This window comes from Nelumbo nucifera, chromosome 7 (genome assembly GCF_055504915.1).
Source record: "Nelumbo nucifera cultivar China Antique chromosome 7, China Antique-T2T, whole genome shotgun sequence".
Taxonomy (NCBI): Eukaryota; Viridiplantae; Streptophyta; class Magnoliopsida; order Proteales; family Nelumbonaceae; genus Nelumbo; species Nelumbo nucifera.
In genome coordinates this window covers 7,144,924-7,289,102 of record NC_142655.1, presented here as the reverse complement: position 1 = coordinate 7,289,102, position 144,179 = coordinate 7,144,924, and the positions used below count along the sequence as shown (strand labels likewise).

The following is a 144,179-nucleotide window of genomic DNA, read 5'->3' as shown; positions in this document are numbered from 1 at the left end:
AAAAGTGAAAATGAAAAGAATGCAAATTTGAGTTTAGTTTTGTTTTGGGTTTTACTTCATTCTGTTTCAAGTTTAGTTTTACTTTAATTTGTATTGCAATTATAAACAAAATAAGGTAAAATTTGAAACAAAAATAAATCAGAATTTACACCTAATTAATCATTTCCAACTACCTAAATTTATTTACATTGTGACCAAACACAGCCTTGAGAATTTGAATGAATGAATGTGGTGTTAGGTAAATACGTGGGATACCAAAGCTGTTTGTCTCTCTCTCTCTGTCTCTTTCTCTCATTGCACGGGCGTTGAAGAAGTATACGGTGGCCACTATTGAGAGGTTCCCATTTCTACATTGAAAAGGTGAAGAGAGGAAAGGCACATGCACTTGATCATGAGCAACAACTTGAACCCCAGTGGCAGTAGTGGTGACTAGTTATAGGCTTGGAGGCAGGTTGGGTCCAGATTCTATCATTCTCAATGGCATTCAAATTAACCCGTATTCAAAATGTGATTCTATTCAATTATATTCCTGTTTATTTGGGTGGACCCAAACATATGGCTTATTTGATTTTGATCCCAAAAATTTGGTTTCAAGCTGAAGCAATCTGTGTTGTCCCTTTTAACTACTTGAGTACTGGTCTATGGTTATAAATACGAAAGTGATCAATAATATATACAAACAATAATGAATGAACTGTCCCTGAAGTATCACCAGCAAGCAATTAGGACTCGTGAATGCTTTCATACTAAAATTGATTACAATCTTATTTTAATTAGACTCGCGAATGAACAGCCATGGACACATAGACCACGTATGCATGTGGTTAACAGTTAGGGCATGTGTAGCCAATATATGAGCGGCTACATTACCAGTACGTGCAACCCAATTTATTGAGCAGTGAGAGAATTATCTAATAAAAAGTCTGCAATCTGTGATCAATATGTGAATCTGCTAAGGAGCGTGAGAGCCAAACTCTAACAGACTTGTAGTCACAATTGTAGAATCTCTCTCAAGAATGATGGAAGAGAGCCCCAATTCTAAAGCAAACAAAAGGGCCGCATGAGCAAATTTAACTTCTAATTCTTCTGGGGAAGCTTTAGGAACTTTAATGGATTTGCCATAAATAAAAGCTCCTGAGTGATCACAGATCACAACACCTAAAGCCCCATATAATGACGACAAAGCACCATCAAAGTTGATTTTATGCATAGGAGGGATAGGTTTCTGCCAAAAGTGGGAGGAGTCATTCAGCCTTGAGATGATAGTATTAGAAATATCCACATTAATCAATATAAAGCATCGAATCTCCTCCAGTTGAGACTAGGCCTTGAAGATAACTGTCATAGATTCAAAAGGTCAATTTTTCATGATTGTTTTGCATCTAGATTTCCATATTTGCCACATGAAAATGCTTCCAATAGTAAAATATGATAACTGGCTTTCATTAAAAGGAGAGTCAAGTTCAAACAATTAAATAGCCAATCCTGTAGACTCCAATCTATATGTTCGTCAACTTTTAGGTTCAAACATGAAGCAAACCAAACTGATCTGGTCATTGAACAACCAAAAAATAGATGGTGAATGGTTTCAATAGTAGTGCCACATAAGTGACAAGTAGGGTCAATTCCAGTAATATAGTTAGCCAATCGACCAGTGCTAGGAATGGCATTCGTTAAGCATCTCCAAAGAAAGAATTGTACCCATAGTGGCAAATGTTTAATATGCCAAAAGCTCTTCCACATTACTGTGCCAAAAGCATAACATGCATTAGAATAGTATGCAACATCAGATCATAAGAGAGTGTATATGGAAGACGTTGTAAACCTCCCATGAGGAGCAAGTGTCCAAACTAGCTTGTCATCAATGTCCTCCACATTTGTTGGTAGAGGTAAGGTCTTTATGAGTTGCATCGTAGAGGGATTAAAAAACTGAGAAACTTGTTCATGCACCCAAGATCTAGTGTGAGGGTCAATAAAATATGCCACACGTAGTACAGGCATCTCATGAGGTAGAGAAATATTGGTTCTAGGAGGAGTCCAAGGTTTAGGCAACCAAGGATCAGCCAAGGCATCTATAGACCAACCGTTCCCAATACACCATTGACAACCACGCTTAAGATAAGTTCTGCATTTAAGCATACTCGTTCAAATGTAAGTCATTGTGCTTTTGGAAGAAATGGTCCACAAATTCTTTTCTTGAAGGTATTTGGACTCCAAAACCTTTACCCATAGATGTGAATACTCAGTAAAAAATCTCTAGCATAATATAGAGACAAGGGAAATATTGAGACGATGGAAATCTTTAAAACCTAAACCTTCTGTCAATTTAGGTGTAGTAATATCAATCCATTTGTGCAAATATAAATGTTTCTTATCATCAGAAAAGCCCTACCAAAAATTGCGGGTCAAAGATGTAAGTTGCTGACAATGGGAAGATGTGAGCAATTTTGTGGCCATGATGTATGTAGGGAGAGTAGACACTGCACTATGAAGCAAAACTGCCTTACCTACATGAGAAAAACAACAGCCTTTCCATCCTTCCAATCTTGATTTGACCTTTTCAATCACCCTTGAACCATCATCTTTACAAATCTTAATGTCATGAAGACTACAACCCAAATATAGTCCGTTACCCCTCATTGTTTTAACCCGAGAAAGGATGTTAACATTCAGCGATAACATCTATGGACATTAGAGCTAAAAATAGATGGATGATTTATCATAACTGATTTGTTGACCTAACCAAGAACAAAACATGTCTAGAATTTCCTTAATTCGGCTGAGTTCTTACATAGTTCTCCTTCCAAAAATTAGAATATCATCAGCATACATTATGTGGTTAAGCACAATTCCACTTGTCCCAAGTTTAACCCCATGCAACTGTCCATCTTCAAGGTCCCGTTATAATAGTTTGGATAAAACATTATCACACAAAATAAATAAATAAGGTAAAAGATGACAACCTTGGCATAATCCTTGATGAGGTTGAAATGGCTAAGAGGGAATCCCATTCAACAGGACAGAAAAATAATCAGTAGAAATACAGTTCAAGATCAAATCACAAAATTGTTCAGAAAATCCTCTTAACCATAGTGCATGCATCAAAAAAGGCCACTCCATTTATCATATGCCTTGCTAAGGTCTAATTTCAAAATAAATAACCCTTGTTTGTCTTTCTTTTTCTTTATAGAGTCAAGAACTTCAGAAGCTATTACCCGATTGTCTATAATTTGTCACCTCAGATTGAAAGCATTTTGCATTGGTGATATGAGACGGGACAACATACTTTTATCTATTTATGTTGCAGTAATGTGTTTCTATGTATAGGTTTTAAAAAATTATCTTCTATATATATATATATATATATTAAGATTAAAATTAAATAAAATCAACATTATATTCATTTTCCCAGTTGTCATGACTAGCTAGCTATACCTAAATAAGGCGTGCATGCACCCTTCTTATATTATTTTTGCTGTCACAGATTGATGAAATTAGAAAATTTCGCTTGCACTATGTGTGACTGAAAATGGATGCTCACTATAAGGTTGGTAGGGTCATTATTGGATGAAGAAGTTGGGCCAACCAGCAAATTCATCCTTTTATTTATTTATTTATTTGTTTATCTTTTTATGGAAGGTGAGGGTATAGGTGAACTGATTTAGCTATGGAGATAGGGATTAATAAAGAATGCATGATTCTAACAGGAAATAGGAGGGGTAAAAAACAGTATCAGCTACCACCTACCAGCATCTTGTACAAAAAATCTTCCAAATCTTTAACGAGAGCATCTATTGACCATTCCAGAGATTTGTGAATCCATTCTCCTTGGTAATGTTTCCCACTTTTATTACAACGAGGTGAGGGGATTCATTACCACCCCGATTTGTGGAACTATATATATAGTCGCATAGCTGTAGTACTGTGAAGCTTAAAATGATTCAGAACATCTTTCAGGATGAAAGATAATAAGAGATGATACAGAACATCCCTCTCCCTGCAGCTTCAAAATGGAATAAGTACTCTGCATCACTTTCAAGGATTATTTTTAAGACACAAAGCCTCCTACACGCATGTAGGGCTGTTTGGTTGGCAACTAGGTCCGGAACCTTTTTAGAACCATGTTAACAGTGCGTCAAAACAGATTATCCTGGTCTACAACCATTAAACCCCCTATTGCATCACCTATTAATTTCTTTAGGCTGCGTTTGGAAACGATGCAAATAAGTGTGAATGTAAATATGTAGAGTGTAAAACGGTCCATATAAATTATAAATTTGGATTAGTTTTGCATTGACAAATTTATCTACTCTTAGCTGTAATGGATGCAAACACTAATTCCAATAAAGCATATGTCTTTTTTTATAAAAAGCCCACTTGAATGCAAATTTAATTCTTTTTTATTGATGTACTTTTGTATCTTATTATCAATGTAAATATGCATTTTAAAATGTATTTTCTGTCATTTGTCAATGCGTAAATGTAATGTTGCCAAACACAAGCAAAAGTGAATCAGAGTGAAAATTTACCCTGAACTGAGATTTATACTCCATTTGCATCGTTTCCAAACGCAGCCTTAAAAGCAGTCGGACACCAAGCATGGAGGGGAACTCCAAACATCCAAATCCACCAAGCAACCTGTAGGTAGGGGTGTCAATTGGACTGGATTTGGTCCAATTTGATCTAGTCCAATGTGAATCCATTATAAATGGACCAGATCCAATCCAATCCAATGAATATTTTGGGCCATTCTGGACTAGTCCAATTTAATGTCTGGACCATCCAATCTATTTAAATTTGCTTTGATTTAGATTGGTTCCAACCCAAACCTGGTTCATTGACACCTATATTCTTATCTTATAATAATGGACCAGATATTGACTTAATTCAACTTAATCCAATATAAATATATAACGAATGAACCAAATCCAACCCAATCTAATAAATATTTTGGACCAGATTGATTCAATCCAATATGGTCCATCTAATCTGTCTAAATTGATTTTGGACTAAACGGATCCAATTCAAAACCGGTCCACTGACACTCCAGCCAAGTTTTGCTCGAATGCAGAGTTCCCTCTGCTTCAATCGCACAAGTGAGGAAAACTTCTGGACACTAGCTGTAGGTAGAACCGAGCGATCAAACAATTCCCGAGGAAAACGTCATGCTCCCAACTCCCAAGTGCCCTCCTCTAAGATGGCAACTCTGAAACTGCCATTCTTAGGCAATACAAGTAAAATTAACTTTGATGGTTTACAGGGGTTTTGATTTGTCAAAGCTTATTTTTCTGGTACCTATCTTTCTCACGTTTTTATAGAGTTGATTCTAATCTAATGATTAAAGCAATGTTTTCAAATCAACCCATCCATCAATGGAACCAATTTCGTCTGTCTCCGCTTGTGGAGTCAGTAGTTCAACCATCCGGGTTGAACGAGCTGGTATTGGCAAGCATTTCAGTTTCCGGTATTGGGTTCCATTTCAGTTTCTGGTAATGGGTCCCATTAGGTATCATTAATTGAGGTTCCAAACCCCATTCTAAATTTAATGATAAATTAGTAAAATAACTTTAGATTTAATATTGATTTTTAAAATATCTCTAATTTTTTTTTTAATTTTTAAAACTTTAGGATTTCATAATTTCATTTCAAAAGTATCCTTAAATTATCATAATCCAATACCTAAAATACTCCTAAATTCCTATAATCTTATTTTTTAAATATTCACAAATTAGATTATTTTTAAGTGATTGTCTTGGAATAGAAAAATTTTGGGGATTTACTCCGATGAAGAATTTTATATATAAAATAATAAAATAAAATTGAAAAAATTATAATAAAATGTATACAACTGTTTATATATTTATCATGTTATACCGTATTGGTCCATGGGCTTGGACCCCAAAGCTTGGCATGGCCCGGTTACAATACCAGACAGGCCGTACTAACCCATTGGTGGCCCAGCCTATGTCTGAAATTATACCTGTGATTGTCAAATTTAAGAGATCAAATCAGCCCCCCACAACGTCCCACAGGACATCCTGTCATGCATTGGGAACATCTCCCAATGATAATATAAGAAATGATGATGTCATCATCGAGATTCGGGAGATATTCCCAATACATGGCGGGAGTGTGCTGTGCGTGAGATGTTGTGGGGGGCAATCTTGTGGGAGATGATTTGAACTCCAAATTTAAAGGAAAAAAAAAAAAGATGTTAACTGAGGTTGAGCAACAAATATAAATCAAGATCACTATAAAGTAGGGTGCAAGGCTGGAAACTTGGTTTTGCTCCCCACTCCAACTGCACAACACATTATTGTCATTTATGGAGAGATGTTTCTAATGCACGGCTGCACTGTGCTGTTGGAGGCGCTCTAATGAGAAAATCCGGATTTGTAAGACTGACGTTGGAAGTAAGACCAGTCAGGTGGCCAATCAAAAGAGGGTCAGTCATCTCATGAACGGTTTGGATCAGCCACATCATCCCTCCACATGGCAGAGATACACTTAGATTGTCTAGGAAAACTTCCTACTTGACTCCATTAGGCAATCTCTTTCCATATAATTTTGTATGCATCTGTATTTAAGGATTTTTAATAAGTTCCTTTCCTTTTATTTATACAATAGTGAGTAAGTTTCCCTTGACTTGTGGCAGATTTGGCTAGCAGGTTCGCGCTCTCACTTGGGGTTAGGCTGGGCTTGGAATGTTGGGTTGGGCCTTATGTAAGCGGAAGATATGGACAGATCGTCAAGTATCTAATTTCAAGAGTTTTCATTGTGGAAGTTAAGCCAAACTGGATAAGACCATACATGTAAAAGACCTAGCAATTTGGTTGGGTGGGTCGGGTTCGGATTGGGTCAATACTTTGCAGGTTGATTTCAGGTCGGGTTGAATTTTGGGTTGGGTCAGCACATGTTAGACCCTAACATTAATTGTTCGGATTAGGGTTGACCCATGGGTCAATTCGGGTCGTCTCTAAAAATAATAGAAATTTAAAAAAATAAAAAAAAAATACATGAAAAATGTTAAAATTAAAGGATTTAAGCTTAAATTCCAAACATAAAATAAAAGAACTTGAACATTCAACAATTCAAAGAGCAAACGATAACGAGTAAAGACTAAATGGTAAAGATGAAAGAGAGAAAGATTCTAACGATACATAAATAGTCCCAATTAGACCTAACAATCAGGTTGACGGTTTGACCCATAACCCAACCCAAAACCCAGTTTTTTCAAGATTTGATTGGGTCGGATCATTCTCAAATTCAGATAGCTAAATATGAGACCCTAACCCTATTGTTTCAGGTCGGATTGGATTAGATTTGCGGGTTGGGTGAACTTTTTGCCAGGTCTACATGTAATGTATGCCAAAGTTTAGGATAACAGGTGGGAGTCCACTTAGTGGGTCCACTTGTGGGAACATCCCCTCTAAGCTTTAGGTCTTCTAGAAAAACAATATTTCAAAGATCAAAACAATGATTTATTTATCTTATTACCTATACAAAAGGGAGTCTATTCCAACATATTTCAACATAGCCCAATTGAAGATGAGCTCATTCAACATACCTCAATTCCAGTTTTGTTTGTTAATTGGGCATAAAAAAGGGGAAAAGGGTAAAAATAAAAATGGACCAAGGGTGAACCCAAGAATCATAGATCTTCATATAAAAATTAAATATTAACTTTTGTAACCACTTTATACAATTAGCATCTAGGATTCTATTTACTAGTAGAAATAAATAATTCCAGGAGAAGGGGAACAAGTTCCAGAAAATTTTATCACAGATGAGCTCAATATTTCTACAATACTAAGTTACCAACATGCATTCTTTTGAGTTGATCTGTTTTTCTAGTGAAGGTGCGTTCACTGCTACTGCAGATGGACCATATCTAATTGGTGGAGTTGTGGATTTGGAGTTTTTTGTCATATATAAATTAAAGCTATTTTGTTTGCTATGGATCATAGGGTTTTTCTAGGGTCTTGATAAAATATGATTCTCAGATAGCTGTGTCAATGCTTCAAGGGTCATCTTTTAATTTTTCCTATAAATGTTTGGATCTTATGGATAATATTTTGGCTATATTTGGTTCTGTGGGAGATTATTTAAAAACTGTCACATAAGCACGTTTATTGTGCATGAAACCACTATTTGGTTTCAATAATTATCAAATAAACACTAAAAAATGTAAATGCTTGGATTTATGTGCATGAGGCAATTGGGGAAATGTAGAATTTTTGTTTCTCCCAATGCCCTAGCGATTCCTGAAATGAAATGTTTATGTGGCAAATTTTATGGGGTTTTAATCTGAGGTGTAAAATAAGAAACATTTAAAGTAGTTCCCAACCAAACAACAAAAGCAAGAAATGTTTAAAGTTTTTCAAATAAATCTTTAAAGTAATAAACACCCATCTATAAACGCCCACGGAACCAAACACATACTTTATCTTGCCTTTGTTTTCCGAACTTCAATTCTATATCTTTTTGGTATGTAAATAGGAAAGATAATATGGTGGCTCATGCTAGAGAGGCCAAAACTCCTGGCGAGGATAAGTACCTCAGCTCAGCTGCTTAACTCATAATAAAGGAGCCTCTATCCCTAAAGAATATTAACCTGAAAAAAAATTAAAATATTATTTGCTTATTTTTAAGCAATTTTTGTTAGAATCTCTATTCTTAAGGCTGCATTTGTTTTAGGTGTAAATTCAGTTTTATACCAATGGGAAATGTGAATCGGTTTAGTTGTTGATGGAAATTGGGATCGATAGATTTTGAAAATTTACACCGACTATGGTTGGTTGTCAAGGTGTAAATTCGGTGAGCTGGGATCTACTAACGAAACCTGAGATGGGAGCTACTGTAGTCAACATAGAAGGAGGAGGGAAGCAAAGGAAGAAGAAGAAGAAAAAGGAGGAGGAGAAGAGAGGAAGAGAGAGAACGAAACAGAGATAGATAGAGAGAGAAAGGTCGGAGGTGGGTTCACAGATTTGCCGCTGCAACTGGTTGCAGCGGCGGTGATGGAACAGAGAAAGAAAAAAATGGGGGGGGGGGAGAAGAAGAAGAAGAGAGAAGGAGGAGAGAGAGAGAGCTAGAGAGAGAAATCTCATACTGCCGCTGCAACTGGGTTTTGCCGCTGCCGCCCTAGGTTTAGATCCGCCCAGGGAGAGAGAAATCTCATATTGCCGCTGCAACTGGGTTTTGTTGTTGCCGCCTTGGGAGAGAGAAATCTCATACTACCGCTACAACTGGGTTTTGCCATTGCTGCCTTGGGAGAGAGAAATCTCATATTGCCGTTGCAACTAGGTTTTGCTGCTGCCACCCTGGGTTAACATTCAGATCCGCCCTATGAGAGAGAAATCTCAAACTACCACTACCGCTGTTGGGTTTTCCTTCTAAATGTTTGACGGAGACGCATCGGTGCCAGCGAGAGAAAAAACGATAAGAAAGAGACGTTAGTTTTACACAGACAATTTTGATATATATTTTACATCAATTATCGGTGTAAAAAAAAATTAAAAATGAGTTTTACACTGATTTACGGTGTAAAATTACACTCTTTCCAAACATGTGTAAAATCAAACCGGGGTGTAAAATTACCCTGGTTTGATTCTCCACCCCAAACAAACGTGGCCTAAGGCTCAGTTTAGAAGGAGTACAAATACAAATATGTATTTGTATTTGTACTCTTTCCAAATTAAGCCTAAGGCTGAGTTTGGAAGGAGTACTAATGCAAATATGTAAAATGCAAAACCTTATATTTTGTATGTATTTATGCTGTACATATTTGCATTTGTACTGTTTCCAAACTGAGCCCAAGGCTCCGTTTGGAAGAGGTGTAAATTCCAGTTCAGCACAAATATGCATCCCCGGATTTACAAGCATTTGGAAAGAGTGTAAAAATGTGTTGAAGATTGGTACAAATATGCAGTTTTGTCAAAAAATGCATTGATATTGAGACAAAGGTTACTTCTATTTTTTCCAAGCAAATTTTGCTCTCTTAAGCAATCCTGGGAAACAAGCCAACCAATTGCGTTCATCATCACAACTTTATACAGACCTCAATCGAAGTCCGACGACAATGGTTGCTATTGATGTCTGATATTTGTCGTCGGTGACTTCTGTGTCTTCAAGATTTCTTAAATCTATATCTAGATGTGAGCTCCTGCCTTCCTCATTGCAATTGGACTCAGATCTGAACCTAGAAATTCACCATCATAGCTTCATCTTCAACAGTAAGTCCAGATATTGTTAGATATGCTTCTTTTGCCTCCGATTTGGATGTATAGCCACTAATGTTCGATTTTTGTGGTTCTTTTTCTTCATGTTCGTTTCACTTCTCCAAATCAGGCTTCCCCTCACTACATCTACACTTTGACTGATAACGTATCCAACCTCTTTCACAAGTTAGATTCAATCTGATTTAAACACCATTCACAATAATTTTTTAAATGAACTTGTTTTTTAGAAAATTCAAAAACTTATTCATGTTTTAATGAAATTATTTATATTAAATTTTGAGTTATCAAATTAGAATAAATTGTTAAATTATTAAATTATTTATTTTATTAAAAATATTTATGTTTGTTATTTTTATCAATTATTTGCTCTCAAATAATTTCCACTATTTCAAATTCTATTTATATTATTAAGTTTTAATTTCTTTGAAGAAATTATCACATGAGTCCCCGCTAGTCTATATATATACTAGTCTATATATATTTTCTTTGAAGAAAATATTTGGGTGCAAGATTCCCTCTAGAAGTATTAGGTATTGCCACCTAACATGGCTTATCTCTCTTTTTTTTTCCTTTCTTTTTATTAGGAAACTAACCAACCCCAACTTTCTCCTAAATTATCTCTATCTCTCCCTAATTCCTATTTATCCTATCCCCCACTTTTTATCTATATATCTAAAGAAAGTTTCAATTAAAACATTTAACAATTATTTGAAAATTATAATGAAATTATGTGATAACTTTAAAATATTTATTAAAAACACAAAAAATAATTATAATAGGTTTAATAATATTCATATTATTAATAAATTTATATTTTTATGAAATTCATAATGAAATTATCTAATAACAATATAAATTTTAATGTTATGGATTATTCAATTTAATAACTAAATAATATTTTAAAAACATAAATAAAAATTTATTAAATAACAAAATATTAAAAATAGCTAAATCATTATGTAACAAAATATTTAAAATTACATAATAAAATTTGAATAACAAAAAAAGATTAAATATTTTAAATATTATTTAAATATTTAAGTAATGAATTATTTAACATAACTAGATTTTGAATAGTTAAAACAACAAAATTATGTAATAAATTTTATAAATTTTCTTAAGAGTAGAATAATAATTATAATAGATTTCATAACTTTTGAATTAATAATAATTTTTTATTTTACAAAATTAAAAAGGGATTATAATTATTTTATATTTAACTAATAATCCATAAATTTTTAAATTAATAATAATTATAAAATTAGGAAAAAAATCTACAAAAAAATATTCTCCAAAACTATTTAAATAATAGTCCATTATTATTATTCAACTTAATAATTATTAAAAATTTTAGGAAAATTAAATTAGGAAATTAATCTATCAGAAATTGTTTCAGATTTATTTAAACAGAAATCCATTATTATTGTTTTAATAAGTAATTATGAAATAATTTAGGAAATTATTAAATCTATCCACACCTATCTAGACCACTTGGTTGACTTAAACCATACTTGGTTTTAAATTAATGAACAAAAAATTATTTACTTTTAGTTAAAATTAATGTTATTTATCATAACTACATTAATTTACTATAATTACATCACTTTGATTAATAGTAAATAATTTTTGCTTAAAAAGTAAATAATTTACATTAATTCACATTAATTTATTGTTATTGTAAATAACTAATTTACCATACATTTTTTCTAATTAACAACAATTTCAATGATTTTTGGAAATTATCATAAAATATTATAATTTATTGTTAGTTAATTAGTTATAGAAAATTATTAGAAATGTAGGGATGTCAATTTTCACTATAAAACTAGGGCCTACCTTGCCCCACCCCGAACGGGGCAAGTTTTCTCAAATTTTAAATAGGGATGGGGAAGAGACAGGGTGGGGATGGAGAAAATATTTTGCTCCAAATCAGGGATGGGGTTTGCATATAATTCCCCAAACCCAATGCTAAATTAGTAAAATATCATTATATTTCATATTGATTTTTCAAATATCTCTAAGTTTTCCTCATATTCTTATAATCCTAGGATCCCACAATTCCATCTACAAAATGCCCCCAAATTGTCATAATCCAATTCCTAAAAGACCTCCAAATGTGGGATCATATCTATCAAATCATATATCCTATTTGTAAAATATCCACAAATTAAATTATTTTTAGGTGGTTGCCTCGGGATGGGGAAAATTTGGGGATTGCCATCCTTAACAGGGAATGGGTGCCTTGCCTCGAACCCGCCCCACCACCGTGGATGGGGTAGGGATGGGGTAGAGTGTCTTGACTACGGACGGGGGTGAGGGACAGGGAGGAGTGCCCCATCCCGTGCATCGCACAGGCCCCTGCTAGTATATACTAAAGTAGAACATGCCATGTCAGATGGCTCTCATTGCACCATTACCCCAACAGAGCAATTGTAGAGGGGGTTCAAAATTGCCTTTAGAAGCCCATGGAGTTGCCACCTGAGCCTGCTAGATCTCCCTTTTCTTCTCATTTTTATTAGGAAACTAACTATCCCCCACTTTGTCCTAAATTATCTCTAACTATCTCTAAGTCCAATTTATCTCCTAAATTATCTCTAATTCCTATTTATCCTCTTCCCTACTATTCATCTATATCAATCTAAAGAAAGTTTCAATTAAAAATTTTAACAATTATTTAAATATTATAATGAAATTATGTAATAACTTTAAAATATTTATTAAAAACACAAATTACAATTATAATAGATTTAATAATATTCATATTATTAATAACTTTATATTTTTTATGAAATTCATAATGAAATTATGTAAAAGCAATATAATTTATACTTTTATGGATTATTCAATTTAATAACTAAATATTTTAAATAACAAAATATTAAAAATAGCTAAATAATTGTATAACAAAATATTTGATATTATGTAATAACTTTAAAATAAATAAAATTTAAATAACAAAAAAGTAAATATTTTACATATCATTGAAATATTTAAATAATTAAATATTTATCATAACTAAATTTTAAATCATTAAAATAACAAAATTATGCAATAAATTCAAAAAAGGTATTAAGGGTAGAAAAATAATTATAATAGATTTCATAATATTTGAATTAATAATAATTTTATATTTTACAAATTTAATAACAATATTATGTAATAATAGTATAAATTATAATTTTATGGATTATTAAATTTATAAATAATTAATATTTTAACATTTACATAATAGTATTATTTAATTAATTAAATAATATTGTAAATATATAATTTTTAAATACTTTAAATATCAAAAGTTAATAACTAAATAAAATTTTATATATTGTTTCAAAAACAAAAAAAAAAGAGATTAAATCATGAAGTCGTGTTATAACTTTAAAAAATTATCAAAAACACAAAAATAATTGCAATATATTTAAGGGAATTTTACAAAAAAAAAAATTAATAAAGTTTTACATATTAACAAAATCAGATATGTTTTAAAACAAATTGCAAAAACAATTAGTGGGAGAAAAAGTCAAACTTTTTTTCACCGAATTGCCCCTCGTTAAAATCCCACCAACAAGACCATTCCCGCCCATTACTCTAACTCTCTCTCTCTCTCTCTCTCTCTCATATTCTAGGAATGGAACCTTTCCTCGGAATCTTTAGTAGGGGTGATCATGGGTCGGGCCGGGCTTTGCACTTATGATAAGGGCTATAGCTTCGGCCTGGGCCCGGCCCCCGCCCGGGATTTCGGGCCTGAAGCATAAGCCCTAACCCAGGTCTATACGGACCTGACCATATTCCGGGCCAATGGCACTCATATATAAAACATCACATATCCATATATTAAATGACATAACATGCATATAAATTTATTTTATACATTATATAATATAAATTATACATGTCATGTTATAATATTTATATATATAATATATAATATAGTGTAAAATAGCATGTATACATTATACAGAAAATGTGTAAGTTCAAATATATGCGGGCCGAGCCGGGCTTGAAGTATTAAGCCCAAGCCCGACCCTAAAATTTGCAGGCCTGATGTGGGCCCAGGCTCGGGCCGGGCTTGAACACAAAACCTAGGCCCATGCCCAGAATTTCCGAGTCGGGCCGGGCTGAAATGATCACCCCTAATCTCTAGTGGTCGAAGTGATGGCGACCAGTATCGTAACGACAAAGGTACTTGTACTCAATATTATGGAAGTTATGTAAGGTCCTCTAACTTACAAAGTTGAGACAGAAAAACCCAGACATAACACAGTGGAGTAAGGTTTAGCTGAATGCAATATCTGCTCAACAGGCTATGAAACAAATAATACCTATTTATAGAGCTGTAAATTGGGTGGCTCGTTATGATCCATATATATTATGTATATATTATATATATACGTATATGTATAGTTGTATATGTAATAATAATATATATATATAAATTTTTATTTTCATTTTTTTATACTATTTAATTCCAATTGTATTATATTTTTTAATTTCATTTTATTATTTTATATACAAATAATTGTATAGATCAAAATCCATAGAAATAAAATTTTAAGATATTTTTTTTCACTTTTTATCTATTTTGTTAATTTATTTTAAAACTTTCATTATTTTTTTTGAATTAAAAAAAGCATGCCTCTCATGGCTTAGCCCAGCCTAATCCAATGCTCCACCCACAGCCCAACCTAGCCTACAGCACAGTCAAAGCCCTTTTAGGCTTGTGCAATGGGTTGTGAAAGTCCTAACCTTTTAAGTATCTTAGAGGGAGATCACATCTCTGCCCCACAAGGAGCTACCCCACAATGCCCCACAACACATCCCCGCCTTGTATTAGAGACATCTCCTGATAATAGTACCAGTCCCAATGATATCATCATCAGGAAATGTTCTCAATACATGGTGGGGGATGTGCTGTGGGGCATTGTGGGGTGGAGATGTAAACTCTCTTAGAGGAGACAAGCATGGCCCGACATATCTTACAGGCCAGCACAGCTCAATTTACACATCTAACGATGTACTTTTGTAATAAAATAAATGGGACCCATAACTATTTAATTAATTTGCCCTTGTGGGCCCTATATATTTTATCATTGGCGTGAGGCATTACATTGCTTTCCCAATCTAGAATGTGGATGCATGGAGATAAAATAAGGGGTTAATTAATGAAACCTCTCCGGTACCTTGTTACAATACCCTACTTTATGCTAATAGCATTGTCCTCTCCAACTTTCGGACACTGTTGCATCTACACTCTTCAATTGCCCAAACAATTAAGCCGAAGGACGAAGGAGATAAACATGTACACCTTACACTTTGCCAGTGGAGTCGAGTGGTGTCTTTTGGGTGTAGTTTCATTTCACCACACTTGTTTGTTTCAGGAAGCCACGAATTTCCTTCATTTCTCTGCCTAATCTTTGTCGTCATGATAATTTTTTTGTTTAATGCCATATTCATTCCTTATTCCTTCGAAAGGAGGGTAGTGTCAAGATCCCAAGGATATGTTATAATTTTTTCGTTTTTTTTTTTTTTATCAAAATCTACGATGAAGAGATTGTCTTAAACCAGACACATAAGGAGGGTTAGAATCATTTGCATTTTTTTATAAGTGTAATTTTTGCTTGAACTTACTCTATCATGTAGTTTATAAATAATTTCCTAATATATTATTTTGTCTATTAACTTTAGTTTCTAACTTTATTTGATGTTTTTGGAACAGAACAATAATTTAAAAGGATTTACTATGCTTCATTTATATCATTTCATAAGGCTCAGTTTGGAAAGGGAAAGAGTACAAATACAAATGTGTACAGTATAAATACATGTTTAGAAATACAATATACAAGTAATGTAAGTTTTGCTTTTGCACCCTATTCCTTCCAAACTGAGCCTAAATTATTTCACAATATTTAATTTTCACCATATCTATGAATTTTACATTATTTTCATGTGATATTTTTTACACTTCTGACATGTTTCTCATATTTCTAACATTATGTGATGTAAAAAATACAGTCTGGATGAGCTGGAAACAAAATCATACACCCCCAACTACCTATCATGGTTGAATACACCAGTGCACTATGGCCCCATCTGTACTGAACACTGGCATGTTGAATGGCCATAGATAGTTCAGCCAGGTGTGTATGATTTTGTCTCCAACTAATCCACTCCCTTAAAAACAGTGCCTAGTACTTTCTCCTAAATGGTGTATTGTTCTAAGGGGGCGTTCTTTTTTCCGATTTTGAGAGGGGGAAGTTGGTCAATGGGATTTTGGTTTCCACTGACCAAGAATCTCATGTTCTTTTTTCAGATTTATGTGAGGATCAAGAAAAACATATTTTCCTGGGTACCACTTGCCCGAGTAAGTGATACCCATCTCCTAGGTGAGTAAATAACTTTCCCACCTAGGGGGAAAGTTCCCAACATTTGAATGAGACAAAAATGCCCCTTTTAATTATGGATTTTATGACTATAAAGGTTATTGCTTTACTTAAATAAAAAATAAAAGAATATGGGTAAATCCACTTACCCGAGTAAATGTTTTCCAAATAAAACTTACCCAGGTAACTATATTTACCCAATAAATAACTTACCAAAAAGTGAATAAAGCCTAAGTGCAAAAGTGGTCAATCAAGATGTAAATTTGGCACTTTGGTTCATTTTTTCCTCTACAAAATACCTTACACCAAGGGAACCACCACCCCAGTTCACACATGCAACTCCTTAAGAGTGATATAGTATTTTACTTCTCTTTCTCCATTGCCTCACTCTTCAATATTTACTGCGGACCATATATATACTTGATACTTCCCTTCAACAAAAAGCAATGTAAAATCTGAACCAAATCGATCAAGGTCTGCCACCGACTTTTCTGATATAAAACCTCATCAGTTCACTTTGGCTGTTTGGAAGAAATAGCCTGAACTACTTTGGGAACCTTTACACATGATATTTTAGTTAATTAGCTATCACCAATCTCATCTCATCTAATCCCAAGACGTAATTTAAAAACAGGACAGCCAAGTCCGACCACGACATCACATCACATGGGCAGATTGTTAATTAACGAATTTGGACTTCACCCTTCCGGGTTTCTTCTTACTCACAGTGCCGGTTGGACCGGATGATAATAATAACTTTTGTTCAAATTAATTAATTCAGTATGAATCATATCATAAAATTATAATTTTTCCTTATTATCATCTTAAATCTTATCCCAATCATATGACATTCGTTAGATGTTTAGCCATTTCGCATTTAGTTTTATATCTGTTGTTATGGTTAAATTATAAATGATTAAGATGGTATTTAGAAGCGTGGACGTTTTTTGGGATCGATTTTCAAAAAGAAATGCTCATATTTTTAAGACTCGTTTTTTACAAAAAAATGTTTCTGCCACGTAGGCAGTGAGCAACACTATGTTGTTTGGTAAGGTGATTTTTATCATTGTTTTTCATGTATGTGCTGACAGGTAAGCATCACATAGGATACACATCAGTCAACCGTTTGGGGAAACAGTTTATCGATGCATGAAACGGCAATCGGTGGAATCCTGATTTATGAAGCATGGCCGATTTTTCAATAAATGCTTAAACCAAACATTCATATATATGGGCGTTTGTTGAAATGCCTATGTGGATCCAACATGGTACCATTTTTTTGGAAAAACGACCATGGTTCTAAACATCCCCTAAATCATTTCTTCTTCTTATTATTATTCTTATTATTAAAAAAGTCATTTCATACTGCTTTGACTCAAAAATCAACTTGTCTATTAACCTAATATGTCTAAGGGGTGGGTGTAACCTTTTGGGTGTTAGGGTTGGGATTTTGTCAAAATTTCAGTAGCTCAATCTAAAGCCCTAGCCTGAATTCTATTTGATATAAATATATAATCTCTCATGTTGCAAAAAAAAAAAAGAAAGAAAAGAAAACTATTGACTTGGCTAGACCATACCATGAAAATTCGGGTCTGAGAAAATGCCAATTCTTTCTTGTTTTATACTATTTTCAACAGTATGCTGATGTGGCAACAATCAACAACAGTCTTAAACAAAAAATAGAAAAATATTTTCTAAGAAAACAACATGAAAATGCAGCATTATTTTCTCAAAAACGGCGTTGGTTCAAAACATGGCCTTCATCAATGACCCATCTACTCATATAGCAGAACCCTTGACACATTCATCATACATGTCCATTGAAATGGTGACTTGTCCACCCGAAGGGGGAAAAACGATTCAACCTATATTCTCAGGTATAACTGATGTAACCGTTTCTGGTCACGTACCAATTCTTTGTGATGTATAAATTTTTTTGGCTAAGTACGTCGTTATTTGACCCAGTGGTGACGTGCCTTGGTGATGAGGCACTTGGTTGCGAACTCCTTGGGGGAGAACTACTTGGTGGTGAACTCCCTGGGGGAGAACTGCCAGGTGGCGAACTCCCTGGTGGCGAACTGCCTGGTGGCAAACTCCCTGGTGGCGAACTGTCTGGGGGCGAACTGCCTGGTGGCGCTCCCTGGTGGCGAATTGCCTGGTGGCGAACTCCCTGGTGGCGAACTGTCTGGGGGCGAACTGCCTGGTGGCGAACTGCCTAGTGGCGAACTCCCTGGTGGTGAACTGCCTGGTGGCAAACTGCCTGGTGGCAAACTGCCTGGGGGAAAACTGCCTGGTGGACTCGTCATTTGACTTGCTCCTAGGCGGCCTGCAACTCAGAGGATGGTGGAGCTCTCTGGTGCAGCGCAACCCGATTGCCCTCTGCATGAGGTGATTTCCTCTCCTTTGTAGGCGGTGGGAGCTGAGGGACCTGCGAGAACTGAATCAGAGGACCCAGGGGTATTTTCCCGGCGGAGGCTCTCCGATGCCTAAGTTAGCATTCTGATTACAGAGAGCTTGGAGAGAAATGAGAGAGCTAGAGAGTAGGGGTTACCATCCTTTTTTCCCTCCTTTTGGCTTTGGGGGTCGGAGTCCTTATATAGTGGTGTCCTCGCGGGTTAGGTGGGTGAAAAGCCTTCAAACGGTAAGACTCATCATATCCCGTCAGAACCGGGGTACGGTGGTGAACTCCTCGAGGTTGTCAGGCTGGCGCTTGTGTTAGGCGGCCAGGTCGGCGCCTGGGCCAGGTTGTTAGGTCGGCGCTTGTGTCAGTCAGCGGGTCGGTGTCTGGGCCAGGTTGCCAGGTCGGCGCCTGTGTCAATCGGCGGGTTGGTGTCTGGGCCAGGTTGTCAGGTCGGCGGGTCGGTGTCTGGGCCAGGTTGTCAAGCAGGAGATCTTCCTGCGATACGCCAAACTACTCTTCTGTACCGAGCTACCCTACAAGTGGCGAGCTGCCCGGGGGAGCTATCCCGAGCTCCTTGGCGAGCTCTATGGTGAGCTACCAAGCTCCTTGGCGAGCTCCTTGGTGAGCTACCGAGCTCGCGGGGTATGCCCTTATGGTTCATCGGTGGGCATCTTATGGGTTGCCAGGTCGGCCAGGTTGGATCATGTGCCAGGTTGATCCGACTAGGTCGCGCAGGCCGCACAGGACGTGCAGGCCGTGCAGGCTGTGCAGGCTGCGCCAGGTCGCGCGCAAGCCGCACCAGGCCGCGCTAGGCTGCGTGCGGGCTGCATGCAGGTCGCGCCAGGCCAGCCAGACCGGTGCCCGGGTGGGACACCAACTTGGTAAGTTGTTGCCTGGGTGTTTGCCTAGTTGTCACGAGGTGCCACGTGTCGCAATTTCACTGGAGGGCCAAATCTGCCCTCATTAATTGCCCCCCACTCCCGAGCTGAGAGTAACTCAGCGAAGGGAGTAGATTTCTTTTGGCCTGTAAGTCGACGAGCTAGTAAGTGTTGATCTAATTCCTTAGGTTTCGAGAGCTGCCTATATGTGGCGAGCTGCCAGTAAGGCGAGGGGGTCTCCGCCAGTTCAGTAGTGTAGCCCTTAGGCTCTGGGGCAACTTATAGTTCACTTTTGCTGATTTTGCTCCTGCTGAGGAAGCGACTGGATATTTATCAATAGTGTGGCCCGTAGGCTTTGGGAGTGACTCGTAGTCTACTCTTCTTTGACTTTTGCTCGTGCCAGAGAGGCGACCAGGTCTTAAGCAGTAATGTGGCCCATAGGCTTTTGGGAGTGACTCGTAGTCTACTCTTTTTTGACTTTGCCCGCGCCGGAGAGGCGACGGGGTCCTAAGCAGTAATGTGGCCCGTAGGCTTCGCCTGTGAGGTGTCGAGCTATGATTGTGCTGCATCAGCTTCGTAATGCCGGTCACCCACTCCTACAAGAAGCTACTAGGAGCTCGACCTTCGGGGGTAGCACTACTAACTTTAGGTCATCAGCTCACACGGGAGCCTTGGAAAGCTTGATTGGTAAGGGCGCCTACGTAGTCTGTTGGCCGCCAACTCCCGCGGAAGCCACAAAGAGCTCATCTTTGTAGGGGGGACCTTGCGGAGAGGACTGATGAGGCATTATCTAAATTGAAAGTAAGGTTGGTAGAACTACTTAGTCTGTTAGCTCCCTGCATAGTCTTTGAGTTCATAAAAAATGTAAACTATAAAGCGATTGCTTCAATTTCTAAAAAGTGAGGACTTAGCTTTGGTAAGATGAGAACTTAGCTTTTGTAGGATAAGAACTTAGCTTTTTGTAGCGTTTTCCCACAGACGACGCCAATTGATGTAACCGTTTCTGGTCACGTACCAATTTTTTGTGATGTATAAATTTTTTTGGCTAAGTACGTCGTTATTTGACCCGGTGGTGACGTGCCTTGGTGATGAGCTACTTGGTGGCGAACTCCCTGGTGGAGAACTACTTGGTGGCGAACTGCCTGGTGGCGAACTGCCTGGTGGCGAACTCCCTGGTAGCGAACTGCCTAATTGATATAGGAATATTTGGCCCGACCTCGTAATCACTCAACACGTGGTAAAGGCAACAGCTCGGCACGACAACACGCCCAAGACGTGAGCTCCGAGAGGAACCAGCGGTCCGAACTCCCTACAAGGAGCCCGAACTCCTCGTAAGGAGCCCGAGCTCTCCCTTGAGCCCCGAGCCTTACAAGCATAAAGGGCAACGACTCGAACTGGCCTGCCCCATGACAGTTCGGGACACACCTCTATCCGAACTCAAAACTTCACCTCGCTCACCACTACAGCACATTGCCTCCAGAACGCCAAACTGAACAACCGTACCACGCCTGACACCGAGGAAGTCCGTACATAGGAGCGGCGCACCTGACTGACTTGGGATCTGACGCTTGACAGCCGCACTCCAACGACCACCTACCACCGCCACCTGCTACCGCCATCTCCAGTTGCAGAGACGGCTCCGACAAAGAGAGTAGTGGCGGTTCTGTCCCAGCAGAGGTGATGACACCCGAACTGGCAAGAGCGCAGAGATAATCATACCCGACCTGACAGAAGCTTAGGAGTGAGTGCGCGAGGTGGTTATAAAAGGCTCCCTGTCCCCCAAGAACGAGGTATGTGAACTTTGCGCCATCTGGTTCTATCTTGCCTTTGAGAGAATTCTAACTTGAGTTTCGGAGCAATCTCACCGGGTTCCCCCCGGAGTTTCCACATCTTCTCCGTTTCAGGTTTCTTGTAGCTCCGTTCAGAGGCAAGGTCGTTGACAAATAGGACCGGCTGGATTGCGCACCATCAATTGGCGCCGTCTGTGGGAAACGCTTCTAAAAGCCTCCCTCTAAAACTCTCATAACCTCTTCTTCTTCCAAAAACCCCAACACTCATGGCTTCGTCCAGCAATGTCGGACGTGGCACAGAGACGAACACCACCGGGGAACAACTCCAAGTCCCCGTGGTGTGCATCAGACAGTTCACCATCCCCCTTCCGGTGGATGGGATCCCTAGCTTGAATGCGCCACAAACAGTGGCACCCGTAAACCTTCCTGTCATGAACGTCCCTCTTCCACACCCTATCGAAACAACTTTTGCTGAACCAACTACTGTCCCCTTGGCGACCCGCCAGAACCAGTTTGACGACCTGATGCAATGCATGCGGGCAATGCAAGCCCAAATGCGACAATTCCAGCAGCATCAACTCCAGCAGCACCAAGTACTACACCACCTCTCTCAACAATACTATCAGCAGCAGTTCCTCCAACTACCCCTGAACCAGTCACTGCTTCCACCTCTACACCCTGCTCCGAAACCAGTTAAGGCCTCCCCTCAGTGTGGACGCCCTCACCAAGGAGAAGCTTCCCAACTCCAGAACCCCCCTAACAGCCAGGCCTCATCCCCAGGCCGAAGGGAATGGAAAATCACCCCCACCTCGCAACTCGCAGGCGGGTCGGGAACCTCGCCCGCAAAGTCAGCACCTCGGCGCTCCAAGCCTGAGTTCCCGCTCACAGAGAACCGATTCAGCGCCCTAGTAGCAGACTACCAACATTCTGGGCCCATCAAGCTCGGCAACACAGAGGCCAGCAGCACCAGAACCAGGTCCACTCAACAATGAAGGCGCCGGCGAAGTCGTCGAACTACCACCCGTGTCCTGCCCGAGCTCAGAGGTAAGGAAGAGATGAGCTCAGACGACGTAAAAGCTGCCCCAATTCTCTTAGTTCCTTCCCCCCTTGCATCAGAACTTCTGGCAGTCCCCATGCCTAGAGACTTCAAGCTCCCACCTTTGGACAAGTATGATGGGTCCTTTGACCCCAACGACCACGTTGATGCTTTCCAGTCCCAAATGCACCTCGCTAGGGCCAGTGAATAATGCATGTGCGTGGCCTTTACCACCACCTTCAGGGGGTGGCCCGCACCTGGTACAGGAACCTAGCCCCCGGGTCAATAAGAAGCTGGACCCAGTTTGTGCAGGTCTTCATTGCACACTTCGTTACCAGCAAGTGGTGCCCCAGAACCGAGGAAAGCATCTTCGGAGTACTCCAGAGAGAAGGAGAATCCATCCAGGGCTACATCAAGCGGTTCAATGAAGCATGCTTGCAGATACTGCGATTAGACCCCGCGGTACAGCTCGCGGCGGCCAAGAGAGGAGTAACGCACAAGGAGTTCAAATGACACATGGTAGCCAGCCAGCCCGCGATCGAGGCCGAATTCCTCAAGCTCGCGGACAAGTTCATGAGAACAGAGCAAGAGATCAACCAAAAGACCGAAGGCGGGGTCAAGAAAAGGAAAAGAAAAGGTGAGCCCTCCAACCCAGGTGACAGAATAAACCCGGCCGAGGAGGCGAAGCCAAGCCAGCCATCCCGAGCTCCCTTAGCAGTTCGGATGGATTATACGCCGTTAAACATGAGGCGGACCGAGATCTTGATGACAATCAAAGACGCCCCATACATAAAGTGGCCACCTTGCCTAAAGGGGAATCCAAATGAGAGAAATAAAAATAGGTACTGTAGTTTTCATAGAGATCACGGTCATAGTACCGAACAGTGTAATAATCTTTGGGACGAGATAGAGGGACTCATCCGTCGCGGATACTTGAGAAATTTTGTACAGCATAATAATAATAATAACAATAAGGCAGGTCGGCAAGGGGAGCACGGAAAGGATGCCCCCGAATCCAGCAGCAGACCAGTCAAAGCGTTGCAACGACAGCCTCTGGAAGAGAGGCCAGTTCGGGGAACCATCCATGTGATAGTGGGAGGTTCAGTGGTAGCAGGGTGTACTTCGACAGCAGCCCGAACGTCAGTTCGCGAAGCAACTCGAGAAGAACAGAACCCTCCAAAGAGGCCGAAGACAGAAGAACCGATCTTCTTCACGGAAGACGATGCGCGAGGTGTCCACTACCCCCACGATGACGTGCTTGTCATAAAACTAAGGATCAGTGACTTTGAAGTCAGGCGCGTACTTGTGGATTCAGGTAGTTCGGCGGACATCCTCTTCAAGTCGGCATTTGACCAGCTATAGTTGCAGAGAAGCGAGCTGAAGCCCGCAAACACTCCTCTGGTGGGCTTCAGCGGAGAGGAAGTCAGGCCCCTCGGGAAGATAACAGTACCCGTGGAAGTCGGCACATAGCCTTGTACGGTCAGACTCAACCACGATTTCTTGGTGGTCGCGACCCCCTCCCGATACAATGCCATAATAGGGCGGCCAATTACGCATATTCTGCGGGCAGTGGTCTCCACCTACTATCTGGCAATGAAGTTCCCTATAGACTTTGGTGTGGGGGTAGCGCGGGGCGACCAGCTTGAGTCCCGCAAGTGTTATGTTGCTGCCCTGAAGGAAAAACCAAGGCGACCGACGACCTCGAGCTGGAGCGGCCTACGGAGCAGGGCGAGGAACGAGCTTCGCCCACAGTGGAAATGGTCGAAATCCCGACCTTGGCTACGGATCTGGCTCGAGCGCTAAAGATCGGTGCTTCCGTCAAGGAGCCTCTACGAACCGAACTGGTGAGTTTCTTACTTCAAAATTTAGATATTTTTGCATGGTCCACGGCCGATATGCCCGGTATTGACCCTGGCCTTATAACTTACAAACTTAACACTGACCCTGTAGTCAGACCCATCAGACAGAAGAAACGCAACTTAGCCCCGGAGTGCTGGAGGGCGGTCGATGAGGAAGTCGAAAAGCTCCTCGTAGCGGACTTCATAAGGGAAGTTCATTACCCAAGTTGGGTAGCCAACCCAGTACTGGTGAAAAAGGCAAACGGCAAGTAGCGCATGTGCGTCGACTACACCGACCTGAACCGAGCTTGCCCAAAAGACTACTTCCCCCTCCCCAGAATTGACCGCCTAGTGGACGCAACCTCGGGACATGAGTTGCCAAGCTTCTTGGATGCTTACTCAGGCTACAACCAAATCAGGATGGACCAGTACGATGAGGAAAAAACCAGCTTCATAACCGAGTTCAGCATGTACTGCTACAAGGTCATGCCCTTCGGACTGAAGAATGCTGGGGTGACCTTCCAAAGACTTGTAAATAAGCTGTTTCGGTTCTCAATTGGCACGAAAATAGAATGTTATGTAGACGACATGGTCGTCAAGACGCAGTTCTCACAGGAATTAATACAAGACTTAGATTCTGTCTTCCAAATTCTGCATCAATTTAGCATGAAACTGAACCCCAACAAATGTGTCTTCGGTGTCACCTTGGGTAAGTTCCTAGGGTACATTGTCAACCGGCGTGGTATTGAGGCCAACCCGGACAAGATAAAAGCCATCCTAGATATGAGACCACCCCGAAAAGTAAAGGAAGTTCAAAGGCTAAACGGCCGCATAGCCACTCTAAGCCGCTTCATGTCCAAATTGGCAGACCGCTGTCTGCCTTTCTTTAAGGCAATCAAAGGCAAAGGGTTCGAATGGACTCGAGACTGTCAGCTTGCGTTCGACGAGCTAAAGAGCTACCTCGCTACTGTGCCAACGTTAGCCAGGCCTGAGGAGGGCGAGGTCTTAGAACTGTACCTCTCGGCAAGCGACGAGGTGGTCAGTTTGGTACTAATAAAAGAAGTAGATCGGGTCCAGCGGCCCGTCTATTATGTTAGTAAAATTCTGTAGGGAGCAGAGACGAGATACCCGTAGATAGAAAAGCTAGCATACGCACTGGTAATTGCAGCTCGGAAACTCCGCCCATATTTCTAGGCTCACACTGTCATCGTCTTGACTGACAAACCTCTGAGGCAAGTCTTACTCAAGCCCGAGGTTTCCGGTCGGCTGACGAAGTGGGCCATCGAGCTCAGTGAGTACGACCTCCAGTATAAGCCACGAACTGCTATTAAGGCCCAAGCCTTGGCAGATTTCATCGCCGAGTGCACGTTCAGCCTCGAAGCCCCTGGGCCGGTTGAGCCCGAGATCCCCAGTTCGGGTGAGCCCGGAGCTCCCAAGCCAATAGATTCTGAACCCCGTGAAGTAGCAGCCAATGTGACATCTCTCCTGGTTAGGCCAAATGCGAACTGGAATGAGGAGCCCTGGATCCTTCACGTAGATGGCACCTCGAACCAGCAGGGTAGCGGGGCTGGAATAGTCCTACGTGGCCCGGGTGGCACGAAATTGGAATACGCACTACGCTTTGAGTTCGCGGCATCCAACAACGAGGCAGAGTATGAGGCATTGATAGCCGAGCTGAACGTAGCGCAAAAGGTAAGAGCAAAGCACATGGTTATCTGTAGTGATTCCCAGCTCGTGGTCAACCAGGTTAAGGGCGAATATGAAGCACGCGAGCTCACTATGATCACATACTTGGCAAAAGTAAAGGAGGCTCTACTCAACTTCCAGTCACACTTCATCAGGCAAATTCTGAGGCCAGAGAACACTGAGGTCGATGCTCTGTCCCGGTTAGCCAGCACGAGTCACAACACCATGAGAGCCGTGTACATAGAGGACTTACCTCGGCCCAGCATTCTCGGTGGGGCTGAGGAGGTCACTCCCGTCCTTGAAGTAGAGTCGAGCTGGATCGACCCACTCGCGAGCTTCTTGCTAGATGGAACCCTCCCTGTAGACCGCAATGCAGCCAAGAGGGTGCAGCGCCATGCAGCCAAATATGTCATAATAGACGAACGGTTGTACCGATGGTCCTACACGCTCCCCTACCTGCGTTGCTTGCGACCTGCCGAAGCCGAGCTCGTACTCCGTGACACTCATGAAGGTCTGTGCGGCGGACACCTGGGGGGCAGAGCCCTCGCCCAAAAGGCACTTCAACAAGGGTACTACTGGCCGTCGATGAAGGCAGAAGCTGTCGAGCTCGTCAGAAAATGCGACAAGTGTCTGAAGCATGCCAATATCTACCATCAGCCTACTGCCGACCTCAAGTACCTCACCAGTCCATGGCCCTTTGCACAATGGGGCATCAACCTCCTGGGACCATTCCCGCCAGCAACAGGTGGGAGAAAGTTCCTAGTGGTGGCAGTAGATTACTTCACAAAGTGGATAGAAGCTGAACCTCTGGCAATAGTTACAGCCCGAAACATACAGAACTTCTTTTGGAAGAACATAGTATGTCGCTTCGGGCTACCTCAGGTACTAATCTCTGACAATAGCAGGCAGTTCGAGGATATCAAGTTCCAAGAATGGTGCCAAAATATGGGAATTCGTCAGAACTTCACATCGGTCGTACACCCGGAGGCAAACGGTCAGACAAAAGTAATGAATAGAGCCATCCTCTGCGGACTGAAAGTATGACTAGACTGAGCTAAAGGGTTGTGGGTGGATGAGCTACCAAGTGTTCTATGAGCTCACCGAACTACGGAGAAAACTGCCACGGGACGATCAGACAAACGGAGACGAGTTACATACCAACCTCGACCTACTGGATGAGGTAAGAGACCTCGCGCACATCCGGACAGCGGCCTACCAGCAAAAAGTAGCTCGGTACTACAATGCCAGAGTAAAGAAGCGGAGCTTCCGCGTTGGCAACCTGGTTCTCCGTAAGATCATGGTACCCGAACCCGGCGTGGGCAAACTTGGACCAAATTGGGAAGGGCCCTACAGAGTAAAGAGAGCGCTCGGGGGGGCATACGAGCTCGAAACCTTAGAGGGCAAACAAGTACCCCGAGCGTGGAACATCGTCAACTTAAGGCAATACTACCTATAGTCCATCAAACGAAGTGGACAAAATCGCTACCAGAGACTAAGTATTAACAGGGACATCGGCATCTCAGAGACTAAGTATTAACACCAAAATAGGCCGTGCGAGTGCAGTAACCCGGGCAAGAAACAGATCAGGCATATGGTCAGTTCGGCAAATACGGTCAGTTTGGGAGAAAGAACAACCAACACTTAACCAAAGAGAAAAGTCATTCCATTTCAAAATAAGGGAGTGGACATTTCAAACAAAAAAAAAAATTTTACGTTTCACAGGCCCAGAGCTACTTCTTCATTATCAGAAGGCACTTCAACGATACCCGAAGGTCCTGCCTCGCCCTTGGAATCTGGCTCACCATCAACAGCATTGGCCATCTCCTGAGTTATGCGCGAAGTGGATATGGCACTGATATCGAGCTCGGGGTACGTGTTCCGGATCATCCACCGGCTTAGTTTAAAACCCCTTCTGTACGAGTCCACCATCAGGTCATCAAAGCGCGGCGAGGCGATGTACTCATTGACGGCCTTCTTCTTGGCATCTTCGATGCCTTAAGAAAAGATATGCATCATTTCCCTAATGTCCTCCTGAAGGTATTCAACCTGATGCTGCAGATCCAGCCTCAGGTTCGCCATGTGCTTCACCACTACTCCCATGGCCTTGACTTCTCTCTGAGACCTCGCCTGCCTGGTCTGTGCAACGTGAGCAACCGCCTCAGCAGCGCGAGGAGCCGCCTCAGTAGCTCGGGATGTCGTCTCGGTAGCACGGAGAGCCCCTTCGGCAGCTCGCACCTGCCTCGAGCTCCTTTACACCTGGGCTGCCAAGGCATGGATAGAAGAGTTCACCTACCAAAAGGAAAGAACAAGTGATCAGAAGAACGACAGCAAGAGGGATAAAAGCAAAAGAGCTTGACAAAAAATCCTGATTACCACCATGGCATGAGTGACAGCACGATAGGCCACCTGGTTGAAAGGGAGATCGGTCTACGCTGCGACCTCCTTGGGGTAAATGGCCTCCCTACTCTTCTGAAGAGCGTGGTTCGACGACAACACACTCCTGAATTCCCCTTGGGCTCCCAAGCTCCCTGTGTAAGCAGACACAGAGTAAGCGGGAGCCCCCGTGTAAGTAGTCTTAGCATAAGGGGCCTCTGCCGCTTCTTGCATTGGAGGAGCCATCTCGAGCTCCCTGGGCGGATCCTCTGACGGGTAGTTTGGTACCTCGGGCTCCGCATCCTGGGGCAGCTCGGCACGAGTTCGTTTGGCGACTCGCTTCCTCCTCTTCATGCCTTGAAACAAGTGCCCACCACGAGTCCTTTCTGAGTCCATCACACCTGCAAAAAGAGTTCGGCATCAGAAAAAACAAAAGAACAACAAAAACAAAAAACCTCTGTGTAAGGAACCTACCCGAACTCAGGCCGGCCGCAATGAGCTTGACCTACATCAGATACTGATGGCATTTTAGCCCAAGTCGCGCCCATTGCCGAAGGCCCTTTACCGTCTCTTTATCAAGCGTAACACCGAAGTCAGGGGCGGCCATTCCCCACCCGGTCTGAAACGGCCACCCCAATACACTTTGCACCCCGAAGTAGTCCCGCTTCCACGCCGGGACCTTGTTGGGAAGTTCATGTAAAAGCTTAAAACCCGGGCGAGGAAACAGGTAATACGCCTGCCTACACCCGGGAAGGGGACCCACTTGCTTCTTAAGCATCAAAATGGAAGAGAAGATCTCCAAGTGTAAAGGAAATCCCTGTTCGCAAAATAGGGAGATTGTCCCCACCAAGTTACGAATGGAGTTCGGGGGAAGCTGGCTGACAGTAACGCCGAAGTGGTTCATGACCTCGACAAGGAGAGGGTGGAAAGGCAGGCGCAACCCCGCAGTGAGCTGCTCCCGGAATATCACGATCTCATAAGGCCCGTGCTCCCAAGGGAAACTGCCCGAAGGTATGAAGTAGGCGTACTCCCCAGGCAGGTTAAACTGGGTAATAAGGGATTGAAGCCCCTCGGGCGTCATGGTCGAGGGCCCAAACTTGTCTAACTTCCGACCTCGACGAGAGGTGGATGCCAAACTACCCGAGGCGACTCGGCCTACGGGCTCGAACTCTTCCTCAAGTTCTACCTCAGGTTCGCTAGGACCGTCGGGGGATGCAACTCAGTTCGTAGAACCTGCATCGGACCCCCTTGAAGAACTGTCTGAGCTATCCGAGCTAGACATCGGGAGGAGAAGATGGATTCTAGGAAAGTACTCACCCGGAAAAAGGCTTGAACAGACTGCGGAAACTTGAAACACGAGCTAAAATCTTGAGTGCGAATTAAAAGCCTGGATGCGAGCTGAAACTTGGACGCGAGCTCAAGAAATAGCGCAGAAGTGACAAAGCAACTGGGGACCCCCACTATTTATACCCACAATAACCGAGAATCAATGGTTCAGATCAAAGCCAACCCGACGGCCCGCAATCGCGCTGACCGCACGTGCCCTGAGACCGAGACGCGGTTGGCGCATGTCTTTCTGAAACTGATAGAACGCCAGCGCACGTCTCCTCGCATTAAAGGCGACAGCGGCGCGTTTTTTCAAATTTGAAAAGACCCGCTGTCACGTCTCCTAGCGGCGCGCTTTTTTGAAGTTTGAAATAAGCGCGTGCCGCCACGTCTGTCAGCATTTTTGGACAGATTGGCGCTTTTTCCGTCTCTTTGGCGCTCGATAAACCCGGAAAAATCCGGACGAACACCTCGTGCTATCAATCAAAACCAGTTCGAAGTACGAGACAAATCCACCTACCACCTCGCGACTCCTCGCGCCAAGGCAAGTCCCTTAAACACGAGGAGTGGGGAGCAATTGATATAGGAAGATTTGGCCTGACCTCGTAATCACTCAACACGTGGCAAAGACAACAGCTCGGCATGACAGCACGCCCAAGACGTGAGCTCCTAGAGGAACCAGCGGTCCGAACTCCCTACAAGGAGCCCGAACTTCCCGTAAGGAGCCTGAGCTCTCCCTTGAGCCCCGAGCCTTACAAGCACAAAGGGCAACGACCCGAACTGGCCTGCCCCATGACAGTTCGGGACACACCTCTATCCAAACTCAAGACTTCACCTCGTTCACCACTCCAGCACTTCGCCTCCAGGACGCCAAACTGAACAATCGTACCACGCCTGACACCGATGAAGTCCGTACCCAGGGGCGGCGCACCTGACTGACTTGGGATCTGACGCTTGAGAGCCGCACTCCAATGGCCACTTGCCACTGCCACCTGCTACCGCCATCTCCAATTGCAGAGACGGCTCTGACAAAGAGAGCAGTGGCGGTTCTGTCCCAGTAGAGGTGATGACACCCGAACTGGCAAGAGCGCAGAGATAATCATACCCGACCTGACAGAAGCTTAGGAGTGAGTGCGCGAGGTGGTTATAAAAGGCTCCCTGCCCCCCAAGAACGAGGTATGTGAACTTTGCGCCATCTGGTTCTATCTTGCCTTTGAGAGAATTCTAACTTGAGCTTCGGAGCAATCTCACCGGGTTCCCCCCGGAGTTTCCTCATCTTCTCTGTTTTAGGTTCCCAGTAGTTCCGTTCAGAGGCAAGGTCGTTGACAGGTAGAACCGGCCGGATTACGCACTATCAATAACCATCCAATTAAGATTTGGATATCCTAGCTCCAATCCCGGATTCGACCCGATCTACCATACCCATCAAATTCTAGGTGTTTCTAGACCCTCCAATAGACCTCATACATTGGATTGGGTCGTTGAGTCAAAATTCACATACAAAAGAGGGAGGCAGCCACAGCCAATAAGGGGTGAAAGAAAGTGAAGCCAGGCCTCTCAGCCAGTAGCACCAATACTGCATCTGAGCCAGTGCCTACGACAAAAGAAAACGAAAACCAGCAGACCATGACACCTGAATGGAGCGATTGTGGCGCAGCCGGATCAGACGGCAAGCCCAGCGGTGGCGTCGATGCTCGGGAGCGCCACAAGCTCGCCGAACGTGAACGCCGTAAGTCCATGCGAGAGCTCTTCCTATCTCTCCATGCTCTCCTCCCTCACGCCAACACAGTCCGGAAAGAACAGTCGGCCATCCTTGACGAGATAATCAAATACATCCCCTTAGCTGCTGCTCGCCTTCGCTCACTTCAGAACCGAGGGGATTCTCCCTCCAGCTCCGGCATCTCCAAGGCCTCGCCGACTGTTCTTGTCTCCGACCGTAACTCGACCTCGCCCAACTCTACAGACTGCGACATCCGAGTCGCTCCCGAGTCTTCCTCCTCTGTGGCCATTCGTATACGAGGGGACCGCGTCAACGTTTCTCTGTCCGATACCAGGGGTAATTCAAAGGCATTCTTACTATCTGCCATCTTCGATGAGCTCGAAGCTCATCAACTTGAGCTTATCCGATCTACCCATTGTCGTGATGGAAACAAAATACTTCATCATTCTGAAAGCAAGGTCTGTGCTGCTACCCAGGATTTAATTTGTTATGTTCTTTTGTTTTTGATTCTATGAACATGATGATGCATTTATCAAGGTCGTTACCCATTAAACTTTTTCTAACTATATGAACTGGGTTTTCATTTCTTTTTCTATTTTGATTACAGATTTGCGATGGGTTGGATAGATCTCCAGCTTTGTTGAAAGCAAGACTGCAAGAACTAGCTTGCAAACTGCACCGGCTTAGAAACTCATCCTCGCTTAAGGAATCTTTTGACCAGCTAGACTAGACTAAATTGATTCACGTCATCATTCAGCTATAGTCTTCTCTCTCTGAGTCTCTGTCTGTTTGAAGTTGATAAATGTAATTAAATAATAGTCGGGATCAAGGGATTAAGGCTGGGTTGAGCTTTCATCAATCTCAAGTTGTTTTTGTTGTTTATGGCACCCCATCTATCCCTTCAAATCCCGAAGAGACGGCTTATCGGGAAAAAAAAAATCACGAAGAGGCGTTTAGATTAAAAAAAAAAAAAATTGCCATTGAAATGAAATATGAATGGATCGTCCGTTCTCATTTATATTGTTCTTGTTATCAGGACAGCTTATCTTTGTTTAATTTGTTTATGGAAATTATTAGACCATGTGATTGTCCACGCATTAATCTATGAGATCTGACTTGTACCCTTCAACTATTAGAGAAATCAAAATATACTATTTATAGTACTGTAAATGCAAGTATGCAACAAAGCTGATCATGGAACGGCATTTGTCGGTTATTTTGCTTTCTGGGTTCTGTGCCAAACAGAAGGCGAGAGGATACCATTTATTTTGGGACTTCTGAATCAATCAAGATGTAAGCAAATGCCCATTTATTTATTATTATAATAATAATAATAATAAGGCAGAACAAAATAAGAAGTTTGAATTAATTAATTATATAAGCTAAACAAAACCTGAAATGAAGTTTCGGTTTGGAAGGAGTATAAATATAAATATAATCATTTTATATGTATTTGTATTTATACTTTTTTCAAACTGAGCCGAGATGATTTTGTAGATATTCTCCATTACATATTTGAGAGCTAGCTAGCACATAGTGGCTGAGTTATCCATTTAGCCACTTTAGATTCATGGATTGATTTACCTTAGATCATCAAACCCGCCTTGATTCACTGCAAATCAATTCTACAAACTTAAGTTAATTAGGCGAATGACATTATTAATCTACTTACTTAATTTGACTATGATTTGCGAAATAAATTACTCAGAAGTACTACCAATGAATAACAAGCTCATCATAACAACGATAAAGGAAATATAACAGTATCAGGAATTACATGAACTAATTAATGTGGAACCTAACTAGTCTAGGCAACTAAGATCAGCAGACAACCTGTGGACTGTGGTCACTGATTTTAGCCATTTCTCATTTTCAGTCAAAGTTAAAAATTCCAAGGAATGAATTTGATGGAGGCATTTAATTTTCAATCAAATTAAGTAATTGGGATCAAGTATGCACAGCATAATAAGCACTTTCTAAATATTCTCATAACTATCAATAGCTATTTTTAATACTTTTTAAGTGTAGGTTAAGGGTATATTTTAAGGGACAGATGTCAAAAAATTTTCTAAATACTCATTGGATGTGTTTATAATGCTGTGCCTACCTGATATTTTTTCTATGTAAGGCAGTAAAAAAAAATGAATCCACTTAGATTATGTTTGGTTTGAAGGAAAAGGTAAAAAAATCTATACAAAATCTGTAAAGTTTTTCTTATTTTTTCTCTTCCTTTTCTTTCAAATCAAACACAATCTTAATATCTCATATTCTTATTTGTTTAATTTAATAATTAGACTAACCAAATATATTGAAAGCATGTAGAGAACGTAAACCTAACAAAACCACTATAAATTACAATCCAGAACCTCAATCGTTGACCACTCAGCTATGAATATATATACCAGATACCCAAAATAAGAGACCCATGAAGAACGTGCGTGGAAGTTGCCATTTCCCAATCTTCATCTATACGTGTTAGCTTTATGGGGAGTTTTGATTCCAGGCCCACGTGCCCATGTATCCTTATGCCCATTCAAATCTGAAATTTGATCGAATTGTGTTAGTTTATTCCAATCTGACGGTTGACTATTTGTTTTGGCGCGTGTTGTCAGGGTGATCAACGGATGGAAACAGTCCCTGAAGTCTACACTGGCTGCTGGGCAATGCAGTGTTGATAATTTGTCATAAATCTATCATTTGAAAAGTGGAAAGTTAGATGGTCATTATTTTCTGGAAAATTGCACCAAGAAATTATATTTTCCAGAAGACCGGAGAAAGTAAACTTCTCAGTAATTCTTGCATCCCAATCGTGAATTGATTTCTGGATGGAAAAGTCCAAAGTCCATACGCTATGGATTGAAACTTTAATATCAGAAGTAATACATTCTAGCTTTTTGGTGGCAGACTATTTGGCCTGGCAATTGGATTGGGTGGGTCGGGTTCGGGTTGGGTTAAAGACATTTTGAGTTGATTTTGGGTCGGGTGGGTTTTCGAGTTGGGTTGGCAAATTCTTAATCCTAACCTTAAATGAATGGATTAGGGTTGATCTATGGGTCAATTCAGGTCATTTTAAAAAATAAAGAAAAAAATACATGAAAAATGTCAAAATTAAAGAAATTAATCTTAAAATTCTAAAAATAAAATAAAAAACATAAATATTTAACAATTTAAAAAATAAAGATTAAAGAGTGAAAACTTCTAACACTATATAAATAATCCTAATTAAACATGACAAATTGACAATCAGGTCAGTAGATTGACCCATGACCCAACCCAGTTTTTTCCGGGTCCAATTGGGTCATTCTCAAATTCAAGACCTCAGATAACTAAATATGAGACCCTAATCCTACTTTTCCAGATTGGATTGGATCGGGTTCACAGGTTGGGTTTTTTGGCAGGACTCATTATTTTTTAGTTAGGTGGTTCATGATAAACATTCCAAACATTAAAGTGTTTAAGTTATTAATAGTATTTAATATCCAAACCTATAATCTAAATCCCAGAGATAAGATTTGATTTTGCTTGGAATATTCAGCATCAAATTTGATCTTCGATTGGAGGTTAGAAGTAAAGGAGAAGAGAAGGAAGGGAAAGATCATCGGGCTAAGTCTGTGTTAGTGCTTTGGTGGTGCTATTGCTTTGCACTTAACTCAAGAGGAGGTCTTTGGTCAGTAATTTCCAGGGAGAAGAGTTAGAATCATTGAGAGAGTGATTAGGGTGAACCCAGATTTACTACTCACTTTCTCTACCCGCACTCTTCCCATTGTGTATTGCAGCAGCTGCATATCTCACTAGACCTGTTCATGGATCGGGCCGGGCCGGGTTTTTGTTCTGTATTAACAGATTTTTCTAAGGCCTGAGTCCGAGCCCGGCCCGACCATCAGGCCTACAACTTGGGTCAGAGCCCAGCCCTCATAAAAAGCCCGAAGTCCGGGCCTGGGCCCGAGCTCAAAATTTATCCCATGTTGTTACTATTGCTGAAAAGGCTGAATAAAGACAGAGAGAGAGAGAGAGAGAGAGAGTGAGAGAGGAATTATAAAGAAAAAAATAAAAAAATGTATATATTAAATTATAAATATATATTTCAATAAATATTATATTATTTATATATTTTATATAATATATAAAATACATAATATGTATTTTATAAAATATATAATGCTGAATCGGGTCGGATTGGGCTTTTTTGACAAATCCCGAGCCCGGCCCATAACACAATCGGGCTTACTGTATTAGGCCCACGGGCCTAATTACATGACCAAGCCCAACTGGGATGGGGGCCGGGCCATCGGGCTACTTGGCCCATGAACAGGTCTATATCTCACAATATAAAATGGCGATGTATGGCTGCAATTCAAAGCAAATAGAGAGTAAACCTTCGTCTCGAGAGGAAAAGGGATTCTTTTTTTTTTGTAAATTTGGCGGTTTTCTGGCAATTCTCTGGTGTTAGTTTGTGGGTGTGTTCTGTTTTGTTTGAGCTGGGTTCAGATCGCTTGGACCATATTGTATATTTTTCTCTATTTTCTGTTTTTAATAATTTTATTTTCTTTATTCTTCAGAAAAGAATTGATCTTCAATATATCTAATTTGATTTGACCTGTTAACTCCAGCCCATATATCTAATTTGATTTATCTCTGCCCATTTATTTAGTAGCTTGAATGTATGGAAATATATAAAGTCATTTATACTCATTTGAGAAAGAGTACAAACACAAATATTTACAGTGAAAATACATACAAAATAATACAGCACATAAGGATTTTCACTCTACGTATTTGCATTTATACAGCACACATGGCTGAGCTGGCCTTGCGAGATACATGGCCGCTCAGCCATCGCTGCCCTGCTACATCATCCTAGCTTGGCCACATTGGCATAGCTTGGCCATATCGGCCTAGTTTGGCTGAGCTACGTTATTACTGTGGCCCCCCATCTTATCCTTCCAGCCACGTCAACTATACGTCGCACGGATGAGCACGACTACGGATAATGAGGAATAAGGAAGACGACTCCACTGGGGAACAGGACTCTATCCCGAAAACCACGATGGCTAACCTCATCCCGACAACTCTAGAAGCCTAATCCGACTAGGACACTGATCCTCAGCTATAAAAAGGTAGTCTATGCTCGAGGTAAGGGATCTAACTTCTAACACCCGTACTGCTACTTAGCTCGGACTAGCATCCTTATAGCTCGGCCCAACTATCTACCACCCCTACTGACTTGAGCGTCGGAGTAGTTACCCGGTGATAACTCCTCAAGCCTCTGATTTCTACTTCCTTGATCACAGGTCTTGAGGAGTGGCCTCATCCTTGTAGCTCGGCCCCGCTCTGCCAGCAAAGAACTATCTGGTTGCTCTCCTCAATTCGTGCACCACCTCAGATTGAGCAGCATCAGATTGGCACCATCTGTGGGAACCGCACAAAAAGCCTTTACCAAAGGCAACATCATCCTTCGCACGCGTTGGTGCACTCAGTTCGTGCACCCCCATGTGCACCGACACGCACGAAGGATGATCCTCACCTCAAAGACCCCAAAGCACACCAAGCAGACAAGGGCATAGCGCGGTCCAACCAAGAAAAGCAAGATACAACAAGAAGGTCGGCCCCTTCCATCCGCTCTCATAACAAGACACACCAAACCACACGGATCCCTGCAAAGGAAAGACTTGGCAAACGAATGCCACCTGACGTGGTCTCCGTCGCTGAGTCTAGCTCTGTGAAAGACCGTGCCACGTGCCCTAAGAAGGAAAGGGAAATGCACACTGCGGACCAGGACCAAAGGGATGACGAGATTCGGGAACTCCGACAATGCTTAGAAGAGCTAGAGCACAACACCACCGACCGTGCCCACGGCCAAAAAACCACCCTTCACCCAGGAAATTGTGGACGACGCACCTCCCACAGGATGGCGGGCACCTCAGCTTGATAAGTACGATGGAAAACTGATCCCGTCGACCATATCGAGGCATTGAAGGCTAATTTAATGTTGTACGAATCCTCCGAGGGCTTGATGTGCAAAACCTTAGTAGCCACCCTCGCAGGTCCATCCTTAACCCAGTATTCCTCCCTGCCTCCACGCTCAATAGCGTCGTGGGAGCAACTGGAAACCCAGTTCAGTGCTCAGTTCACAGTGAGTCAAAAGCATTAGAAGACCTCGGCTAGCCTCATGTAGGTGCGATAGAGGAAAAACGAGTCCCTCAGGGACTATCTAGCAAGATTCAACAAGGAGGCACTACACGTCAGGAACCTAAACCAGTCCGAGGTTGTCACCGCTATTCAACACGGCCTCCACCCATCCCCATTCAACTTCTCCATCTCCAAGAACCCTTCGCAAACCTTGGTTGTGCTAATGAGCCATGCGCAGAAATATATCAACACAGAAGAAGCACAGACACAGCTACGGGATGAGGAAGAGAGGCCCAACAAGAGGAGGAGAGATAATGAGGAGCGAAAGTCAGAAAGATCAGATCGGGACCATAAGAGGCAAGACCGCTGACCCGACCACAGACCATAGACACCCTCGCCAACCTATCGGAACTTCATGCCACTCAATATGCTGCGGTCTAAAGTCCTAATGCAAATTCGCGATCACAACTACGTTCGTTGGCCTGAAAAGATGAAAATGCAAAGCAACAAGAGGAATCGCGACAAGTATTGCGAGTTCCATAGAGATTATGGCTACGACATGAAGAATTGCTTCGACCTGCGCAACCACATTGAAGACCTAATCAGGTGCGGATACCTCGGTGGGTTCATCAAGGGCGAGAAACCGACACAGGAAGAACAATGCACGGAGGATGCTCAACCACCACTCCAAGCTCCCCTGCTGGTGTGATCCACGTCATATCAGGTGGAATCGCCACAAGAGGGGAGAGTAGCTCGGGGCACAAGAAGTATGCGTGACTGTGCGAAATCGACAACTGGCAAGAAGAAGTGCGGCCAATCCATCACATTCACTGACAATGACCTCCGGGGGGTTCAAACCCCGCATGATGATGCCTTGGTAATCACAATCGAGGTGGCCAATCTCGAGATAAGACGGATACTGGTTGACACGTTAGTTCCGTCAATGTATTCTTCGAGGGTGCATTTGAAAAGCTCCGCATCAACAAAGAGCGCCTCACCCCCGTTAACACTCCCCTAATGGGCTTCTCTGGGGAGTCCCTCCTGCCCACTGGGAGAATAACCCTTCCCCTACTGATTGGAGACGGTGACATTACTATGACGACCATGGTGGACTTCATTGTGGTTCGTTGCCCCTCTTCGTACAATGGCATTCTCGGTAGCCTGACCCTTAATGCTCTGTAAGCTACGGTCTCCACATCCCATCTTGCCATGAGGTTCCCCACCGAATATGGCATAGGGGTAGCACATGGAGATCAAAGAACTGCGAGGTAGTGTTACTTTCTCTCTTTCCATGGACCACACCCGATCGCAAAAACGCTGATGACAAAAGCTTATGACTTAAGGGACAAGGAGCGGACATAGCGCAGCCAACCTATCGAAGACCTCATCTAGGTGCCGCTTAACAAAGAAGACCCCGAGAGGACCGTCCAAGTTAGTTCTCTCCTAAATGACCGCCTCTGGGAAGAGCTTATACAACTACTGAGGGACCACACCAACGTATTTTCCTGGTCGGCGGTAGATATGCTAGGGATTGACCCCCCCAAAGTCATCAAACATTGTTTGAACACCGAGCCCCGCTATCGACCTATCAAGCAGAGGAAGACGAGCTTCGCAACAAAACGGTGGCAAGTGATTGCAGATGAAGTACAAAAGTTACTCGACGCCAGCTTCATTCGGGAGGTCAAGTACCCCAACTGGCTGGCCGACGTGGTAATGGTGAAAAAAGCCATTGGGAAGTGGAGGATATGCATCGACTTCACTGACCTAAACAAACCCTACCCCAAAAACAACTTTCCTCTACCAAGGATCGACCAACTTGTCGACGCAACGACAGACCCTGAACTCCTGAGCTTTATGGATGCCTTCTCAGGGCACAATCAGATCCAAATGCATACCGATGACTAGGAGAAAATAGCTTTCATCACTAATCGTGGCTTATTTTGCTACAAGGTCATGCCCTTTGGCCTCAAGAACGTCGGCACCACTTACCAACGGCTGGTAAATGAGGTGTTCAAATATCATATCGGTCAAAATGTAGAGGCATACATCGATGACATGCTAGTGAAGAGCAAAAAGGACGAGTAGCACCTTGCCGACCTAAAGGAAGTCTTTTAGTACCTTCAAGAAGTATAAGATGAAGCTGAACCCAACCAAATGTGCTTTCGGGGTCGGCTCAGGTAAATTCCTGGTGTTCATGGTGACACAAAGGGGGTTTGAGGCAAATACAGAGAAGATACAGGCCATCCTCGACATGCAATTGCCCTAAACCCACAAATATGTGCAATGACTCAATGGTAGAATAGCCGCCCTTAGTAGGTTCATGTCCAAATCCGCGGACCGTTGTCTGCCCACCTTCAAAGCCCTCAAACGACCAAAGGACTTCCAATGGACCGAGGAATGTGAATGGTCCTTTCAATAACTGGAGCGGTACCAAAGTTCGCCACCTCTCCTCACTAAGCTAAGACTAGGGGATGAGCTATTGCTCTACCTCTCAGTCGGGGATGAGGTCATCAGCTCGATACTGATCAAGGAGGAAGACCAGGTACAGAAGCCGATCCACTACACCAGCAAAGTCCTTGGTGGCGCGGAAACCCGGTACTCCAACTTGGAGAAAATGGATCTAGCTCTGGTCACCTCGGCCAGAAAGCTCAGACAATACTTTCAGGCCCATAGTATTCGAGTGCTCACCGACCAACCGCTTAAGCAGGTTCTCCAAAGGCCAGAAGCATCTGACCGCTTAATCAAATGAAGCATGGAATTGAGTGAGTTCGACATCGAATATGCACCCCAGCCCACGATCAAAGCTAAGTCCCTAGCGGACTTCATTGCCGAATGCACATTCACCACCGAGGATCCTGCCCCACTACTGCAAGTATGGACTCTACGCGTAAATGGCTCATCCAATCAGCAAGGTAGCGGAGCCGACCTTATTCTCCTCGACCCAAATGACACGGTGTTAGAGCATGCCCTCAGGTTCGAGTTTAAAGCGTCCAACAACAAAGTAGAGTATGAGGCTCTGATCGCCAGGCTACGTCTCGCCCTAGACCTGGGAGCTTGGAGAGTATAAGCCTTCAGTGATTCTTAGCTGGTAGTTAACCAGATCCATGGACAATTTGAGATGAGAATGCCCACGATGGCAAGTCACCTACAAAAGGTGCAGGAGCTTATCCACCGACTTGAGCACTTCAACATCTTGCAGATTCCTCGAGCTGAGAACATACGATCTGACGCGCTATCCAAGTTAGCCAGCTCCTCGAGAACCGACCTCAGCAAGACAACACGGTTGGATACTGTTGCCCAGCCGAGCATTGCGCAGATAGCTCTCCTTATCCTCCCGGTACATAATGACCCATCCTGGATGGACCCCATAGCACAGTACCTCCGAGAGGGCACACTTCCATAAGATCGAACATAAGCAAAGAAACTCCAACAAAGATCATCTCGGTATTGCCTTATCCAAGGTCAGCTGTATCGCCGCTCACACACTCTCCCCTACCTGAAATGTCTCTCCTCATCCAAGGCAGACTATGTCCTCAAGGAGATCCATGAGGGTATTTAAGGAGACCATCCGGCGCACACACCCTGGCACACAAGGCACTCCGGCAAGGTTATTTTTGGCCGACGATGAAGTAAGATGCATCCCAGCTAGTCCGAAGATGTGACAATTGTTAGCGACACTCCAATCTCCATCATCAGCCTACAGTTCCCCTAAAGCCAATCACCAGCCCATGGCCATTCGTGCAATGGGGGATGGACATCCTCGGCCCCTGCTCCACTGCGGTTGCTCAGAAAAAGTTCCTTCTAGTGGCGGTGGATTACTTCACCAAATGGGTAGAAGTTGAAGCATTGGCATGCATTACTGCACATAATGCCCATAACTTTTTCTTACAAAGCATTGTTTGCCGATTCGGTATTCCGCGCATCCTCATCACAGATAATGGGACGTAGTTCATTGACCGAAAGTTCGAGGCCCTCTACTCCGACCTGAAGATCGACCATCGAACCACGGTTGTACATCGATCCCAGATAAATGGGTAGACTGAGGTGATCAACCGAACCTTGCTACACGAACTGAAGACTCGACTATACCAGGCCAAAGAACTGCCGAGCATACTCTAGGCATACAGGAGTACTCCGCGAACAGCCACTGGTGAGACACCCTTTAGCCTGACCTACGGAGCCGAACCTATGGTTCCTATAGAGATTGACTCTCCGACCCTCCGGACCGATCTCTTCGATGAAGACCAGAATAACGAGGATCTCCGTGCAGAATTAGACCTGATCGAGGAAGCCCGGGACCGAGCAGTTGTTAGAATGGTAGCACAACAGCAGAGGATGGCGAAGTACTACGACACTAAAGTCAAAAGATGTGAGTTCAAGACAGGCGATCTTGTCCTTCGCAAAGTCATAGTGCCCGCACTCAGAGAAGGAAAGCTCAGATCAAATTGGGAAGGGCCATATAGAGTTACCAAGGTTATTGGTCTGGGCACCTAAAGGCTCGAAGACCTGGATGGCCACCAATATTGAGGAGTTGGAGCACAAGAAACCTTCAGATGTACTATCAATGATTCAGTATTAATAAAGAGCACCTTGTTCAAGCAAAATGTTGAGCGCCCGACACACCACATGTGCACACACCACACAGAGCACACACGCCACTACACGACTGAGTTACATGACCATGCTAATGCAACCACACATGTGTAGCTTGGTATAATCCATTGACTCGGCTGACCTCCGAACAGCTTGAGCCCACAACGCATAGCTCGGCAGTGCATCACCGACCTACCTAACTCAGCTGACCTACGAACGGCTTGAGCCTAAAGCAGAGAAGAACGCCCCTGCCCCTCAGGGCCTGAGGACGGTTAACCAAACTCTACTCGACTACCAACTAAGTCGGTCAGAGCTAGCTGAGCAACGGCTAGCCCTCAAAGGGCCCCAAAGGCTCCCAAGACCAAAAATTGAGCATCCCAAAGACGAGAGCTCAAAATGCACTCCTGCTTCACCAATCGGAGGCTAAAGATCTCGGCCAAACCAAACCTCGGCCAAGGAAAAGTTAAGGAAACAAAAATAAAATATATAAGTTGCACACAAGTTTGGAACAAGAAATTTTCATTAAGTTAAAGTAACTAGTACATTAGACGAAAGCTCGACATACCGAGCCACTACAAGAGCAATAAAAAGAAAAAGAAAGGACCCTTGGTAGCTCAATCCGTGGAAGGGAAGTTTGTGGCCTCGTCATCCCCATCTTCATCAGCGCCGTCGCCTCCACCGTCCCCACCAAGCTCATCCGAGGCTAGGGAAATTTAATCGTCATAGGCTTCCCAAGTCCATGCAACATTGGCTAGCTCAAGACAGTGAAGCAGCGCTCTCCGCTGGAAGACGTTAAAACCTGCTTCGTACGAATCCGAAGCGTACTAATCCATGTCCTCCCGAAGTTCCACTGAGTTCTTGTACCATGCCACCGCCTCCTCAGCGGCCTCTTGCTTCAACCATTCCCTCTCTGCCTTGAGTTCGGTGATCTCGTGCTTTAAGCCACGAACCAACTCTCCTTCCTCGGCCAGCCAAGCCTTCAGCTTGGTCACCTCCTTCTTCAGTTCAGCAAACCGCTTCCCCGCTGCCTGAAGCTCGGCCAGTTGTGCCTTCAACTGCAGATACTCAGAATGTTCCTTCTCATACCACCGCCACAACTCATGAAGGTGATCAACTATAGCAATGGCCGAGCACGCGTTCTGCGGACACCAGAAGCAGTTTTAGCACGAGGAAGCACACTCAAAACAACAAAGACACTTAAGTATGAACTTACCTGATCCGTAGCCTGGATGAGCGAGCACTCTAATGTGTTGCTCCTAGTATTCCCGACCTCTTCAGTGATGTAAGCCATCATCATTCCACGGAGCAGCTGCTCGGGAACTCTGGGAGTCTTTAGCTCGTCCCGATTACGAACTGTCTAGCGCGACACAAGGATGTCCGAGCTACTGCTACCCACCCCGACCTGCATAGGGAACCATCGGGCGAGCTTCCTTGGGTTCCACGACCACCACGTCCTCGTCATCGTTTCTCCGCCACCGAGCTCTCTTCTGTCGGCGAGGTGCCCTCTTGGAAGTCCCCAGGGGAGGAACTACCTCAGCACAGACCTGCGGTACCACGCCAGCCCAGCTCTGCCTCTGGCGATTCTCCGTCATCCGGTGTATGATCTCCTCTTCACTCGCCATTTCTACACCTGCATCACAGAAGCATGACAGTAAGTATGACAACAAAAAAGCAAAGAAAGTATAGGAAGGTAAAGCAACAAAAAGGACAAACCAGCCACCCTACGCATCAGCCCGCTGAGCATCAGCATCTCTGAGCATGTATACACAGTTACGTCTATCTTGTGGATCATGCTCTGAGCCGACCTTTCCTCCCAAGTAAGCACCAACCATTGAGGTTGGGGCACTCTCGTTCTTGGCTCTTGTAGCACAGCCAGGAAGGGGAGGCCCCTAGGACAATGGACAAAGAAAAAAGTCTTGTTCTAGTGCTTCACAGAGGAAGGAGCCCCGACCAGCACTTTGATGTTCTTCCTAATCGAGAAATAGTAATAGCCCTTCTGGTGAGGTTTGAGTTGAAGAAGGAAGCTCACCATACCTAGGGTCAACTCGACATTATGGGCGACGCAGTAGAATAGAAGGCCGACAAAAAACCTAAAGTAATTCGGCATCAACTCCACCGGCAATACTCGTAACCATGCAAGCACATCGACAACCCCTTCATTCAAAGGGAACCTCAACCCGACTTCCAGACAGTTCTCGTACACACAAAGTTCGTCGGGCCGAGCATCGGTTGCCATCTCACCGTGCTATGGACACCTCATTTGGAAATCCTTGGGGATGTCATATATAGTTCGGATCCGAGCCATATCCTCAAGGTCTAACGCACAGGGTGTGGTCCCAAATTGGCGACCAGCCCGCAGCGGAAGCTCGACTTCTACACTAGAGGGACCAACCTCGGGCACCTCAACCTCGGCCCTCTCAACCTCGACATCCTCGAAAACCCCAACCTTAGACTCATAGTCGAACCCACTAGAACGAGAAGAGCTAGAAGTGGAAGAAGAATGGGAAGATGAGGAAGACATCTTACCGAGCTTAAAGCCGAGGAATAAAAATAAAGCACCGAGCAACGATGACAACACCCCATCGAGCTATCCCAACAACTCCTCTCGCAAATGGCAAAGGGGGAATGCCCCTCCACCCCTTCTTATAGCCCACAGGGATGCAAATCAATGCTAGATCTACGGTAGAGATCAAGTGCCGCCTTGACAAAGCTCGGGAAAACCAATCAACGCGACTATTACCACATGCGCAAAGCCTCGGAAATCGAAATGACGACCTTGACAAGCAACGGCCAGGGCATTAATTGCTCGGGTCCACCTTGTAGCAATGGTCCAACCGCCGATGCAGGTGCTTCAGGTTCGCCCAGGCCCACCGGGTCAAGCAGTTCCCCTGATTTCCTCGGGACACCCGACAACGAATGAGGCCTCACTCTGTCCCAGCCGAGCATCCCACTCTTTGGCTTCGGAGATGGGGGAGTGGTGCTCGGATCCAGAAATTTCAGATACAAGTTCCTCGGCTGAAGGGCATACCCTCAACTACGAAGCTAGGAAAACCACAACCGAGCATCATAATAGCTCGGCACCAGCGAGGCCCTCAACTTCGAGGCTCAGCAAGCCACAACCGAACATCACAATAGCTTGGCACTTGGGGGCCCTCCGCTCCGGAGCTCGGCAAGTCATAGCCGAGCATCGCAACGGCCTCAGTTCCACAGCTCGACACCCCCAAGGGACCCATCTCTGTAGCTCGGTGCCTCATAGCCAAGCATCACAACCTCAATTCCGGAGCCCAGCCTCCATCTGGTAGCAAAAAGCCATTCCTTGGCTTACTGTCAAGCTAAGTCCCGACTTCGAAAGCTTGGTGCATCATGGCCGAGCATTACAACGGCCTCAACTCCAAAATTTGGGCCCAACTTCAAAGCTCGGCACACCATGGCCGACCATCACCACGGCATAGAAGCTCGACTTCCAGTTGGAATCAGAACCATTCCTCGACTCCACCAAGAGGATGGACTTGAAAGATCAGTTTGACACCTCGGCTTTCTATCGAGCTACGCAACAGCGCAACACTTCGGACTAGGCACTCATCCACACATCAACTTGGAAGTTCCTCAGCCGAAGAATGAATTGGACTACGTCATTCCTCGACTTCAGAACTGGGGGAGTGGTGTTTGGGTCATGGCTGAGCCAGCCCTGTGAGACATGTGGTCGCCCAGCCATTGCTGCCTGCCACATCATCCTAGCTCGGCCACGTTGGCTTAGCTCGCCTGAGCTATGCTATTACTGTGGCCCCCCATCTTATCCTTCCAACCACGTCAACTACACGTTGCACGGATGAACACGACTACGGATAAGGAGGAATAAGGAAGGCGACTCCGTTGGGGAATGGGACTATCTCGAAAACTTCAGTGGCTAACCTCATCCCAACAACCCCGGAAGCCCAATCCGATCAGGACACGGATCCTCGGCTATAAAAAGGTACTCTATGGTCGAGGTAAGGGATCCAACTTCTAACACCCGTACTGCTACTTAGCTCGAACCAGCATCCTTATAGCTCGGCCCGACCATCTACCACTCCCTACTAACTTGAGCGTTAGAGTACTTACCTGGGGATAACTCCTCGGGCCTTTGATTTCTTCTTCCTTGATCACAGGTCATGAAGCGCGGCCTCGTCCTTGTAGCTCATCCCCTCCCTGCCAGCAAGGAACTATCTGATTGCTCTCCTCAATTCGTACACCACCTCGGATTGAGCAGCATCAGAAATATATATAATCATTTAGGCTCAGTTAGAAAAGAGTACAAACACAAATATGTACAGTAAAAATACATACAAAATAATAAAGCACACAAGGATTTTCACTCAGCCTTAGTGGATTCAAATGAGCTCTTATATATGGAAAAATTGGAATATCTTCTTCTTCCTCTTCTTTTTTTCGGTAGAAATGTTAACCAGGAGTTTAATTAGCTGCCTAGTAAGAACACAATTGAAAGATTACTCCAAATCTACTACAAACAAAGATATGTAAAATGGACTATCAAGAGTGAACAATGCCAACATGAAATCTCTTATTCTTCTTCCTCCTCTTCTTCATGTCTAAAACATTTTCAATTCATAATTTTTATTTTTGGTAGACGAATAGACTATAAAATAGAGGTTTAAATCTCTTGCAAATCCCCATACACCCAAATTAGGGTAAAGACAGGACTCAATCCCGGGCTTCCGCTACGAATTCTCATCTGCCCTTACAGAATGTATCTCAAAAACATCCCACAACACATTCCAACCATATATTAGAAACATCTCACAATGACAAATAAAAAAAATGTTCTCAATGCATGCTAAGATGTATATATAAGATGTGTTATATGAGGACAGATGTGAATTCTTCCACTACAACCATCTACAGACCTTACCAGAAGACTTAATGGCACCTTCAACATTTTCATACTTATGTTGTCATTCATGGGAAATGATTCAAGTGCTTGTTATTAGTGTATTAACACACTTTTTTGCATTTAGGAAATTCTGTCTCTCTTAAAGAGTACTTCAACCCTCAACTCGAAAAAAGAAAAAAAAGTTTGAAGTCTCTAGTGTCCTTTGGGGAACAGAAGTGACACAACTGTGAACGGCAAGACTTTGTCATATAGCTAGCAATTTTAATTAATAAGATAATATTTGGATCTTCTGGGGGTACCCATTTCTCCACGCACCATTCGTGATGAAATTTTATTTTAAACCACATTGTCAGAAATGTTTCCCTTTATCATATACGTATATGTTTGATTTGATTAAAAAAATAAGAGAAAAACATAAAGTTGGTGGATCATCATAATCACCATCTGATTCATGTCCCAATTATATTGGGACAGCTACATGAATCTCATTTTTCTGTCTCATTCTGGTGACAAACATACACACATAATCTTTTAATATTTGTTTTAAATAAGTTTTCTCACTTATTTCTTTTTCTTTTTTTTTCTTTTTTTTTTTTATATACTTGTAACCTGGTTACAGTAATTATGGTTAAAGACAGAAGCTGCTTAGCTTTAACCAGAAAATATTTAGGCACAGGTAAAATTTTATTTTCACTAGAAACGGGAGTAGTGACTACACCAGCTTAGTGCTGATCCCAACTCATTTGATCCACCCAATTCATCCACCTTGGAACCCATCTCTACCACTCAATCTATTGGTGGGTCAATATGAGTCGAGTAATCCATTAGGGTGAATAGAAAAGGGTTAGGGTGGCTTGGGTTGATGGTATCCATTAGGGTTAGGATGGTTTGCGTTGCGAGGATTAAGATGGGTTGGGTCAAAGTCAGCTCTATCTATACTCGCCAAATCTCGAAAACTAAACAATAGTTAAAATAACTCAAACTCAAGCCTCTTAGTGCATTCACATCCCATTACAATTTCAAAGCACCATGCCACATGTCATTTTGGAATTAAAAGTGAAATAAAATAGATTTTATTAACTTTCGTGTTCACATACAATTTTACACAAAAGCAATTTTATAAAGTAATTTTATGAAAAAGACTTTTACAAAAGTACTTTTACACAAAATCACTTTTATGAAAATACTTTTATGATAGCATAAAAGTACTTTTATGAAAGTACTTTTACGAAAGCACTTTTACAAAAATATTTTTATATGAAAGCACTTTTGTAAAAGTACTTTCATGAAAGCATTTTTATAAAAGCACTTTTACGAAAGTAATTTTATAGAAGTACTTTTGTGAAAGCACCTTTATAAAGTTATGCATTTTTTTTGCATTTTCTGCAATTTTTTTACATTTTTTGAAATTTCCTGGTATTTTCTACAATTTTTTGGTGCTTTTCTGCATAACTTTTGCATTTTTCATGCATTTCCTGCACTTTTCTAGTATTTTTTGTATATTTTTTGACTTTTCTACAAAAGTTCTGAATTTTCTGCAACTTTTTAGTTTTTTTTTTTTTGCATTTTCGTTATTTTCTGGTATTTTTTTGTATTTTCTGCAATTTTTTGTATTTTTTGCAAATTTTTCTACTACTTTTTACATTTATCTATAATTTTTGCATTTTCAGGTAAATGATGGGTTGACCTGACTCGTTTTTGTCACATGGTAGTCTTGAGAGAAATGCTATAATATTATACATTTATTATATTGAACAAAAATAAATATTATACATAAGATATAATTTTATCAATATTGGAAATGTAATACGAAATTTAATGTCAACCTAGAAATCAAAATTTTTTTGGGTCGTGGGTTAGTGGTTTAGGTCAAATGAATTGATTGATGATATGATGGTTAAATAATATATATTTAAAAAGTAACAAAAAAGTACAAGAAAATCAAAAGAATATATAAAAAATTATATACTAATTTTGTCAAACAAAAATTAAGTGTGATAAGTAAAAATTATTTATATAATGTAGATGAAACATATAATCTAAAACTAATCCTAAATCAAAGCTATTTTCTTATCTAAATGATGGGTCAATGATCCAACTTTTCAAAGAAATTCATGATGTCATAATTAAATAATAAGTATTTAAAAAAAGATTAAAAAAAGTACAGAGTTTTGCCAAAGACATTTTGGAGCATTTCTAATGTTATATAATCCTCATATTAAATAAAATAGTTGTTAAGACAAAAATTATTTTTATTTAAGATAGAAATGTATGTAACACAAAATTTAGTATAATAATAATAATAATAATAATAATAATAATAATAATAATAATAATAATAGTAATAACAATAATGATGAAGGAAGATTTGGCCCGACCTCGCAAATCACGTCACGTGGCAAAAAACAAGTAGCTCGGCACTTAAAACAGCGTACCAAGGGTACAAACGCCAAAGGGAAGAGACCAGCGGTCCGAACTCCCTAGAAAGTGCCCGAACTCCCTACTTAGAGCTCGAACTCCCTACAAGGAGCCCGAACTCCCTGCAAGGTGCCCGAACTCCCTACTTAGTGGTCGAACTCCCTGCAAGGAGCCCGAACTCCCTACAAGGTGCCCGAACTCCCTACTTAGTGCTCGAACTCCCTACGAGGAGCCCGAACTCTCCCTTTGGCCTCGAGTCGCACAAAGCAGAGACCCGAACTAGCTCGTCCTATGACAGTTCGGGGCCCCCCTTATCCGAACTCAAGTCTTCGCCTCACGCACAGCTCCAGGCACTTCGCTTCCGGAGCATTGAACTGGATGAACCACGTCGTACCTGACACCGAAGGAGTCCGTATCCAGGGGCGGTGCACCTGACTGACTTGGGATCTGACGCTTGACGGCCGCATTTCAAATGGCCACCTGCCACCGTCACCTGTCACCGCTACCTCCAGTTACAGAGACGGCTCCGACAAAAAGAGCAGTGACGGTTCTGCCCCAACAGAGGCGATGACGCCCGAACTGGTAGAAGCACGGAAATACTCATTCCCGACCTGACAGGAGTCTGGGAGTGAGTGTGCAAGGTGGTTATAAAAGGCTCTCCACCCCCAAAGAGGAGGTAGGCAAACTTTGCGCTATCTGGTTTTACCTTGCCTTTGAAGGATTCTAACTTAAGCTTCGAAGCCTTTACGTCGGGTTCCCCCCGGAGCTTCCTCATCTCCTCCGTTTCAGGTTCTCTGCTACTCAGTTCAGAGGCAAGGTCGTTGACAGCTAAGACCGGCCGGATTGCGCATCATCAATTGGCGTCGTCTGTGGGAACGCTTCAAAAAAGCCTCCCTCCAAACTCTCATACCCCCTTTTCTTCTTCAAAAAACCCAACATTCATGGCCTCTTCCAGCAACGCCGGACGTGGCACGGAGACAAACACCACTGGGGAACAACTTCAAGTTCCCATGGTGTGCGTTGGACAGTTCACCATCCCCCTTTCGGTGGATGGAATCCCCAGCTTGAATGCGCCACAATCAGTGGCGCCCGTAAACCTTCCTGCCACAACCTTTACTGAACCGACTGCCGTCCCCCTGCCAGCCAGCCAAAACCGGTTGGACGACCTGATGCAGTGCATGCGGGCAATGCAAGCCCAAATGCAATAGTTCCAGCAACACCAGCTTCACCAGCACCAAGTGCTACACAACATCTCCCAGTATCACTACCAACAACAGTTCCCCCAACTACCACTGAACCAACCACTACTTCCACCTCGCCACCCTGCTCCGAGGCCGGTCAAGGCCTCCCCACAAGATGGACGCCCCCACCAAGGAAAGGCCTCCAGGCCCTAGAACCCCCCTAACAGGCAGACCTCGTCCCCAGGCCGAAGAGAGAAAAAAATCATCCCCGCCTCGCAGCTCGCAGGCGGGTCGGGAACCTCGCCCGCGAGATCGGCACCTCGGCGCTCCAAGCCCGAGTTCCCACTCACGGAAAACCGATTCGGTGCCCTGGCAGCAGCAGACTACCAGCATTCCGGGCCCATCGAGCTTGACAACACGGAGGCCAGCAGTGCCAGTACAAGGCCCACTCAACAACGAAGAAGCCGACAAAGTCACCGAACCGCCACCCACGTCCTGTCAAAGCTCAGAGGCAAAGAAGAGACGAGCTCGGACGAGGTAGGAGTTGCCCCGATTCTCTCAGTTCCTTCCCCTCTCGCATCAGAGCTCCTGGTGGTCCCCTTGCCCAGAGATTTCAAGCTCCCACCTCTGGACAAGTATGACGGGTCCTTCGACCCCAACGACCACGTTGAGGCTTTCCAGTCCCAAATACACCTCGCCAGGGCCAGCGAATCGTGCATGTGCATGGCCTTCACCACCAACCTCAGGGGGGAAGCCCGCACTTGGTATAGGAACCTGGCCCCCGGGTCGATAAAGTGTTGGGCTCAGTTCGTGCAGGTCTTCACCGCACACTTTGTCACTAGCAAACGGTGCCCCAGAACAGAGGAAAGCATCTTCGGAGTAGTCCAAAAGGAAGGAGAATCCATACGGGGCTACATCAAGCGATTCAATGAAGCATGCTTGCAGATACCGCGATTGGACCCCGCGGTGCAGCTCGCGGCGGCAAAAAGAGGGGTAACGCACAAAGAATTCAAATGGCACATGGTAGCTAACCAGCCCGCAACCGTGGCCGAATTCCTCAAGCTCGCGGACAAGTTCATGAGGACAGAGGAAGAAATCAACCAACGAACCGAGGGCGGGAACGAGAAAAGAAAGAGGGAAGTCGAGCCCTCCAACCCAGTCGACAGGAAAAACCCGGCCCGAGAGCCGAAGCCGAACCAGTCGTTCCAAGCTCCCCTAGCAGTTCGGACGGATTACACGCCATTGAACACAAGGCGGACCGAGATCTTGATGACGATCAAGGACGCCCCATACGTGAAGTGGCCACATCGCCTAAAGGGAAATCCGAACGAAAGAAATAAGAATTTGTATTGTAGTTTCCATAGAGACCATGGTCATAGTACCGAGAAGTGTAATAATCTCCGGGACGAGATAGAGGGGCTCATCCGTCGCGGATACTTGAGAAACTTTGTACAGCACAACAATAATAACAATAAGGCAGGTCGGCAAGGGGAGCACGAAAAGGATGCCCCCGAATCTAGCAGTAGACCTGCTGAACCGTTGCAGCGACAGCCCCCGGAAGAGAGGCCAGTTCGGGGAACCATCCATGTAATTGTGGGAGGTTCGGTGGTAGCAGGGTGTACCTCGACAGCAGCCTGGACTTCAGTTCGTGAAGCGGCCCTCGACGAACGGAACCCCCCAAAGAGACCAAAGACCGAAGAACCAATCTTCTTCACGAAGGACGACGCGCGAGGGGTCCGCTACCCCCACGATGACGTGCTTGTCATTAAACTAAGGATCAGCGACTTCGAGGTCAGACGTGTACTCGTAGATTCGGGCAGCTCGGCGGACATCATCTTTAAATCAGCATTTGACCAGCTACAGTTACAAAGGAGCGAACTAAAGCCCGCGAACACTCCCCTGGTGGGTTTCAGCGGAGAGGAAGTCAGGCCCCTCGGAAAAATAACAGTACCTGTGGAAGTCGGCACATGACCTTGTGCGGTTAGACTCAACCATGATTTCCTGGTGGTCGCGACCCCCTCCCTATACAATGTCATAATAGGGCGGCCGATCACGCATATCCTACGGGCGGTGGTCTCCACCTACTATTTGGCCATGAAGTTCCCTACGGACTTTGGTGTGGGGGTAGCGCGGGGCGACCAGCTCGAGTCCCGCAAGTGTTATGTTGCCGCCCTGAAGGAAAGCAAGGCAGCCAACGACCTCGAACTAGAGCGGCCTGCGGAGCAAGGCGAGGAACGAGCTTCGCCCACAGAGGAAACAGTCGCAATCCCGACTTCGGCTACGGACCCAGCTCGCACACTCCAGATCGGTGCTTCCGTCGAGGAGCCCCTACGAACCGAACTAGTGAGTTTTTTACTTCAAAATTTAGATATTTTTGCATGGTCCGCGGCCGATATGCCCGGTATTAACCCTGGCCTTATAACTCACAAACTTAACACTAACCCTGTAGTCAGACCCGTTAGATAGAAGAAACGCAACTTAGCCCCAGAACGCTGGAGGACGGTCGACGAGGAGGTCGAGAAGCTCCTCGCAACAGACTTCATAAGGGAAGTCCATTACCCGAGTTGGGTGGCCAACCCTGTGCTGGTAAAAAAGGCGAATGGCAAGTGGCGCATGTGCATCGACTACACCGACCTGAACCGAGCTTGCCCGAAAGATTGCTTCCCCCTCCCCAGAATTGACCGCCTAGTGGACGCGACCTCGGGACATGAGTTGCTAAGCTTCCTGGACGCCTACTCAGGCTACAACCAAATCCGGATGGACCAGTCCGATGAGGAAAAAACCAGCTTCATAACCGAGTTCGGCCTGTACTGTTACAAGGTCATGCCCTTCGGATTAAAAAATGCTGGGGTGACCTTCCAAAGACATGTAAATAGGCTGTTTCGGCCCCTGATTTAGATTGTTATGTAGACGATAGAGTGTTATGTAGACGACATGGTCGTCAAGACATAGTTTTCACAAGAATTAATACAAGACTTAGATTCTGTCTTCCAAATCCTGCGTCAGTTTAGCATGAAATTAAACCCCAACAAATGTGTCTTTGGCGTCACCTCGGGCAAATTCCTAGGCTACATTGTCAATCGGTGCGGTATTGAGGCCAACCCGGACAAGATAAAAGCCATCCTAGATATGAGACCACCTCGGAAAGTAAAAGAAGTTCAGAGGCTAAACGGCCGCATAGCCGCTCTGAGCCGCTTCATGTCCAAATCAGCAGACCGCTGCCTACCTTTCTTCAAACCAATCAAAGGCAAAGGTTTCAAATGGACCCAAGACTGCCAGCTCGTGTTTGACGAGCTAAAAGGTTACCTCGTCAGTGTGCCAACCTTAGCCCGGCCCGAGGAGGGCGAGGTCTTAGAACTGTACCTCTCGGCAAGCGACGAGGTGGTCAGTTCGGTACTAATAAAAGAAATAGACCGGGTCCAGCGACCCATATACTATGTTAGTAAAATTTTGCAAGGAGCAGAGATAAGGTACCCGCAGATAGAAAAGCTAGCGTACGCACTGGTGATAGCAGCTCGTAAACTCCGCCCGTACTTCCAAGCTCACACCGTCATCGTCCTGACCGACAAACCTCTGAGACAAGTTTTACTCAAATCCGAGGTTTTCGGTCGATTGACGAAATGGGCCATCGAACTCAGCGAGGACGACCTCCAGTACAAGCTAAGAACTGCTATTAAGGCCCAAGCTTTGGCAGATTTTATCGTCGAATGCACGTTTAGCCTGGAAGCCCCTGAGCCGGTCAAGCCTGAGATCCCAAGCTCGGAGCTCCTAAGCCAATAGAGTCTGAACCCCGTGAAGTAGCAACCAGTGTAGCATCTATCTTGGTTAGACCAAACGCGAACTGGGATGAGGAGCCCTGGATCCTTCACGTAGATGACTCCTCGAACTAGCAGGGCAGCGGGGCTGGAATAGTGCTACGCGGCCCGAGCGGAACAAAGTTGGAATACGCACTACGCTTTGAGTTCGCGGCATCCAACAACGAGGTGGAGTACGAGGCACTGATAGCCGGGCTGAACCTAGCGCACAAGGTCAGAGCAAAGCACGTAGTTATCTGCAGTGATTCCCAGCTCGTGGTCAACCAAGTTATAGGAGAGTACGAAGCACGCGAGCTCACTATGATTGCATACTTGGCAAAAGTAAAGGAGGCCCTGCTCAACTTCCAATCACACTTCATTAAGCAAATCCTGAGGTTAGAGAAAACTGAGGCCGATGCCCTGTCCCGACTAGCCAGCACGAGCCACAACGCCATGAGAACCGTGTACATAGAGGACTTACCTCGGCCCAGCATTCTCGGTGGGGCAGAAGAGGTCGCTCCCATCTCTGAAGCAGAGCCGAGCTAGATCGACCCACTCGCGAGCTTCCTGCTAGACGGAACCCTCCCCGCGGACCGCAATGCAGCCAAGAGGGTGTAGCGCCGGGCAGCCAAATACGTCATAATAGACGAACGGTTGTACCGACGATCCTACACGCTACCCTACCTGCGATGCTTGCGCCCTGCCGAAGCCGAGCTCGTACTCCGCGACACTCATGAAGGCTTGTGCGGCGGACACCGGGGGGGGCAGAGCCCTCGCCCAAAAAGCACTTCGACAAGGATACTACTGGCCAACGATGAAGACAGAGGTCGTCGAGCTCGTCAAAAAATGCGACAAGTGTCAGAAGCATGCCAATATCCACCATCAGCCTGTTGCCGACATCAAATACCTCACCAGTCCATGGCCCTTCACCCAATGGGGCATCGACCTTTTGGGGCCATTCCCACCAGCGACAGGCAGGAGAAAATTCCTAGTGGTGGCAGTAGATTACTTCACAAAGTGGATAGTAGCTGAACCTCTGGCAACTATTACAGCTCGAAACATACAGAACTTCTTTTGGAAGAACATAGTATGTCACTTCGGGCTACCTAAGGTACTGATCTCCGACAACGGCAAACAGTTCAAGGATATCAAGTTCCAAGAATGGTGCCAAAGTATGGGAATTAGTCAGAACTTCACGTCGGTCGCACACCCGCAGGAAAATGGCCAAACAGAAGTAATGAACAGAGCCATCCTCCACGGACTGAAAGCACGACTAGACCGAGCTAAAGGGTTGTGGAAAGACAAGCTACCAAGTGTTCTATGGGCTCACCGAACCACGGAAAAAACCGCCACAGGAGAGACCCCCTTTAACCTCACCTACGGCACCGAGGCGGTAATCCCGACGGAAATCGAAGTACCTACGCTGCGACTAGAAGCATATGACGAGTAGACAAACGAAGACGAGTTATGCACCAACTTGACGAGGTGAGAGAGCTCGCGCACATCCGGACTGCGGCCTACCAGCAAAAGGTAGCTCGGTACTATAACGCGCGAGTAAAGAAGAGGAACTTCCGCGTCGGCGACCTGGTTCTCCGTAAGGTCATGGTACCCGAACCCGGTGTAGGAAAACTCGGACCAAATTGGGATGGACCCTATAGAGTAAAGAAAGCACTCGGGGGGGGCATACGAGCTCGAAACCCTAGAGGGAAAACAAGTACCCCAAGCATGGAACATTGTCAACCTAAGGCGATACTACTTATAGACCGCCAAGCAAAGTGGATAAAATCACCACCAAAGCCAACAGGCTAGGATGTCGAGCTAAAGAAGGAATCTCGGCACAAGCAAGCAAAGAAAACAGGTCGTGCGAGTGCGGTAACCCGGGCAGAAAATAGACCGGACGTATAGTCAGTTCGGCAAATACGTTTAGTTCGGCAAATATGCTAAGTTCGGGAGAAAGAATAACCAACACTTAAACAAGTCATTCCATTCCAAAAGTAGGGTAGTACAAAAAAAAAATTTTGCAAGCCCGGAGCTATTTCTTCATCATCTGAAGGCACTTCGACAAAACCCGAAGGCCCCGCCTTGCCCTCGGAGTCTTGCTTGGCGTCAGCAGCATTAGCCATCTCCTAGGTTATGCGCGAAGTGGATATGGCGCTAACATCGAGCTCGAGGTACGTATTCTGGATCATCCACCGGCTTAGTTAAAACCCCTCCTATATGAATCCACCATCAGATCATCAAAACCCGGCAAAGCGATGTACTCATCAACGGCCTTCTTCTTGGCATCTTCGATACCTTGAGAAAAGATCTGCGTCCTCTCCCTGATGTCCTCCTGAAGATACTCGACCTGATACTGCAGATCCAGCCTCAAGTCCGCCATGTGCTTCACCACCACTCCCATGGCCTCGGCATCTCTCTGAGACCTCGCCTGCCTGATCTGGGAAAAACGAGCAGTCTCTTCAGCAGCACGAGTAGCCTCCTCGACAGCACGACGAGCCTCTTCGGCAGCTCGCGCCTGCCTCGAGCTCCTCTCCACCTGAGCCGCTAAGGCGTGAATAGAAGAATTCACCTACCAAAAGAGACCGAATGATCAAAAGAACCAACAAAACAAAAGCCAAAGAGCTCTAAAAAAGGAGAACACTTACCACCATGGCATAGGTAACGGCACGGCAGGCCACTTGATGCAGTGGGATATCAGTCCACACCGCGACCTCCTCGGGGAAGATAGCCTCTTTACTCTTTTGAAGAGCATGGGTCGACGTCAACACACTCCTGAAATCCACCGGGGCCCCCGAGCCCGAGGGCCCAACTCGCGTATGAGCAGACCCGGAGTAAGCAGGAGCACCGGAGTATGTAGGAGCCCCTATGTATGTAGTCTCAGCATATGGGCCCCCTGCCGGCTCCTGCATCGGAGGGACCATCTCGGGCTCCCTGGGCGGATCTTCTGACTGGTAGCCCGGCACCTCGGGCTCCGCATCCTGAGGCGTTTCGACGCAAGTTCGCATGGCAACCTGCTTTCTCCTCTTCATACCTTGACACAAGTGCCCACCCCGGGTCCCTCGCGAATCCATCACACCTGCGAAAAGAAGTTCGCCATCAGTAAAAAGCAAGAAAGACAGCAAGATAAGAGTCTCTAAGTGAAGAACCTACCCGAGCTCAGGCCGGCCGCAATGAGCTTGGCCTCCGTCAGATACTGTAGACACTTCAGTCCAAGCCGCACCCATTGCCGGAGGCCCTTCGCCGTCTCCTTGTCAAGCGTAACCCCGGAGTCAGGAGCGGCCATTCCCCACCCGGTCTGAAAAGGCCACCCCAGCACACTTCGCACCCCGAAATAGTCCCGCTTCCATGCTGGGACCTTGTTGGGGAGCTCGTGTAAAATCTTAAAGCCCGAGCGAGGAGACAGGTAGTAAGCCCGCCTGTGCCCGGGGAGGGGACCCGCTTGTTTCTTAAGCATCAAGATTGAAGAAAAAATTTTCAAGTCCAACGGAAAGCTCTCGTCGTAGAAAAAGGAGATTGTCCCCACCAAGTTTCGAATGGAATTCGGGTGAAGCTGGCCGACCGTCACGCCGAAGTGGTTCAACACTTCGACAAAGAGGGGGTGGAAAGGCAATCGCAGCCCCGCGGCGAGCTGCTCCCGAAATATCACGATCTCATCAGGACCGTGTTCCCAAGGAAAGCCACCCGAAGGTATGAATTAAGCATACTCCCCGGGCAAGTTATAGTAAGTAATGAGGGATTGGAGCCCCTCGGGCGTCATGGTCGAAGGGCTGAACTTGTCTAACATCCGACCCCGGCGAGAGGTGGACGCCAAACTACCCGAAGCGCCACGGCCTACGAACTCGAACTCTTCCTCGAGCTCTACCTCCGGCTCGCTAGGGCTATCGGGGATGCAACTTGGTTCGTAGAACCTGCATCAGACCCGCTGAAAGGACTATTTGAGCCATCCGAGCTAGACATCGGGAGTGATGAGATCCAGGAAAGTACTCACATGGACAAAAGCTGTAGACCACAGGAGCTCGGACGAACGGAAGACCTTGAGCGCGAACTGAAAAAACCTGGACGCGAACTGGATGCGAGCTGAAACTCAGACGCGAGCTCGAGAGAAATACAGAAGTGACAACTGGGGTCCCCCCTGCTATTTATGCTCACAGTAACCGAAAGGCAACGGCTTAGAACAAAGCCAATCCGATGGCCTACGGCCGCACTGACCGCACGTCCCCCGAGACCGAGACGTGATTCGCGCACATCTTTCTGAAACTGACAGCGTCGGCGCACATCTTTTCGAAACTGACGAAACGCCAGCGCACGTCTCCTCAGAAAAAATGGCAGCAGCATGTCTTTTTCAAATTTGAAAAAACGCCCGCTATCGCGCCCCCAAGTGGCGTGCTTTTTTTTTGAAATTTCGAAACAACGCGCGCACCGCTACAACTATCAGCATTTAGACAGGCCGGCGTGCTTCCCGCATAAATGGACGCTCGAAGAAGCCCAAGAAACCCTGACAACGCACCTCGCGCCAATAGAACCAAGATTCAAAGTGCAGGACAAATCTACCTGACACCTTGCGAACTCCCCGCGCCAGGGCAAGACCCTTAGCACGAGGAGTGGGGGCAATTGATGAAGGAAGATTTGGCCTGACCTCGCAAATCACGTCACGTGGCAAAAAACAAGTAGCACGGCACTTAAAACAGCGTACCGAGGGTACAAACGCCAAAGGGAAGAGACCAGCGGTCCGAACTCCCTAGAAAGTGCCCGAACTCCCTACAAGGAGCCCGAACTCCCTGCAAGGTGCCCGAACTCCCTACTTAGTGGTCGAACTCCCTGCAAGGAGCCCGAACTCCCTGCAAGGTGCCCGAACTCCCTACTTAGTGCTCGAACACCCTACGAGGAGCCCGAACTCTCCCTTTGGCACCGACTCGCACAAAGTAGAGACTCGAACTGGCTCGTCCTATGACAGTTCGGGGCCCCCCTTATCCGAACTCAAGACCGCCTCACGCACCGCTCCAGGCACTTCACTTCCGGAGCAATGAACTGGACAAACCACGCCATACCTGACACCGAAGGAGTCCGTATCCAGGGGCGGCGCACTTGACTGACTTGGGATCTGACGCCTGACGGCCGCATTTCAAACGGTCACCTACCACCATCACTTGTCACCGCTACCTCCAGTTATAGAAACGGCTCCGACAAAAAGAGCAGTGACGGTTCTGCCCCAGCAGAGGCGATGACGCCCGAACTGGCAGAAGCACGGAAATACTCATTCCCGACCTGACAGGAGTCTGGGAGTGAGTGCGTGAGGTGGTTATAAAAGGCTCTCCACCCCCAAAGAGGAGGTAGGCAAACTTTGCGCTATCTGGTTTTACCTTGCCTTTGAAGGATTCTAACTTAAGCTTCGGAGCCTTTACGCCGGGTTCCCCCCGGAGCTTCCTCATCTCCTCCGTTTCAGGTTCTCTGCTACTCAGTTCAGAGGCAAGGTCGTTGACAGCTAAGACCGATCGGATTGCTTATCATCAAATAATAATAATAATAATAATATAAAATTTCTGCACGTGCACATTTAGTACAAGTTTTTAATTTTATTTTTAGTCATATTGTTACTTTTATTAATTTTCAGTTTATATCTTAACTATGATATGTCTAAATTCAAATAATTAATATGAAAAAAAATTTCATATGTGCAACATACATGCTTAATTACTAGTATATATATAAGTGGGGATTCCCACGGGGCAGAAATCGAAGGCCCCATAGGCCAGGGAGTGCTTTCTCCATCTCTAGCCCGTCCCTATGAACAAGACAAAAGTTTCCCCATCCCCATACCCATGTGGAGAAAATCATTAATGTGGATGTGGGCTAATGAAAAAAATTGCCATCCCTAATTGGAATAAGATTTAAAATTTTATTTAAACTCAGTTTAGAAAAAGTACAAATACATAAAAAATATAAAGTTTTACACTACATATTTGCATTTGTACTCCTTCCAAACTGAGACTTGTGGAATGTTGGAATTGCTTTTGCTATTTCTATCTAACATAATATCAATTATAATATAATAATTATCAACATAACACAGTATTTGACATATTTATATTTCTATATCTGTGCATTTGAACGTCTCTCCACCCCCCTCCCCCAGCTCTCTCTTTCCATGTTTTTCGAAATAAATGTCCTTTGGAAGGCTTCAAAGGCTTCTTCCAATCGAATGCCCTTTTAAAGCGGAGAAATACTGATACATCCGATGCAGAATTCTGAATTCCAGGCCCCCCTACTATTAACCCTCTCCCCCCTATAAATCACATCCCACCTGTGAATTTAACATCAATTCACGGTCAAGATGCATTCCCCTGTATTTTGGGGATATAAAATTTTGATCTGGGCTGATTAGTCATTCTCCCCCTTTTAGAGGTCTCAAGGGATATTTGACATTTTTATGGTGGGACAGGTCTGTACATTTGAATGAATGTCCTTTGGAAGGCTTCAAAGGCTTCTTCCAATCGAATGACCTTTCAAAGGTCTCAAGGGATATTTTGACTTTTTTTTGTTGTGACAGGCTGTGGACCTTTGACACATGCTAAAACAATAGCAATCAGTTTCATAGCACGTGGAGGTTTACTTTATTTTTAGGTTATGGGCTTACTTGGGGTTTTTTTTGATAAAATATAAAAAACTTCCAATGAGGTTCATGACAATCATAAAAAACCTCCCAACTTCAACAAACACCTACATCTCTTGTAGTTTTCAAGGAATCAGCAGTTTATCTCCCTTTTGTTATTGTCGTAATGGAAATTTTAAAGTTGCAAAATTGTCCTTATTGCTTGCTTAGGGCATCTTTCAATATAATTAAAAATGTATTTTTATTAGCATAATTAAAAATGTTAAATTTGTCCCTCTAAAGTCTAAACTTTATTCGACTTAACGAGTTTACACAGTAAAGTTACGTTTGACTCAAGGGTTTTTTTAATTGAAAATTAAAAGTTCTTTTGGAGGTATTTTAATAAATCTACATTCAAATTGATAGATATAAAGGTAAAATGGGTATTTTCAAAAAATAATACATTATGTCAACATTTTCTCCTAGCACTATGATAAAAGGGAGGTAAGTCTAAGTTTTATTTTATTTTTTTCAAAACTATAGGGGTGGATTCGAGTTGAGCCAAGCCGAATAGCTAGATATTCCAGCTCGGCTCACTAAGGCAATATAAGTGCTTAAGTCACTTGCAGCAGTTTTTAGTAGTTTTTTTCTCTAATATTAAAAAAATGCAAAAATGAAAAAGGAAAAATGTAGCACATTTGAATTTATTTTATTTTGTTGGAGAGTAAGGACTAGGGGGTCCGGATCTCACACAGATAACACAGTGTGTCCTAACCTATGTGAATAAGGATTTTCTGCCAATATAACACGTTCCAACCTTCTACTAACTTTATCTAACACCACACCTCTCACCATGATGGAGGGTTGGAACTTATTTTGTTGGCAGGTGATCTAGATTTGTCTTATATTGGGAACATCTTTTGTAATTGTATTTGTTATTCATATGAAGATGTTCCGAATACACAATGGGATGTGGCAATAAGGTTAGTGTGAGCCTGTGAAAAGTAGGGATGCTCATGTATTTTTGAAACCAAATTGGTCCTACTAGTTTCTGAAAAACTGGTAATTGAAACTAAACCAAAGCTGACCAGTTAACTAGTTGACTGGTTCGGCTTATCGATTTTTTGATTTTTTTATATTTATAATATATATTATAAATAAATAATAAATAATATAAAAAATTTATATAATATAAAAAAATATATGTATAATAGTCGGTTTAATTAACTGTTGGTTTTCTATATTAGTTAACCAAAGCTGATTGGTACTTTTTTTTTTTTTGAAAATATCGGTCCGAAACCAAACTGACCAATTCGATTAATCAAAATTTCAATTCGATTTTAATTGATTTTTCGATTTTTCTTACTCACCTCTAAAGAAGATCCCAATTTGAGAGTAGGGGATACACATGTTGGGATAAATAAGCTACATTCCACCTCAGAATTCTAAATTAAACTGAGACCTAAAAAACTCAAAATTATAAATACCTTCACCCATACCCGTCCGACCCGACACCTAATCCCAACTGTATGGTGGAGTTAGGATTTAGTAAAAACCCCAAACATCTTTTACCATGTTGGTACACGGTAGCGACGTGCTTCACTCACCAACCTGAGCTTTCAACTCGATTTTCATAAATATAAAAAAAACATGGCAAATTTATTGTTAAGTCCACATCTCTAGGTGTCCTTTGGAAAATAGAAAGGGACAAGCTGTGAACGACAGGACTTGACAACATACAGGTGTGAACTTTTAGTGGTTCTCAGTTTGACACATAGCCTCAGTTTCCAATAGTTTAATAATACAAATATGTAAATTGTTGAAACCTCCCCGAAATTTCTAGCAAGTGTGGTTCATCCGTAATCTAATTTATGTTAATAGTATTCTCCTCCCTTGATATTTTTTTTCTCATTATTATACACCCCTTTCATTAACTCAATGAATGTTAATCGAAATTGTTGATGTCATCATGTCAAATTTTCAAATTTTTAAAGATCAAGATTAACCCTTAAATGAAAACATATGGTTTTATACTAACCAAAATATCCTAAAAAAGAGTCATCTATATCTTGCTTTTATAATGGATTAGGACCCGTCCTTACCCTTACCCTTACCCTTACCCACCTGCTTTGATCCATATATCCACAAATTCAATATGTTTCTTAAAAAACACAAAAAACACATAAAATGATAAAAATAAAATATATATTTTAATAAAAAGTAAACAAACATAAAAAAAAGTATTAAAAATATAATTCAACAAACTATACAAAAATTGTAGAAAAACACAAAATTTGTGAATTTTATGGTTAATAGTGAAGGACAAAATCAGAAGCCAATTATCCATTCAAATAATCAAAGTTGAGTATTTTGGTAATTTTACCTGCTTCTATCTACTCAAGATAATGGAGGGAGTGTAGATGCAACAATGTCCCAAATTTCAGGGGGAACATAGTATTATTAGCATAAAGCAGGGTGTTATTGGACTGTATAGTGGGGTCGTGTATAATAAGAGAATATTTTTATTGATTGCATTATTGTTTGAGAGACTGACAGTTCAGCCGAGGATCAGAATTTTTAGGCCTAAAGTACAATTGGGGTAGGTGTCAGCTCATAATTGATATTAATTCACGGGCATACATTGATATATAAAATGAGGGTTTTTAACATTTTAAATACTTATAACTTTACAGTGATATTCAAAAATCTGCATTGAGCCTATCCACAATTTTCCATTGTTTTAACATCTGATGGGAACTATTTTTCTTACACCAAAACAAACAGTAGTAAATTATAAACAATACTGATTTTGATTGTGTTTTTCAGTTTTTGGCCGAAATGATAAATCTCTTGTCTAGCTAGTTGTATATATACAAAATCTTGCATGAGACACAAAAGATGAGATTAACCTGTATAATATTGAAGAGATGGCGCTTTATTGTTAATAGCTATATGCTGCGTGTCCTCATAATTTACTAATTTTAAAATCGTTTTCTTCTACACAGAGAACGGGCAGCCATAGATGATTCGGCACCCACCACGTCTGTTTGTTTCATCTCTTGTCTGATTGGTGCATGCGCGCATATGATGAAGAAAAATTCTGCAGAGGCGTCGTAAGTGGTTGGCAGTTGGTCCAGCAAGGTGGGACTACCAAAATGATGCAAGCCTCATTAGCAAAATTCAAAATATCGATATGATACCTCTTATATTGCGCAGCGTTTACTTTTACTTCTGAAACACATAATAAAAAATACTAAAAAAAAGAGTTCGACTATAATATGAAAGAAGATTTGGCCCGATCTCGTAATCATTCAATACGTGGCAAGGGCAACAGCTCGACACAACAGATACTAGCCGGAGTCCCATGCTTTCCACGTGTTTCTCAAACACTTTCTGTGACAGTGGCTTAGTCAATGGGTCTACCACATTCTCCGCTGATGCTACCTCTTTACACTTTCCTCCCATAGGTCCAGCGTTGTCATACAACAGTGGAATGGGTGATGTGCTGAATTCCAAATTCTGGAATGAACACCTTCATTCATAAGGCAGCCTCACTTACGGCAATGTATTCGGCCTCGGTCGTGGAGTCTGCAGTGGACCCCTGTTTGCTGCTTTTCCAGCAAACAGCACACGATCCTATCGTGAAAACATATGCAGATGTAGACTTTCTATCATCTGGGTCTGACTGGAAATCGGCATCTGTATACCCTTGGATCTGTAGTGAGCTACCGTCGAACACCAGACAAAACTCTTTTGTCCTTCGAAGGTACTTAAGTATGTTTTCCACAGCAGTCCAATGCTCCTGTCCTGGGTTGGCCTGAAATCTGCTTACTACACTCACTGCCTGAGCAATGTCAGGACGAGTGCACAGCATGGCATACATGATGCTCCCTACGGTAGAGGCATAGGGAACGTCTTTCACGCCATCAATCTCCTCAGAAGTCTTGGGAGACATCTTCTTGGAGACAGTGACTCCGTGCCTGAAAGGAACATTTCCTTTCTTGGAGTTTTCCATGCTGTATCTTTTGACTATTTTGTCAATGTAAGCAGATTGGGATAATCCTATTATCCACTTCGATCTATCTCTATAGAGTCGAAGACCCAGTATATAGGAGGCTTCTCCAAGATATTTCATGGAGAATTGTTGCGAAAGCCATACTTTCACTGTAGTTAACATTCCTACATCATTCCCAATGAGTAGAATGTCATCTACATACAGAACCAAGAAGGTAACCTTATCCTCACTGTACTTCCTGTAGACACAGGGTTCATCCGGATTCTGCTCGAAGTCAAATGATTTGACAGCAGAGTTAAAACGGATGTCCCAACTTCTAGAAGCTTGCTTAAGCCCATAAATGGATCTGTTAAGTTTACATACAATGTTTTCCTGACCTGCAGCAATGAAGCCTTGCGGCTGCTGCATATAGATATCTTCAGTAAGATCTCCATTCAGGAATGCAGTTTTGACATCCATCTGCCAAATCTCATAATCATGGTATGCTGCTACAGCTAGCAGGATCCTAATGGATTTAAGCATGGCCACAGGCGAAAAGGTTTCCTCATAATCAATGCCCTCTTTCTGGGTGTACCCTATCGCCACCAGACGAGCCTTAAAGGTCTCAACTTTACCATCGGGGCCCTTTCTTCCTCTTGTAAATCCATTTGCAACCGATCGGGGCCCTCATCCCTAGGCTGAAAGGAAAGGAAAATCACCCCCGCCTCGCAGCTCGCAGGCGGGTCAGGAACCTCGCCCGCAAGGTCAGCACCTCGGCGCTCCAGGCCCGAGTTCCCGCTCACAGAGAACCAATTCATCGCCCTGGCAGCAAACTACCAACATTCCGGGCCCATCGAGCTCAACAACACAAAGGCCAGCAGCGCCAGTACCAGGCCAACTCAACAACGAAGGCGCTGGCGAAGTCGTCGAACTGCCACCCGTGTCCTACCCGAGCTCAGAGGTAAGGAAGAGGCGAGCTCGGACGAGGTAAAAGCTGCCCCGATTCTCTCAGTTCCTTCCTCCCTCGCATCAGAACTCCTAGCAGTCCCCATGCCCAAAGACTTCAAGCTTCCACCTTTGGACAAGTATGATGGGTCCTTTGACCCCAACGACCACGTCGATGCTTTCCAATCCCAAATGCACCTCGCTAGGGCCAGTGAATCATGCATGTGCGTGGCCTTCACCACCACCTTCAGGGGGGTGACCCGCACCTGGTACAGGAACCTAACCCCCGGGTTAATAAGAAGCTAGACCCAGTTCGTGCAGGTCTTCACAGCACACTTCGTTACCAGCAAGCAGTGCCCCAGAACTGAGGAAAGCATCTTCGGAGTAGTCCAGAGAGAAGGAGAATCCATCAGGGGCTACATCAAGCGATTCAATGAAGCGTGCTTGCAGATACCGCAATTAGACCCTGTGGTACAGCTCGCGACGGCCAAGAGAGGAGTAACGCACAAGGAGTTTAAATGGCACATGGTAGCCAGCTAGCCCGCGACCATGGCCGAATTCCTCAAACTCGCGGACAAGTTCATGAGAACAGAGGAAGAGATAAACCAAAGGACCGAAGGCGGGGTCGAGAAAAGGAAAAAAGAAGGTGAGCCCCCTTATCAGTTTGGACGGATTACACGCCGTTAAACACGAGGCGGACCGAGATCTTGATGACGATCAAAGATGCCCCATACGTGAAGTGGCCACCTCGCCTGAAGGGGAATCCAAACGAGAGAAATAAGAATTTGTACTGTAGTTTTCATAGAGATCACGGTCATAGTACCGAGCAATGTAATAATCTCCGGGACGAGATTGAGGGACTCATCCGTCGCGGATACTTGAGAAATTTTGTACAGCATAATAATAATAATAACGATAAGGCAGGTCGGCTGGGGGAGCACGAAAAGGATGCCCCCGAGTCCAGCAGCAAACCAGCCGAGGCGTCGCAACGACAGCCTCCGGAAGAGAGGCCAGTTCGGGGAACCATCCATGTAATAGTGGGAGGTTCGGTGGTAGCAGGGTGCACTTCGGCAGGAGCCCGGACGTCAGTTCGCGAGGCAGCCCGAGAAGAATAGAACCCTCCAAAGAGGCTGAAGACAGAAGAACCAATCTTCTTCACAGAAGACGATGTGCGAGGTGTCCACTACCCCCATGATTACGCGCTCGTCATAAAACTAAGGATCAGCGACTTCGAAGTCAAGCGCGTACCTGTGGATTCAGGTAGTTCGGCAGACATCCTCTTCAAGTCGGCATTTGACCAGCTACAGTTGCAAAGAAGCGAGCTGAAGCCCTCAAACACTCCCCTGGTGGGCTTCAGCGGAGAGGAAGTCAAGCCCCTCGGAAAGATAACAGTACCTATGGAAGTCGGCACATGGCCCTGTGCGGTCAGACTCAACCACGATTTCCTGGTGGTCGCGACCCCCTCCCCATATAATGCCATAATAGGACGGCCATTTATGCATATTCTGCGGGCAGTGGTCTCCACCAACTATCTGGCAATGAAGTTCCCTACAGACTTCGGTGTAGGGGTAGCATGGGGTGACCAGCTTGAGTCTCACAAGTGTTATGTTGCCGCCCTGAAGGGAAAAACCAAGGCGACCAACGACCTCGAGCTGGAGCGGCCAACGGAGTAGGGCGAGGAACGAGCTTCGCCACCTGAGGAAACAGTCGCAATTCCGACTTTGGCTACGGATCCAACTCGGACAATACAGATCGGTGCTTCCGTCAAGGAGCCTCTACGGGTCGAATTGGTGAGTTTCTTACTTCAAAATTTAGATATTTTTTCATGGGCCGCGGCCGATATGCCCGGTATTGACCCCAGCCTTATAACTCACAAACTTAACACTGACCCTGTAGTCAGACCCATTAGACAGAAGAAACGCAACTTAGCCCCAGAGCGCTGGAGGGCGGTCAACGAGGAGGTCGAAAAGCTCCTCGCAGCAGACTTCATAGGGGAAGTTCATTACCCGAGCTGGGTGGCCAACCAAGTACTGGTGAAAAAGGCAAACGGCAAGTGGCGCATGTGCGTCGACTACACCGATCTGAACCGAGCTTGCCCAAAAGACTGCTTCCCCCTCCCCAGAATTGACCGCCTAGTGGACGCGACCTCGAGACATGAGTTGCTAAGCTTCTTGGATGCCTACTCAGGTTACAACCAAATCAGGATGGACCAGTCCGATGAGGAAAAAATCAGCTTCATAACCGAGTTCGACCTGTACTGTTACAAGGTCATGTCCTTCGGACTAAAGAATGCTGGGGCGACCTTCCAAAGACTTGTAAATAAGCTATTTCAGCACTTAATTGGCACAAAAATAGAGTGTTATGTAGACGACATGGTCGTCAAGACGCATTTTTCACAGGAGTTAATACAAGACTTAGATTCTGTTTTCCAAATTCTGCGTCGATTTAGCATTGAAACTAAACCCCAACAAATGTGTCTTCGGTGTCACCTCGGGTAAGTTCCTAGGGTACATTGTCAACCGGCGCGGTATTGAGGTCAACCCGGACAAAATAAAGGCCATCCTAGATATGAGACCACCCCAGAAAGTGAAAGAAGTTCAGAGGCTAAATGGCCGCATAGCCGCTCTGAGCCGCTTCATGTCCAAATCGGCAGACCGCTGTCTGCCTTTCTTTAAGGCAATCAAAGGCAAAGGGTTCGAATGGACCCGAGACTGCCAGCTCGCGTTCGACGAGCTAAAAAGCTACCTCGCTACCGTGCCAACCTTAGCCAGGCTTGAGGAAGGCGAGGTCTTAGAACTGTACCTCTCGGCAAGTGACGAGGTGGTCAGTTCGGTGCTAATAAAAGAAGCAGATCGGGTCCAGCGGCCCGTCTACTATGTTAGAAAAATTCTGCAGGGAGCGGAGACGAGATACCCGCAGATAGAAAATCTAGCGTATGCACTGGTAATTGCAGCTCGGAAACTCCGCCCGTATTTCCAGGCTCACACTGTCGTGGTCTTGACCGACAAACCTCTGAGTTGGAATACGCACTACGCTTTGAGTTCGCAGCATCCAACAATGAGGCGGAGTACGAGACGCTGATAGCCGGGCTGAACCTAGCGCAAAAGGTAAGAGCAAAGCACATAGTTATCTGTAGTGAATCTCAGTTCGTGGTCAACCAGGTTACGAGCGAATACGAAGCACGCGATCTCACTATGATCGCATACTTGGCAAAAGTAAAGGAGGCTCTGCTCAACTTCCAATCACACTTCATCAGGCAAATCCTGAAGTCAAAGAACACTGAGGCCGACGCCCTATCTCGGTTAGCCAGCACGAGTCACAACACTATGAGAACCGTGTACATAGAGAACTTACCTCGGCCTAGCATTCTCGGTGGGGCAGAGGAGGTCGCTCCCATCCTTGAAGCAGAGCCGAGCTGGACCGACCCACTCGCGAGCTTCTTGCTAGATGGATCCCTCCCTGCGGACCGCAATGCAGCCAACAGGGTGCAACGCCAGGCAGCCAAATACGTCATAATAGACGAACGGTTGTACCGATGGTCTTACACGCTCCCCTACTTGCATTGCTTGCGACCTGCCGAAGCCGAACTCGTACTACGCGACACCCATGGAGGTCTGTGCGGCGGACACCTGGGGGGCATAGCCCTCGCCCAAAAGGCACTTCAACAAGGATACTACTGGCCAACGATGATGGCAGAGGCGGTCGTGCTCGTCAGGAAATACGACAAGTGTCAGAAGCATGCCAATATCCTCCATCAGCCTGCTGCCGACCTCAAGTACCTCACCAGTCCATGGCCCTTTGCGCAATGGGGCATCGACCTCCTGGGGCCTTTCCCGCTAGCAACAGGTGGGAGAAAGTTTCTAGTGGTGGCAGTAGATTACTTCACAAAGTGGATAGAGGCTGAACCTCTAGCAACGGTCACAGCCCGAAACATACAGAACTTCTTTTGGAGGAACATAGTATGTCGCTTCGGGCTACATCAGATACTGATCTCCGACAACGACAAACAGTTCAAGGATATCAAGTTCCAAGAATGGTGCCAAGATATGGGAATTCGTCAAAACTTCACATCGATCGCACACCCGCAAGCAAACAGTCAGACAGAAGTAATGAACAGAGCCATCCTCCGCGGACTGAAAGCACGACTGGACCGAGCTAAAGGGTTGTGTGCGGACAAGCTACCAAGTGTTCTATGGGCTCACCAAACTAAGGAAAAAACCACCACGGGAGAGACCCCCTTTAACCTCACCTACAGCACCGAAGCGGTAATCCCGGCGGAAATCGAAATACCTACAGTGTGACTAGAAGCATATGACGATCAGACAAATGGAGATGAGTTACGCACCAACCTCAACCTACTGGATGAGGTAAGAGACCTCGCGCACATCCGGACAGCGGCCTACCAGCAAAAAGTAGCTCGGTACTACAACACCAGAGTAAAGAAGCGGAGCTTCCGCGTCGGCGACCGGGTTTTCCGTAATATCATGGTACCCGAACCCGGCGTGGGCAAACTCGGACCAAATTGGGAAGGGCCCTACAGAGTAAAAAAAGCACTCGGGGTGGCATACGAGCTCGAAACCTTAGAGGGTAAGCAAGTACCCCGAGCATGGAACATCGTCAACTTAAGGTGATACTACCTATAGACCACCAAGCGAGGTGGATAAAATCGCCACCAAAGCCCAAGGGCTAGGATGCCGAGCTAACGAAAGTACCTCGGCACAGGCAATCTAAGAAAAGTGAGCCAAAAGCAAAGCGGAGACAATAAGCTAATAGAGACATCGGCATCTCAGAGTATTAAACACCAAAACAAGCTGTGCGAATGCGGTAACCCAGATAGGAAACAGACCGGACATATGGTCAGCTCAGCAAATACGTTCAGTTCGGGAGAAAGAACAACCAACACTTAACCAAGAGAAAAGCCATTCCATTTCAAAATAAGGGAGTGTACATTTCGAACAAAAAATAAAATTCACAGGCCCGGAGCTACTTCTTCATTATCGGAAGGCACTTCAGCGATACCCGAAGGCCCTGCCTCGCCCTCGGAATCTGGCTCACCATCAGCAGCATTGGCCATCTCCTGAGTTATGCGCGAAGTGGATATAGCACTGATGTCGAGCTCGGGGTACGTATTCCGGATCATCCACCGGCTTAGTTTAAAACCCCTTCTGTACGAGTCCACCATCAGATCATCAAAGCGCGGTGAGGCGATGTACTCATCGATGGCCTTCTTCTTGGCATCCTTGATACCTTGAGAAAAGATCTGTGTCCTCTCCCTAATGTCCTCTTGAAGGTACTCAATCTGATGCTGCAAATCCAGCCTCAGGTCCACCATGTGTTTCACCACTACTCCCATGGCCTCGGCGTCTCTCTGAGACCTCGCCTGCCTGATCTGTGCAACACGGGTAGCCTCCTCGGCAGCACGAGCAGCCGCTTCAGCAGCTCGTGAAGTCATCTCGGCAGCTCGCGCCTGCCTCGAGCTCCTTTCCACCTGGGCCGCCAAGGCATGGATAGAAGAGTTCACCTACCAAAAAGAAAGAACAAGTTATCAAAAGAACCAACAGAAGAATAAAAGCAAAAGAGCTCAATAAAAAAAAAAAAGTCTTGACTTACCACCATGGCATGAGTGACAACACGACAGGCCACCTGGTGCAGAGGGAGATTAGTCCACGCCGCAACCTCCTCGGGGAAAATGGCCTCCTTACTCTTCTGAAGAGCGTGGGTCGGCGACAGCACACTCCTGAAATCCACTGGGGCCCCCGAGCCTGAGGGCCCAGCTCGCGTATGAGCAGACCCAGGGTAAGCAGGAGCACCAGAGTAGGTAGGAGCCCCGTGTAAATAGTCTCAGCATAAGGGCCCCCTGCTGCTTCTTGCATTGGAGGAGCCATCTCGGGCTCCCTGGGTAGATCCTCTAACGGGTAGTTCGGCACCTCGGGCTCCGCATCCCGGGGCAGCTTGGCGCGAGTTCGCTTGGTGACTCGCTTCCTCCTCTTCATGCCTTGGAACAAGTGCCCACCACAAGTCCTTTCTGAGTCCATCACACCTGCAAAAAAGAGTTCAGCATCAATAAAAAGCAGGAGAGACAGAGCAAAACAGAACCTCTAAGTGAGGAACCTACCCGAATTCAGGCCAGCCGCAATGAGCTTGACCTCCATCAGATACTATTGACACTTTAGCCCAAGCCACACCCATTGCCGGAGGCCCTTCACCGTCTCTTTGTCAAGCGTAACGCCGGAGTCAGGAGCGGCCATCCCCCACCCGGTCTGAAACGGCCACCCCAGTACACTTCGCACCCCGAAGTAGTCCCGCTTCCACGCTGAGACCTTGTTGGGAAGTTCATGTAAAAGCTTAAAACCCGGGCGAGGAGACAGATAATACGCCCGCCTACGCCCGGGAAGGGGACCCGCTTGCTTCTTAAGCATTAAGATGGAAGAGAAAATCTCCAAGTCTAAAGGAAAGCCCTCTTCGCAAAATAAGGAGATTGTCCCCACCAAATTTCGAATGGAGTTCGGGTGAAACTGGCCGACCGTCACGCCGAAGTGGTTCAAGACTTCGACAAGGAGGGGAAGGAAAGGCAGTCGCAGCCCCGCGGTGAGCTGCTCCCGGAATATCACGATCTCATCAGGACCATGTTCCCAAGGAAAGCTACCCGAATGTATGAAATAAGCGTACTCCCCAGGCAAGTTATAATAGGTAATAAGGGATTTGAGCCCCTCAGGCGTCATGGTCGAAGGGCCAAACTTGTCTAACATCCGACCCCGATGAGAGGTGGACGCCAAACTACCCGAGGTGACTCGGCCTACGGGTTTGAACTCTTCCTCGAGCTCTACCTCCGGCTCGCTAGAACTATTAGGGGATGCAACCCTATCTGGGGATGCAACTCGGTTCGTGGAACCTGCATCGGACCCACTTGAAGAACCGTCTAAGCTATCCGAGCTAGACATCGAGGAGTAAGGTGGATTCCAGAAAGGTACTCACCCGGAAAAAGGCTGGAGCAGACTACGGGAACTTGAACGAGCAAAAACCTTGAACGCGAACTGAAAGCCTAGACGCGAGCTAAAACTCGAACGCGAGCTCGAGAGAAAAGCACAGAAGTGACAGCGGCTGGGGTCCCCCCACTATTTATACCCACAGTGACCAAGAAGCAACGGCTCAGATCAAAACCAATCCGACGGTCCGCAGTCACGCTGACCACACGTCCGCAAAGACCATGACGTTATTGACGCACGTCTTTCCGAAACGGACGGAACGTCGGCGCACGTCTTTCTGAAACTGACGGAACGCCGGCGCATGTCTTTCTGAAACTGACGGAACATCAGTGCACGTCTTTCTGAAACTGACAGAACCAGCGCACGTCCCCTCGCATTAAAAGCGGCAGTGGCACATTTTTTCAACATTTGAAAAGACCCACTGCCACGTCTTCCAGCGGCGCGCTTTTTTGAAATTTGAGAAAAGCGTGCGCTGCCACGTCTGTCAGCATTTTTTAGATAGATTGGCGCGTTTTTCGTCTCTTTGGCGCTCGAGAAAACCCGGGCAACTCCGGACGAACACCTCGCGCTATCAGTCAACCAGTTCAAAGTACGGGACAAATCCACCTGCCACCTCGCAAACTCCTCGCGCCAAGACAAGCCCCTTGAGCGAGGAGTGGGGGGCAATTGATGAAGGAAGATTTGGCCCGACCTCGTAATCATTCAACACGTGGCAAGGGCAATAGCTCGACATAACAGCGTGCCCAAAGCGCAAGCACCGAAGGGAGGAACCAAGAGCCCGAAATCCCTACAAAGAGCCCGAACTTCCTACAAGGGGCCGGAACTCCCTACAAGGGGCCGGAACTCCCTACAAAGAACCCGAACTCCCTACAAAGAGCCCGAACTCCCCACAAGGAGCCCAAACTCCCTACAAGGAGCCCAAACTCCCTACAAGGAGCCCGAACTCTTAGGCCCCAAGCCTCACACAAGGCAAATGACCCGAACTGGCCCACCTCATGGCAGTTCGGGACACTCCCCTATCCGAACTTAAGACCGTCTCGCTCACCACTCCAGCACTTCGCCTCCAGGACGCTAGACTGAACAAATGTACCATACCTGACACCAAGGGTGTCCGTATCTGAGGGCGGTGCACTCGACTGACTTGGGATAGGACACTTGACAGCCGCACTTCAATGGCCACCTGCCGCCGCCACCTGCCACTATCGTCACCAGCCGCAGAGACGGCTCCGACAAAGAGAGCAGTGGCGGTTCTGCCCAGCCAGAGGGGATCACATCCGAACTGGCAGGAGCTTAGAAATAATCATATCCAATTTGACAGAAGCTTAGAAGTGAGTGCGCGAGGTGGTTATAAAAGGCTCGCTACCCCCCAAGAACAAGGTATGCGAACTTTGCGCCATCTGGTTTTATCTTGCCTTTGAAGAATTCTAACTTGAGCTTCGGAGCATCCATACCGGGTTCCCCTCGGAGCTTCCTCATCTTCTCCGTTTCAGGTTCCCTGTAGTTCCGTTCAAAGGCAAGGTCGTTGATAGCTAGGACCAGCCGGATTGCACACCATCAATATGTATAGGAAAAACAATTGATCAATAAATTGGAATTATAAACATGGTTGTGAATCAGGTGTCATTTATCAAAATTTATGGGTCAATTTTGATTGGTCAAAACTCTTTCTATGTCATAGATTTTCCCCTAAAAAAAGCTCTTTAAAATGAAGTTTTGAAAAAAAAATTAGAAAAAAAGAAAGCGCATAGTTTTTAGTATTGATACGCCTTTTCCCAATACTTGCATATCGTTACTTTAAACCTTGCTCGTTAGGGAAGAAGGGCAATTTCCCCGATCCCAAATTATTAGGTGGAGACAAAATTATCCACAACAGGTTGGGCTACCAATCACTAGTGAATAAGCCATTATTCACTATGGGTCCCATTTGGGCCCCATCTGTACTGAACATTGGCATTTTTGGTCATGATAGGTAGCCCAGCCTGGTGTGTACAACCTTGTATCCACATCATCCGGACACAATTTCCCCACGATTGCTGCTTCAATCAACAACTTATCATCACACCTATTGTTTGAGAGTAATGCAGCGAAAATGTTGTGTGATTTACTAATAAATTTATTTTCTTATGAAACAACCTCTCTTTTTCTTCTTTCTTCTTTGTGTTATACTAGTTTGCTTCCGGATCAAGGGTCACCGGTTCGACAAATGATGTAGACCGTGTCACATCAGTGCATATATGTATTAAGTATAATATGTGTGTGTATGTGTGTGTGTGCGTATGCATATGTATGTATATATATGTGTACAAATATATATTTTAGCAATACATAATGTATAAATATATTATATGTATTATTTTATATTTAATATCAAAAATTGCAATTTGATGCCAAAGTAATGTATAAATATCTTCAATCATTCCCCCTATTATAGGGAAAAGTACTATGCAATTCACTGCAGAATTCTGAATTACAGCTCCCCATAGTCTACTAGTAGCCCCCCTATATGGCTATAAATTGCATCTTTCCCGTGGATTTAATGTTAATTCACGATCAGGATTCATCCCCCCGTACGGTGGGGCTAAAGAATTCTAAGCCGGGTTGATCAGTCATTCTCCCTTACATTACATTATATGATGTTACTAATAATATATAATAATACTCTGACTTTACTTATTAGATATAATAATATATGTATATAATATTAGTTAACATGTATTGCAAGCCTGGACTGAAGAGTATTAGGCTTAGGCCTTGGCCTGAACAGAAAACTTAGGCCCAAGCTTAAAATTTTTGGGTTGGGTGAAAAAGAATAATACCTATTTAATATCAATATAATCCGCACTATGACCTCATTTCACTTTTCGAGAATTTACTTATCCAAGTAAATGAATTTATCCAGGTAAGTGTTTATTAGGAAAAATTTACCCAAGCAAGTGCATTTATCTATGTTCTTTTATTTTCTAGGTAAACAAGAGAATAATTGTTTTAGCCATAAAAAGCCATTATTAAAAGGGAAAATTTTGTCCCAACCAAGTATTGGCAATGAATAGCATATTAGCTGAACTTGAGAGCTGTTATAGTGGTTGTGAGATCAACCATTCTTCTCCACGCCATCCATAAATACAATGTAAAATATTAAGAGGCTATTTGGCAGGTCTTTCTAGGTAGATCTTTCAACAAGAGGAAGCATTGAGCTTTTGGAAAGATCAAGACAATCGGTTTGCATCATGGTCTAATGGGTTATTGAAAGTAGTTGGAAAGCTATTTTCAGCATAGAAAGACCAAAAGCTTCATTTGGAGCTTCTTGATTTTTGGCTTTTTCAAATTTTCCACGTGCTCGTCTTTGCATCGTTTGGTCTATGTAATATGAACGGAGAAAAAAAACTATCTTTTTATCTTTTGAGATTCTCATAGACCGAAATATACACAAAAAAAATTGCACCAAATACCACCTAAGTGAATAAGTGATTATAAACCAGCCACATGCACTTTATAACCTGTATATAAGGATGGCAACTCGGCAGGTTTTGTAAATTCTAGACCCTATCCACCTCCCAACCTGTACCCGCCCCAAAACCCGTAGCGGGTTGGATTTTGAGAATCCAAAACCTCTCCACACATGAAAGTGCAAAACCCTCCCCACATTCAAGGGTAGGGGTGTATTGGGTTTAGAATCCGCATCTAATTTCTTATTATTTATTGTCATATATAAACAATAAATAAGTAAAATAGCACAAATAAACATCAAAATTTCTAATTATTTGATTAAGACATGTAAGAAAAACATAAACTAGCCATTACCTTCCATATAAAATTTAAAATATTATTAAATTCAACACATAGTATATAAAATTATGCAAGTCAAGGAGGATGGGGTTTAATCTAATACTATATCCTATCTGTACCTATAAGGATTATTGTAGAATCCCAAAACCCATACACGCTAAAAATCTGTCATTGAAAAAAAAAACCGTCCAATCGGGAGGGTAGGGTAGGGGCTGGTACCCTTGGCGTAGGTTAGAATGTGCAATCCATACCTGTATTGTCACAGGTGAAGCTTGCTGAGGTGCCATTAGTGTGTCAGTGTATTGGGTGGGTTGTTGTACTCATTTTGTAAGGGGGGTTTTGCCAATGGCATTTCTTGTAAATAGTAGTATGATTTTCCAAGAATATAATGTAATCATTTGTCACTCCCCCAAAAGCTTAAGCTACTCTTTGAGGGGAGGTAGGTAGTTGAGTGAAACTAAGACGTGTAAAGGTTAAGCACGAGATCCTCTCGACACTAAATTGTGTGCTTGTGTTTGCCACTTCCCATGCAATATAAAGTGCCTTTTTACTAATTTGTGACCCTTTTGAAGAAGTTGATGGTCAGTGCTGCCAACTCGTTGACCACCCCAAGACCACCCAAGATCAAAGTTCGTGAGCCTACCCCTTACGCAGGGGCCTGTGATGCCCTAGAGCTTGACAACTTCCTGTGGCAGATGGAACAGTATTTCTCCACCACTGAACTAGTGGAGGAGTCAGCCAAGGTTCGCACGGTTGTTATGTACCAGGCCCGTCGAAAGCTGAGATAAAGCTTAAGAACTTAAAACAAATAGGCTCTTTTTATCTTGAGAATGTGGAGTACCAGACCCGTTGAAAGCTTAAGAACTTAAAACAAATAGGCTCTTTGCACAAGTACGTGAAGGAGTTCTTTGCCCTGTCACTTGAAATCACCGGCATGTCAAACAAGGACTTGCTCTTCAACTTCATGGACAGCCTTCAACAGTGGGCTGGGCTCAAACTTCAACGACGAGGTGTGAATGACCTTGCCACAGCCATGGAGGTTGCAGAATAGTTAGTGGACAACAGAAGACCTAACAGAAATGGGCCGAGGCCTAACAATTTCCAAGGCCAAGGCAAGCCAGGAGGAGACAAGAAGCCTTACTTTGCCCTAAAAGGCTCAACTGGATACAGCAAGCCCAATGATGGGAGGAGCTGGAGAAAGCCCAAGGGGGAGTCTAGCTTCAGGTATGGGAACTTCGCCAAGAGACCCTCTCCATCACCATGCTTCCTTTGTGGAGGCAAGCACTAGACAAGGGAGTGCCCAAATTGAGGAAAGTTGAATGCCCTCTTCACAAAGCTCAGTGATGATGAACGTAGTGATGAGGAGAAAGAAACAAAAGAACCAAAGATGGGGGCCTTACAGAGATTCAATGCCTTGAAGAAGAAAGGGACCACCCAGAATACTTAAATGGCCACATAGAAGGGCTGATGTACATTGGGATATCCATAAATGGGAGGCCTGCAAAAGCTATGGTTGACACAGGCGCCACCCACAACTTCATCTCGGTGGAAGAGGCACAACACCTGAAGCTCATTCCAACTAAGGAGACGAGGTGGTTAAAGGCGGTAAATTCTAGTGCCAAACCCATCAAGGGGGTGGCTCATGGAGTAGAACTATAAGTGGGCGACTGGTAAGGGCTTGTTGATTTATCTGTAGTTCCTATGGTTGATTTCCAGGTTATCTTGGGCATGGATTTTCTATCTCAGGTGAAGGCGGTGCTCGTGCCCTTCCTCAATTTTGTTTGCATCTTTGAAGAGCCCTTGCCTTGCGTGGTACCAATCATGCCTAGGGTTGACCAACCAAACAAGCAGTTATCAGCCTTGCAGCTTCGAAAGGGTGTTCGAAAGGGCGAGGCTACCTAATTAGCCACCATGGTGAACCTTGATGCACAGGATTCAGTTCTAAGAAGTGTACTCCAAAGGTCATGGCCATTCTGAGTGAATTTGCAGATGTTATGCCACCACAGCTCCCAAAGACATTGCCTCTCAGGCATGAAGTTGATCACAAGATCGAGTTGGAACCAGGTGCCAAGGCCCTAGCTCGCCCTCCATATCGCATGGCTCCTCTAGAACTTTTTGAGTTAAGGAAGCAGTTGAGTGAGTTATTGGAAGCTGGGTTTATCCAACCTTCCAAGCTTCCTTATGGAGCACTAGTTTTATTTCAGAAGAAACATGATGGCCCACTTCGCCTTTGCATTGATTATCGGGCTTTGAACAAGGTCACCATCAAGAACAAGTACCCCATTCCTCTAGTCGCAGACTTGTTTGATCAGTTGAGCCATACCAAGTGCTTCACCAAATTGGACCTGCGTTCGGGCTATTATCAAGTCCGCATTGCTGAAGGTGATGAAGCCAAGACCACCTGCGTCACAAGATATGGGTCCTTTGAATTCCTTGTCATGCCTTTTGGGCTCACTAATGCCCCAACCACTTTTTATACTTTGATGAATTGCATTTTTCATCCTTACCTCGATCAATTTGTTGTTATTTACATTGATGATATTTTAATTTATAGTAGTTTAATGGAGGAGCATGTTGACCACCTCCGCATTGTATTCCAGGTACTACGGGAGAATCACTTGTATGTGAAGAAGGAAAAATGTTCATTTGCTAGGGAAGAGGTGGCCTTCCTTGGGCAGATCATCCACGTGAGCACCATCAGCATGGACCCCACCAAGGTCAGTGCCATTCAAGACTGGGAGCCCCCTACCACATTGATAGAACTCCATTCATTCTTGGGGCTTGTCAATTACTACAGGAGATTCATACCAAGCTACTCAGCTCAGACTGCCACTTTGACTGACCTCCTTAAGAAGACATGTGCATGGAGATGGACAGAAGCATGTAACTTGGCCTTTGAAGACTTAAAGAAGACTGTGTCAGAAGAACTGGTGCTGAACCTACCGGACCCCAACAAGCCCTATAAGATGCATACTGATGCTTCAGACTTTGCTATTGGGGGTGTGTTGATGCAGGATGGCCACCCTGTTGCTTTTGAAAGTCGTAAGCTCAATGAGGTTGAACAAAGATACACAGTGCAAGAGAAGGAGATGGCGGCCATTATTCATTGCCTCTGCACTTGGTGGCATTATCTTCTTGGCTCCCACTTTGTTGTGAAGACAGAAAATATAGCCACCAGCTACTTCCAGTCTCAGAAGAAGTTGAGCCCAAAGCAAGCACGTTGGCAAGACTTTCTGGCCGAGTTGGACATGACATTGGAGTACAAGCCTAGACCTATGAACAAGGTTATCGATACTCTCAGCAGGAAGACAGAACTAGGTGCCCTCTCCTCCAGCAAACCGTCTGCGTGCCAAATTTCAGTGGACCTTAAAGACCGCATCCGAGAAGGGCTCAAGAAGGATCCCTAAGCCAGTAATATGATGCAAGTTTCACGTGAAGGGAAGACTCGGCGGTTCTGGGTTGAAGATGATCTCTTACTCACTCGGGGTGGTCGAGTGTTTGTTCCCCAAGCTGATGATTTAAGGAAGAAGCTTCTTCGGGAATGCCGTGATAGTCTTTGGGCTGGACATCCTAGCTGGCAGCGCACCCTTGCCTTGTTGCAACATGCTTATTATTGGCCTCAAATGGAGGATGATGTGAGAGAGTACACCAGGACCTGCTTGATCTGTCAACAAGACAAGCCCGGTCACCAGAAACCCATGTGATTACTTCAGCCATTACCTATCCCTATGCGCCCTTGGGAGAGCGTTTCTATGGACTTCATCAGCGACTTTCCCAAAGTTGGAGACTATGCTTCCATTCTGGTCGTAGTTGACAGATTCTCTAAATATGTAACTTTCATTCCTACACCTAAGTCATGCACCGCCAAGGAGACAACATACTTATTTTTTAGACACGTTGTCAAGTATTGGGACGTACCACAAAACATTGTCAGTGATCGTGATCCCTGCTTCACCAGCACAATTTGGACAAAACTCTTCAAGCTCATGGGATCGCAGTTGAACTTCTCTAGCAGCAGCCACCCAGAGTCAAATAGACAGACAGAGAGAACAAACTCCCTCTTGGAAGAATATCTTCGGCACTTCATCTCCGCCATACAGAAGAATTGGGTTCACCTCCTGGACATCACGCAGCTCTCCTACAATGCATAGAAGACCTCGACAATGAACAAGAGTCCATTTGAAGTCATCACCGGCCAGCTGCCGTAGTGCCCACATACATTTGAACTCTTCAAGCTCATGGGATCGCAGTTGAACTTCTCTAGCAGCAGCCACCCAGAGTCAAATAGACAGACAGAGAGAACAAACTCCCTCTTGGAAGAATATCTTCGGCACTTCATCTCCGCCATACAGAAGAATTGGGTTCACCTCCTGGACATCACGCAGCTCTCCTACAATGCATAGAAGACCTCGACAATGAACAAGAGTCCATTTGAAGTCATCACCGGCCAGCTGCCGTAGTGCCCACATACATTTGTAGTCAAGTACTAGGGAAGAAATCCAAACCTTCACCAGGGAATGAAAAGAAAACCTTAACCTTACCCGAGCTGACCAAGGTAGAAGACCTGATCCCTTCCAAATAGGCGACCTAATAATGTTCAAGCTCCACCCAAACAACCTTCAACTTTTTAGGAGAGTTCACCCTAGTCTCCTTACGAAGGGCCTTGCGAGATCGTCTCCCGAATTGGACAAATCGTCTACCATCTCGAGCTACCCTCATGGATAAAATTCCACCCAGTTTTCCATGCCAGCCAATTAAAATCTTATCATGCCGACACCCTTGATGACACCCGAAACCAGTCCAACCGACCTCCGTCAACTTTCAGACCACTTGCCATTGAGTGTAGACGTGTGGCATATAATTGAGTCGGGACGCAGTAGCCAGTAGATGGATATGGTCCAAAAGCCGCATCGCATGTTCCCAAATAAGGAAGTGAGTGCTCTCCGCTCCACATGTGCTGTAACGAGAATGACTTGTCGGCAGCTTCCGAACAAAGCTGGCTTTTACCCAGCTGATGATATTTTAACTGCAAGCACATCTGTTGGGATTGGAAGGTGCAAATTACCGTCTCCACCCAGAATCACGAGACAATTTAATTTGGGTCCTATTAATTGAGTAGCTAGCTTGGGTGGAACTCTGGTGTCCTGAGTCCTGACTAGACTAGATATAGTAGCAGTAGCTCCTATTAGAAGTTGGGAAGAACCATCAAGAAGAATGGCAACTGCTGAATGGGGCAGCGACTGGGACGCAGCGGCAATAGACGGCAACCCAGAAGCAGGCGACGTCAATGCTCGAGAGCGTCACAAGCTCGCCGAGCGTGAGCGCCGCAAGTCCATGCGAGAGCTCTTCCTGTCACTCCACGCCATCCTCCCCCACGCCAACACGGTTCGAAAGGAGCAGTCGGCAATCCTCGACGAGATTATCAACTACATCCCTATAGCTGTAGCTCGCCTTCAGGCGCTCAAGAAACGCAAGAATTCCTTCTCCCCCTCCGCTTCCTCCATGACCAAGCCAACTGTTCGCATCTCCAACCGTAACTCCGCCTCCTCCAACTCCACTGATTGCATTATCCGACTGGTGCCCGAGCCGTCGTCATCGGTGGCCGTTCGGCTCCGAGGCGACCGTGTCAACGTGTCTTTAACTGACATCAAGTGTGACGGACAGACTTTCTTACTGTCTGCATTTCTGGATGAGCTCGAAGCTCATCACCTTGAACCGGTTCGGTCTACTCACTGTCGAGATGGAAGCAAAATACTTACTCACTCCGAAAGCAAGGTTGGTTGGTTGGCTTGTTTCCCAGTGTAACTTCTCCAAGTCTTTGGCACACATTTCTCTGCTTCTGATTTTCTAAACTGGGTTCCTCCCCATCTCCTCTTGTTTGATTACAGATTCCCGATGGGTTGGAAAGATCTCCAGCTTTGTTGAAGGAAAGATTACAAGAACTAGCTTGCAAGCTCCAGAAGTTAAGAAGTAATGTCTCCCTCAAGAGATCCTTTGACCAGATTAGTTGATATCCTTTAAATCGCTTCTTCTTATTGGGAAGAGCTAGCTAGAAGAAAAAGAGAGAAATTTGATACAAAGTTGTGTGTTATGGTCTGGTCGATCTGCTTCTTGTTGTTGTTCAATATACATGGTATGTGGTTTGAATTGAATCACTTTGTTCTAGTTTATACCATGTAATGCAAATGAAAATTAATATTGTCCTCTCCTTAGTTTTAAGCCTAGCTTGAGTTCCACAATTTTGTATCGTATATACTTTTAATTAGCCTTCAATTGTTGTGCTTGTGCATGCATCATAAACACATACAGGTAGCAGGTCCCTGGCTCCATACATACATAGTATCGTACTATCATGCATGCACACAACACATAGGACCTCCTCACGGGTGTTGGAGTGTAGGACTACTGTACGGATAAATCTAAAATTAAATCGAGCCACAACACAATTGCAACAGTTCTTATAAGGACATTTCCTTCGGGTAGAGCCTTGAAACACACTATTCAACTGAGAACCTTATACACAATATTCATCAACTGATGAGAATCTATATTAAAGCAGGAGCCAGACTCATAAGACATTTCCATTTGGGTAGAGTTTTGGTTTGAGTCCAACCCAAGTATTTTTTTTTTATATGTATTAATTGTTGCATGAATTTATATTATTACCAAATGAGTTTTTAATTAGTAAAGTTTATTTTTAAGATTAATAACTTTTTATTATTTTTAAACGAAACTTAAATGGATGTTAAATTTTATTTAGTAATTATTAATTCCATTACTATTTTTTTATTAGTTGTTTGTATTAATTTTTATTATCTATAAATGGAATTAATGTAAGTTAAAAAATAGATAGACAGAACAGAGGTGCCCGTGTAAAATATATAGATAGATAGAATATATACCCACGTGATGCACGATTTTGAATTCTCTATCTTCCATGATTTCTCTGGCTTTACCAATGCAAGCTAGTTGATTTGGTAAGATTTCATTACATTAATGGAGCCATTTCTTTATAATGAAATATTACTCATGGTTTTTAAAACCGATCCGGTGACTGAACCGGTCAGGGTCCGGTTATCAGGTCGAATGGTCAAATCGTTTGAATCGAACGCTCGGCCCATTCTGATAAAAAAATAAAAAAATTAAAAAAAATTAAAATAATAAAAAACGGTCAAAACCATTCGAATAATTAACTGTCCGGTTCAGCGATTCGTTAACCAAAATCAACAATTTTGGGAGAAAATCCGATTTTTAGGAAAAACAAAACTGGTCAAGGGACCGGTTTCTGGTTTTTCCGGTCCAACGGTCCGGTTTTGAAAACCATGATATTACTTGTAGGGGAGCCTGTTATGTTGTCAAAAGAATAATGGTTATAGGCTTTCATAAATTGCTAAAGTAAATAGGCTTTTCACAAGATGAATGCTAATTTACCATTGGAAATTGGTCTCAGAGAGAGCCTACGCCATGATCAGATTCCTTGAAACCATCTATAATATCTACATTAGTTGCAGAGATTTTAAAGAGGTTTAATAGAACTTTTCTCCATCAATAAAATTTAATTTACAAAAAAAAAAATGGTGGTTCCTACTTGATAAAAAGCATGCATTGGATGGGTGACAAAGTTACATGTCTCATATCCATATGTCCGACAATTTCAGATTTACTCCCCACATGTCCCATGAATGAAAACGTACAAGTACGAAAATGTTCTCATGTATAATTTCAAGCCCTATGCTTTAAATGCTATAGATATTGCATATTAATGATTTAGACTGAGATAAGTAAATGATATCCAAATATAAAGGCTGTGTTTGGTTGCATTGCAATTTTATTTGTATTAGTATAAATCTATGAGAGTACAAATGAAAAAAAAATGCAAGTTCTTGGTTAATTTTGTTTTGGGTTTTACTTTATTCTGTTTCCTGTCTTAATTTACTTTATTTGTATTGCAATCAAACAAAATAAACTAAAATTTGAAACAAAAATAGGTCAGAATTTACACTTAAATCATTTGCACTTGCCATAATTTTGCATCAGTGCAAATTTATTTGTATTGCAACCAAAAACAGCCAAAATGTTTCCAAATTAAATCTCATTACTTAGCATTCTGGTGAGTTCAAGAAACTCGAACCTTGACTTATTTACATCGTAAATATAGGATTTGGTGCAAAATGGTTTTTGATGAAGTCATCTCTATGGTCAATTTCAGCATAGTAGCTCTTAATTTGCTATTTGACAAAGGAAACTCAATGTTTAGGTCTTTAGCTAGACTCAGTTTGGAAAGAGTTTATTACAAATACAAAGATAAGTAGCACAAATACACCCACGATTTTGCACTCTACATGTTTGTATTTCTACTCCTTCCAAACTGAGCCTCTTATTTTAATTTTTTTTTTTTTTTAATCTTCAGTCCTGAGGTCATGTGCATCATGTTGCTAATCCTGTGCTTAGTCGCATAGAGAGAGGATGGTGGCCTACCAAGATGAGAGATTGGATTAGCTGAACACGATGGCTGTTTTATAGGTTGTGCAACCAATATTAACGCTCCACGCCGTCATAAAGAGCATATACCCAATAACCACACAATTTCTCACATGCGAATTTGGTCTGGAGCTCAAGGCTCTGTTTGGTTTGTGGAAAGATTTAGATGGGATGGGAAAGTATAAAAGTTTACACTTCCATTGTTTGGTTTTAGATAAGAGAAAATAAATGGGAAAACACTATGATGAAGAAGAGAGGAGAGAGGGAGGAAGCAGATATGGGTTCGAACGGGGAAGGTAGCAGATCTGGGTTCAAAAGGAGTGGTAGCAAAAGAAGAAGAAGAAGTCGCGCCATCGCTCTGCTTCTGGGTTCGAACGGGGAAGGTAGCAGATCTGGGTTTGAAAGGGGATGTAGAAGAAGAAGAAAGAGAAGCCGCCGCTGCTGCTATGTTTCTGTGTTCAAACGGAGGTAGCAGATCAGGGTTCGAAAGGGAAGGTAGAAGAAGAAAGACCTGGGTTCGAAAAGGGGAGGTAGCAGATCTGGGTTCAAGAGAAGCCACAGCCACTGCTTGAATGGAGGTAGCAGATCTGGGGCCGAAAGTTATCGCCGCTACTCTACTCTGCTCTGCTTCTATAAAAATACTTTCTTAACTTTTTCCACCGGGGTTGCACGGTTTTGATGCGACCCCAAATCCACAATTTTGGGATCTGAGATCTCACACTTTTCTCATCTCATCCCTCTAGGAAAGGAAGTGAAACCTTTTACAAATTTTGTATAAGCTTTTCCTGCATTTCCCTTTCTTTCCCTACTTTAGTCGTATGCCTGAATCCCCCCACAAGGCAGATTGCATTTCCTACGACGGGTCGCAGGACAACCCCAAGACCCCCCAGTGAATGATTTATGAACACGCATTGCTGACGTGTTCAAAAATCACTGGGAAGTCTTTTTTTTTTTTTCCTTATTTGAAAATCCTGCGATGGGTCGGAAATGTGAATCTCCCCACTAGGACTGTGATTCATTTTTTTTCCCCTTTTCAAAACAAGACAGCAACACACTAATAACTCTCCTCTAAAGTAAGTTAAAGTATCACTTGAATCCAAATTTACACTGAAGCAATCCAGCTATGTACCAACGGATCCATCCTTAGTTGGCGAAAAAAACAAAGATCAATAATATAGAGATTTGGGCTAGCATCACTTTGGAGAATTAACGTGCAATAGGATTGAAAAAATGAGCATGCCCAATTTGGCTCTCAATTGGGCATTTGATTCCAATTCCATTTGATTCTAATTCTGAGCACGTCCAAAGATTCCAATTCCATTTGATTCTAATTCTGATTTTGATTCCAATTTTCATTTGAATTAAATAGATTGTAGAAATAAAGCATTCCAATTCTGATTCCAATTCAAATTCGGGTTCCAATTACACACGGAACAAATAGACCCTAAATCAGGCACTAATTTGGCTCTCAATTCTGAAAAGGGCACTCATGGAATAATGGATGCAGCTTTGCTCCTGGGAGAGGACTCTGTTAACTCTGCAGTCTGCATTGACAGTATTTGGACACTGTCTTCTCGGTTGTTATAAGGGACAAGGGCAGGGCCACAACCCACTAAAATCCTTGAATTCTTGTGGTCCTGTCTTTCCAGGACTTTTGGGTTCTTCTATCTTTGCTGGATTCTGAACCAAAACTGTGGGTCAAGATCAATAAATAATACAGCACTTCGATCAAGTAGGATTTATTATTGCTACACTTGGACCATTTAGCCACTTAGTTTTGTTTTATCCCACAACTGTTCCTTTGCTAAAAACCAATGATCCACCGACGATCCAGGCACTCCAATTATCAACTCGTTTTTTATGTTTTAAATTACAAGAATCTGTCTGTTTTGGATCAGACAATTGAACTATTGAACCAGAAATTGATAGTTAATGCTGTTCAAATTCTAGGTCGGTTTTTAAAACATATATTATATCAATGCAAATAAAATTTACACCACAAACAAATACAGCCTTAAAATTAAATCCTGTTCTCACCATGGTTTTTAAAACCAAACCGGTGACCGAATTGGTCAGGGGTCTGGTTATCAGTTCAAACGGTCCAACCGTTCGACCCAAACAGTCAGCCCGTTCTGACAAAAAAAATTAAAATTTTTTTAAAAAAATTAAAAATCGAAAAACAGTCAAAACCATTCAAATGGTTCAAACGATTCGAACAATTAACCGGCCGATTCAACAGTTTGCTGACCAAAATCAATAATTTAAAAGAAAAACAGAACCAATGACCAATTCCCGATTTTTCCGATCCGACCATCCGATCCCGATTCTCACCGTAGGGAAAAAAACCAATTCCAGCCCCAACCAGAAATGGGCAGGCCAAGCTAATGATGCCAAAATAACAACAATTATTAGTTGCACTGCACATGGACTTACTTATATATTTTAATATGGGTGCTGCTTGCCACATTTTGAAAACTTTTCTATTGTACTTCTATAAATGCCTCAGCTTTGTATTAATGAAATTTAGACAACCACGTTCCTAAATATTATCATTATCGATACTATTAAAATGGTCTAATTTAACATTTATAAAGTTGTAAGGCAAGACAAAATCTTTATTATATGCTATCAAACAGACATGCATGATATCAATCCCTCTTGAAATTCATAAATAATCATCTGATTAGTGATATTGTTCGATCTGATGTGTTCCAAATTGAGCATATGGTTAGTTAGTTCCGTCAATTGGAAAAGGCCGATGTGAAAGAATGAAGTCGTGCACTGAGATCTGTAGTTAAGAAAAGAGTCAGAGGCTTGAAAAATTATTCCCTGGATAGACACTTCGATGCTCAGGTCAATAGGATAAAGAGAGATATCACTAGGATGAACAAGTTGAGGTAGTACTGGTCCGAGTTGAAGAGATAGTGTAAAGAGGCACTACAAAAAAAAACCGTTTTTAACCACGGTTTTTCCAGCAATGAACCAAAAACCATGGCTAAAATACTATATATATAGCAATAGAATATACTGTGGCAATATTCCCGTTTTTTGTATACAGCCTGGCCACGGTTTCCTGGTTGTGGCTTAAATATAATTTATTCAGACGGTTTTTAATTTAACCGTTGCAACACATCCTCATTTTTTATTAAAAAAATGTTAAACCGTGGCAATTTAAATTGCGCAGGTTCTAAAATTTAAAAATTTTGGCTTACACGCATTCTTGCTCCCGCGTCTCTCTCAGCTATCATCTTCACTCTTTCTCTCTCTCTCTCTCTTACACATCCAAACTTGCCCCAACTCTCTATCAGTCGATCTCGTTCTCACTCTCTCTGAAAAACATGGGATTCATCATCAACAACGTCCATTACTAGGCAACTAATCTTTACCTTGCGAGAGAGCAACTCCCAATAGGGTCCTTTCGAGAGATTAGCACCTCCCGGCTTCCATTTCTTCAACCCTTTTGTCGGTGAATGGCTCACTAGAATTTTGTCAACAGGGTCTGTTCTCTCAATGTCCGCATCGAGACCAAGACCAAGGTAACATCTCATCAATTTCCTCATTCTTTTTCCTTACCCATTAATTTGTACCTTAATTATGGGTTTATATGATTTATTATTTGGGATTTGTCTTTTCTGATAGATACACCCTAATAAAATCTACTTTGTCTTCTATCTTGCAAGAAAATGCCAACTGAGTTTACTTTTTTGCCTCCTACGATTCTAAGCTTTGGTAGGCAGCCATTTGTCTAGATTATTATTATTTCAGTGGAAAATCATATAATCAACTAATTTGGGTGTTTGCATTCATATGATGAATGTTGGATTAGTGGCAAATCCCATAATCTATATTTTCTTTGTATGCTTTTCATTTAATTTTAGTAGGCAGCCACTTGTCTAGGTTAATTGGATTTATATAAAATAAAACTTTATTTCTTAGCAATTTAAAAATCAAACAAAAAATTTTTAAATGTTGGATTAGTGGGAACCATTCTGTCCAATAGATGATATCCATGTCTAGCACCACCTATGTTTCTAAGATGCTCATGGCCAAACAAATGGAAAGTCCATTACAATCTATGCCTTTTGGCATCAACAAATTTTCCGTTCGTTTAAAATTGTGGAGGCTTTTCATGGCCAAACAATCTTTCTCATCATCGGCAAGAATCAAATAAGTAACAATGTTACAAACACCCAATTTGAATAAAATAAGATATCTTTGATGGGTGACTGGGTGGAGCCTAGGGAACCTAGGACTATCTGGAATTAGGAGTATTTAGGAATTAAGAAGGATAAATATGACTCTTTTGGAGCAGAATAATGAGCAATGTTGCATGATCTAAGGCTAGCTAAATCTCTCAATTATAAATGTTTGCAGATTGAATGACACTCAGAGGTAGTAATCGCTTTGGTAAAGAACAAAGCAGGTTTGTAGAAGATAACAGGCACCTCCATTTGGTGCCAAACCGTCCTCATTGGAGAAGAAATCTTCATTTGGTGCCAAGCCTCTATTTCTATCTTATCATCTAAGAAGGAAAACCGTAGAGGCATAGCAACACCATTGTTGCATAAAAGAGTCAGGTTAGATGATAGTCATTAAACACTTGTTATCACCTTACAAATTCTGATTATTTAGGGTTTTCTTTTTTGGTTTCATATGCCAATCTATGACAAAACTATGCCTATGACTCAATGTATTGTAGGTCATGCATCAACTCTGACATTTTTTAGACAAAGGTATGCTGAGTCATTGAGTCATCATGTTCTTTTATGTTGGTTATTATTATTTAAAATCTATTAATTAGAACATTGTGCTTAAATAGGCTAGACCAGGTTGAATATCTACTTATCTATCCAAAGTAATTGGAAAGAAGGTGAGGGAATTTGTTCCCCTTTAGTTTAGTTGATCTATTTGCTTCTTTTTCACATGTCTAATTGTTTTCATGCTTAGTTTAATTGTTTTGGGAAAGACAACATTTTTGGAATCTTATTATTATGGTCCCTTACCAAGCTTTGGATCCCCTGCATTGTACTAGTGATGGGGGACACATAGTCCCACCATGTCTAGAAAATGGGAGTTTATGAAAAAACAGAGAAAAAAATGCAAGGGGTCTAAAATGATTAGATCGTATGTTCTAATGTAGTGGTAGGTAGTTCTATTGTTTCCATTTATTTTAATCTTTTGACTCTGTTGTTATTGTGTTGCAGGTCTGGAGGCATCACTCCCATTTTTATGATAGTTAGAGTTTAGTACATATTCTTTCCTATGATCTTTTGTTTCTTCTTTTGTTGTTAGGTACATACTTAGATATCAAATTACTCTTGTGAACCAGTTTTAATACATCAAGTTACATTGAGATCACATTAACAGTTACAATCAGTGGTTGTACACTATTGTTAATCCTGGTGGTTGAACTAGTGAAATGGTAACCTAGATAGCTGACCGGGTCTTGGGTTTTGTCAGTGCTAGACTGCTTAGGCCTTGACTGCCAAACCTATTAGCCGATCAACTTTAAATGGTCTTGCTAATTCTTACTCCTTAATTCTTTACACTGCTTAGAACACATCATAATCATTATATTAGTCCTTAGTTCTTTACACTATAGAATTTATTTTGCAGGTTTGGCACACACTAGCTAGCCTAAATTGCTCGATTGTACTATAAGGCCTATGAACTGGTATGTTTTGTACTAGGTAGGCAATCTCTTATTTGGTTACTCAACAGAATTATGCCTAATAAATAGGATAAAAAGCTTGGGAAATTTGAGATTTTTTTTTAAGAAAAGGGAAAGAAGAATTCTTATGTTTCCTTGTCGAACAAAAGGCAAACTTCATCTGGACTATGAACATTGAACTCTATAATAGTGAAGAGAACAACCAATAAAAAAATGGACAAAACACTTTGGTCAACTGCCTTTACAACAAATCCCCTTGACCTTGTACACTTAAGTCCTTAACATTCTATATAAATCTGGTTCTTATATGTAACATGTAATCTAGTTCATGGTACAATTTTGTTTTCATAATCATACATTCTAGAAGTTTGGTACAGATAGTAGCATCATTTAATCAGTTGCATGGAGATATATGGAGACTTTTTTTTATCAATATGGAGATATGGAGATAAACTTCAAGAGCCAACCTATTTGAAAAGAACTATCATGGTAAACCCAAGGATTATAATTTTGTCATGTATTGGGGGGGAGGGGGTGTATTGGCCGATACGTGTCGTATCGGGATCCAACCTATTTCAGGGAGTAGACTGACAACCAACCCCTTGAACCAATTTCAAAGAAAAAGAACTAAAAAAATAGAGAGCTCTAGTGCAGGCCGATACGTTCCATTTGGCATATCAGACTACATTGATATTTTAAACCTTGGGTAAACCTTGTTTGGCCTTGTTTAAAAGAAAAGTCCCTTATCTAGCTCTAATGTAGTCACCTTTAACAACCACAAAATGGAAGACAAGAATATAGTCTTTTAAATAAGAATGATTAAGATATTGTTTATTCCTTGAGAGATGCAATTAGATATGCTCATTTCTGTGGTTCTATTATTAGTAATGTTACTATTTATTGGGATTTCATGGTAATTTGCAAGTGGTAGATTTTTATAATTTACAAAGCTTTATGGAAACTCTTCACACACCAAATGTGTATGCACATGATATAGGAAAAGATCTTTCATACGGTAATAAGGTAAAATATTGTGATTCCAAGACAACAGAAGTAGCTCATGTCCTAGATGAAGGTAGTATAAGATGGGGAACCATGTGGCTAAGCAATAGGAATCACTAAACAAGGATATGAATATAATTATGAAGTTTTCTGGTATAATCAATTGCAAAACCCTAGTGCTATGCATCTTTACCCTTCTTAATATAAAATATTTTTATTAAAAATAAAGAAAAATGAGATCCCCCTTCCACTTCTTCCTCCTACCCTTCCTCTTCCTTCCTCCACACCCCTACTCTTAAGGAAGCTTAGCCTCCTTGTGTTTGGGGTTGATCAATACCAGTTGGTGTTAAAATATGACCAATATAGAGTGTTGTTACTTGAAACATAAAATTTGATATTTCAACTCTAAACAACAATGATGAGTCTATACATGCATTTTTTTTATTTTTATTTCAGTTGAAGTGACTCCCTTATGTAAGTAAGTGACAACTCATCTTTCTCATCAATTTCTATTGATCAACCCCAAAAGGATACATAAGAAACTCGAATGGTACCCAACACAACTAAATAATGCAAGATAGAAATAAAGAAATAAAAAGTAATGGGTAGCAACATAGCAAGCCATTCAAATCTATCTTGTGATATCCATTGTGAATCACAACTATTGGACTGACTTTCTTTCTTTTTCTTCTTTCTGTTATTGGTAATTGAAATATCAACATAGGACTACTTTCAATCTGATCACAAATCTCCAACCTCAATGAGTACTCGACAATTGTACAAGGGATTCCACCAACTACAAATAGGTCTTTTTGCATAGAAACAAGGTGGATCTTATGTGATGTTATGGGCTGATTTTGCTGATTTGGGTGTGTATTAAAAGGTGAGTTGGTATGATGGAAAGTGCTAGGTCCTCTGAGAAATACATGTATGGCATGAGCCATCACCATCTATCATACATACATGCATATCCAACATATATACATGTAGAATATAAAGCAAATTAACATTGTGGTTTGAGAAAAAATATGGTTTGCTTTCAGATTCATCAATTCATCATAATCATTATTATCTAAGTCTTGTACCAACTCCCAACTATAAGCAACTATAAGGGGTTAGCTATGAATATAATTTCACTATTTATTCTGCTAAGTGTTTTACCAATTGTTAACTTATGAGTACTTAAATCAATTCTTAGGTTCTTACTACTTCAATTAATTAATGTATTTTTTGGTCTATCCCTAATCCTTCTATTCTTTTCAGCTTGGAAAAATCATTTCTAATAGTTGTTGGAGCTGGTCATTTTTATTTATTTATTTATTTGGTAGAGAGAGTTGGTCTTCTATGCATGTGATCAAACCATCTTAGTCCACTTTTCTCATTTTATCATCTAATTGAGTTATTCTTAGATCCCTTCTAATGACTTCATCTCCAATCCTATATTTCTAGTTATCCACTCATTGTCTTATCCATCTTGGTGCATGTGTTTCTACTACACTTGTTTTTTTATATGTTGCTTTGTGATGACTATCCAATACTCTGCTCCATAAGTATTGCTAGACTTGCAACTGTTTTACAATAACTATAAAAATTTGATTGGTTTGGATTGATTTATTGCATTAATTTACTTTCTATAGTTATTTATCTAAAAATACAATCTAAGATGGTAGATGGATGGAACATCTGGCTGTCTTTATTTCCTTAATATTATTTACTTATGTTGATTGATGTCAATTTGTAGGACTTACATTCACAAGGCGCTCTACATGGGTTCAGTGAATTTAGATACCTTTGGAAAAGGATGTAAGTGACAACATGTACTTAATTGCATAAAGAGTTGTCTATGTTTTGTTTGTTCTTAAATTTTAAGATCCATATGGCCAAATATCATATGGTCCATCACATTAGAACAATTTCACTTCAGTTGTTTTCGATTTTATTCAAAAACTATGACTTTGATAGCAAAGAAGCTGAGAAATAATTTTTTTAGATCGAATTATTTCCACTATTATGGGTTAAAGTAGTAAGAAATGATTTAGGGGTTCAATAAAATTTGCAATGGATATGATGCTAAACAGAACAAGATGGCAAAATAGGATTCATGTAACTGACCCCATATAACTGGGATGAGGCTTAGAAGATGATGATGATGATAAAATATTGAAAAAAAACACTATTAGCTCTAATAGAATGCAAGAACAAAGGTTTTGATTCTTGCATTGGGCTTTACTTAGTCCCCATAACCTGCAATTCTTTGAAAACATGAGACAAGATCATGACTCATCAGCAATGTGGACAAGTGGAAGAACTGGAGCCGATCAAGTCATCTCAAAATAATAGAGATCTCATCTGTTAAGATATAGGTTATGTACTATGATAATATTCTCTTATTCCTTTAAATCCGAGATGTTTTATTAAGGCAGAAAGAACAAATAGGTAGGAACCAGGGGCCTACATCCCCTAACATTTTAGGTTAGGTCACAAGGAAACTGTGAAGGCAATAATAGGGAGTTCACTTTGGTTGTTTTTTAAAAATAGCTTGGGCTGTTTTGGGAGTCTCTACACATGTCACCTTAGCTAATTCATGTCCTAATTTTTCTTTTCAACTAAAGAAACTATTTGAATATAAATACATTTTTACCCTCACTCATTATGAGATGTCAATCACAACAGTTTCTTAAATAGAACAACCTTTAATTCTAAAAGGGATCCATGGCACTATTGGGCCATTTGGTCAAAAGTTGAAGATTTATAGATAAGATAGCCATTGTGTTTACCAATGAGAAATTGTGGACCCAAGGCATGTCTGAATTATCAATGAGACACATGGGACATGGCCCATCTAGAAGCAAGTTCAGTCCTGAATTTGGTTTCTATTGGTTCTTATCTAAAAAATAAGCATCAAAAGAGGAAACTAACACTTGAGTAGATGTCAACCAAATCTGATACCAATTCGTGTTCTATGGTCAGGCATAGAAGGCTGGACATAAACCCCACTTAGGAGTCTCAACAACTGCGAACAGGCATCCACATCCCAATTGTTTAGGTTGCACCTGAACTGAGGACACCGGGAGATGCCTGCCTCTGAAAATCAAAACAATCTCAAACAATAACACCCCTATTGGTCATATGTGTCAAACTTTTGGCTTAACTCTATTGATCTTGCACTGTAATGTGTGCTTACCTATTAAAGTAGTGAATAGAAAAGAATAACCTTCCCCTTACCTTTAAAGAGGTGACAATTCTTGGATCCTTTGCAGAAGGGTTCAGATTTGATAGTTATTATCCTGACTTAGAATAACCTTCCCCTTACCTAACCCAAAATTCTTTGCTATTGCTATATAATTTTGATACTTGTTAATATTAAAATGCTCTTTCATGGTTTTCATATTGATGTTTAAAAAAAAAAAAAACTTATTTTCTGAATGAGTAGAGATAATGAACCAATATGTTGCACTATCCATTGAAACTGGACATGTCTATGTTAAACTGATAATTTTCCAATGGTCATATAGTGTAAATTTTGCTCGAGAAAGAACAATCATTTTATGCATAATTTCCAGCCTTCTCTCTTGCTTCTTTACACGCTTCCAATCCTGAATTGCATTTTTCTGCTTCATTTTGATAATGATAAGATGACTTCTTTGCCTCTACTTTGTCCATCATGTGATTGGTTACATGTCTTGGTGGATTTAGCTCATCTGTCAATAACTCTACAACATATTTCTCCATTTCCTTATTCATGCTAGGGTCATGCTTACCACAATCTATACAAGAGGGTAGGAAAATATGATGCAACAGAGAATAGCTTGAAAGTAGGATAGGCACACCCTAATGCATATAATGTTGGAAGGTATGGAAACTTGTTATCATCTTTCCAACCAACCCATAGGAAGGTTCTCATCTTCTTTTCTAGTTTCTTTGCATTCAAAAAGGGATTTGAAGTAGTGATAAATAATAAATTTGGAAGGGATGATAAGACACTTGTTATCATGTGAACCTCTAAAGGAGGTTTATTTGGGGTTAGCAAGCCCCCTTGAGGAGGTGAAGAATGTTAAGATTTTATGGCAAGTGTAAGGGGTTTTTTCCAACATGAATTGCTTTCTTTGTTGCCCCATCTTGATTTTGATTCCCTTGGATTTTTTTCTAGGGTAACTCTTGGGGATGCACTTGAATCTCACACGCATGGGTTAAATCAATGGTAAGTGTATAATGCATATAAATCTCTTACATTATTTAATTTATATAGCTAATTATTTATATCAATGCTTATGTATTCAGTTTTGAATTTGACAGACCGAAGTTATGATCCAAAGCGAATGTCTTGAGCATGATGCATGTGCATATAAGCTAATGTTCAGATGCAACGAGGATAATTTTGTTAATTCTATTTTCTTTTTTGGTGATGAAAAAAATTTATTAAATGTGTATCTTGAAAAAATAATACAGATATTTTGTGTAAATTTGTACAGGTTTTATCATACAAGAACAGCTGAAATTAATTCTTTTTGTAATGGTATTCCTTTAAAATTTAAATGAGAAATAAACTTTTAGCAACGGTTTTATAAAACCGTGGCAATACAAAATAATAACTAATACTTGTAGCAACGATTTTACGTAAAACCGTTGCTATTTCTACTTATTCATCAATAAACCATATTCTATAACCACGGCTAAAACCGTTGCTATAGCAATTTGTAGCAATGGTATAAAATAAATCCGTTGCAATGAAATTTTTAATTAGCAATGGTTAAAACCATGGCTATACATACATTTGTAGCCACAGTGTACAATATCCATGGTTATAGGTTTTAGCCACGCCAATATCCGTCACCGACAAAAAATCATGGTTAAACCGTTGCTATAGCCTTTAGCAACGGTTTTTTTTGTATCTTTTTGCAATGATTTTGTTTGTTGTTAAAGCTGATTTTTCCTATAGTGAGGTATTCAACGAATACAATTCCAAAAGTCTCTTAACTCGAGCAGGGAATACATACTTATAGTTAGGCATTCGTGTCCTAAATGGATAGGACTTTTGGGGTTGTTGAGATGAGGGCATCTGCCGAAGTCTTCGGTAAGTTCCTTCTTCCCTAGCGGAATCCATTTGTCCATGCGAGACACTCTTTCTTAATCGTATTCAATTGATTAATTACAAGTTTCTTCCCATATCATAGTCAAACCCATTTGGCCATTTATATAAGAAAGATACCGTTCTCATTGTTTAGTGTGGATTATTTGCGATGTACAGTCTCCCCATGTATTAAACAAGAAACACCAACACTAATCAACAATTGAACAATTGCTGGCTTACAAAGAGTCAGAGACCATTTAATCGGCTTTAAAAAAGGAAAAATATTATCCAATCCATTGCTCAAGTATAAATGATGCATAATGTCACCATCAATTAAAAAAGTTAGCTTTTTTTTTTTTGCTTCAATTTCACTTAACAAAGCCCCTACATTAGATGAGATTCAATTTGTTAAAATGTTAAAAGCTTGATAAGATTCACTGACGAGTGACGAACGTAACACGTAAAACCTGCAATTACCACATGGATTTGATCCCACAACAACGGATACTACTGAGGGCTTGTTCGTTTCCTCTTAACTCTTATCTCTTAAGAGGAATATTTTAACTTTAAGAGAAAATTGGTTGTCCGTTTCCTCTTATCTCTTATCTCTTAAAGTGCAATTATACAACTTTTTATTTTTCAATGATACCTCCAAAAAGATAAACAAAAACTCTCATATATGGGGTCAAAATAGATATTTGATAGTTTTCAAAATTCAAAATTCAGAATTTAGAACAACATTCTCTGCATTCAGAGTTCAGAGGAAAGAAAAATTCACCAATACCAATATACCTCTTAATGTAATTATTACACTTTCAGATGTCAAACTTCAGAGCAAACGAACAGGCCCTGAGCCATCACATTAGCTAAAAATGTCTGAAGGTGACAACATCCTCCCAGTATGGGGAAATGACCACGTGAGATAGATTGGTATATTCGTGGCAATTCTGCCATCATATTGTATCCCCTCCAATTGCGAGATCAACTTCTATGATGGCAAACCTGTGCCCACACCATTCTAACAGCTTTTTGCAATCTTGTGAAATAAAGCATATAAATACAGAGATATTCTCAATGCAAGGCAGTAAAGACTCTTTAAAGGAGGTTTGCCTTGATTGAAGCCAAACTCTTTAATTGCCATCCCTAATAAATTGAGGTTGTACAATTTTGTTGCTAGTAACACATTTTTCTTGTTGGTTTGCTTTCTCATTGGTTGATTTTGCTTCCAATAAGACCTTGAGGAATTTGACAGAGCTGATACCAAATGTTAACCATAAATTAAAAAACTCAAATTTCATTCCAACTCCATTTTTAGATATTTAGGGTGAATTTAATTTATCTCGCTAAGGCTGCATTTGGAAACAATGCAAATAACTGTGGATGCAAATATGTAAGTGTAAAACAGTTCATATAAATTGTAAAATTGGGTTAGTTTTGCACTAATAAATTTATCTTCTTAACAAATAGACTTTTAGTTGTAATGGTGCAAACATGAATTCCTATAAAGCATATGCATTTTTTTTTTATCAAAATCCCACTTGAATGCAAATTTACTTATTTTTTATTGATGTACTTTCATATCTTATTATCAATGTAAATATGCATTGATCAGTCATTTGTGAATGCATAAATGTAATATTGCCAAGCATAGGTAAAAGTGAATCAAAGTACAAATTTACCCTGAACCGGGATTTACAAATTGGATGGTTGGTAGAAATACACAACCTATGCACGTGGATATGAATAAGTTTCTTTTTTATTTTTTATATAACCCCAAACTTCACTCCAGCCGAATAAATTAAGCCCATTTTTCTATCCAACATCATTTGGGATAGGCCCCAGTAAATGGTAGGTTACATGAACCATGAGACCTTTCTTGTGGATATCTTAAGGGAATGAGATGTTTCTATAGTGAATAAGCAGGGATTTTGGGTGGTTTTCTCGTTACCTCACACTTGATACAAAGTTGTAGTTTATGTATCTGGTGCCATTGTCATTTCTTCATAAAACATTGTCCTTCAAATCAACCATTGTCCCATCACATATGAATTGATTGATGGAAGTTGACAAGAAATATGCTTTGTCCCATCACATAATTAAATGAATCACTTCAATTAGAAAAATGCACGTGGGCAATTAAAATAGCTTTGCCAAAATGTTTTGGGGCTTGTTTGGTGGTGTCTTTCCACGTCAGAATAAAATGCAAAAAACACAAAAAGATTCATTTGGAACTTTCCAAAATCAACCCAAAATGGGTTTTTCAACGCTCTAACTTTTGGCAACTAGATCTTTTGTATGCTAAATGGAAATAGACTGAAAATCTGCCAAGCTTATAAACAGCCAAAAGATCACATGAAAAGACATGCCAAACAGGCCCTTGATTGTGTGATGTAACTATTCATATTTCACATTAATTTCTTTTAATCGGTCCCAAAATTTCATAAAAAAAGGGCAAGGGCAATGTACCAAATACAACCCGTTGGTGTAAAAATTTCAACTTATTGAAGATATTGGCCCGAGAAATGCATTCAGTAATGCCAAGTATGAAATTAAATGTAAAGGACCTGATGTGCCTACTAAGAAAGTTGTTGGGCCCAATAAGAAAAAGGATAATAAAAAAAGAGACGGAATACAATATAGAGGCCTCTAACTTATTGGCCCAAGAAATTGAAGCCCAATACGAATTGTAGAAATAAAAAAGGAGAAATGGTTAAGCTCAAGCCCAAGATGGTGTAGGGGTAGGGTCCATTGTAAATGGATATTACTCCCATGCCACATGGCTATCCTTAAGCATCCCACTAAATTAAATGTAAGAATTGAAGGCCCACTATATGTCAATTAGAGAGATTTTATCTCTAATCACGTTAAATTAGAGTCAAGAGGTTTGATCAGCTTAGTGGGGGCCATTTAAATGGCTATAATTACACCCAAATTAATCTTGGCCGAATAAAATACTTTTATGTGTAAAGGTTGAAGACACCTCACCTTGGCATAATAGGAAGAAGATGACAAAATATTGTAAAGATGGCAATGAGAAAGATTTTTCTCAAATCATACCAAATTTGAGGGTTCACTCAATTCAATTTGAGGGATTTACTCAAGTGGGACCCAATTGAATGGCAATCATAAGGTTAGCTTAGTTCCCATTTCAGTCAAGAAAAGCGGATTGGGTGGATTAATTCACTTACCATTCAAGTCAAAAGGTATCCATTTCAAATCCTTGTGAAAATCCTATACTTAAGCCAATACCAATTGGAAAAGAAAAGTTATAATTATTTAATGGGATTTCCTTTTATGTGTGGGTCCAATCTCTTGCCAAGTGGCTTCTTCACATGGTTCCCCCTTATTAATTTTAAACATTGATTGTCATAATCCCGCCGAATCACTTAAAAATGTCAAGGCAAATTTAACAAAGAGAATCCTATATTTGGTGGATTGGACTAGGCATCACTCAATCTCAAAATTAAATGCATTTGAAAGGAAGCCACCGCTATCAAGGATTGGCTTTCCTGGGGAGAGGGGATGAGATGAACGGACCCCTTTAGGAAGAGGAGAGCAAGTTCTTCCACAGGAAAGAGAAGATAAAAAAAATAAGAGAAAGAAAGGAGAAGACAGGAAATTTGAAAAAAGTCTAGCTCTGGGGTTGCTGCTAAAGTTTCAAGAGAAGAAGAGACAGGCTGCACCAACATCAAGGGAAGAAGAATTATAATTTTGGTTCCTCAATCATTGAAGTTTCAAAACTGTTACAGCTCTATGACACGTCAGCTGAAGGATTCCAGCCTTTGAGTTTCTATAATCAAAAGCTTCATCAAATTACTACAACAAAAAAAAGGAAAATTCTCCTATCTTGTGTGCGTACAATTGATCGTTGCAAGTTTTTTCGACATTTACAAATTGTCAAGTTTTTCGGATCATGTCCATAACAAGCTACAAGTACAAGTTCGGGTTGTGTTCGTGACAAGAGAATCAAAGGGTTTCCTTTGCCAAAAGAAAAAAAAAAGAGTTTGTATCCCACTTACATTTCTGCAAAAAAAAATAAATTTCTTTGAATTTGTCCGTATTTTTTTGTGCTCCAAATTTAGCACGAAATTTGTGTCGACAAATTTCTAGCACGCCCGATGGGACATCTCTTTCCTCTCATCTCTCAAGTCAACGCATGAAGCTTGTTTTTGACAAACGGTTTGGACACATGGCTCCAAAGAGAATTGTTTCAAGTGTCATCGAAAATAAGAAAAATGCCACATATAGCTCAAGCTCGTCCAGATCAAGTGCATTTTTAGCCTCCAACTACGAGAGGCCAACCACTCATCTCATGATGAGGTCCAAGAATTCACAATTGGTTGCATCTCTTGCTCCATGTACAACTCTAGGGGTCCCTTCAAAAAGTCGAAACACCAAAACGAAACCTTTAAGGCTACCAATGATGAAGGACGCTAATAAGAAAGGGGTAGCCCTGAGAAAAGAATTGATCTCAACAACTCCACTTGAGCATCCAAGTGGACAAATACCCGTGTTGGACGCAAAATCTAGTACTGGCTCAAGGTCTGACTCTCATTCCAACTCCCTTAAGACTGAAGGGTCCGATTACATACAGACACACTCCTACACTTCGGTAGCACCCATTATGATGGCAGGAACTACTACAGTGGAAGAACAACTTGCTGAGATGGTTGCGGCCATCACTAAGTTAACAAAGACGGTGGAAGAGAATGACCTTCAAATTGCTTCTCTCATGAATCGAATGGAACAAATGCAAACAACAACATCCAGCCTGGGGCCTTCACACCCACCAGGGTTTACCCCGCAAGTAAACCCTCCTAAGAAGAGTATCCATAATGTACTAACATACAAGATGCCCAACATGCTTCAGTTGCCTCCCTCTCAATACAACAACTCCAAAACATGATAACTGACACAATACGTGCTAGTATAAAGGTGTCTCACAATTATCCTCAGTGTATACTAAGCCATATACTGAGCGCATTGATCATATGCTTATCCATTAGGGTACCAACCCCCAAAGTTTCAACAATTTGACGGGAAAGGTAACCCTAGGAAACATATTATGCACTTCGTAGAGACATGTAACAATGCTGGAACTTTTGATGATTTAATGATAAAGAAATTCGTACGATCTCTGAAAGGAAATGCTTTTGGCTGGTACACCGACCTCCCTTCGGGATCAATCGATAGTTATGATCAATTAGAAAGAGAGTTCTTGGATTGCTTCTACAGTACTCAATGTACTATAAGCATTATACAAACTCACTACCACAAAACAGAGAAAAGATGAACAAGTCATTGACTATATTGACAGGTGGAGAAATCTCTACCTTAATTGTCGAGACAAGTTCTTAGAAGCTTCAACTATTGATACTTGTATCCAAGGCATGCGTTGGGGTTTGCATTACATCCTCAAGAGAATAAAACCCTGAACGTTTGAGGAATTGGCCACCCGCACCCATGACATGGAACTTAGCTTGGCTACCTTCAGAGAACATCACCTGAATGATTTCCAAAGGGAAAAAGAAAAGAAAGATGGTGAAAATGAGACAAAATTGTCTAGACCGATGCAAGTCCTAGCAACCTCAATAGCCCCTCCCAAGGTTATTGAGAAGGAAAAAAGCAAGAAAAAAATGAAATCAAATATTCAACAAGAGAAAGAAAATCCAAAGCTCACTCTTAAGGAATTAGAAAGAGAATGTGTATCTATTCCTTGACTCAGAAGTCACAGAAATGTTAGATGCCCTTCTACCTGAAAATCTTATAGAGTTTCCTGATAGTAAACACCTAAAAGAGGAAGGGAAAATTGATTATCCGAAATATTGTCATTACCATCAGGTAATTAGCCACCCAATTGAGAAATGTTTTGTCCTCAAAGATAAGATAATGCAATTGTCCGAGTCAGGAGTGATCGAACTAGACCCAAGTGAGGACATAGCAACCACCAACATGACAACCGTTACATTTGGATCCTTTGAACCTGAAGCTCTCTAATGCCCTCATCATCCTATCTTCAATGAACTTACACCGGGGGCATCACTAAATCAAACACAAATCCCTAATGACCCTTCTACTTCTTGCCATACCCTAGAGGTAGTACTAAATCGAGCACAAGCACATGCCTTAAGTCTCAAGGAAATTCCTTCACCCCGATCCACCGTCACTCTCAAAAGATGATTGGGCAATCATTACGCGTCGGGAGCGTTATGCTACACACCAATCCACTCTACCTTGTGGGCAATCAAAGCAAATTAAAAGGAATGTTCGATCACAAGGACTCTCCAAAAGAAAGAAAAGGCAAGGCAAGAACACTACTACCCAGCCACCACCATTGGTAACTAATAAAGTTTTGAAACAAGCCCCTCGACTTCCAATTACTCTACAAGAGTACATATAAATGGGATTCTTTTCCAGATGATGTATAACTATACATACAGTCCCATGTTACATGAAAAGGAAATGATTCAAAGTTCACTCCTGGATATGAGCTTAAACTATCTATGCTCTCAAATATGAGATTAAACTATCTAATAAAAAAGGGGAACATTCAAAGTTTGCTCCTAGATACGAGTCTAAACTGTCTATTAAAAAAAAACTCAGTCAATACGCTCCTAGATATGAGCTTGAAATATCTTTGCTCTTAGATATGAGCCTAAACTGTCTATTAAAAAAACTCACTCAATTCACTCATATATATGAGCCTAAACCATCTATGCTCCCAAATATGAGTTTAAACTATCGAATTAGAAAAAAGAAATAAAAAAACAAAAACTCATTCAAATGTGCTCCTACATATGAGCATAAACTATCTACAGGACTCCCGAGTATGAGTAAAAACTACTCGACTTTCTAAACAACTCAAAGTTTGTTCCTGATACGAGTATAAACTGTCTACAAAACTCCAAGAGTATGAGTATAAACTATTTGTTATTTTGAAACTACTCAAAATTTGCTCCCAGATACAAGCATAAACTGTCTACAAGACTCTTGAGTATGAGTATAAACTATTCAAGTTCCAAAATAACTCAAAATGTGCTCCCAGACACAAGCCTAAACTGTCTACAAAGCCCCAAATCGCAAGTACAAATCACTTTATGAACTAAGTCATGATTTGATCCCTCTAAGGGGTACGTAGGCAACCTAAAAATGTGCAGTCACAAAATAATTTATTTGTACTACTCCTAGCCCGCACGAGTATAAACTGTGAATAGCGAAATTAATTAAAAAAAAAAACATTTGTATCACTCCTGGCTCACATGAGTATAAACTGTGAATAGCCAAATCAAATAAAAAAACATTTACTCCTAGCCCGTACGAGTATAAACTGTGAACGGCAAAAAAAAAACTACTCGTGACCTGTAAGAGTATGAACTACTGATAGTACCAAAGAGAGAGAGAGAGAGAGAAAGGGAGAAAATTCTCTACTCTTTGCCTATAAGAGTGTAAACTTTTTCAAGTCGATGGTTGCATTGCCAATTATAATAACAACCACCAACTTTGGGGGCATTTGTTGGTGTACAAATTTCAACTTACTGAAGATGTTGACCCATGAAATGCATTCAGTAAGGCTAAGTATGAAATTGAATGGAAAAGACCTAGTAGACCTACTAAGAAAGTTGTTGGGCCCACTAAGAAAAAGAATAATAAAAAATGAGGTGGGATACAATATAGAGGCCTCTAACGTATTGGCCCAAGAAATTGAAGCCCAATACGAATTGAAGAAATAAAAAAGGAGAAATGGTTAAGCCCAATATAATATAGAGGCCTCTAACTGTTCAACTTACAAAATATATATTGAATATTGCTTTTTGGCCATTCTATACTTGTATTAAGTTGTTATTTATAGCTAGTTCCAATATAATACTTGAAATAGAAGAAGTCTTTCCATGAACCAATCATCCAGATTTCACGCTACAAAAGCTTCAAGTTTCATCATTCAACTAACACTTTTCTACGGTCAAAGTTTTGGTAATGATTAGCAGTGGCCAAACACGTCCAACCTTATCACTCCATTTAGAAGCAAACACCTTTCTGGGAAGTAGATAATTAATGGTGTACAGTTCTTTACAAGGAAAAAAAAGAGGAAGACTTACCGATGGACTTAGTAGAAGCCTCTTCCATAAACTATAGAAGGTTGATTCAGTAGACGGATTCTGGAAATTGTAATATGGAGAAGAAGTCAACGTCTGCCCTAACCTTATCAATAAGGGTATTTTCATCTAAGAGGTAAATGGCCAAAATACTTACCCAGGGGAATATGTATTTTCCAGGGGTCCCACATGCATTTGCAATAGAACATGAGAAAGTTGGTCAATTTTCCCATTAACCAACTTTTTCACCCCAAGATAGCGATAAACAAACGGGACCTTAAATTGAAACATTAGTATGTTGTGTTAAATACCCACCCCCTCCCCACCAAAAAAAAAAGAAAGAAAGAAGCCCAATCCTAACAAGGATAAAAATGGAGTTTGGCTTCAGTTAGGGCAAAGCCCATTCGAACAACCTTTACTGCCTTACATCGAGAATATCTTCGCACTTATGTGTTTTATTTCATGGGGAGACATTCCCAATGCAAGGTTGCAAAAGGATGTTGGAACGGTGTGGGCACGGGTTTGCCCCGACGGAAGCCAATATCATAAAAATGACCCTCCATCCCATCTAAGTCCAAATCTATTCCTCATAGAATGTACCTCACACCAAACTTACAACATATCCTTTCCGCACATGGAGAACATCTCCCATATTTATAATTATTATTCATGGGGAGATATTCCTAATACAAGGTGGGATGTGACTATAAGGTTGGTGTGAGTCACGCTCTGTGAGGAGCAGATCCTAATTCAGCCCATTCCCAATTTGTTCCAGGGGAATCCGAATCCCTAAATTTTTTAAATTAGGGTAAATTTCTTAAAGTACCCTTATGGTTTAGTTAATTGACTAACTTCACCCCTATTGTTTGACTATTGTCTTAAAGTACCCCTATTGATTGCTGTTTTGGACAATGGACTAACACCTCCCTTATCGTTAAGTCTTCGTTAGGAGCCGTTCACATGTGACATCACGTGGTTGATTATTCATCATATAATAACAAAACTACCCTTCGATGGTCAAAAATACTCTTTACGGTTCAAACTAGGGCGCCCTTAGAGTAGACCTATTCATGGGCCGGGCCGGGCCGGGATCGGGCCGGGCCGGGCCGGGAGCCCAGCCCGACCAACGGGCCTACAACTTGGGCCCGAGCCCGAGCCCGAAGCCTGACCTAATAAAAGAAATTCAAAATTTTCTGACATTTTTCTATTTTAATTCAAATGTTTTTTCCCCTATTTAAATGAACAATGGATCTACAAGTGAATCAATGACCTCAAATCAAAAAATTTATTCAAATAGACATCACATAGGGTTTTTACTTAGGTTTAACTATAGGTCGGGCTGGGTTTACTTAAGTTTAACTATAGGTCGGGCCGGGCCGGGCTCGGGCCGAGCTATTTTGGCAAAGCCCGAGCCCGGCTCGAATTTTATGCGGGCCAGGCTTTTTGGCCCAAGGTTAAGCCCACGGGCCAAAAATCCTGTTCAAGCCCGTCCGGGGGTCGGGCCGGCCGCCGGCCCGGCCCATGAACAGGTCTACCTTAAAGTACAGGTTTAGAGGCTCAAGTTCTGCCAAGCGAACCAGGTTTAGAGTACAGGTTCTGCCATAACCAGAGCCACAGGTTCTTCCATACCAAATGAACTTGAAGTAGTGGTTGTCAACCGACCAAATAAATTTGGAGGAAGAAAGTGGAAGGGGGAAGAAAGGAGGGAGGAAGGAGGAAGATGGAAAGAGGAAGGAAGAACGGAGGAAGGGAAGAAGGAAAAAAGGAGGAAGGGGAGGGGGCTGAATAGGTAATGCGTGATGACCACCTCCTAGAAATCCTCCATGACCACTTCCCACCTCTCACATGCACACCCACATTGCCCAGACCACCCCTGTCTGTTGTTGTTGCACACCTAGCACACCCCCTGCACGCTTAGCGCCTTTAGAACAATGTTTTAATGCGATTACAATACAAATAGTTCACTAGTTTGAAAACAAATAATAATTAAAAGGATCTGAACCCAATTGTCTAGATCTAAGGGATATGAAGGACGATCGGACATGGTTCAAGTGAGAACTAGTCTGATATATATCTCTAGTTCTATTGAACAAAATAAACAAACAAATACAACACATTATCTTACCTCCCCCAATAGCCATAACCACGAAATTTATTTCTTGTTTGATGAGAGGTCCAACCAAATCAGTGATCCTGCATCCACGTTCTTGATCAACAAAAGGAAAAGATCTCTAGTACACCCTCAATGCACAAGTGTGGAGTTTTTTTTTTGTTCTTTTTGTTCTAGTATTTTTCTCCTCTCAAGTCTAACCTCTCTAGAGCTTTCACGTTCAAGAAAGTGATAGGGGGTCTTCTTGAATGTTCTCTTATGAATAAGGTCATTAGCTAGACTCAAGGAGAAAACTTTCCATTCACTTTTCCCACCTCTTAATTAGTTCATCCTATCAATGAATTTCCTAATTTAGTTTAGAAAAAATCTCTCCAAATCCCATCACCTCTCCTAAATCTTCTCCACCATTCAATTAAATTTGAAATTAAAATTCAAGTTTAAACACACTCCTACAATTTGGGATGATTGTGGGAGGTTTCAAACTCATTCCCAACAAGCTAACATTGGGATCCTTAAAATAATAATGACCTAGATTATGGCCACTATTGAGGGCCATAATCTGAGTCATTCTTACAATCTCCCACTTGGCCCGAATAGTGGACATGGAATGAGATATAAGTTTGATCAGAGCTACGGATTTGGATTATGGTTATATCACTTAGGTAATTGCTAAGTATGACATAGATCATGGCGGTCCCCATACAAGTTAGGCTTCCTTCCATGTATCATGACATCATACATCACAACCCTCAGTGTTAAATATTCATAATGTCTCATCCCTTATACATTTGTTCGTAACAAAATTGTGCACAATTGATAGATTCAAGATAAAAGGAGATAGAGAAAATTAAATTGAACAAAGACACGTGTCATTATATCATATTACATTAAGAATTGAACTGACTACTCTCATGTCTTTTACATGGTTCAAAAATGCTTTTGAGCACAATCCCTTAGTCATGGGGTCAGTAATCATTCTATCAGTTCTAATATGTTCAATAGTAATCTTCTAGTCTTGAATTGTATATCTCACAACCAAGTACTTTAAATCTATGTGCTTGCTTTGACTGCTACTTTTATTATTCTTTGAGAAAAACATAGTTGCAACATTGTCCCATTTTCTATATGTCAGAACAAATTCTTTTGTTCCCTATACATATCTAAACACCTTCTTAGCAGCCTTCCAAACAGTGTTCCCTTCCTGGGTTGCTTTGGAACCTACCCAACACTCCCACTGCAAATGCAATGCCTGGTCTTGTGCAGACTTGTGCATACATCAGACTTCCTATAGTTGATGCATAGGGAACTTTGTTCATGTCCTCCTTTTCATATTCTGTTTCAGGACTACTCTTAATGCTAAGCTTACCCCCTTTATTAATTGGCACTATACTTGGTGCACAGTGTTCCATACCAAATGAGGTAATTACATTGTGAAACTTGTAATACCATTGGCATGATGCTTGTTTCAAGCCATATATAGACTTATTTAGCTTGCATACCAAGTGTTTTCTACCCTCTGCCACGAATCCTTCTAGTTGCGCTATGTAGATTTCTTCCACAAGTTCCCTATTCAGGAATGTAGTCTTAACAACCATCTGGTGCAACTCTATATCATAATGAGCCACTAATGCCATTATAGTTCTAAATGAATCTTTCTTAGAGACAGGTGAAAAAGTCTCATTATAGTCTACTCCCTTTTGAGTATTGTACCATTTTGCTACCAGTCTGGCCTTATACCTCTCAACTTCATTAGATGTTCTCTTTATTTTGAATACCCATTTGCATGGACCAATTTTGACACCCACTAGTTGCGGCACAAGATCCCAAACACCACTGGTAGCCATAGAGTCAATCTCACTCTTCATGGCATCTAACCAAAAGGCGGAATTAGGGCTATCCATGGCATCTTTGAATGTTAGTGAATCTTCTAAGAGACCTACACCAAAATCTGTTTCCTTTTCTTGGAGGTAAACGTATCTAAAGATGTGGTGTTTCGTCTAATCCTAGTGGATCTCCTTAGCACAAATGGAACCTCCTGCACTTCATCCCGATTTTCAAGATCAATTTGTTTAGGGAGAATTATAGGCGATTCAACCACAACAGGTTGTTCTATTATATGTTGTTCTTTTTGTACTTCAATAGAGTTTGTAGGCAAAACAGTACAAGAGTGCCTAACCATTGGATTGTGACTTCTTTGAGCTCAAGGTTTCTTGGAGTTTGACGTGTCCTTAGCCAATTTATGGCCCTTGCCTTTTGTTGTAGGACCCTACTTATTTCAACCTTTCTTCTTCTTGTACACACATTGTGAGGAGTTGGTTAAAACTCCATGTTTCCTTTTGTGTGCTATATGACATTTTGAATGGCCCATACTCGATTGGAAGAGAGTTCATGATGAAAGTGATAAAAAAAGAGTCCGTGATTGTTACTCATAAGTTGTTTAATTTGTTGCTTATGTCCTTTCATCAACTTATTCAAGAAAGTTTGTCATAATATTTTCTTAGATTCCATAAACCATTCTTTTATAGCCGCAAGGTATTGGGAAATTGTTTCTTTGTCGTAAATGACACCAGCACATTGAAGTAGACAAACATTTTATCAGAGAGAAGGTGTTGTCATATTTCTACTTATGCAGGCTTTCATGATCATCTTTCAGATACGGTTGGACTTTTCCCAATTTGTTAAGAGAGTCACTTCAGTAGGAGATGACTGATCAGTAACAATGGACTTATCTTTTACTCGCAATGCGAGGTCTAGGTCTCTCTGACCTAGATTTGTGAGAATAGTCTCCTCTCATTATGGGAAATTGTCTCCCTCTAAAAGGGGAATGGAGTTCAAATCAAGCATATCAATAGAAGCTGTAACATATTAGAAGTCACGATCAGGATTACAAATGTCACCAACAAAACGCAATTAGGTTTTACCTTTGGGCATTCAACCAATTGCAAAATAAAAAGGATGTTGTTTGGATGTGATTATGTGAATTGTCCCACACCTTTGGGCATCTGGAACTATTCATATTCAAACAATCTGCTATGACATAATGAGGCATTCCACAATTAGATTAAGATCGTTTGCCTTTGGACCCACACAAACAATATCTAATTGTTAAACACCTTTAATTGGCATGCTTGTCATAGTAGTCAATCACCTAGGTTGCTTTGGCTACACCTAGGTTAGAAGAAATCTGCATGTCTTGTACCCACCCTATTAGGTTGATTAGAACTTGGGCCTTATTATTATTATTATTATTACAACACCGGCGCATGTTACAGCATTAGTGATAAGTGCCCAATTTTAATCAAGGCCCACTAGGTTTCCATGCGTCAAATCCAACAACCACAACCACAAGGGCTCAAAAAACTATAACATCAACTAATTTGTTGGTTTGATACAAATTCAGTCAAGATAACAATTTCAACAGGCCCAAAACAAATTATATAAAGTAATAGTGATCATAAAACCAACTTAAAAGGTCACATCATGGCTGCACCCACATCATGTGTAAAAGCTTATAGTGTTTTTCCCCAATACTAATTTCAGCGTAGTGCATTTGAATGCACAAACCAGAGCTGTATTCGTTAAGATAATGAGTTACAGATCTGGTTGGCCAACTCAGACCATATCAAAGATCTATTAGAAGTCCCATGAGCCCTAATATGACATTCTAGGTTCCGCCAATCACCATCAGCCCACATGGGCTATTGGTTGAACCCCATTTTTTATGTTGAAATCACTATAGAAAAATACTACGACACGCTACACATGATCAGGGATAGTCACAAGGCAACAATTTACAAAAGGAATTCAATTGAAATATAACTATGTTAATGGTGGATTTAACTAGCACATACTCATGGCTTGTTACATCAATAATGCCTCAAAATACGGCATTTGAATTAAAATTACATCACCAAAGAACAAACACAGGGATGATAATAACAAAAAGAAAAAAAAATCCAAGCCATGAATATTCAATAGCAAATTTAAAGGAAATAATAACACAAAAGGTTCAAATACCAGTGACAAAAGTGAATCCTAATGTAGCCATGATAACTAGGTTACATACACAGGACCGGCTCTGATAACGCTTGAAAACAAATAATAATTAAAAGGATTTGAACCCAATTGTCCAGATCTAAGGAATACGAAGGACGACCCGGACATGGTTCAAGTGAGAACCTGTCCGATATATATATATATATCTAGTTCTATTGAACAGAATAAACAAACAAATACAACAATTTATCTTACCTCCCCCAGTAGACATAGCCACGAAATTGATTTTTTATTTGACGAGAGATCCAACCAAATCAGTGATCCTGCATCCATGTTCTTGATCAACAAAAGGAAAAGATCTCTGGTACACCCTTAATGCACAAGTGTGGAGTTTTTTTTCGTTCTTTTTCTTCTAGTATTTTTCTCCTCTCAAGTCTAACCCCTCTAGAGCTTTCATGTTCAAGAAAGTGATAAGGGGCCTTCTTTAGCGTTCCCTTATGTTGAGTTTGGAAGGAGTACAAATGCAAATATATAGAACGCAAAACCTTATATTTTGTATGTATTTACATTGTATATATTTGCAAACTTTATGAATAAGCTCGTTAGCTAGACTCAAGGAGAAAACTTTCCATTCATTTTTCCCACCTCTTAATTAGTTCATCTTATCAATGAACTTCCTAATTTAGTTGAGAAAAAATCTCTCCAAATCCCATCACCTCTCCTAAATCTTCTCCATCATTCAATTAAATTTGAAATTAAAAATCAATTTAAACACACCCCTACAATTATGGGATGATTGTGGGAGGTTTCAAACTCATTCCCAACAAGCTAACATTGGGATCCTTAAAATAATAATGACCTAGATTATGGCCACTATTGAGGGCCACAATCTGAGTCATTCTTACATAGTCGCCTTTAAAATTTGTGAAACAGGGAAAAACAATGTTTTTTCCCTAAAAAAATAAAAAAAAAGAAGAAGGAGGGAGAAAGGAAGTTGCTACCGCCACTAGTTCGAGTTGTAGTGGCGGCGACTATTGTGCATCCTCGGAATAGTAGCGGCGGGTGGATGTGAATCAGATTCCCGGCGTTCTTCGGCTTGGGCTTGGACTTGAGCGGCGATGAGAGCAAAGAAAAAGAAAAAGAAAAAAGGAAGGAGGATGGAGAAAGGAAGTTACTACCGCCAATGGTTCAAGTTGCAGCAGTGGTGGCGGCAGTTGCGCATCCTTGGAACAGTAGCGGTCATGGTGGAGAAAGAAAGTTTGGCGACAAGAACAAGACGGGGGCGATTTTGGCACTAGCAGAGATTGGGAGGTCTTTGGATAATATTCTGTTGGATCTGGCTTCCGTTGGTTCGAGTTGCAGCGACTGCGATGGTTACGCATCCTTGGAACAATAGCGGCGGTGGATGTGAATTAGATTTCCAGTGTTCTTCGGCTTGGGCTTGGACTTGGACTTGAGTGGCGATGAAAGTGAAGAAGGGAGTTGCAACAGTAACCCATGCAATCGATGGTGTTCATTCTCTATTCAGATTCAGACTGAGTTCTCCACTCAGTCAAGATGCTATTACAGTGATGAACAAAAACATAATTTCCAATTTGGCGTGTTCAGATTGAGTTCTCCACTCAGTCAAGATGCTATTACAGTGATGAACAAAAACATAATTTCCAATTTGGCGTGTTCAGACTGAGTTCTCCACTCAATCAAGATGCTATTACAGTGATGAACAAAAACATAATTTCCAACTTGGCGTATTTATTGAAATAGGGGCAAAAGTAATTGTCCGAAACAATAGGGATACTCTAAGGCAATAGTCTAGCAGTAAGGGTGGAATTGGTCAATTAGCTAAACCATAAGAGGCTACTTTAACAAATTTACCCTTTAAATTAAAAGCTCTTAAAAAATAAATTTCCTTAAAATAAAGGAAAATTTTATAAATATAAAAATATTATATAATATATATTTAATATATATAATGGGGATTAGGGCGGAGCTGATAATTCACTCCTTGTCCCCGTACCGGTCGGGTATCACTGTTAATCCCATCCCCGCCCCCGTCTCCGCAAAGGCAACCTCCGGCTCCGCACCCAACCCCATCGGGTATCACTTTGAGCAGAACTCATTCTGCTTGTGCGAGCTGTTTGATGTTGTGCCCCTTGCCTGCGAGGCTGTGGTTATTGCATCGACAACTTGCTTCTTCTCCTTTCAGCTCGTCTATATAACGATTCTTGTTCATGGCTTGTCACATCGTTGCTTTTCCCGCCTTTCTCCGATACATCGTTTCTTTCCTCTTTCTTCCAACGTTAGATTTTCTCTGCTACGGCACTGCTATAACCTGACGGACCATCATCGTAACCTCAGTAAAACTGTATTCTCTCCTGTTTTACATTCATGTACAGACCTAAAAACACTCAAACAGGTCCACGCTCTTATACTGTGCACTGGGTTTCAACCCATTTCTTCTGCGCCCAAACTAATTACCCTGTATACCCAGTTCGACGATATCAAAAGTGCCGTCTCTGTTTTTAGGTCCTTGCCGGAAGCCAATACGTTCACGTGGAATTCCATCGTTAAAGCTCATGTTGATTTTGGTTTGTTCAACGATGCTCTTTTCCTTTACCGAGAGATGCGAGAACTGGGTGTTTCACATGATAATTTTACGTTTCCTGTTATTCATAGAGCCATTTCGTCGCTCGGGGGTCTTCTTGATTATGGAAAAATGGTTCATAAACTCGCAATTCAGATGGGATTTGACTTAGATATATATTTCTGCAATACAGTGATTGAGATGTACATTAGATGTGGCTCCGTTTTCTCCGCCCGTCGGGTGTTTGATGAGATGTCTCACAGAGATTTGGTTTCTTGGACATCGATGATATGTGGTTATGTTTGGTCTAGAGACATTGTTAGTTGTTTTCAATTATTCCGTGAGATGCAGATGAGAGAGTTGGAACCGAATTCGGTGACGCTGATGATTATGTTGCAAGCATGTTCTCTCTCTGAGAATGCAACTAAAGGGAGGGAACTTCATGCTTATGTGATCAGAAAAGGGTTAGAGAGTAAAGGATCTCTGCAGAACTCGATCTTGACAATGTATGCTAAGATGGGAAATATTAAAAATGCAGAAAATCTTTTTTGCATGACCAACAAGAGGGATATTATTTCGTGGAATATCATGATTTCTGGTTATTCCAAGAAAGGAGATGTTACAAAAGTGGCCGAGATCTTTTCGAAAATGCAGATTGAAGTGAACCCTAGCCTTGAAACATTATCCTTGGTCATCTCAGCCTTTGCCAAGTGTGGGAATCTTCTTCAAGGTGAAATGATATGTGGTTATGCAGTCAAAACTGGACTCTGTGACATAGTTCTGCAGACCGCTATAGTGGATCTTTATGCGAAGTGTGGGGAGTTGGATATATCAGCTCAATTATTCAAAGAAACTTCTCAGAAAAATAGAATCACTTGGAGTGCTATGATGTCGGGTTTTGTTCAGAATGGGTATTTTAAAGAAGCAATCGAGTTATCTCAGCAAATGCAAATTGTGGGTCTGAACCTTGAGCCTGACATCCTAAGAAACCTTGTCCTTGTATATACTCACCTGGGTGCTCTCCAATTGGGTAAAGGAGTCCATGGCTACATGGTAAGGAATATGTTTTACATCTCTAGAGAAGATAGTGCTCCCATGGAAACCTCCATCCTTAACATGTATGCAAAATGTGGTAGCATAGTTTGGGCAAGAAGGTGTTTTGATCAAATGGTTGTCAAGGATGTTGTAGCATGGAGTTCAATGATCGAGGCCTATGGCACCCATGGGCTTGGTTTTGAGGCTTTGAAACTCTTTGATCAGATGGAGAGGGAAGGGGTCAAACCAAACAGTGTCACCTTCTTAAGCTTACTCTCTGCGTGTAGCCACTCTGGCCTCGTGAGTGAAGGTTGTAGAGTTTTTGGCTATATGAGGCAGAGATACAACATTGAACCTGATGTATACCACTACACCTGCATGGTGGATCTACTTGGTCGATCAGGAAAACTCCAGGAAGCCCTGAGTATAATTGTGAACATGGTGGTGAAGCCTGATAGTCGGATCTGGGGTGCTCTTCTTGCTGCATCTAGGGTTTATTCAGATGACAAAATTGGGGCATATGTAGCACAACGAATCCTGGAGTTGGAACCTGATAATGCTGGTTATCATACTTTACTGAGCAATGTCCATGCCAGTGTTCAGAGGTGGACTGAAGTGGAAACTATTCGAAGGGCCATGACTGAGAAATATTTGAAAAAGAAACCCGGTTGGAGCTGTATAGAAGCAGGAGACCTTCATGGGTTTGTTGCAAATGATGGATCATGCCTTAGAGTGGTAGAAATGTAAGAGTGACTAGGATGTTTTCACAAATCATGACTAATGTAGAGAACTCATTATGTCACATGTTTGATTTAGTTAATTAAAGAATATCATCTTTCTTTTACTCCCTTAAGGAGCTGTAGGCATTGCTTTTTGTGGGGATCAAGGCTTAAAATGTCAATGTTGCTGGAAATATTGGTCATCCGAATATAGGAAACATGGTGGAAATGTTGGAAACATTATATGCAAATATTGTAAAATTATAAACATGGTGGAAACATTGTGAAATATGCAAAAGTATAATGCTATTTTATGCCATGGTAAAAGATGCATAGGTGGAGTATAGACAGTTTTAAATTATTTCTTCTTCAAAATTATCAAAATTGCATGGTAGTGAGTTCAAGCAAAACTCAAACTCATAAAAAGTGCAAATGGTTCAAATAAATCAACCAAATGATTTATTATACAGTAAAAATTAAGATTTGATTGAAAGTTTTAACTTCATATTTGAAAAGAATTTCAAGCAAGCGCAAAGTGGTTATTATTCCTTTAGGGGGGCAATAAAACTACCACTCCACATATATAAAATATTGTCATCAACTTATGTTATAATCAGTGATTTAAAAGGCGTGCCTAGGTGCCTAGGCGAGTTGCATTTTAGGGTATGCGCCTCACCCAGGTCCTAGGCACATTTTGGGGTATGTGCCTCACCTAGATCCTAGGTGCACCCCTTTCAAAAGGCGCACGCCTGGTGCGCCTAGGCATGTGCCTGATGCGCCTTGCGCCTCAGCCCAGGCATGTGCCTTTTCAAAATTTTGCGCTTTTTGCCTTTTTTTTGAGGCGAGGCAACTCATAGAATCAAAAATGCAATATGTTTTACATCACATTAGCTACTTGTAGCAATGCAATTAAGTAAAAAAAGAGATTGTGGGTTTTACATGCTTGAAAATGCTTTATATGTTTGCTTTTATTTTTAAATTTTCATTCGAATACACTTTACATGTTATGTTTATGTATTTTAATTTTAGATAATTGGTTTTTTAAAACATTTATTTTAAAATTTATGTTTATATTTTTTATTAACATTATGTTTAATATATTTTGAATTTTTGAATTTTTTTTTAATTTTCTTACGTTTTTTTTTTATTTTTTAGCTTTTTTTGTACTTTTGCGCCTTTCTTAAAAAGGCGCACGCCTCACCTTGCACCTTTTTTGTGTCTTGTGCTTTTAAAACACTAGTTATAATACTATCTCTTGTACTTCACATAGCACCAGTGGCTTTCATTGGAGAATATGTTGATTCCAGTAATGTTTCATGTCGATACCCATGGAAATGGAATTATGTCGTCGAAATATTAGGAAATCTATGGACATTCTAAACCATGGTGGGGATTCCTCTTTCATAATACAATACCCTTTTCAAAAAAGGAAAAGAAAAGAATCTATCCTTACTGCCTCGACTAGGCAGATTGTGGATGAGAGACACTTGTCCAACTGCTTAATTGGTATGTTCTATTTTAGTGTTTGGTCATGTTAATCTCACCCTTGCCTAAATTCATATTAGAAAATTTACGAGCATTTTAAACCATGGCAGGGATTCCCCTTTCAATACAATACTGTTTCCAAAAAAGGCAAAAAAAATCTTTCCTTACCGCCTAGGCTAGGTAGATTGTAGATGAAAGACACCCAACTGGTTAATTGATTTGTTCTTTTTTTAGTGTTTGATCATGTTAATCTCACCCTTTCCTAAATTCATAGCAGGAAATATACGGACATTTTAAACCATGGTAGGGATTCCCCTTTCATAATACAATACTGTTTCCAAAAAAGGAAAAAAAATCTTTCCTTACTGCCTAGGCTAGGTAGATTGTAGATGAGAAACACCCAACTGCTTAATTGATCTGTTATTTTTTTTTAGTGTTTGGTCCTGTTAATCTCATCCTTGACTAAATTCATATCATAGGGGAATCTCGGTTAAGGATTGGAATCACCTAATGTTATGCTCTCTCACATGAGAAAATCTACTTATTTTAAAACAACTTCTAGAGAACTACAAATATGCTCTTCTTGGAACAGTTACAATGAGTTCCCTGAACTAAAAGGAAGTTTCCAAAACTATCTTTATCAATCATAGGGAATAAAAAAAAGTCAGTTAAGCATTCCAACATTCCCCTCAAACTATCTTGCCTAGTGACAATAAACTTGACTGATTATCAGCACCAACAGACAACAGTACAAATTACAAACAGAGATATTTTTCTCATTATCCACAACAATTGGATCTAGTCATTTAGATTCTCCTAAATAGGTTCAAAAGCTATTATTCAAATCCAAATCCATAGTGTGGAACTCTGAAATATCTAAATCCATAGTGTGAAACTCTGAAATATCTAGAGGATGTATGGGAATGTGGATGTATTTCTGACATACAATATCTGTTGCCCGCTTATAGTTCTAGTTTTTAGGCTATGTAATTGATACAGCACTCTTATATAGCTTATCTCTCTTTGGATTTAGCATTGGGGGTTACCATGATGTATTTGTCACTTTCTTAGGGAGATTACTCAAGGGCACTAAATTGGTGATGAGAGTGCTTTTCAAAATTGAGAAATAAAGGTTCTGTTGACTCAATTTGTTGATTTTCTAGAGGATGCAAAGGAGCTTATGTATTGAATCATTTTGAAATTTTGTAGCTACTAATATTGGAATTAGCAAGACATGAACGGAACTGAACTGGAATGTTATTTGGCTTTAAATAGTAACTCCTTTGAGCTAGTGACGAACGAGAGAAATGAATGCCTGGTAAATAAAAGAAGAAAATGATTTGAATTACAGTATGGTTATTTTTATTTTCTACTTCCTCAGTGTCACTATTGGTTAATAAATCTTTTTGCCTATTACATTCAACTACAATTATGCTTTGTCTGTTTAACTTATGTTAATATGCTTATGGTGACAAGATCTTGTTGTCTTTTATAATTAGATTCTTGAATTGTTTCTTTATTTCTGTGCATTTGAAGTAGTATTTGATGTATGTTGAAACTTACAACTCATTATGCAAAATGGACTTCCAGCTAATGCATCTTATCCTAATTGTAGTTGGCTTGTTATACAGAAAGCCACAATACAGATACCATGCATTAACTGAAAGAGCCTTACCTATTATTTTCTTTCTTATGTGTTGTTCTGTATCATATAATGCTGTTCTTTCTTTTATGTTAATATGCTTATGGTGACAAGATCTTGTTGTCTTTTATAATTAGATTCTTGAATTGTTTCTTTATTTCTGTGCATTTGAAGTAGTATTTGATGTATGTTGAAACTTACAACTCATTATGCAAACTGGACTTCCAGCTAATGCATCTTATCCTAATTGTAGTTGGCTTGTTATACAGAAAGCCACAATACAGATACCATGCATTAACTGAAAGAGCCTTACCTATTATTTTCTTTCTTATGTGTTGTTCTGTATCATATAATGCTGTTCTTTCTTTTCAGCACAACAATTATAAAAGTTTTGGGCATTTTATCTTTCTATTTATGTTCTTGACTGTTTCATCAATTGGCCTTTTCTGTTCCATTCCGCATTTCAGGCTGAATTGATTGACCCTGCAGTTAAGGGAACTCTTAATGTTCTTCACTCCTGTGCGAATACTCCTTCTAGAAGAGTGGTCATAACTTCCTCCATTGCTGCAGTTGCATACAATTGGAGATCTCGGACTCCTAACGTGGCAGTTGATGAGACTTGGTTTTCTGATCCAGAGTTTTGTAGGGAAACAAAGGTTCAGATATTTTCCCTTCTTTCTTATGATATAGTCATCGTTTTGTTGTTTTGACAATTCTTTCTGAAGTGATTTTTGTAAATTTTAGTTTCAAATAGTTTTTATTTATATTGTTGTGATTATTTTTTAGTAACTTGTACTATTGTTCTTTTTTTTAATTTTTATCTAGTGCTATGATCAGTTGTAATGAAAGGATACAATCAAGACCACCATTGGTGATACATTGTGAATACATTTATGCTCATCCTGAGAGTCAAGAAATAATCAGAGATATTTGACCAAACACTTGTCTCCATCAGGAGACAGAAAATAACAAAAGATGCCACTTCAGGCAAAAAAAGAATCAAAACGTGCTTCTTAAAAATTGCATTATATCTGAGTGGAGCATCTTTTTTTTTTTTTATTGATAACCAAACTAACTAAACCAGGTTCCAAAAATATGAGTTCCTGAAGCACAATGAAGCATTTTTATGTTGGTTCATATCAACTATTCCTTGTGCATTGTTATTCTATGCAAGGAACATAACTAATGATCAAACCCCTACTTATTCAAATACGTTTTGGTTGCTGTCACGTTCTTTCATACAGCCAACTGTTTGACAGACTAGAAGGTGAGAATGCTTCATGCATCTCTTAACATTCAGTATGTAGGACTGGGATTTGTGCCCACGAAATCCCTCCTAAGGTTTATTTGAAGTTAAAGCTCTGGTACAACACTGTCTACAACAGATTTGGGTTTTCAAATTGCCATGCTTAATAAGTGGTGATTTTTATTTCTCTTATTCTTGTTTCAGAAACCAGCCCATTAAATAGGCTTCTTAATTAGCAATGGAACTTTATTTATATGTATGGATAAACGAGCATTATGCGACCAACATATCTCTAAGAAACATCAAACCATATGCTGCATAAATGATGTGAAATTGTTCTAGGATGTGATCAACAATGGATAGTGGGTGTACAAGTTCGAGGACTAAATACATGTTAAGTACTTTGATCAGTTTATAACAAAAAAAAGACGTATGTTGTGCTTGTATGATTTTCAGTGGAAATTAGTCATTTTATTTTGTACTTTTTTTAGGTAATGCACTTTGTGGTAGTTGAATACAAATTATTTCCATCAGGACCTCGACTAGCTGCAATGGAATCAGCAAAGTGATGTTTCTGTTATTTTAAATCCACAAATTTCACTGGCCTGTTGATTTCCAGAGTTTCATATTCCATCTTTATTTGTTGATGGTGTGCCATGTGGATTGAGATTCACCACACCCATAATAGCCCATAAGCTAATTCAGTATACATAATACATTTCACTTGCAGCAGAGATGGTATGTACTTTCAAAAACCTTAGCTGAGGATATTCCTTGGGACTTTGCAAAGAACATGGAATTGACATTGTTACAGTAAATCCAGCAATGGTGATTGGTCCTCTTTTACAGCCAACTCTTAATACAAGCACTGCCGCAGTTCTGAACTTAATAAATGGTATGCTTTTATTGTCAAGTTTATCATGTTTGGTTTATCCTGTTATCATTTTTGTGCTAGTAGATTTGGTTGGGCCTCTCCAGTAAATAGAGAAAGCTCTCCAGAAATAGTAGATGGATATTCTGTTATCTGAATATCATTACCTTGACTATTTCAAGAAGCCAATGTGATTGATTCAATAACCACACAGGAAACAATTGTAAAATGGCAGCCTGGCAGGGACCATTTTCTTTGCTAAAATGTGTTTATTAAATTACTAGTATGTAGATGGATGTGAGTGAACTCTTGATAGAAAAAATACTGAATACACATTTCCAAGCATTAGAGTATATTTAGTCCTAGAGGCCATTGCTTAGTACAGGTATAATCTTGGGATGACAAGTGTAAGAACAGAGGTAGTTCTAGTCATAGATCATCCACTTTGTGCAAAAAAAGGCAAAGGTCCTGAACAGAGTTAAATTCCCTTATCATTTAAATATCTTTCACTTTTCTATGAGAAAAATTTTTCATTACTGATCAACAAGAGAGTAAAGGGAAATAATGAAACTCCCTCCAAAACAATGTCACATGTCGATGTTGGAATGGTAACTTGTAGAATGCAGAATCAGATTTATGTAGCAATTTTCACAAATGTCCTTGCAAATCATAGGGAAAAGGATACTTAAGCTATGTTTGGTTTGAAGGAAAAGGTAGGGAAAAGAAGGGAAAGACAGGGAAATCAATACAAGGGTTGTAAAGGTTCCCCTACCTTTCTCTAAAATTTCCTTCAAACCAAACATAGCCTTAGAGTATAATAATTCTTTCATTTTCTGATGAAATGTTACCCCAATGATTAGTTTGTACGATGCAGGGGCTGAAACATTCCCAAATGCAAGTTATGGATGGGTTCATGTTAAAGATGTTGCTAATGCACATACAAAGGCATTTGAGATTCCATCAGCAAATGGGAGATACTGTTTAGTCGAAATAGTTGAACACTATTCAGAGGTCGTGAAGATTTTGCGCAAACTTTAACCTACTCTCAATCTTCCTGACAAGTAAGCATTCATTAATATAATTAGGAGTGGGAGTGACAAGGAATGATGCTAAAAGGGAGATAATTAGGAGATTCAGGCAAGTGATCCTTCTTTTTTCTGGATGGGGTATTGATAATGTAATTATACAATCGGGGGTTTCCATGACACTCAAATATGAGCTACTTTCCAACTACATTTTCTCGTATCTTAAAGGCATGCCTATTCTTTTTACCATGGATTCCATGGAACCGAAACAATAGTTCTCAATGGTTAAAGTGAAATGTCCACCTTCATTCATCCACTCTTCAGCTAAGAGCCTGAGACTACAGTTGTTGTCATTGCTGCTGCTGATGCTATGGCTATTAATGCTATTTTAGTAATTAGTGTCATTATTCTTAGAATAAAGATAGGGTCCATTACTGGTGTAATGGTAAAACCTTGGGCTGGAAAGCTTGAGAACACGGGTAATGGTAAAACCTTGTGCAAAGAAATGCCAAAAGTTAGGACCATACCCAGTCTATCCCTCCCAAGACCACAGATAGCAGGGACCAACATTGGGTAATGGCCTTTTTTATTATTACTAATAAAGATAGATACATGGGTAAAAGAATTGTTGCTTGGAAGCATGTTTATGCATTAAGTACCACCTTGAGATACAACTATATATAATTACTATAGCCCTCTAAATGCTCTTTTGTATATATCAAGATTTATAAATTCTACATAACTCATATCTGAGAGTAGCTGATAAAATAAGTTTTATTTGAGAATTTAGTTTCAAGAATCTGGAACTTAATTTTAATTCAAGAATCTACTCTCATATTTTAGGGTGCCATTTTATTTTAAGAATTTGTCTCTGAACTTTCAGGTGTATAGATGACAACTTATATACCAACTTACCAAGTATCCAAGGAGTGAGTGAAGAGCTTGGGCCTTGAATTGGCTCCTCTTGATGTGAGCCTCAAGGAAACTGTTGAAAGATTGAAGGAGAAATTTTTTGCTAGTATCTGAATCTTGGTAGTTCATATTTATGCAAATAAATTAGTAGCGTCATCATCAATTACTGATTATTCTAAACTCTTGAGATGAATAATCTCATGTTTGGGCTTGGGCTTATCAGTATTTTAATTCTTTATATCAGTTTTATTGTTGCTGTCTTTAGTTATTGGATCCATTAGAGCTTTATGTTATGAGTCAGCTCACTAATCTGGGGCTTTCTTGTAATTTTATGTAATTTTAAACAATATGTTAATACAAGCCATTAGGGCCGGCTGGAGAAGATTATTCTGCCACCCCATTATCTCCATTCTTCTCTTCTCTTCTCCAAAGCCTACAACTCTGAAAATAACAACATCATAAAAGATACTGTTTGTCAAAATTGAGTGAGTATTCTTTGGAGAGAGAACATCTTTTATTGGAAGTATTTCTAGGATATGAATAGGCATCCATGTTGGGAACTCAGTATCATTCTAGCTTTTTATTTTGTCATGGTTATCACACTAGATGCTATTAAACATGCAAGAAAATGTTCTTATCATGATTGAACAGGTTCAGGTTAATATTTCAGGCCTATTATTTCAGATCATTATTCCAAAATCTGAAGCAGAACATGGCCCTGAAGGCACTTGTTTGCTGCATCATCGGGAGTAGTTCTCTATATCAATGAAGTAACTAGCCTCTTTCCAGTAAGAATGCAATTCAGTTACCCAAACATAAGAATTTATACAGCATCAAATTTTAACAAAATTTCAACCTTTGTTTGCTCATGTTGCACCCCTATTTGCTAGAGATCCCTTTCAGTTCTGAGGCCTGATCAGGTCTTAAAACATATTTTTGAAATGCTATTTTTTGGTGTGGATAAACTTTCACATATTACTATGAAGTAATTTCTTAGCTATTAACTTACATAATAGAAACAGAAATCAAAAAGGGCGATGACAATAGTAGTTTGGAAGTGGAACTAACATATTCTTCATCCCCTCTGCCCCCATCCCTCCAAAACAAAAGTATGATCAAACCATTGAAAGACAAAATAAAGAAAACAATCCAAGAAACTTGAAAAGGGCATTCAGATGCAAACTTTAGTGTAAACACACAGATAGAAAGGGGGTGATTTCCTTTTCTAAATGATAAAATTGTGAAAGGGATTTGCTTAGCTGCTAATAATATAGGGAAAGGGGTTTTCTTAGCTGCTAGAGTTTTCATCTGGAAGCCTTGTCAATATTAATTTCTGCAGGAAAATCTAAAGGATAAAATGCTCTTCATTTAGATTGTTTTCTTATAACATGAATGATGAAACTAAAAACTGTGCAAACTGTCTGACACCTCTTAATTTCCTAAACTGAACTTGTTAAACCTTGTTCCTAGCTCGATGTGTTTGACACTTGTTTCAAAAACATAAAATGGCTTTTCTTAGAAAACCTATTTCTGTTAGGCCAAACGGATTAGATATGTAAAACACAGACTCGAATTTGATTCATTTACATATCTGGAAATCTAGTTCGATTAAAATAACTAAATCTATAAAAAAATTATGACACGTTTACAAATTTAAATATAAAACAAAATATGTAGTACAGATAAAAAATAAAATTTTCAAAATCCAAAGTTCCACTAGTTTCAAAGAATTTTAATACAAAAAATGATATTTATTATATGTAGGTATGTATGTAATTGGATTGGATCCTAACCGATTTGATCAAGCAATATCTGAATTCATTCCAATTAATAAGCAGATATTATTCTGGTATCCAATTGATCCAATTATGGCTAAATGAATTTCCAGATCCAAATTAAATGAATGGATTCGAATTTGAATAGGATTAAATCTGATCCATTTGCATCCCTATTTTCTCTATAATTTATTTATCCCTAAAAATAATTAAAATATGATGACAGTTTTTAACAAACAGGACTATTATAATTAGCATTAGCCTCCTGGGGAGAGGGGGTTGGAAATTATTAGGTCTTTACTATTGAGAAGAAATAGCAAAAGTTTATAGCTAATTCCAACTTAACAATAATGCATTTTTCTCATTCAGATATTGGACTGCATAATGGCACACCAAGATTGACTGTTGGCAATGATACTCGTAGATATTAATAAAAAAGCACACTGTTCCTGGAAAGAGTAGTTCATGTTATCTAGCATGCAGGTTTTACTTTTTACAGAGTATGCCTTAGTGGGTAGCAACTTTCTCTCAGAAATTAAATAATGGAATTATTTTCTTTTGATAATCGAACTAGACAGCTCAGCAGTATGGATGGACCTTCAGAAAATTGCTACTAATCTTGTTTGAAACATGCCTACTTAATACATCAATAGGATGTTCCTTTAAATAAATATGTCTCAAGCATGGCATGCCAAAAGCACCTAGATAAATTGACTCATGATTGCTTTGATGCTAAAACTGACTGAATGTGGGTTCTCTGTAATGGATCTGACCTTATCAATGAAAAGGGAAGGAAAAAACTACAAAAAGAAGATAAAGATCATAATAAATAAAACCAGAGACATTAAACTAAAGAAATCTCCATCAAGCAAAAGAGAAATAGATCACCTTTAAAATCATTGAAAGTCAGATTTGCCTTGTTTTGGGTAGTCATCCATACACAAACTTAAAAAGGAGTGGAGTAACTATTTCTTGAACAAAAAATTATTCATTTAAGTATGACATTATTACTTGCATCATCCATATCACTGTGAGTAGCCTGCAAGAAGTACCTTGGAACAAAAGACATGGCCTCTCAACTTGAAAGAATCTTAATAATGTCATAATTTAGAGATTTATTGGTGATGACGTCGCTTCTTGTGGGACATGGCTTTGCCGCTTCCTACTTCCAATATTCTATCAACAATTTTATCTACAATACTGAAATAAGCATCACTCCATGGCCTTCTTACTGCTAGAACAAAAAAAGGTACCAAAAGACCTGCGGAAAATCCCAGACCAGTGCTCAAGTAAAACCATTTATCCTTGATTCCATTGCCAATTTCATCCTTAACAGTCACTTTTCTATTTGGAGGTCCACAAAGACCAGGGTTTCCATAGTATGAAGACTCATCAAAAGTCTGAAGCTGCCCTGAAAATGGGATCAAACCTGAGAAATTGTTGTTTGATAAGTTGAGATAACTCAAAGAAGCCATGGATGGCATGCTGGAAGGGATGACACCTGAGAGCTGATTATTTGAGACATCCAGAGACGACAGTTCATGTAAGTTCATGATTCCTTCAGGAAGGACTCCACTGATATAGTTCGTTGACAAGTTCAAAACTATTAAGCCTGACAAATTTATTATTGCTTCAGGGAAATCTCCATGTAAACTATTTTGAGACAGGTCTATGCAGGTTACAAGAGAAAGAGTTTTGGTGTATGTGCGAAGCTGGCCTTTAATGGACATAACCAAGTTCTCTTCATAGTAGAGTCTCCTGTATTTTCCATAGAACAGATACCGGTTGACATATTGTGGACGAGCCATTGCTTTAAGAACTCCTAGGTTGGCAGGAATCCTGCCAATCAAATTGTTTTGTGCAAGATCTAAAACTTGTAATGAACTAAGATTGAAAATTTGAGAAGGAATTCTTCCTGAAAATGTATTTGACCTCAACCGGAGGATTCTAAGAACAGTCAGGCTTCCTCCAATCCAAGGTGGAATATCACCTGAGAATCTGTTGTTGCCGAGATCTAGAGTTTCCAAATTTATGCAATTCTGCAAAGATAATGGAAGCACCCCTAATAGCCTATTATTGCTTAGGTGCGGTGTCTGAAGCTGCTTTAACTGACCAACTGACCACGGAAGTGACCCAGATAGATTATTCTGTCTGAGGTCTAAGGCCTTTAGTAATGAACAATTTCCTAAGCTTGAGGGGATACTGCCCATTAAATAATTTCTTGAAAGGCTAAGGACTTCTAGAAATATCATCTTTCCAATGGTGGTTGGAATTTCACCTGTTATATGGTCACCTGAAAGGGAAAGAAAGATTAAATTTGGTAGTACTTCACCAATGTTTGATGGAATAGAACTGGTAAGTTGATTGTCAGAGAGATCCAACAATTCAATCTTGACTGTTGGAAGAGTTATGGGTCCTTGTAAGAGGTCGGATCGGAAATCAACATCTGCAAAGGGAGCAACATTGAGTGGGTTTGGCAGCCAACCTTGTAACTTGTTAGAGTACACAAAACAGGGGTATTTTGGTCATTTGGATTTATCTATTTGAGAGTGAAAAGTCTGTTTTATTCAAGTTTAAGTTATGTGCCCCATCACTTATGAGGGACAATATGGTCTTTCTTGTAACTATGTTATTGGAGATAAATACAAGTGGGTTGACTAGAGAGTGGATTGATTCTTTCCTCTACTAGCTGAACCCTTCTTCTTCTTCTCCTCTTCTTCTTCTTCTTCTTCTTCTTCTTCTTCTCCTTTTTCTCTACTGTAACCTAGGACTAAATAAGGTTTTCACATGGTTCACCCAGTTTTTTTCGCCCTCCTCTCTAGGGTTTTGCAGATTTCTCAAGAACCATTGGGAGATTAAGGGAAAGGCTGAAAAGGAGTGGTCGTTTTTCTCTGTAGGAGGCCTTCATGCCTCCGGTTTGTGGTGCAGTGGCTGTTTGTGATGATTGGTAAGAAGCTCTCTATTCGATGGTACGAAGAGAGCAGGTTCGGGTGAACAATGTTCAGCTGAGTACAAGTTGGTTCTATAGAGTGCAGTGTAAGTGTTTGGTTTAATGGATGAGTGATTTCAGCCCTTGTATTTGGTGTGTGAATGGTTCTGCAATGTGCAGTACAGATGTTTGATTTAATGACTAAGTGATTTCAGCTTTTGTATTTGATGTGTAATGTGTATTTGAAGAAGTTGGTGGTGCTGAAAGTGAGATAAGTTTTGTGGAGGTGCGTGAGGTTGTGCTGAATATTTGAAGGTGAATTAGTTAAGATGGCATCGATTGGAGATGGGAATGACAATAAAACAATCGTTATAATTTCTCTAGATTACCTAAATGTTCAAATGACATCTATTAAGTTGAATGGTGAGAATTATGTGCCATGGGAAAAATCTGTGGAGGTGTTTTTAAAAGCCAAGAAAAAAGTAAAACATGTGAGAGAAGAGAAACCCTCCTCTGATTCTCTAGGGTTCAGTGATTGGGAACAAGAAAATGCACAAATAGTGACATGGCTGTGGAATAGCATGGAACAAAAAATTAGCGTGAACTTTATGTTCCTAGACACAGCAAAAGAAATCTTGGATCATGCTAAGAAACTATATTCCAGGCAAGACAATACAACTAGGGTGTATCAGTTGTACCAAGAGTACTTTAATCTGAAGCAAGGCAGTCAAAGCTTGGAGGAATACTATGCAAGTCTGAGGAATATCCGAAATGAGCTCAATGTGTATCATTCTCTGACACAGGATGTTCAGATTCAGCAACAACAGCATGAACAACTTGATGTGACAAGGTTTCTGGTGGGTTTGAAGGCTGAATATGAGCCTGTCCGAGCACAAATACCGGGGGTCTGCTCTTCCCTCACTTGAAGAAGTTTTTGCCTGTCAGGAGGACATCTATTGAGTCTACAGAGCATTCTTCTCTCTCAGACAGATCTGGTTTTGTGGTGACTAGAGGGGGAGGTCGTGGAAATAGAGGTGGTGGTGGTGGTGGTCGTGGACTTCTAGGTAACCGTGGTAGTCCCATGTTTAACCGTGCTGGTGGCCGGAGTGGAGGTCAGGACTCAGGGGGAGGTCGTGGTAAAGGAAGAAGTAATGTCCCTAGGAAGTGTACATACTGTGGATTAGAGGGGCACATGGTTAATTTCTGTTATGATTTACATGGTCCACCCAACACTTGGGCTAACCATGCTATGACTAAGGGTAGTGGTATAGCTACTGAAAGTCAGCAAACTTACCCAATCCCCTCCACATCTACTGGTGTTTCTGGGAAGGAGATGGTGAGTGTACCCCGTGTAGTAGATGAGCAATTCCTTCAGACATCTTCTCAGCAGAACACTTACCCTTGCCCATTTAGGTATGGCTTGCTTGGCTTCCAAGCCTTCACACTGAATCATTGACTCCGGAGCCTCGGACCATATGTCTGGGACTCCTAATGTATTTTCTTCTCTTTTTCAGTCCTCCACATCTCAAATAGTTACTCTTGCTAATGGTTCTATATCTCCCATCTGTGGTGTTGGTGATGTTGATCTCTCCTCCTTGTCTTTATCATCTGTTTTATATGTTCCCAAGTTCCCCTTTAACCTTATGTCTGTTAGTAGATTAACCAAGTCACTTAATTGTTCCATAACCTTTTATCCCTCTTCTTGTGTGTTTCAAGATCTCAAGATGGGGATGAAGATTGGTGGAGGGTATGAGGCAGGTGGATTGTATTACCTTGATGGTGGTGGCCCTCCAGTAGCTTTTCAGTCATCTCTTACTCCTCTTCAATGACACTGCAGACTTGGTCATCCCTCTCTCAAGGCTCTGAAGTTGCTAGTTCCTTCCTTGAGTCATCTTTCATCTTTGGATTGTGAGTCATGTCAGCTTGGGAAACATCATAGAGTCTCTTTTAGTCCAAGAGTTGATAGTCGTGTCTTGAGTCCTTTTTCTTTAGTTCATTCTGATGTCTGGGGTCCAATCAAAGTGATGTCATACAATGGCTATAAGTATTTTGAAATTTTTGTTGATGACTTTTTAAGGATGACATGGATTTATCTTATGAAAGATCACAGTGAATTGTTCTCTATTTTTCAAAACTTTTATGCTGAAATACGTACCCAATTTGGTGTTCATATTAAAATTCTTCGCTCCGATAATGCCAAAGAGTACACCTCAATACCATTTCAGTAATACTTAGAGCACCATAGGATAATTCATCAAACTTCTTGTGCCTACACCCCACAACAGAACGGTGTAGTTGAACGGAAAAATCGACTTTCTCCTTGAAACTGCTCGGTCTTTGATGCTTAATATGAATGTCCCAAAGCATTTTTGGAGTGATGCCGTCCTCACATCCTTTTTTCTCATCAATAGGATGCCCATGTCCATCCTTGGAAGTCAATCCCCCTTCTAGGTGTTGTTTCCCACCTTGTCTCTGTTTCCTCTCACCCCAAGAGTCTTTAGATGTGTTTGTTTTGTTCAAAACTTGGGACCTGGTTTAGACAAGTTAGATGCACGAGCTACTAAGTGTATTTTCCTTGACTACTCAAGGACTCAGAAAGGGTATAAGTGCTATAACCCTAACTTCCATAAGTCATTTGTGTGCTCCGATGTCACGTTCTTTCAATCGGTTCCTTTTTTCTCGGATATTGTGGTTTCTTCTCCTTTCCCTGTAGTTCCTCTTCCCGTCCCTATTGTGGATCCTCTTCCCATGGTTCCCATTTCAGTTAAAGATTCACCTCACATGCCAGTTACTACTGAGAGGCCACCAATCAGACAAGTGTATACTCACAGAAGAGCATCGGCCCCTTCTCCAATTCGGCCCTCGTCGACAGATCCTAGCATTGCTTCTTCTCCCTTGTACCTTGATCTTCCTATTGCCCTGCGGAAAGGTAAACGCACTTGTACTTCTCATCCTATTTGACACTATGTTTCAGCTGCTAACCTTTCTTCTTCTCATCGCAACTTCATGTCATTGCTATCATTTGTTTCCATTCCCAAGACTATCCAGGAAGCCCTTACCTCCCCAGGGTGGCAGAAAGCAATGGAAGAGGAACTATCTGCTCTACAACACAATCACACGTGGGAACTCACTGCTCCTCCTCCTGGTAAGCATTTTGCTGGGTGTAAGTGGGTCTACACAGTGAAGTATCTTCCAGATGGCAGTGTGGAGCGATTGAAGGCTAGGTTAATAGCCAAGGGCTATTCTCAGCTGTATGGTGTGGACTATATGAAGACATTTTCTCCTGTGGCTAAAATTGGTTTAGTTTGGGTGTTGATTTCATTAGCTGCTATGTATGATTGGCCTCTTGTGCAACTTGACATAAAAAATGCTTTCCTACATGGTGATCTCATTGAGGAAGTGTATATGGAGCAGCTGCCAAGGTTTGTTGCTCAGGGGGAGGATGGTAAGGTTTGTAGACTCAAAAAGACAATTTATGGACTAAAACAATCTCCACACGCATGGTTTGGCAGGTTCAATGAAGTAGTGAAAGACTTTGGGATGAAACAGTGTCAGGTAGACTATTCTGTGTTCATCCATGACTCAAACGATGGGAAAATCTTACTAGTGGTGTATGTGGATGATATTGTCATAACTGGGAGTGACAGTAATGGAATTGACAGGTTGAAGAAATTCCTACAGGACAACTTCAATACGAAAGATTTAGGTAAGCTGAAGTACTTCCTGGGAATAGAAGTTGCAAGGTCAAGGCATGGAATTAACTTATGTCAAAGAAAATATGTTCTTGACCTACTTGAAGAAATATGACTATTAGGTGCTAAACCAGCAAAGACTCCTATGGAACTTAATGTCAAGTTGAGTGTTGATGCAGGAGAAGAGTTTGATGATCCTGTAAGATATAAGAGGTTGGTGGGAAAATTGAATTATTTGACTATTACCCGACCAGATATATCATTTGTTGTAAGTACGGTGAGTCAGTTTATGCAACATCCTCGGATTCCTCACTGGGAAGCATTTCTAAGGATTGTTAAGTACCTGAAGGGTGCTCCAGGTCGTGGTTCTATATCAGACAGAAGATCAACTACAAGGTATTGTACCTTCCTTGGTGGCAATCTTGTAACTTGGAAGAGCAAGAAACAAATAGTGGTAGCAAGGAGTAGTGCAGAAGCTGAGTACAGAGTTATGGCTCATACAACATGTGAACCAGTATGGTTGAAGAACTTGCTACAAGAGATGGGGTTCTTGATTGACAAACCCATGAGACTATACTGTGATAACTAAGCTACTGTTCACATCTCTTCCAACCCAATCTTCCATGAGAGAACCAAGCATATTGAGGTCGATTGTCACTTTGTGAGAGAGAAAGTGATGAGTGGAGTGATAACCACATCTCATCTGAGCTCAGGAAATCAGTGGGCAGATTTCTTTACAAAGTGTTTGTCTCGGGGCAGAGTAGATTATATTTGTGACAAGCTGGGACTACATGACATATACTCTCCAGCTTGAGGGGGAGTGTTAGAGTACACAAAACAGGGGTGTTTTGGTCATTTGGGTTTATCTATTTAAGAGTGAAAGGTCTGTTTTATTCAAGTTTAAGTTATGTGTCCCATCATTTATGAGGGACAATATGGTCTTTCTTGTAACTATGTTATTGGAGATAAATACAAGTGGGTCGGCTAGAGAGTGAATTGATTTTTTCCTCTATTGGCTGAATCCTTCTTCTTCTTCTTCTTCTTCTCTACTGCAACCTAGGACTAAATAAGGTTTTCACATAACTGATTGAAAGAAACATTTAACAAAGATAACCTAGAAGAAACATCCCATAACCAGCTGGGAATAGGACCTGAAATACTAACATTTGATATAAATACATGACTCTACTTTGGGTTTCAAGCCAAGCTGGAAAAAGGGGGCCCAACTGGCAAGATCCCATATCAAGATTCTGAACTTGAAATGGGGGGGCCCAGCTGGAGCTGATATTCAAAACTAAGGAGTTGGAAGTCATATGTAAGAACTTCAATTTACTTTACTTTGAGAAATGAGCTTCAGAGACAAGTCCTGTCAGTTGATTGGAGGATACATCCAAACTAACCAAATTGGAAAGCTGTCCTAAAGTATCAGGTAGACTTCCATTCAGCTCATTCCCTCCAAGCCCCAAATCTTCTAGGAGAGGCAATCTCCCCAAGGTCGTAAGAATGGGACCTTTAAATAAGTTATATTCCAATCTCAGTTCTACAAGATTCACCAGCTGACCCAGCCATTCAGGTAAATTCCCAATCAAGTGGTTATTGCTCAATCTCAGGTGTATCAAATTTGCTAAGGGGCTCCGAGACATGCAATTTTCTGTTCCCTCAAGAAAATTCGGTAAGCTCTTGCTCAAGTTATTACTGGATAAATCCAAAATTTGCAAGTTGCACAGTTTACTGATGGAGCTTGGGATCCCTCCCTCAACAGTATTGTCAAATAAATCAAAGATGACCAGAGACGTCATATTTCCAATGGAGGCAGGGAGCTTCCCATGCACTCTATTTGAAGCTAAGTTCAGAACCTCAATTTTTCTCCAACTTCCCCTGAGAAGTTGTGTAAAACTAACAGAAAGATTATTGTTTCCAGAAAGATCCAAATATTACAAATTTGGAAGCTCAGAAATACCAAGGGGAATCTTTCCATTCAAACCTGCATTACTCATATCCAATGACAAAAGGCTGCTCACATTCACAATCCAATCAGGAAATTTTGAATCAAAGTTATTAAAACTGAGATCAATAACAGTGAGTGAAGTAAAATTTACAGATTGCAGAGATGGAATGGGGCTAAATATGCCACAACCTGATAAATGCAACTCATTCAACAGTGGAAGGTTATTTAGCACCTGAACCCAATCAGACCATACCGGGGAGAGGTCCACCCCATTCAATGCAAGGTTTCTCAGAAGACCAAGACCGGCTACCCATTTAATATCATCAACAGCCAAAGCAGAGAATCTAGAAGAGATAATGCAAACTAGACAGATTGCCCAAGTTAGGAGGAATTTTTCCAGTGAACCCAGCATCAGACAAGTTTAAGTAGCGTAATCTCTTCAGAGAACCAATGAAGTTAGGAATTGGGATGCCTTGGAATGTATTGAGACTCAAGTCTAAGTAACTCAAGGACTTGAGCCTCAACAAAGCAGGATCAATCTGCCCACTTAAGTTCCAGAACCCATACCTGCTAGGAGAATCAAAGTTGTATGGATGTGGGTTGTGGAGATCAATTGCAATTACAGCTCCAGTGCTAGTCACAACTCACCCCCCTCCACTGGCAACAATCGTTTCCATTCCATGGGGAGAGCCGATTTTCAGGATCTCTCAAGCCATTTCTGAAGTCAACAAGTGCTTTCCTATCAGATTCTGAGCATGGAGTATCAGCGTTGCAAACAAGCTTTCTTGACAACAAACACAGAATTAACAAAATCTGGCCAAAAGCAGAAAACATTCCCATTACTTCAACAACCCTAGCTGACAGTCTGCGAATTAGTGTCAACCATGGTAGTTGATATTTCCAGATTTCCTTTCTGTTTCTTGAGTCACAAGAAACTTTGCCATTGTATTAAGAAGATTTGAGGGCATAACAGTTTGTCTTCATGAACAGAAAAAGATAGTATAGATAAGAATCCAGTTTTCATAAGTCAAAAAAAGCAGATATGAACTTATCTCTTTGAAGCTTGAAACAAATTTTATATTCATGAAAGCAATTTTGTATTCCCAAAGTTGGTGAATTATGGTTTAGACAAATAACATTCCAATTCAAACGGCTTTGAATATCAAGACTCAAGTTTAAAAGGAGAAAAAGCTCCTTTTGATAGTAAATAATATAACCACGTCATCCATGTTATCAGAGTACGGTTTCTAACAAAATGTGAAACGTGGCATTATTATCCACCGACAAAAGGTGCCAGTTAATTTTTGAGAGTGAAAGTTAAGCAAATCAACCTGCCACGCGGCGTTGGGAAGTTGGATCCCATACACAAGGATCCGAATCCAACAGTGCAGATGTCAGTACCGCATTTTCAAGCCGTAAGAGATAAACGGCCACATTGGCGCCCCATAAAGCGCGCCCTATTTGGAGATATTCACAGTACACGGTTGGGATGTGCTGGGGCGCAGATGCGAAGGGAACGACTGACAACTGACACTGACAGAGTGCGTTTCTGCCACGCTTCAGGATTCGGTCTCCGCCGTCGGCCGTATTAACATCTTACACATTCTATGCATTCATACTCATCGTGAATCGGCATGAATTTCGAACTGACATCAATTCTGACCCTGAGCTTATCGATCATTCTCCCTAAACATCAATTCTGATCCTGAGGTTATCGATCATTCTCCCTAAATAAATATCGGAGTCAGGCGTCAAGAATCAAGCATCAAAGAAAATGAGTGGTGCCGGCAAGCTCGTCTGTGTCACCGGAGCTTCTGGTTACATTGCTTCATGGCTGGTGAAGCTCTTGCTTCAGCGAGGATACACCGTCAAAGCTTCAGTTCGCGACCGAAGTCAGTAATAGCCACTCTTACCATCTATTATTCATGTTTCTGCATCAGAGATTCTATTGGTTTCCACTTTGGGGTTCTTTTGTTTTTGTTTGTAAATTCGTTAGGCCCTGAACTAGTTTTACTTCATCTTCTACTTCAATTATGGACAAGAACATCGGCATACCCATTTTAGGATTATTACGCTATTTACTTATTTGTTTGTGGGAGAGGGGAGTGGTACCCAGTTGAGGAACTTGCCTTATTGGCTCGGATTTCTTCTCTATCGGTTGCTCCGGTAAGTAAGGAGTACCGACGGTTGCAGGGGATTAAATAGAAAGGGCAAGTTTGTCCAGTTCATTTGGATCAAAATTCCAAATACCCAGTTTGGGATTTAGTTATAATGATTATGAAATTTTATTAAATTCATTCTGTGGAAGTTCTGAGGAATGACATACTGATAACATGCCTTCTAGTAACTTTACTGCTTTTAATATGTGACTTGAAGACTTGTGGAACATTAAATGTTATGGAGGTCGTTAATGTAACAGCAAGTCAGTAACAGACTGAGGGTGCTGGTCTTTTTTTTTTCTGTACTCTTCTTACAGATGATCCAAAAAAGACTGCACACTTACGTGCTCTTGTTGGAGCAAAGGAAAGACTTCATTTGTTCAAAGCAAATTTATTGGAGGAAGGATCTTTTGATTCTGTGGTTGAAGAATGTGAAGCTGTTTTCCATACAGCATCTCCTTTTTATCATAATGTCACAGATCCACAGGTTTTTTCCAATACTAATTCTGCCATACTAGCTGTAGTTGTTTGTTTCACTTTATTAATTTGATTAGGCATTAATGTTCTGAACCTGCTTTGTTTATTACCCTTTGTTATTTTAATTATTAATCTTTCATCTTCGTAATGAGATTTGTTTACAGTTCCCTGCTAGACTTTCTAGACTTTTCTTTGGTTGTCCCCTCATTTGGCATTTTTGTGCATAAATAAAATGGATCTTTTTTTATTTGTAACAATGAGACTTCATAGATCTAAATTAAAGAATGATATTTTTTGAGAGAAGGTAAAGTATAAATGTATTAATATGAACAAAATACAGCAAGATGCTATACTCGGGGGCCCTAAAAATCTGTCCCCTCTGACCTCGACCCCCCACCCTTTACAAAAAGATTGTCATTTACAAAAAAGGAATCAAAACCTACTCCCTTAAACAACCTATGACCAGCCAACCATGAATACATCTTTCCCAAAATTTTCTGAAAAAAGCATCAGCGGAACTAGACTTGTTTTTGAGGACCCTTGCATTCCTCTCTGGCCAAAGACACCAAAATGCCACTGCTGGGGTAATATTCCAAATCATCTTTCCTCTTATGCTCAGCCCTTCCACCCTCCAGCCTCTAACAAACCCCTCAATTGATCCTGGGCAACGATTTTGAACTTCAAATAAACCTGAAACTCTATTCCAAATCCCACTAGAGAAAATACAATGCAGAAAAAGATGATCTACTGTTTCCCACTATCCTTCACACACACAACAGTCTGAATCTAACACAAATCCTTTCTGTGCCAGGTTGTCCCTTGTGAGTATTCTTTAAGGTAGGAGGACTATACAAAGAAAGAAATTTTTGAAGCACAGTTTTACTCCAAATGATGTGAGCTAGGACTGGTTGTCCTTTTGCATTGTCCAATACCTTATAAAAGGACTTAACTGTGAAAACTCCAGATTTCTCCCACTTCTAAACTCTTCTGTCAGACCTGCCAGCCTCCACCTGTATGTTATACAACTGCTGTAGTAACCCCATCCACTCATCCACTTCCCAATCATTTAAATTCCTTCTGAATTGTGTAGCCCAGACCACGTAACCATCTTGGATCTGCAAGTAATCAGCAAATTTGACTTCCTTATCCATTGCAATTTCAAACAGGGCTGCAAAACTCTCAGCCAAGGATCTCTCTCCACACCAAACATCTTTCCAGAATTTGATGCACTCCCCATTTCCTATTTTGAATTTCACTCCTGCAAACATGTTATATGCCTTTACAATTCCTTTCCAAGCTGAGCACCCATAGGATTGGTTTGAAGCCCCCAAATCCCACCTTAAATTCCTTTTAGCATATTTGGCTCGCACCACTTTTTTATACAGGTATCTTATTTTATTTTATTACCTTATTGAATAATTTAGTCAGCCATTATAACCCTACCTCTCTCATATATTTTCCCAGTTCTATTGGAATCTCATCAGGTTCAAATGCCTTTCTCTTCATCTTATTTAGTGCCTCCCTAAGTAATTATAGTTTTACGAAGGTGCATATTATTTTTAACACTATTAAAATTAGAGTTGCTAATCTCTCCCCCATTAGCTCCCTATACATGTTCATTTAATATTTTTTCAAACTAATTTTTCCACATTTCTTTGATTTCCTCATCTATTACCAAGACTCTTTGATCTTTCTCTTTAGTGCACCTGACATGGTTTAAATCTTTGCCTTTCCTTTCTCTCATCTTTGTTAGTTTATAAATCACATTTTCTTTCTCCTTCTTTAGTACCTAATTTATGATAAATCTCATCATATGCCTTAGATTTAACTTCTTACTTTCTTTGTTAACAAAGTGGTATTCTATAAAATCTCAAATCCCCCTCCAATGGTGCTAACGATATTTTGATTGATGCTTATATGGACTTTCTATTTTAAGTTTGTATAATTTTACTTGTTCATTGTTGTGCCATGATGCCTTTCTTTTGTTTATGTAAAATAAATGAGTGTTCCGTCTCTGTTTCATTCTGTGTTTCAGGCTGAATTAATTGACCCTGCAGTAAAGGGAACTCTTAACGTTCTTGGTTCCTGCAAAAAAGCTTCATCTGTTAAAAGGGTGGTTGTAACATCATCAATGGCTGCAGTTGCATACAATAGAAAACCTAGAAATCCTGACGTGGTTGTTGATGAAACTTGGTTTTCTGATCCAGAATTTTGTAAGGAGACAAATGTGTGTAAATATTCTCCCTTCATTTTGATCTTTTCTTTAGTATCTGATCACTTTTTTTTTTTTTTTAAGGAGATAAGAACTTGATTGCACCATGATTAATTGTTTTACACTTTTCTTTTTTGATAGCTAGTCTTGCACACTTTCAGGTCACCAAATTATTACCAGTGAAAGTACAATTGTCAAATGTTGAACACCTTCATCAACAGACTTAGCCCAATCAACATCACTATAAACTTCAACCTAATATGCCCATGAACCATGATTAACATACAATATCCCTTTACCAAAGGTAGCTTTCTAGTTTCAAAAACAACAAGGTTCTCACTTTCTTCAACATGAGGGATTTATATGGCTAGTGCATGAATTAGTAGCTGAATGTGCTAGCAACCTATGATATGTTCAGTCAAGTCACATAGATATAGAACTTTTAATAAGCCTCTGATAATGTCCTTGTATTCAATAAGTTCCCCTTCACTAGCATCCACTTTGTAATTGGGATCTTATAGAGTACGCACTGGTTTAACTTTGGACTTGGTAGTTTCCTTCAATAAATATAGGGCATATTTCCGTTTTTGATCGGTAATTAGTAATCTTATTGGTGCTATCAAACTATACAGTAGGGGTTTTTAAGAAATGTACAGTTTCTATAATACATTGAAGTTGGCCTAAGTTACTCCCCCTATCCAATAAGAGCCCCACAAGGTTAACAATTCATAAACAATTTGTTTACCCCAGTGAATATTTTCCCCTCATTGTAGCCTCTCCAGTAACAGCCTCTTTGGTTAATGAGTTAGCAAGGGAATTGGCTGACTGAGGGGTCTAAAAGAATTATCTTGTGTGGCCAAGGTCCTAGCCTTTCCCCTCTTACCAGAAGATAGTAGTCTTGGAATCTTCTATAATGAGGCTTTGAAAACCTGCATATAATATTGTTTCACTTTAATAAATCTTTGATGCTTGAAAAAACAGAATATCATATTAATTTGTTGAGGTTTCCATTTATGTTAGTGAGGTAGATTGAAGGCAACTTTCTTCTTTAAAAACATTAACATATCCATGAGAATTTTATTAATCAGAGAATGAAGATGAATCTGTACAATAAATAGCAGCATTCTGTAACTGGTATCTGGATTATGCACCATTAAAAGACCTTCAGCTCCCCTAACCCTTCTTACCTCATACCTTGTCCCTTAACCTACCCCTCTAGGGCAGGCCCCAAATAGAACTCCACCCAATCCACACCTTTCCTTGCAAGTGAATCAATAGGTACATTAGTCTCCTGATAACTCAATAAGATATTCAAGTTGCAGGCCAGAAACCTATCTTCTTGAATGGTGTCTGAATTCCAAGGATGTATCTGGCCTACCTTATCAACTGTGATATCTCCTACCACCTCCAGTTTAGAAGGTTGTAGGCCAGAAGCAGCTTTTGCTTGGTCTTATTGTTGTAGGTTGTGATTGATGGGTTCATTCGGGTTGTTTGTTGGACAAGTTGTTCAGGCTCTGCTTTAATTAGAAAGGTTTCTTGATTGCCCAGATAAAAATCCCAGGAACATGCAATGTCAGCATGATTTAAGCAAGTTGTGGCCAATTTACAGGCATGATATGGGTTTTCTGATGGAATGATCTTATTTATGACAATATGGTGAGCAAAGAAATGCTAATCATAGAGGGAGTTGGTGGTGATAATGTGAAGGAGGGGGAGAGAAAGTAGAGAAGGCATTGGCATCAGAGAGGGGAGAGAATGGTTCTGGGAGTTTGAAGCTAACAAAGGTCCTAATGTAGTTAGGCACTTTAAAAGTCAAAAGAATCAGCATCAGATTCAGATTTCAAAGGTATTCACCAGGCTGAAAGGGGGCTTCTCAACTGTGGGGATATTCTCTTGGTGTAATTTGGGGTTTTGGGGCTTTTGGAGTTTAGGTAGGGCATGTGTATTTTATCTGTTTGTGTCAAGGACGGGGTAATGTTGTAAGGGTAGGGTGGATGAAAGGCCTGAATTTGTATTGGTGAGTGGTAGTAACTAGTAAGTTGGTGCCTGCCTAGGGTTGATTTTGTGGGGTTGTCATCTCTCTCAGATGTTTTCTTTTTTGGTACAATCTCTCTAATCACTTTTCTTTGTAACTTCTTTTTTCTTTTAATAAATTTTATTTTTACCTTAAAAAATGTTTTGGGTTGTAATCTTTATTAGGATTTATTTTGTTATTTGATTTTATTTGAGTTGTACAATTGTACTAATGTTTTGATTGATTTTTAACCAAAATTTTTTAAGTTAGTATATCACTTTTACATACAAAAAGGTTGAGCTTCTGGAATCATCATATGTTGATAAATGTGTCTACACTTGTTTTTATCCCTCTTGTTTCTGGGTTCCAATAGCACTTATTTAACAGAATTCCACTATATCTTCTCTGAAATGCTACTTCATAAATTTCTTGGCTTTTCTTAGGCTTGGTATTTACTTTCAAAGACCTTGGCTGAGGCTGCAGCCTGGAAATTTGCAAAAGAAAATGGGATTGACATGGTTACAATAAATCCAGCAATGGTCATTGGCCCTCTTTTACAGCCAACACTTAATACAAGTGCAGAAGCAATTCTGAAATTAGTTAATGGTAAGCTCACTCCCTTACATTCTTCATCTTAATATGCAAATATACTCCAACAGCCCTAAACAAGTGCAAAATACAACAATTAAATTGCCTAAAATTGCTGCCTAGGAAAACAGACGTGAACAAGAATGGTTTTGTTCTGATCAATTGGAGCTTCTCATGAAATTTATAACTTGTATAACATAATAATTTTTTCATCTTGACCATTTCTTTTTCTTCATATTCAATTTGATTCTAATGCGACTGCCAGTATCAAAGCAGTGTAGAAATCATTCCTTACCCCTGTTTTTCTTTTTTTTTTTCTGGCACCCCGGTTTTTCTTCATTCACTGGCTTCCAAGATCAGTCAATTTTTTAGCAAATAGTTTCACAAGAATGGTTTTCTCAAGGAGGGTGCTATTTTGGCACATATCATTACCAACTCGATGGTTTCTTCTGTATATTTTGTTTGAGAGACCCCATTTACACCATTGAGCAGCCACCTATTCTCCTTTTTGTGTTAATTCTTGGGGCTTTGTGGTTTACATTGTAACCCACACCTGCATACATTTGTACAATGTGTTTAAAATATATTTTCTTTGGCTGCTCAAAGAACATTTTTTTTCACTTTTACAATTCAGATCCATACCGTGATTTAGCCCAAAATAATTTTTCTTTATAGGTAACTTCCCTGACCTGAAGTATGTTTTGACATTCCCTTGATGCCAGTATACCACTGAACAAGAATCTAAAAAAGAAAATCACTTTCAACAATGACACCCTTAGAAGCTAGAAAGGCTTATAATTGACCTGTAGAATATTTTCTACACACATACAATCAAACATTTTGTAAAATATTGGAACACAACTTTGCATGTTTTTATTTCCCCTTTCATTCCAATTTCAAGAAATTCCCCTCCCACCCTGAGCCCCTACTTTCTCTAATGGGTAAGAGAAGTAAATACTAAATAATTCATTAAAATGCCTTTGCTTCTGGTTACATTATTATTGTTCCCGAAATTTTGTACATTGCAGGTACAAATACATATCCCAATGCAACACTTGGATGGGTTAATGTTAAAGATGTTGCGAATGCTCATATTCAGGCATTTGAGATTCCTTCAGCCAGTGGAAGATATTGCTTAGTTGAGAGTGTTGTTCATTATTCAGGGGTTGTGAAGATTCTACATGAGCTTTTCCCTTCTTTCCACCTCCCTAACAAGTAAGTTTCAAAGGAGATATATCAAACATTATTTTTATTATGATCCTTGACCAAGTTAGGAAATCAAGAATCTCATGTTGTGATGGAGAAAATAGATATGCATCTCCTTTCTATATTAGGGATGAGCATTTGGTCTATTTAGTTAAAAACCAAACAGGATGAACCAAAACCAAATTAAACGAACGCCTAAGAGGGAAAACCAAAACGAAAACCAAATAAGCTAAAACCAAAATTTTTTGTTCGATTTTTTTTACCCCTAGTTCATATGGCGGCTTTATAATTGCTTTCAAGAGATTTCATTCATCAACATAGGAAGGGGGATTGAGCATCCCTATCCCCTTTTTGTTCACTTCAGTCAGGATATAATGCTTAACAAGCTTTCTTAGCAAGACAATTACTTCAGTGAATTTTGATTTAGGATAGCATAAGTTAAAGACCTTCTGCAGTCAGCAGTTTCTAAAGCTTTTTTTCTGCTATCGCCATTGTGCATAAAGCACAAATTCTTGGTAATAAATGATATACAAGACTTAGATGGCATCTCCTCCAAGCCTATGTTACTTGGGTTTGGTTGTGGATGTTGGGTGTAGGTATAAGTCTAGGGATTAAATCCTTTTTTCTTCAAAATTGGACTAAAGATTGATCCACCAATTGGTACAATACGTGGACACATACATTGGAGAAATAATGCCTGACTCAAGAAACCTATATTCAATATTTTATATGCACTTTAGGGTGGAAAAGATTATTTTATATGCACTTCATTATTGATTTAAGAAAATCAATAACTTGTCAGATGATAACTATAATATGAAACATAGTTCTGTATTGGCATTCCTTTCTTGCTCGGTGCAATGATACATCTTAGACTGTGACGCTAGAGATATGTGGGTTTGGGACTAAGAGCGGCCACTTTGTGATAAAATGCCAAAGATTAAGTCCATATCCAGTCCACCCCTCTCAATAATGATTGGGACCAGCATTGGGTAATGGCCTTTTATATCTCCAATCTTAGACTTCTGATTAAAAATTTGTGTTAGGTGCATGGCCAATTAGGGGTACTTGCTAGGTGTAATGGTAAAATCATAGGCTGACAGGCATGAGAAGATGGATTTGAGCCTGAAAGGGGCCAGTTTGTGCAAAAAAATAATGTCGAAGGTTAGGTATCCATTCATCCTACCCCTCCCAAGTCCCTGGACAACCAATCATTGAAACTTTAACCAACCAATATGAACGAGTTATTATTTGATAAAAAAAGCATACATGAATTTGATGGATCTGACACTTCCCAAACCCAGACATTGTCATGGTATGTCATGTCTGGCACACATACTTTTGGTAAACTGAAGAGGCTTGCTATCTCATGGACAAGAACACTTCTTCAAGGTAAAAGTGACATGTTTTCCTTTTTGTTAAGTCATTTTTAACTCTTCCCTTATTCAGATTTATGGTGAAATCACCTTTTTTTTGGGGAAATGTGTCTAATTGTACATGGTTCCTTGACAAAAGGCGCTTCATTCTTGGCAGGTGTGCAGATGATAAGCCTCACGTGCCAACATACCAAGTAAGCAAGGAGAAAGCAAAAAGCTTGGGCATCGATTTTATTCCCTTCAAGGAGAGCCTTAAGGAAACAGTTGAAAGCTTGAAAGAGAAAAACTTTTTCAGTTTCTAAATCTTAGTAGCTGCAAATGATGCAATCAAACAAATGAAGGTTCATTATCTCCAAGTGCTCTTAAATTTGTCCATGGGTAATATTTACAGCGACACAGTGAACTTATTATAATGTGTATTTGCATCAACTATTATTGATATATAAATACAAGACTATGACCCTAAAGCTACGTGCAGCAGTTGGTGGTATCCTGAAAGAGCAGGAAACTGAACATTTGAATGACACTTCAATGCCGTGATGATCATGCATTAACTTGATGCAGATTTCACTTATTTATATCACCCCAAAGCTTGGAGAATTACGGTTCTAGGAATAAGCTTTCATGGAGATCCAACATCCGGTTAGTTGCAATCACTTGGGCTATATTTGGTTTGGTAGAAAATAAGAGAAACAGAAAGTTAAAGGAATTTCATAAAATTTTCTAAGACCCCCCCCCCCCCTTCAACTTTCTACTCTCTCATTTTTTCTATCAAATCCTTGATTTCTTCCTGAAGAATCTTTGAGAGTTGATAGGTTAGCTGTGACTTTTGGGGGGGTTGGTACTGTTATTTTTTTTTTCCGTGACCCTTGTCTTCTGCTGAAGCTCTTC

At 41.3% G+C, this 144,179-nt stretch overlaps 4 protein-coding genes and 1 pseudogene across 7 annotated transcripts; 4 read left to right on the top strand and 1 right to left on the bottom strand.

The window, feature by feature from the left end:
* Positions 1-31,306: 31,306 nt before the first annotated feature.
* On the top strand, positions 31,307-32,681 carry LOC104589957 (uncharacterized). Its single transcript, XM_010248444.3, has 2 exons — positions 31,307-32,121; positions 32,271-32,681. The coding sequence occupies exons 1-2, from the start codon at positions 31,570-31,572 to the stop codon at positions 32,391-32,393; spliced, it is 675 nt and encodes a 224-aa protein (XP_010246746.1). The 5' UTR covers positions 31,307-31,569; the 3' UTR covers positions 32,394-32,681.
* A 49,403-nt stretch (positions 32,682-82,084) lies between these two features.
* On the top strand, positions 82,085-83,193 carry LOC104589958 (uncharacterized). The gene is made up of 2 exons (XM_010248445.3): positions 82,085-82,744; positions 82,858-83,193. The coding sequence occupies exons 1-2, from the start codon at positions 82,184-82,186 to the stop codon at positions 82,978-82,980; spliced, it is 684 nt and encodes a 227-aa protein (XP_010246747.1). The 5' UTR covers positions 82,085-82,183; the 3' UTR covers positions 82,981-83,193.
* Positions 83,194-113,350: 30,157 nt separating this feature from the next.
* On the top strand, positions 113,351-123,006 carry LOC104589971 (pentatricopeptide repeat-containing protein At5g39350-like). 4 transcript variants are annotated; one of them, XR_016078510.1, is made up of 4 exons: positions 113,351-115,755; positions 119,326-119,514; positions 120,838-120,999; positions 122,884-123,006. XR_016078510.1 is itself a non-coding variant. In XM_010248457.3 (2 exons), exons 1-2 carry the CDS (start codon positions 113,366-113,368, stop codon positions 119,333-119,335), a joined length of 2,400 nt encoding a protein of 799 aa, XP_010246759.1. In that variant the 5' UTR covers positions 113,351-113,365; the 3' UTR covers positions 119,336-119,519. The 4 variants fall into 4 exon arrangements, 1 of the variants encoding a protein (XP_010246759.1); XR_016078508.1 differs by lacking the exon at positions 122,884-123,006 and adding an exon at positions 121,850-122,003; XR_016078509.1 differs by lacking the exon at positions 122,884-123,006 and adding an exon at positions 121,850-122,003 and having other exon boundaries at positions 120,835-120,999.
* A 2,137-nt stretch (positions 123,007-125,143) lies between these two features.
* On the bottom strand, positions 125,144-134,576 carry LOC104589960 (receptor-like protein EIX2; annotated as a pseudogene).
* A 135-nt stretch (positions 134,577-134,711) lies between these two features.
* LOC104589961 (phenylacetaldehyde reductase-like) lies at positions 134,712-143,755 on the top strand. Its single transcript, XM_010248446.3, has 6 exons — positions 134,712-135,148; positions 135,733-135,902; positions 137,928-138,119; positions 140,562-140,724; positions 141,735-141,921; positions 143,446-143,755. Exons 1-6 carry the CDS (start codon positions 135,031-135,033, stop codon positions 143,588-143,590), a joined length of 975 nt encoding a protein of 324 aa, XP_010246748.1. The 5' UTR covers positions 134,712-135,030; the 3' UTR covers positions 143,591-143,755.
* The last annotated feature ends 424 nt before the right edge of the window (positions 143,756-144,179 follow it).

What these genes read in the sequence shown, in the direction of transcription:
- LOC104589971 (XM_010248457.3), top strand. Translation starts at nt 113,366, where the DNA reads ATGGGGATTAGGGCGGAGCTGATAATTCACTCCTTGTCCCCGTACCGG.
- LOC104589957 (XM_010248444.3), top strand. Translation starts at nt 31,570, where the DNA reads ATGACACCTGAATGGAGCGATTGTGGCGCAGCCGGATCAGACGGCAAG. An exon ending in TTCATCATTCTGAAAGCAAG is followed by an intron (nt 32,122 to 32,270) that starts GTCTGTGCTGCT and finishes TTTTGATTACAG; the next exon opens with ATTTGCGATGGGTTGGATAG.
- LOC104589958 (XM_010248445.3), top strand. Translation starts at nt 82,184, where the DNA reads ATGGCAACTGCTGAATGGGGCAGCGACTGGGACGCAGCGGCAATAGAC. An exon ending in TTACTCACTCCGAAAGCAAG is followed by an intron (nt 82,745 to 82,857) that starts GTTGGTTGGTTG and finishes GTTTGATTACAG; the next exon opens with ATTCCCGATGGGTTGGAAAG.
- LOC104589961 (XM_010248446.3), top strand. Translation starts at nt 135,031, where the DNA reads ATGAGTGGTGCCGGCAAGCTCGTCTGTGTCACCGGAGCTTCTGGTTAC. An exon ending in ATAATGTCACAGATCCACAG is followed by an intron (nt 135,903 to 137,927) that starts GTTTTTTCCAAT and finishes TCTGTGTTTCAG; the next exon opens with GCTGAATTAATTGACCCTGC. An exon ending in TCTTTCCACCTCCCTAACAA is followed by an intron (nt 141,922 to 143,445) that starts GTAAGTTTCAAA and finishes CATTCTTGGCAG; the next exon opens with GTGTGCAGATGATAAGCCTC.